The sequence below is a fragment of the Ammospiza nelsoni genome, chromosome 3 (genome assembly GCF_027579445.1).
Source record: "Ammospiza nelsoni isolate bAmmNel1 chromosome 3, bAmmNel1.pri, whole genome shotgun sequence".
NCBI lineage: Eukaryota > Metazoa > Chordata > Aves > Passeriformes > Passerellidae > Ammospiza > Ammospiza nelsoni.
This window is the reverse complement of record NC_080635.1, coordinates 58,686,864-58,831,042: the sequence shown is the minus strand read 5'-3', so window position 1 is coordinate 58,831,042 and position 144,179 is coordinate 58,686,864. Positions and strand designations below refer to the sequence as shown.

The following is a 144,179-nucleotide window of genomic DNA, read 5'->3' as shown; positions in this document are numbered from 1 at the left end:
GCTCTCAGTCTGGTAGGCCTCAGCAGAGCGGTGCTCCTGGCTGCTGAACACACTCAGTGGGTGGAGTTCTGGGCGAGCTGTTTGCCACAAATCCCTGTTAACTCTGCAAGGAATTGAGTTTGTGCCTCTCTGCAGCTGGGTGTGGGCAGGGAAGGGTGAAACGGGGAGCAGGGGAAGGGTTGAAATGGAGGACCAGACTGAGTTCTCTGGAAACTAGGGATCACAAGCCATGAATCATCCAGTAAATACAGAGCCAAACGTTTGGATGAACAGAGCCCTTAACAATTAATTAATTGTTGACTTTAACTGCCTGTTCTGCAGATGTGCTATCATTTTTACAGAGCAGTCCCTCACCAATCTCTTTAAGCTGTTTACAAAGTAATTGGTAGATGCAAAAAAGAAAAAAATAGTACTTGTATGAAAGTTGCTTTCACAAATGCACGGATGCGTAGGCGTGCACACAATGAAAATAGGAGAAAGGTTGCAGTCTGCATGATGTTTGATTTTATGAGAGTTTATGAATGTCCCTTGGAAAAGACTTTATGTCTTATGCTCCCATGCTTCCTGGATTTTGATGTTTCCCATAAAAAAGCAGAATATCCCTTCATTTACAAAATGAGTTGGATTTAACTCCGTAATTTGTAAATATTTATACATATTTCCAAAGAATACATGGGCTGAACTGCATTTTTTCCTGATTACTTATATGCCTCAATATATCATCTTAGCTCCCACATCTTGTACTTGCAAAAATGAACTTTCAGATGAAAAGTCAGTACAAGATTACAACAAATTGGCAGACTGTTGCAAGAGGAATAATCTAAGTGGCATGAAATTCAGACCTGAGCAAATGCAATAAATATGATCTGATCTTCCCTTAGAGTTTTTCAGGTTTGTTGGTGCAGAAGAAGTTTCTGATATTAGACCCAAGCCCTACTATCACTTGCTCACGTGCTAAACATTTTACACTATTTTCAGAGACTAAGTTGTCCCACTGCACTCAGCAGAATTATTTTTATGCAAAGTTCTTCAAGGTTAAAGCTCAGTGGTTTGAAGCTTTTGCGCAAGATGGACTACAGAACATTTTTAGAATATATTTCTTCCATTTATATTTCTTTTGCTGCTACAGCGCTGAACCATAACTGGTTTTTTGAAACTTGTAACACGCTTATGCAAATGAAAAATGTTACAAAGAATAGCAAGAGAAAGTTGAACCACCCAAAGCTCTTTGAAGGGAAGCTGAAGCAGGTGTTCAGAATCAAAGATGTCACATATGCTCAATCCAGGATTTGCACATAAACTCTGTTACTCGAGAGGATGTTGGCTTACACCACTGGATAGCCTCACTGTAAGATCTTAACGCACTTAATTCCTTTTTCACTGAGACACTCTGCAAATCCTTCTGAATGGGATAGGACATGGTAATTAAAGCATGTACTGAAGAGCAAAATCCTTTCACTTTGTCTTTTTACTATGACCCTTCTTTTACTCCAGGTTTTTCTGTTTCTTTGAATTAATGTGTTTTCCCCTCACTCCTAACCATAAAAAGGGTATCAATGTACATGTGCATTTCTGCCAGATTACCAAGACATGTGTAGAAATTTCAGTGCTGATTATTCATCTTGAGAGGCATTCATCAGCCTGACTTAGCAGAGGCATGACTTAAAGAGAGTGCTCTCAACATTTGGAAAGTCAGATCCTATTTGCTGGTCAGTTTGGAGGCATTTAAAAATAGATTAGAAACCTATACTTCTAATCCCTTCAGAGAGCACCCATCACTATCTCCTTCTTTGTCCCCCTGGGCACACGTGTCCCGAGCAGGAGACATCTCATGACTCACCACACTTGCTGCTGGAGCTCTGGACTGCAGAAAAGTTCACTGATGTTTATAGGATGTTTGTGGTGACCCCCGGGATACACTCTCGTAATGAATTTCAGACTGTCTACCCAAGTTTTTTCTACTATCTATCCAATCTCCCTGAATTCTTAACCTCACACTTCCTCCTACTGCACGTCCTTCTGGGAGACACTGGATACTTGGGATGAAACATTTTAAAGCCAGTGCCTGCAACCTTGTCAGTACATCCAACACAAGACCTGACTTTGCTGTTTATTTTAGTGCAAATCTCCTCCCCCTTCACTTGCTCACAGGAAAGGGTTTTTCTTACAGATCACAGCCCTTCACTTGAGAGAAAACCTTCTTCCTTTCTTCTTGTGGATCTTCAATTTTTCTCACCAACAGAGAGAAAATACTCTGTAAGAACAGATTCAGATCCTGTTTTACTGGGACACAAGTTAAAATATACTTTTTTTTCTACTGCTTTATGCAACCCCAGGATTAATTATTACAACTCAGAAAAAAAAATAACTCCTTACTTCTTCAGAAAGCCAGCCCTGAGTAAGCTGACCAAATAGAAACTGGAAGCCCTAATAACCCCTTGGCTGATTCATGATTTATCTATGCCAGGGTGAAGTGTTCCACATATTAGCTGGAGGAAATGCACTTCTAGTTTGTAATCTTGATAAATAGTTACTGAACTTATTTATTTTTTAATGCTCATTTTAACCATTCATCATTATTTTGAAGATCTTTTACAAATACTGCCTTGAAACTTCCGACAAGTGACTGTTTGTAAAAGGAAAGCTGCACAAACGAGCCAAGTAAGAAGGAACTCCCTCAAATGAAAGAGGGGTGCCAACTCACCAGATGAATGAACATTAGCACTGGATGAAACAAACTGCACATAAAATATATAAACACTGCAGGTGGTTTGCTCTGACCATACTTAATGTTCCGTGCTTCTTTTATGAATGTCTTATGAAGGGCTAATGGACTACTGGAACAGCAAATCAGTTTTTTTTAATTCCCCCTCAAACTCCCAACCTAGGGGACAGGATTGGAGTGTAGGAAAAGGGAAGATAGGCGACTCTGGCTTTATGGAGAATAACTCATGTGGAAATGATTAAATGATTTCTATAGCCAGGACTATTTTTTTTTCCTTAATGGCTTGTTAATAAACATTTGTAGAGTATGTTTATCAGCATCACCTGATTTCAGGAGAGTACTTATAAGCATGAGTCATCTGTGTGATTGATTAGCAGGTTTTCTGAACCTTTTAAGATAGGTTGTCCCACAAAACACAATTATTTTTTATGCAAAGGTCACAGATTTGAATTTGCTCTACTAACCTATTGCTTTTACAGCAAATGGTGCAATAGGGATGATGGAAAGTCTGAATCATCCAGCACAATATTCAAATCTCTGTCCAAAAATCACATTTAACCTATTTCTGGATATGAAAGATTGAGTTTCTAAGCAGAAAGCAGTGGAGGGATTCTCAAGCAACTATTTTCAGGGAATACTTTGCTACCTGATATTTAAAAGGTGGTCATAAAAAACTCTCATTCTCTTGTAATTAACTCTGCAATAATAGGGAGAGAAGCTTAGACATTAAGAAGGACTTTTTTTCCTCCTCCAACAAGAATAATGAATTGGTAAAATGACCTCAGGGGCAAAGTTGTTGGGACAAGGCATAAGGTCAATCAAGGAGCAATTAAATGCTGTCCTGTGGGAAAATGGTAAGTGCAGTCCCAAAGAGTGAGCTAGAAAAGGGCTGAGAGTAACAGAGGTAGAGGAGGAGAACATCTCCCTGACAGCAACATTATGTAGACTCATATCTTCCAGGAAGAAGCCACGGAACAGGAGGTCTGTTAGGACTGTAATAAATACTGAGTTATCAGAGTAAGAGGGAATTTGGATATAAACTCCAGATGGATTTAAAGCGTAGGCTCATTACTCTCACCTCTCACACACTGTGCAATAAGCCAATGTGTGTGAGTCCAGGACTTCAGTCAGCTGTAACTGCTCATGTTGGCCTGCCACAAGCAGGTAGTTGCCTGCAGATGCTTGGTCTGTCTCAGTCCCTCCAATCTCGGTGACCTTGCCAAAGGCAGCATCCATAAATCCAGAATTTTAAAGTATAAAGCAATGGCAGATGCTGTTTCTGCTGCAAGGAAGAGGCTAAGGCAAGCCAGTCTCATTTACACTGAATTTGCTTGCCCCAAGTTACACCCCTGTGCAGGGTATGGAATACCAGAGCCATACAGACAAAGGGCATGAGGGCTCTGCGTCTGTGTGCCCTGTTTTGTGGCCAGATCTGAGTCAGTAAATCAATGCCAGGCACCCTTCCTGCAGACACAGTCTGGTCTGTTGTCTGTCCCTGGCCATTTGCAGGGCCCTGACACAGATGTTACCACTTTTCTCTCATTTTGGGTATTGCTTGGAAGCCATTAGGTTGGAGAGCACTCCCAGCCACCCTGGAGGGGATGGTGGTGGTGATGGATGAAGTTCAACTCCTTGTAGGGCCCATTCCCAAGGACTGGATTTTCACACTTACTATCTACCTGCTCATGCACAGTCAGAAACTCTCTAGGAGATAAGGCATTATGAATCCAGGTCTGAAAGTTATGTTAACCTCAGGACGAATGGAGACATTATTCTTCTTTGTGATGAAAGACATAGGGCAAGAGAAAAAATTCCACCTGAGTTTGAGGGTTCAGTGTGGTTTCTTTGTTTTGTTGAGGATGCTGAAACATCTGCAAATTTTTCATGCTGATAAATCTGATACAGAACTATCTTTGAAAAAACAAAAAAAAGCCAGCAACACAGCATTACTTTAAATCTTAGGAATAGCAGGATGGGCAAGAACACCATAATCAGGCACCACTTTCAGGTGGACAGCAAGTCTGGCTTCCTCCAGCCAGTAAAGTGTAGTTAGATCCACAAACGAGCTGCAAAGCTGAGTAGAAGCATGTACACAGAAGCTTTGGCTATTCCCCTTGTGAGCAGCATACAGGGCCTGAGCTAGCCTGGATCAAAATAGCTTAAGAGCATCTCCATTCCACTGTAGTACTGATATGCTTCAACAGCTCTGGGTTTCTTCAAACCAGTTGATACCTGTAAGAATGATTATAGACACACTTTGGATGAACAGACTCCTGAAGTAATGTTTATGTATCCACATGTTAGCTTTTTCCCCATTTCTCCCCCCATCCAAACAAAAACTGAATTCACTTAAGAGTTGGACCCAATGATCCTTCTGGGTCCCTTCCAACTCAGACAATTCTATGATTATGTGACTCTGTAAACTAACAAAGAGACATGTTCCCATCGGGCTTCTACTTTCCCATGGAAAGGGAGAACATGATGCAGAGATTCTTTGACTCAACTCCTTGCTGAGTTTTCCCCATGGAAGTTCAAGGGCAGATCAGCATCTCAGAAGGTAGGTAGTTACCCACATGCTGCTAAAACCCTGCCACGTACAAGAAAGCACACAGAAAAAAGAGAGCAAGAGCTTGAACCTCCTACAAGCATAATTCTACTCTTGATATCTTCCATTTTCTTTCTCCACCATTTTTCTGATGAAAGATATGTCAACCCCAGGCTAGTATAATACTCCATCAAAACTAACCCCTTTGACCCAGGACACCCTACATACAAAGATGCATCTTCATATTTAAACACTTCAGTACCCATTTGTCAATAAACTTTCACAATTCTATCTCTTACAGTCTTCTGGAATTCAAAAATATTTGAAAAAAAATAAGCACAGGGGGCAGCCAACAAACAAATGCAAACTCCCTTTACTAACTGAGGTTCATAAAAAAGCCTAAACAAGAGTCCTTGCCCCTAAACAAAAATCCAGACTCTCCCTGCCAGCACTCAATGCAGTTTCATCTATTTCCTTTTTCTAATCCTCCTTTATGCCCATTAGCTGGTCCTTTTAGTGTAACATGGTCCAGCTGCATTTGCACCACTGTTATTTAACCCCTCATTGTCTAGTTCTGTACCTCAGTATGTACAGCAAAGAGGAGAAGGGTAAAGATTTATGGATTGCCATGAATAGTCTTAGCCGAATTATAGTCTTTTTTAAACACCCTGAACATATGGGCTCTTTTTTTCTCAATTTTTAGTATTTATAGAAAGAAAAAACAAGGAGTATATTTTTGGATAAAAAAACCAACTTCAATCTGAATCAAGAGCCTGAGAACTGGGTGCTAAATTAGCCAGTGTTTACTCACAGACTAGTGATGCTCTCAAAACCAGGGGTACTTGGGGACTTAAACACAGATTTGACTACTTGAGATTATCATTAATTCAATTTCTTAGTCTCCATATGCTGCTTACATGCTTTAAAATTTCTTCCCTTCTTTCTCTTAGCTACAGATTTGCTGAGCAGAAAATAAACAGTCATTAGAATATAGATATCTTTTGAGGATTCACTAGGCAATTTAGGTCCAGTTAGACTCTTTCCTGGGAGGAACCATTTGAATGGTTCTTTGAGGCAACCTGGGATTTAACAACTTTTAATTGCCCATACTAACAGTCAAGCAAACATTTCATGCATGGCTATAAAGCATTGATTTCTTCTCACATCATTCTTGCTTTATTCTAAGGATTTTATTAGTAGCTCAGAGACTACAGCAAACACACACTGGTAGTTTATTAACATAGCATTTATCTAATTAGATGAGGTGACGGGTGAGGATTCCTAGGGTATGCTAGTCATGTAATTTGGAAATCTTTACCATCATGTCATACCATACCTGAAAGAGATTAATTTTTGGGTGCAGTGTTTATGTTATCCCAATTCAGGGAGCAAATTTTCTGCATCTTATTATCTCAGATTGTATGTTGATTTTTGATAGTGCTAGGATTCCATAGCACAGATTAAGAAACCTTGAACAAATCCAGAAATACAGAGCTAGCCCCAGAGGGGGTAGCTTTTGCTCCTCATTGTATAAAGACACACATTTGCCTAATGTGTGGGTTATGAGGAGTTATTTTTGCTCACCACAACAGACCTCCTAATTTGCAGAGTAAATCCATGCATGAATATAAGCAGGACTCTAATAAGATAGCCAGAGCTACTGGCTAGACTGAGTTCTAACCAATGATTGCTGTTTGGTGACTTGCACATTTTTAACCATCAGGGTACCTAAAGACCAGTAGTAGTTTCATGAGACTGCAGTGCTGCTCTAAACAATCTAAAATGAACCTTCATGAGCTATTCTGAAAGGTAGTCAATGCCAAATGTTTCTCATGTAAAGGTCATCACTTGATTTTTTAGGCATGTGGGTGTTATTATATTCTTCCACGTTATTTTTCCCTCTCTGAAATGTAAAAAACCTCATATAAACAGGTGAGGTTTGATCATCATAACATGCGTAATAGTGAAAACTCCATGCAAAGAATGCGAAAGAAAGAAAGAAAGAAAGAAAGAAAGAAAGAAAGAAAGAAAGAAAGAAAGAAAGAAAATTTCTTAACTATCTAATTTATATTTATCAGCATTTTTATTTGTAAGATAATTGTTCAGTCTGTTATGTTTATCTTGTGTTCTAGATAACTATGGAGTTATTCTAAAACTTTTAAATAAACTGAATTTAATCCCAATCAAAAAATCACACTTTGAGTCAGATGTGATGTCAACTTTGAAATAACAGTGTTTCATGATGAGGTATTGTTTATGTTTTGTAGAGATCATAGGATCTTTGTCAAAGCAAAAACCATGAAAGCTTGTTTCTGAATGCATTGATGTGTATTGTATTTATTTTAGAGCTATGCTTTTAGTTGCTTTCCACTGCTATTTTCATCAAAAAGAATAGCATATTCTGATTTGAACAGCAAAAATATCACACTGTCTGAAAGGAAGGATCCAGCTTCCCATTTGTAATGAGTGGGACAAAGTCTGTTGCAAATATACTTGTGCAGATTTAATCAGCTCTTTTCTAGTAAGTTATGAAGAAAGCTATTCTCATCAAAGCTGAGATAGAGTGTGATCCACCCACTCACAGCTGTCTTTTAAGCCATGTTTTCTGTTCAGAAGCTACTGTTCCACTGAGGAAGCATGACTTGATGTGGACTCCCTTTTGTTTCTTGCCTTTCCTGATTTGTTCTGCATTAGAAAGGAAGTGGAGATAGTGGGAGTCAGTGGAAACCATCCCGAAGCATTCAAGGTCGCGGTACTGCCACTGCCCACATGTTAATAAGAACTCAATATATAAGGCAGGACTGTAACAGAGCTAATGTTTGCCTGAGTTTCTGAAACAACTATCTCTTTAGAAAAAGCTGAGTGTTAATCTATAGAGGCAGAGATGGCCAAAGGGTTGTGCAATCTGAATGAGAAGAATTTCCAAAAAGTAAAATTTGAAAAGAAAGTGTTCCAGAGGTTCTTTTTATATATATATATATATATATATATATATATATATATATCCCACAAGATAGGTGTATTTTAAGCTTTGTTTTCCTTCTCTTTATATTTTTTTTTTCCTTCCAGGAGCAGGAGGCTAACCACCAAGCACTGGTATTCTTACTTCTCTGGCGAGGAGCACAGAAACAAGCAGTAGTTCTGAAGATTTAAAAAAAATAGGTGAAATCACTTTAGATATTTAGAGAAGGTTTTGGTTGACTGGGACTTCACTGGTGTAATTCATCCTCCTCAAGAAAAACTATTTGTTTGTTATACTCCCTCTAACTACCATTTCCAGGAAAATGAAAATAAAAAGAGGCAACAGCATCCTCAAAGGGAGGACTGTAACAGATTTTTGGCACTAATCTTCTTCCAGATCACATCTATTTTTTAAGCATCTATTTTCAAGGTCCAAGAGTATGGGGACTCCCAGATCCCACATTAGTTCAAAGAGTTAAAATGTTCAGCAAGCTAAACTCCTTGCTTTGGCATGTCTATCAAAGGCTTTGAGCCTTTAATGTAATTGAAAACAATTGTCCCAGTGGGGAGGTCTAACACTCTGACCAGTTGCAGTTAAATACTTGAACTGCCTGAGAAAACTAGAGGGGTTATAAGAATTCAAGGGTAAACTGCATGACACGGCTCTGGTGATAATAATGTTCCAGAATTTATATTTATTAATATTGCCTTCTTTTGGTCAGACTCCCACAGGAAATCCTGAGGACTACATGTCTCTGGCATGTTTTATCTCAGATAGTCCCATCCTTGTGGTATTGCGTGCTGATAGCAAGACAGAAGAGTACCTTTGAAAATCTCTGGTCTTTATAGAAGCTGCGGATGACAACAAACAGGACCTTCAACACTCCGGGAAGACAATCCATCTACTTTCCATAGTTATCATTAAAATGTCTTTCAGACATAGGTCATAACTGGAAACCTATAAAGGATGCCTGTGTATTAGGCACTTCCCACAAAGCCTGGTCCCTAGCGATTAAAATTTATCACATTGTTCTTCTGGTTACAAATACTGCTGATATGTGTCATTAGTGCAGAGCACTGCTCATAATATTTTGACTTTACTCCAAATATTTTTTTTTAATTCCAAGTTTCCCCACAAAGAACCCACTCCTGAAGTTTTTAAAGACACGCATTACTTTAACATACTTAAGCCTCTTTTAAAGGCTGTTAACTATCTTATTTTCCTGTTCAATGTACACTTACTTACACAAAATTATTTGATGAGAAGCTCCACATCCCCCACTCTGGTAATTGTGATATAGCATAGAGCAGTTATTGTGCATGAAATCATACAGCTTTATCAGTATATAGGATAGTTTATAAATACTTCATCTTCTTAAAAGCCCCTCTCCTGACTAAGGCATTGCTTAGTTGGTGTTCTCTTTGAAATATTTTCTGGTTTGTGCGCATAAAATTTTTGTACAATTTTTAAATTTGCATGTTTACTGAAGAAGAAACACAGCATAATTTTTGTTTGAATATACCCTTCTTGCTAGAGTGAAGTTATTTGATGTAAGCTGTACTAGATCTCTCGCTGTGGGAAAAAAAATGTCTTTTTTGCCAGTTTTTCTAATAAAAATGCTTATGACATCACACTGCATATTGCTTTTCTGTGAATTGTAGGATCATAGAATGGTTTGGGTTGGAAGGGACCTTAAAAATTATGCAGTTCCAACCCTTCTGCCATGGGTACGGACTCCTTCTACCAGCCTGGGTTGCTCAAAGCTCTGTCCAGCCTGGCCTTAAGCATCTCTGGAGATGCACGTGAGTGTCTGCCCATGCCCTTAGCTGCTGAACCCCTTAACCAACTGTAACAAACACAGAACAAGCAGCAGCCTCACACACAAATTCATCTTTCATGGAAATAGTTGATTGGGTTGAGAAAATAAATTGTATTATGCAGTTTCTGAGGAGGAGGCTGATGCCTTATCTTTATGGGACATCAAAGAACCTGCTTCATAGCTCAACTCTTCCTGCTGTGAGCCATTCATGGGACAACTGACACCCTGCTACCTGGAACCTTGTCCCACAAGGCATTCTGTAGGGCATAGCTAAGTCTGGCACTGAAAAGACAGAGGACAAAATAAGGGCTGACAATGGAAGGTAAATTTTTGTTTTAAGAAGAATCAGTTTGCAGGCATAAAAAATGCTACATGCATGAATATCTTATATAGAAAATATAAGAAAAAATATTTTGCATGTTGCCTTCATAATCTTCTGAGAAGCACTACAGTGAATTTATTCCTTAGAAAGCTAACTTCTTTGCTTGTCACTCACCTTCTCATATCTGCAATTTGCTGTCTCATCCATCTTTTATGTTTCTCCTTCCTTTAATCTAAAGAAGTCACTGCTCCCATCAGACAGACATTTTGTTTTCTGCAAGCCAGGGAGTACTGCACTGAAAAAAAAACCCAAACAACTGAAAATGACAGAGATCTCTGCCCCATCTCTTTGATTCTTCTCACTAAATGATATATTTGAGAAATATGGGAAAAATGAAAAACAAAAGATAAAAGTTTAAAACTTAAGCTGTGGTTTCAGTTATCTGTGCAGAGAGAAAAGTGGTTCTTCTTGCATCTTTGGATTTCACTGCACCTTAAGATAAACATGCAAAAAAAGTTCCTGTACCTATGCTCAGGAAATGAAAACATTTCTTCTGCTTGTACCCAGATGGCACCACAGCAGTTTCTGTAACTGCTGTGGCAACATGAAAAAAAGTTTTGCTGATGTGTGAATAGGCTGAAGCCTGATGCAAGCAGTATTAAAGTCTCCCTGGCAGGCCTGCCAATGCCTGCAGTGGGGCCTGGATCAGGCTCCATGAGATACTCAAAAGCACTCCAAAGGAAATTATTTTCCCCTGTTATGCCCTCCTTGCAGCCATTCCCACAGAGAGCACAACTCACTGACCATTTTCACAGAAGCCCTGGAAACAGCATATATAGTATTAGAAAGCCAGATGATAGAAAGTGCTGAATTTTGTCCTTTGATACATTTCCAGTTGAAGTGTGTTGGTTCCCTTCCCCTGAATGTTTTCAGATCAATTTTTTTGAAGATTTGTGGGCCTTTACAGGGACAAGCATCCCCTCTCCCTTAACACCAAAGGTGCTCCAGCACAATGGCTCTGCTGAGCTCTGCTGAAAAACAGTGGATGGTGCCTGAAGGACAAGGGCTGCATCATGGTAGGGTCAGGAGATCCAAATTTCAGCTCCACCCACAAACTCTGAGGACTTGCAGTGAATCAGACTGGAACAGGACTGCTTCACAGAGAGAGGAAAAGAAGGTGGCTATAAAGAAGAGAGGGTAACTCAGATCCAGGCTGGGTTGCATGGGGGCCCCCAGCATATGAATGCATGAATTCCACTAGCCTTGTGATGTTTTGAAAAGTAAACTATGGAAGAAAGACCAGAAACTTCAAAGAAATTCCTGATTTGGAAATTGTCTGATGTAAAAGGTGTTAGCGTAGAGGAGGGTAGAGAAATAGCCTGTTCTCAAAGGCACTCTACAAGAGGTCAAATGTTGGTCTGGCTCATATGGCCACTTTTTCCAGTTGTACAGTATATTGTGTAAACTAAATATAATGTAAAGATGCAAAAGCTTCCAGAAATGTCATCTTACAGACATTTGCTTGGATGCAATCCATGATTATGTGAAAACATTTACTTTGAGATCTAAAAGCCATGGGTTACGTGGGTGTTCTGTACATTTTGCATTGGAACTTATATTATAGAGCCAGAAAAGGCTAAGAGACTTAATTTGAAATTAGTTGTGTTAGTATACTGGCCTGTGCTGTACCCAAATGTAAATGTGGCTGAGTATATGTCAGAAAAAAAAGGATAGTTCATGGCATATTGGAGAGAACTGCCAGAAAACTTTACAAGTGGGACCTCAGTCAAATCTCTGCTACCAATCTCATGCTTACTATTGCCCCCAGAAAAACAGGTTACTAGAAAATCTCTAGACCAAAATAGATGTAAATTTTTCAAAAAGAATGACCTATATTATCTGAATTTTGAACTGAGTTCACCAGTATGCTCTCACATGACAGGGCATGCATGACATTAGGCTCAGGTGTGGTCGTGCCCTTCAAGGGACAGAGGATAAGAAATGGCCTTTTAGAGGCCACAAATGAATATCAGTTATTGTATTGAACCATTATCTTGCAACTCCTGTAACAGGCACAAAAACAACATGCAAACTTCACAGTTTCTCATTGTTAAGCACATGTTTGTGGTGGGCTGGATCAAGCAGCTGTGTTGCAGGAGCAGCAGATTGCAGGCAGTGATGTACATTCATATCAGGACTCAGTGACTCTTGAGACTATTGAGTTTCTCACTGATGAAAGTACCTCAATATCCCTTTACTGTTTATAATTTGCTTTATACTTATTAAAATAAAAAAGTTAAGGATCTCTACTCCTCACACAGTCAATACAGAGATACCCTAGAGTTTACTTGTACTAATTCCAGAACTGCACGCTGTACAGCTGCATCTTTTAGGCTCTAAACAGATTGCGCCATTGGAGTTGAACATACTCTTCATGGACCTCACCTGGTGTGGTTACTGCACAGCACCTGAACTGCTGTGGGTAATGTAACAGTTCTTTTGTAGCCAGATGGAGGGTCTACAGCACCTGGTGTAAAAAGGTGCTCTGAAGAGTACTCAGTAGTCTTCAGCAATGGCCAAAAGCTTGACCTTGGCTATTGCAGTGGGTTTGGACCGCAGATGTTCTCAACCCAAGACAGATTATCTGTGCAAATCCTGAGAATTGTCCTCCAATGACTGAGAATAAAACAAGTTTGAAGCCATTTTGCCTCCGTCTGTCATCTGGAATGAATGCCAGAGGTACTGGGAAAAGAGAGGTTAACTCCTAGCAAAATGTCTGTCAGCGTTACACTCCCAGCCTGGAAACTGGCTGGATTGCCATGATGTCACGGCACACAGCTGTGGCATGGGGGAACTTGGACTTAGGGTTCTGGCAGTTTTTTGAAAGACTTAAAAGGATTCAAAAAACACAATTCCCAGAAGACAGATTTTAAGAGTGAAATGAGCACAAACACAATAATTTCAATTTGGAAACAATGAAAGAAATGGGAGGATCAAATTAGTTAATGCCCATAAAATATCCAGAAATCTCATTTGGATTAGGTTTTGGAACTCTTACTGCTGTGTCAGTGCAGCTGTGTGTGGGATAACCTGCTATACAGATTGAACCCAGGGGCTGGGTCCTGGCTGTTTGCTATCTACATGCCATGAAATTTTAACAGGATTCAGACTCAGAAATCTGGACACAAAGCAGACTCAAAAACTGCAGTATCAATATCCTGATAATTAAAACACTTTAAAGGTTACATTTCATCTGCTCATAGGAATAATAATTTAAGAACATCAGGAATAAGTTCTGTCTCTCTTCTAGTCAAAAGATTCCTCCCATTTCTGTAAGTGGATAGGGATTCACATAAGGAACTTCAATTTAAGAAAGCCACACATGGCTTGGCCAGTATATTTATATTATATTGTGTTATATAATACTTTTTATTACTAATGTTTATGCCAAAACCAGAATCAGACAATTATGAACTGATAATTATGTTCTTTGTTTTTTTCAACATCAGAAAACCATATTTTGTAAACCAAAACCTGAGCAGTGTAAGAAATATAAAATCAATGAGCCAATATCTTTCCTTCTATCACAGCCTGAATTTAGCTTAGGGATATGAATTTAGCCAAATAGCTTTTCTTAAGCTGATCAATATCCCTGGTTTCTCTCTCAAGCTGATAAATTTGTCTTTGATAAAACTCAAGCTGATATACCTAGAGTACTGTATACAGTTCTGACGTCCCCAACATAAGAAGGTCATGGAACTCTTGGAGCAAGTCCAGAGAAGGGACATAAATTGGTAAAAGGACTGGAGCAACTCTTCTAGAAAGACAGGCTGAGAAAGTTGGGGCTGTTCAGCCTGAAGTAGAGGCAGCCTGGAAACCTGATAGCAGTCTTGCAGTATCCGAAGGGTCCCACAGGAAAGCCAGAGAGGCACTCTTCATCGGAACTGGAGCGATAGGACAAGGAGTGACAGGTACAAATTGAAAGAGGGAAAATTTAGGTTAGGTATTAGGAAGAAATTCTTTATTTGAGGGTGGTGAGACACTGGAACAGGCTGTCTGGGGAGGTTGTGGATGCCCCAAGCCTGGCAGGGTTCAAAGCCAGATTGGATAAAGCTTTGAGCAAATTGGTCTAGTGGAAGGTGTCCCTGCCCATGATAGGGGGAGTGGGACTAGATGACCTTTAAGGTCCCTTACAACCCTTAACATTCTATGATTCTATGATTCTATAAAATAAATGAAATAGCACTGAAATAGTTGCCATGTTGCTTGTCAATAATTCCTATTATTTTTTTTTCCCCTTAAAAATTGCTATGACATCACAGAACTCATCAAAGGCTTCTGTACACTTAGTGGCAGTGCCTCTGCTGTATTACAGATATCTGTTTGTGAAGAAGGTGAGAATTAATTCAAGCCCCAAAGTCATTGCTCAAATGCATTAACCACTTAGCTTTGCAACACACTGAGGCAAACATTGTTTACTGCACCTCCATGGAGATGGGTCGTGGATTTCCACTGGAAGCTGCGTGAAAATTGAATCATAACTGTGAAAACTGGCAGCAAAAGCATGCCCCTTCATTTAGAAAATGTTTTTGTGATAAGGAAGGAGGAAAAAACAGGGTAAAGCTGCCTCAAGTGAATGTTTTAAACTTCCATATACTCAGGCAGATAGGGATTTAGTTTCTAACAGAGCAGGCTAAAAACACAGCCTTTATTTTATATTCACTTAAACATTTTGAGCCAACATTAGCTGATGTTACAGCTGAAAATGAAACAGGAAGTCCTGTTCTACTCTTTCATGCCCCAGGAATATCTCCACCTTTTGTTCCAAAGATGCAACGGAAAACTAATAAAAAAAAATTTAATCAAGCAGCAGGGACAGGACAATTCAGGACTGATGGTTTCTGTGATAGTTCTGGCTTATTTTGGTTTGGTGCTCATGCAGTTAGAAACTCTGTTACACCAACCTGAAATCTCCTGATGTCACAGTGGAGGAGAGGAGAGGAGAGGAGAGGAGAGGAGAGGAGAGGAGAGGAGAGGAGAGGAGAGGAGAGGAGAGGAGAGGAGAGGAGAGGAGAGGAGAGGAGAGGAGAGGAGAGGAGAGGAGAGGAGAGGAGAGGAGAGGAGAGGAGAGGAGAGGAGAGGAGAGGAGAGGAGAGGAGAGGAGAGGAGAGGAGAGGAGAGGAGAGGAGAGGAGAGGAGAGGAGAGGAGAGGAGAGGAGAGGAGAGGAGAGGAGAGGAGAGGAGAGGAGAGGAGAGGAGAGGAGAGGAGAGGAGAGGAGAGGAGAGGAGAGGAGAGGAGAGGAGAGGAGAGGAGAGGAGAGGAGAGGAGAGGAGAGGAGAGGAGGTTTTGGGGTGACCTAATTGCAGCCTTTCCCTACCTACAAGAAAGATGAAGAAAGACTTTTTACAAAGACATATGGTGACAGTACAAGAGAGGATGACTTTGAACTGTAAGAGAGTTTAGAGGTTTAGATTAGGAAGAAATCCTTTATTGTGAGGCTAGTGAGACACTGGCATATGTTGCCTAGAGAAGCTGTAGGTACTCCATTCAAGGCCAGGTTGGATGGGGCTTTGAGCAACCTGGTCTAGTGGAAAGTGTTCCTGTCCATGGCAAGAGGGTTGGATGATCTGTTAGGTCCTTTCCAACCCAAATTAATCTATGACTCTATGTCTGCTTTTCAAAAATGATACTTTCTAAGGAAGAAGTTCTACTTAGAGCAGAAAAGAAATTGACTCTAGAGATTAAGAAATTCATTAATACATTAAAGGCTCACTAACTCTCTGGATGGAAAGTGGGAAACAGAAATAAAATTTTGTCATGTGGACTGACACTAGCAATACTGCTGAAGGACATGAATTTCAGAGGAAAGTCACTGCACCCCTATCTCTAGTCAGCACCACTGGTAGAAACATAGAAAAAAGCAGGGGGAGCTGTCTGTAATTAAAACTTTGATTAGATGAGGGGTTCTTTTAGTTTCAGTTTTCCACAAGTACAGCCATGCTTGGTTTTGAAATTGCATCTGGATCTCAGTTCTGTGTAATTTTGTTGCTTCTTAATGGTGCCAAGCATCTGTTTTCATTACCTGTATTGGGAAGTTTGGCATTGTTAACAAAATCCCAGTTCTAAAGGTAGGTTGTAATAAGAACAGCTTTCATTAATGCTAACCAAAATGATTCTTACAGTGACGAAGATTAATTTGTAAGCCAAATGTATTTTTGAGGCTCAGAGGCCTCAAAGCATATAAGGCAATGCCATCTAGTTACCACAGCTGATAATTCCCTATGAAGTACAGCAATTCTAACCACCACTAATGATTCCAACATGGATTTTCTTCCTAACTTAAATGCAAACCAGGAAAATTACTCTTCCTTTTGCAGTTGATAATTTTAAATCCTATAATTAGCCACTTTTATGTTCATTTTAATGTTATATATAAACAGTATCATTTTGTGCTTTTAATGATCTCTTTGCAGCTCCTACATTTTCATGCATTTTACAATTACAAGCTTTCTTTCTTGGCATTTACATCTGCTTCCAGACATACACTTCTGTAACCAATGCTAATAAATTTTCCATCTTGCATTGGCATCATGGAGAGATACTGAACTTCTTTTAAGAGCTCCTGCCCAAGACTTTTGAACCCACTCTCTTCCTTTATTTTAAGAGGGCAGTCCTGCCCTCTGCCTTGACCATCTGCCTAACATTCAGGTCCATACCTAATATTCCATGCAAAAACGCTGTATTCCCGTTGATCCCAGGGCAGTCCCACTCATGTACACACTGGCTGATAAATGCAAACGTTCCCCCTTCTGTGGTGGCAGAGTTACTCTATAGAAACAAAACCCTTCTTGGCTTCTTTCTTGGTCAGAGGTCTAAACTACAGCTTATTGCAGGCCACTCAGGTATGAGAGGTCTCTGAATGACCAGTTTATGAACTAGCAACAGCTGGACACAAGGCCAAGACAGGCCCTTGATCATACATGCTGACTAATTGTCTTCTCATTCCTCATTTTGGTTTTAAACTGTCCCAGGGGTCTTTCTCCTGGGCTGTGCACTGGTATATATTGCCATCTCTTCACTGTACCCCCAAACACCTCAGGTTACATCATACTTGCCTTCCATTTCACACTCTAAAGCAGTAGCTATGTGTCCATGACAATATTTTGGACACCCAAATGAAAAAGCATTTAGAAAGGGACATTTGTATTTTAGGGCTTAGGGGATTCACAGAACTGTTGCACTGTGTGCCCATCACCCCACAGCAAGCGAGCCCCGAGCAGGGCAGACACAAGTCTGTACATAATGCTTGGATTCCTGACCCTCTTTTACTTATCAACAAAGATATGGCCAGCAAACTATACAGTTCAGTGCTGAAGCTCTCACCTTGGATATTTGCAGCATTAACAACTAAGATGTTTTTCCTGTTCCTTTTTTTGCCCTTTCATTATCTTTCCCAAACAGTAATGTTCCCTATCTATATACTTAGACTTATATACTTCTACTCCAAACCCTTGATTTCCATGACTCTGATGGATCATGTTTTTCTCAGCTCTTTCCTGAGCTTCTGTCTTATCAGACTTCAGCACGGGTCACTAGTCACTAATGAATTTTATGGGTAATCTGGAGAATGTTTCTAATATGTTACAAAGATTCTGATAAGCTCTTTATTCATTATCCATCCTAGAGCGTGACTCTCTGGGGGTGAAACCACTTCTCGGGGTTGTTGGGCTGTTTAATGCTCACATATATATTTCCAAAAGGTCAATAAGATCATGCTGGCTGGCTTGTAAAGAGGTAACATAATTGCACCCACTACTAAAACCTGATGCAAGACTGATTATAGTCAATAGAAAGATGGGAAATGCCAGCCCTTTTTCAGTGAAGATATTCTGACAAAAATCATGAGTGCGTGGAACTTCACATAAAATAGTGACTGCTCTCTGTTCCAAGAGATTTTCATTTTCTTGTGGTAAATGCTTTACAAAATGGACTGAAACAATCAAACAATGCAAATGATAATAGGTAGGTTTTCCCTCTGTATATTTTTTTCAGAACAAACTACACAGAGGAGGAGCAGTGTCACATATTTGTGATGCTATTCAAGAAGCTCTCTCTCTGGCATTTTTAATATGTTCTGAAGCTTTAAGATGTAAATTGAGGGGAGAATACATTTAATAACAGACTCTAGTCGATCTTGGTTGGGAAAGGAAAAGTTTGTTCTAGTGAGACATCTAGCTGCCCTTGCATGCTAGTATCAGTATAAAGCAGAAAGAAAATGGTTGCATACAAAGCTGAAAGTTTCAGATGCAAATAGGAAAAAATATATTTTTATTCATCAGTGAGAGTAAGCTGACAAATCACATCATTGCTGAGGTCCCTTTAAGTCTAATACTTGCCTAAATTCAAACATGAAGGTTCCAGCACAAATAATCAGATTGTTCTTGCCCTAAGAGTTAAGTGCTTTTCTGGAGTAAGATCTGTGTAAGAGAAAAAGGGCCAAGTCTGCCCAGCTGTAATCCCAGTGAGCTCACACCAGGTTTGAATCTACTCCAGGAAAGATAAATGGCTGCATATCCATAATTTACAGGACTATAAATATCAAGAACGCTGCTGAAGTCAGACTGGAGTGTACAGTCCTCCCTCAGGTGACATTTCCCTTGGCTATGAGATGAGTGGCTTTTAGAAAAGGACTACAGTACTGAGCCGCCACAGCTCATTTTAAAAAATTTCTCCTTAAAACCCTCTATGTCCCAGTTCCTGTGCTCTCCCATTGAGGGTTTTTAGCTTGTTTTAGCAGAGCTTTTTTATGACATGATGTGACTGTAACAGCTTCAGCATTTGAAAGACTGAATGCTGGCTGTCATGCTATTCACATGGGTCTTGGGACTTGCCCCTTTACTGAGACTGCTGAGGGCTAAATTTTGCCCTGACCCATTCAGTTTTTGGGCTCACAACAGAAGTGTGGCACCTGGAGGGGAAGACAGACACAGGAGGTGTCTGTTCTGAGTTCATTCATGGACTGTAGTTAATAAATCTTAATTAGTTAATGGCTGTTTTGGTTCCAGTTCTTGGCATGTTCAAACTGTGCCTCCAAAAGGGAACAGAAGAGGTCAAAAACTTGGATATTACTTCTTCATTGTAGCGATGAAGTTTTAAAAAGTCCAGGGCTTTTATTCTGAAATTTATTATGCATTCTTTATTTTGGCAGGTCTGAGATAAACCAGCAAACATACTAATGAAGACAAGAACTGTCCTGAGGAAATACCTCCTATTAGTTAATAAGCAGACACAGTGGCCTGGATTAGGAAGAAACATGACAACATTGTTGAAAATGAAAACATGTATCCTAAGTGAAGCCAATGGGTTCACAGAAGCCAGGGCTGTGTAACCTGCTGCTGCACATCAGGGTTCCAGGAGAGGAAATGAACATTACACATGGTGAGAGCAATGATACACTAGGGTGAGATAAATTTACTGCTTAACTGCATTTCATCTCAGAAATTTTAAAGTAGCATTTCTGCACTGAGACAGATTCCGGAAGAATGGCTGTCCAGTGCAATGTGCCTTCCAAATGGAAAGATGATTGTCAGCTCTCTGGTTCGTTAATTTTTATCTCTGCTGATAAATGAACACTAAGTGGTCAGTTGTTGACAAAAGCCCTCTTTTTAATTGGATATGTGAACTGAACCTTACATAACCTGGCAGCATACTATCATCCCTGGACCTCGTCACTCAGATAAAGCCATCTTGGCTTCTACAGGAACACGAGTGTTCTGTGTCGACATTTCTGCTGTTTGGAGGAGAAGATCCCAGACATATATGCTCCAATGCAAAAAAACAAAAGATATCTTCCAAAGTTTTGGTTGAGTAGAAATTTGCCCAAAATAGGCAATAACCAAGGGAACCACATTTGAAGCCAACTAGAGAAAGTTGCAAAGCGTGCACATTGTTCATAGGCCTGGAGGCAGATATGACCAAGCACACTGAGAGCTCTTTGCAAGAGATTAAGGAGAGACCAAGGACCCCTTTAGTCAGGAGTTTTGCTGTCCCTCTATCTCTGCATGAGCCTCCTGAGGAAAAGTTCAAGATGTCACTAAAGAGACTGTGCCTACATCTAGCAAAGCTTTCTTAGCTTGTGGTGGGTCCACTAGAAGAAAGAATTTGCCAGCACTGTCTCTTTTTTTTGAATAGAATTCCAAGATATATTCTAAGAGAATTTCAATGGCTGTGAAAGCTGGAGTTCATGAACTGCATATTTTTCCTTCTTTTTTGTTTTGTCTTCTGGATTTCTTTTTAGCCATTGATTTATCTCTAGCTGGGAAATCTCCCAGTCTTTTGAAATACTTACATTTTTGTTTTGGAATTGCTACAGGTCTGTATGAGGGTCAGTCAAATTCCCCATCACAACAGATAATACTGCAGACACTCCAGCTTCAGAACAGCTTCAGCTGTTCCCTACACAGATGACTGTTCAGCCTAGTCCCAAAACCTGGCCATCATCCCGCTGCTACCAGTGCTCAGTCCTACACAAGGAATGGCAAACAGTCCAGGGTCCTCTCCTCACCCAGAACTACTTTGGACAGCCAAAATAAAATGGGTAGCTTCACATCTGTGTGATTGCTTATTTAGCCCATTTCATGGCAAGTGCTCACAACAATGAGGCACCAGAACACCTGAAAGAAGCCTACCTACCAGCAGAAGAATGGTGACCAGCAGCTGGGGAACAGCAAGGGCAGATCCCACCTGTCTTAACTGGAAAGGACCTATGACCACAGCCAAAACATCCCCCTGTTTGAAGTAATCCTAAACATTCACTAGAGAGCCAGAGGTCAGCCTGTCCCTCACAATGTGCTGCTGCCTTCTCATGCCTCATCTCTTGGCCTTCGTGGTCCTTTCTCTTCAGTAAGATACACGTAACAAATTAAGAAGTGCTGAAATAGGACCAGTTTTATGGTTTGAATTAGTAGTCCACGGAGCTCTGAAAAGACAGCTTCTGCAGAAGGAAGTTACCACAACTGGCTTGTCAAGGGTGCTCTTCTGGTGTCTCTTGTGTGATCCCACTGCTTGATGCAGTTCCAGGAGGCAAAATCATCATAACCAAAAGGGAGTTCAAAGAAGGGAGACCGATAATAGGCCTGGTCTTAATTTGATAGCTACGTTGCTTAATTCCTAATTTATCTTGATGTTAGTTTTAATGACCCAGACCGAGTGATAGTCTGGGGCTTCTTTGCTGGGTGTTGATGGATTTAAGTTGTTGAGGTTTTCTTTTTGCTCTTTTTATCTATTTCCTTATGTTTCAGTTTGTTTAACTAACATAATAAAGTTATTAATAAAGTTAAATAATTTCTGTCATTGAACAAAACAGTTCAGAATCTTTAAAGAACTGAGTAGAGCTCATCCAGCCAACTTAAAAGCCTGTATTTAAATCTTACTTCGTAAACTCATTTAAATCACATGTTCTTACATGTTCTGTCACTTGAAAGTTGTTTCCTTTGAAACTTTCCCCTTTATGCTTTCATACAGGAAATACGATAAACTTGTTTATTTCATTTGTCAGTTTTGCGTTTCTGAATTTCTTCATCAAATCTGTTATCTTCCTTAAGTATCCAGTCCTTGCCCAAGTTATGTGCAGAGAGGGGAATGGTTTTACTGCTGTAATTCCAGTGCTGGAAAGACAAGAAAAGAGCAAGAGGAGGTGCTGACTTCTGAGAACTACAGGAAAAAAAAGACATTGAATGGGCATTTTACTTTGGAGGCAATCTTACAGGATGAGAAAGTCCAATATTTTTAGGATCATAGGATAAACTCATGTTGGAAAAGTCCTCCAGAGGTTAAGTGGCTCAACTTTTCCAGTCTAATGATGCATCACAGTCAAATACTTGCTCACCTCTTTACTCCTTTTCCTGGCCTTGTATTCTACCTTCTATTGCTTTTTATTTTGAATTTGCCTTATCAAGTCATTAGCATGTGCATAACAGGAGTATGTTTTATTTATTAGTGAATTGGGAAGAGCTAATTAGAAACAAATGATCTGTAGGCTGGAGATCTGCTAAAATCAGCAATAAAGGCAATTTTTAAAATACGCTTGTGAAGAGGACCCTGATACATGTGGAAGCCTCTCTCTTTCCTTGTGTAGTGTGGAGTTTTTCGAATTCTTCAGCTTTCATGAAGGGGAAAGAGGGTGATAGGCCTCAGACATTAACAAACCCAGGGGAAGGAGAGAAACAACAGCTCTTCACAGCTCCATTTTGAAGGGGAAGGAAGGCTGGGAATCCCCAGGGTCTCTTTAGGCAGGAAGAGTTAGTCTAAGAAGAAAAATATGATAACTGTTGAGAAATAAGCAATATCCAATTTTTTTTTTTATCATTGCATCATTCATTCTCCCACAAGAAATCTCTCCACTTAATGCCCTGAAGAAGAAAGACACTTTTTACTGTGGAAATGTTGGTAGGGTTATCCAAACTTTTTTGTGCTTTGGAAAAGACAAGAAATGCTATGTCTAGATGCAAAAATACACCAGCCTTATTTGCCACTCCCTGATTTTCTCCAAGTATAGATGTCTTTTCTTGTACAAAGTCTATTTTACTGGTATAATTTCTCCTGTTGTAATGCCTCTAGTGAATTTTCAGAGAGGAATATCAAAGTTTTCTCTGTTTTTATGAAAGTAGCAAGGAGTGGTTACAATCACAGTGTAAAGGAAGTTACTGAGCTTACTATGGACCACTGCTAGGAAGAAAACTCCTGGCAAGTCTGTGTTCAAGCAGCCTGTGAGCAGATGAAAGGTAACAGAAGTGTTCAACAACATGCACTGACCCTCAGCTAGTTAGTGAAGTGAGGCTGTCAAACAAAACTGGGCGAACTGCACCCCCCATCCCCATGGTTTTATTTTGTATTGTGTATGCCAGCCTTGGTGTGTCTGTTTATGTGGCTGGTAGCCAAAAATTATTTAAAAGGCCTTTTCAGACTGTAGCAAGGAAAAAATTTCCTTCCCCATTTTGAACCTGGGGGTCTAACAGACTCACCCTTTCTGTCCAGATGGCAGAAATTTGGGATTAGGACTGCCTCTTTCTTTGGTGCTTGCACAGTGTACATCACAAATTCATACTGATTAAGACCTAGAACTTTCCACACAGAATGAGCCCAAATTTAATAATGATTGTAGCAGGATTTTAACAGTCATTAACCATGAATATTTACTTCTATAAGTTTTCTTTCCCATGCAAAATACACATGCATGTGGATGCATTTTTAAGGAGTTGGGAACTATTCAAAACAAAAGTTATTTTGAGGGTTAGGAAATAGCTTGTCTTACAGCTGCCAAGTGATTTTGGAATAACTCTTTACATGATGGAGTGGAGGGAAAAATGGAGATAAAAACACCAGTCCTTCAGTTCAAGGAGCCTAGATGTTTAAAAAAGGGAAGGAGAATAAGGAAAGAAGGAAAGGGAAAAAAGCTTTTTACCTTCTTCTACTTCTCCCTCTAGCTCTGCCTCAATTTTCTGTTCTGAAAGTGGGAGGAGGAGCTGCATCTACATTCTCCTGTCGGTGCCCCTTGGCAGGCTAGATGAAAAAGGCAGGCAGTCCTTCTCCTGGATTTGTGTCTCTCACTTTAATCAGGTTTGAAAAAGAGAGGGAAAACATGCATTGATGGGCATGTGGAAATGTCATTAGTCACATTTAGATAAGTTTATAAATGTACAAAGTAGCTCTCAGGGCCAAACACAGGGTTGAGGTGAAACATCTGAGCCTCATCCAAAACTAGGGACCTTCAGCTGGTGTAAATCAGGTATTGTGATACATTCCAGCTGAGACAGCAGTATGAGGATTCATCTCCACAGCTTGTAAGTTCCTGACTTATATTTAGGATATTTTAAAACATTAATAAATAGTTGCAATATGTAAGCTCTGAAAAACAGTGAAATGCAACTGTCCCTTTGGTTCATTTTGTGCTTGTTCTGTATTTTAAAGCAGGAAAAGAGGATCCTTTCCTTTACCTAAAGCATACTTTGTTCCAATTTCACTGTTTCCAGCCTTGCACAACCTATGAAGTTTGCATACAGATACCAACATTTCTATAAGCATGATACTGCTTTACTGTAATACTGTAGACTAAGACGAGGGTAAAACAACAGAAGCAAACCATCACTCTTCCTTTCTTTTCCTTCTTCCTCTTAAAACAGGCATTTTTGAGAGGAGAGAGGCTAAAACCTGCACTATAGTGGTGCTTACCTGAGGCCAGGACAACACTCTGAAACTTCCACAAAACAATATTTTCATCTTAAAGCACCTAAAAATATCCAAAAAAGAGTACATTGAAAGTTATAAGTATTATTATATAAAATGGTTAAAATTCAAAGTCATGCCATTAGTAAGTCTTTTGCTTAACAGATAATATTCAAACTGAAAACACACACACACACACACACACACACGCACACTCCCCTCAAAATCTTGGTGACTTTTTGTCTTGTCTCCCAAAATTATCCTTTTCCCCAAAACACAACAGTATTCTCTCTGGAGGTGGAGAGTACACAATATATTTAGGATGGTTAATCTGATCAATCCTGCAGACAGGTAAGTTTTTAAATCTGTATTTAGGCAGTTAGAGAAATTAGTTTTGGAAATACTATCTTCTCCTCCCCCAAAGTTAGCAGGAGAACTAAGCTCTGAGATAAAGTTTATCAGTGTAAAGTTTACATAGGAACAAGGGAAGAGGAGGAATGAGAAAGAGTACGGTACTGAAAGAAAAACAAGCACCAAGCCTTTAAAACTTCTTGAGTGTAAGTTGAATGGCCACTACTTCTTGGTATCAGGGCAAATTGCAGTGACATTAACTCTTTTGATTTGCCATTAATAGGAAATTGCTTGCTTGGATGTTGCTGTAGAGTCAAATATCAGGGAGAAGATTCATATTTTGCAAGCACAGAGGAAGAACAGGCACATACACTTTGTCTTCAAAAGAAATCGGAGTCCTTCACCTGGCACTGTCAGGCCAGAAGGAGATGCCACGCTGTGGGAAGCCTGCTGTGTGGCATTTCATTTTATCAAACCCACTCCCCTCTTGTGAAATCTGACGTGTGGCAGACAGAGCATTGTCAGAAACCGTGAGGACAGTCAGTGTGGCCTCTCACTAAGTCCCAGAGTGCTGCTTACACCGGGAAGCACTCCTAGCCCTGGCAGCTGCAACCTATTTTCACAAATATCTGACAAGTTTTTTTGGCTTCCTGCCAGTTTGAACTGTAACAAACATTTCTCTCCTTCCTCTAGCTCCACAGTCCTTTGTAACTGCTGCTCAAAACTTGGAGCATGTACCAAATGAAGCTCCTTTCCTCCCTGCAATGTGCCAGCATCCCACCCCAATTAATTAACTCAAGAGTGGCTTTGTCTCTGGAAAGCTGTGACTTGCCACACTTTATCCCCCTCATTCAGCTTAAGGACATCAGCACATTCCTAACTTCATCACTTGTTAACTCCCTTCTGCTAATAGCCAGTGCATCCTCTCTCGATGGCTCCTCTGATTTGATATGACTTGAAATCTCACACAAAAAATGCTGAGGGCTGTTCACGTGCTGTTATGGCATATAAAATTCCCTAAAGCTGTGTTTTAGCACAGCTTCTGTATCCAAAATTGAGTGGCTTTCGGACCTTCTCAGACTGTGTTGCAACACTGTTCATCTTGCAAGCACCTGGTGATGTGCAGCGAAGCCTGAGTGACAGCAAGTTTTGTGTTTGATTACCATTGGTTAATCCTTTGGAGAAGTGCCAGAGGACTTCATGAATGTGGCAACAGGGTCATTATATAAAACATCAAGTGAAAAGTTTTCAGCAGCTATTCCAAAAAGTCAAAAACCACATCCAATATACCACCATGATGTGTCTCCAAACAGATTTTTAGCTATGCTACCAAACCCTAGAATTTATGATACTTTAAAAAACCTACAATTTAATTCTCCATTTATATTCTAGAATGATAAAAATTATTTAAAGAACCAAAGGGCTCTCCAGAGATCATCTGCAATACTCCCTAAGTACAGGTTAATTTTCATCTTTTTCATTCTACACTTGCTTGTTCAACAAGGTCCTTAAAAACCATCACTGATGAGGATCCCTGATGGAATTCTCTCATTTTCTTGAAATAGATTGCAGTGTTTAGCTTTGCATTTGATAGAGAGAATTTAACTTGTTTGCTCCTAGAATTTTGTGTTGAAGTAGACAGCAGCAATAGTTGCTTAGAAAAGTCTGGAGGAAGTTAGGAAACTGTAAAACCACTAAATATTAAAAAGAAAATCAATATAATACTATTCCACAAAATATCAGGCATACTCAACTTGAAAAGTCAGAGGAAGCACATGAATTTTTAGCTGTTCATTTGACTCCAGACTGTTTGGGCTAAAAGTACTCAGATGGTTAGACAATAATAAGAATTCCCATAAGATTTCTTTCAGCAATCTTCACATTCAATGATAATAAAATAAACTTCACCTGAAGTAATCAAGACAAAAGGTCCAGAAGTCAGGAATTATTTAAAGTGAAAAAAAAGTTCTTTGTCCTTTTCACACTACACAAAATGTATTCCAATAATTTCTAGCTGTTTTTTTTCATCTGTTCAGAGGAAAATCTAAATATGTATTTAAACCAATAACCTTGAGTTAGCAGAGGTATCCAGCCCCAGTCACTGAAGGCTGTACTTCAGCATAATGTTTCTTTACATCATTTTTTCTTCTTAATGAACTAATTATACTCACCCTTGAAAATCACTACAAAATCACTGAATAGCTGGCATTTTAAAACTGTTGCTAGAGCTTATGTGTAGTAGATTCTTTAGTACATGATTTGTTCCTCTCCAAACAAAGTGGTCCACGGTCTCCTGTGCTTCCATCACTCCCTATGTCCAAAGGATTCCTTATTTTGCACAACATCAGCACTATATTTCTTGGCTCTTGGTATTTACTGCAATTTTGCAGGTATTTATCACACCAATGTCACCAGACCAAGTTGTTACTGTTATTAGCCTTCCTTTCTGCTTTGAGCTTTCTAGGCTGGCGTGAGGGGAAGTAAATGGACTCTGAACAGGATCGCTCCAAGCCATTCCCTTTCTTTCCTTTAAGCCTTTGTTTCTGCCAAGGAGGACTGGACTGCAAGGAGGAAGAAAAACATATGGGAAAGCTAGCAGTCCTGCCTGGTGGTTGTTAAGAAGTGTGCAGACAGCTGTAAATTAGAGCAGCCTCTGTTACATTTTACAGAAATATTCCTCTGAGCAAGCCAAAAGTGCAGCTCACTTTGGGCTGAGCAGAATGACATCGCAGACCTTAAACCCAAAGATCCTCAGCAATGATTTTTTCCCTTCATTCTACACGAAAAATGCCAGGACAAAGCTGTGAGGAGCAAATCAATGAATATACACATTTCACCTGGTAATTCCCTCTATTTCTAGCATCTGCTGTGACATTTTCCGGAAATTCTTGCAATCATAATGTCACCAGTTGTGACAGAACCTAGAACTGCAGGAACAGGTCAGCAGCTGACATGTAATTTGGGAAAGGTGCTGAAATGGAGAAGGTGTGTCCAGACTGAGGTCCACATCTCACCTTCTAAACACTAGTTTTCAGGGGTTGACCATGGTTCAAATTTGCTTTACAAAGCAGGCAGCCAAGGCATTTACATCTCCAGCCATCTCCCTTTGGAACTGCTGTAATGTTGAATTTTGTATGTAGAAAGAACAATGGCTAAGACCATTTTTTTTTCATAGTATATTGCAGAGAGTATCAGTCAGAAAGTATATTTACTGACAGGCCTTTCACATATATTGAGTGAAAATGAAGTCCATGCCTGCAGAATATCTTCTCACAATCTACGTAGATTTTGCCCTATGAACAGTCCTTTACATTTGCATTTCTTCCTGCCTCCTTTGAAACCAGCATCAAAACTTCTAACTAAATGAGGGTTGAAATCTGTTCTGTGTGTGTTCTGTCAGAAACAATTGGGCACAACAGTAAGAAAAGTTTTCAACATACCTGTAACTTATACATTTGTTAGGAAGCAAACAAAGAGTTTGACTTCTGATAATCAGTATGTTTGCCTCTTCATTGTAAAATATAAGTAACAATAACATAAACCAGCCCTGTTTAAACTCTTGTTTATAGAATTCAAGTAGTATTACATTTTTTTGAATAGCCGGACGAGAATAAGCATTAAAGTGGCTTTCATGCAACTCATAATGCCAAAAAATAAATGCAATTCTGCACATTCTTTCCTGAGAGCATCCACAAATGACGTGCAAGGCATACACATTGGCCAGAGGCCATGAGCAAAAGCATTGTGTTAAAACTTTGTATGACATCAAGCCAAAAAACTACTTAGCATTTGTATCTCAGATCTCAACTGAATTATGAATTAAATAACCAAATCAAAACAAAAAGCATACATCACACTACATCGTGTATCTTGGTTATACACACACATATACACATGCATGAAAGTGGCATGGATCTATTGTGAATGGATACAACCGTGGTGTTCTTGTGTGTGTGTGTGCATACTCAAATGCAAGTCAGGGACAAAAAAAATATTTGGAGCTACATTCAGAAAAGAACACACTCCCTATGCCAATAAATGGATTATATCCCAGGTGGGCTCCCTCTGGTGTTGAGAAAATAATGTATTTCCCCATTCAACCCTACTTCTTTATGTCCATCAATGAGGGTCTTAAAAAGCGCTAAATGTAATCATGGCTTTATTATGGCAGAGTTCCTTATTCACATAGACCCTTGTGGATGGTATAGAATAGAATAGCTTTTCCACTATCTCTCATCCAGTGTTCATGAATAATACATGAGGCATATAAACATATATATGTATCTAGATATCTGTGCACTTTCCTACACTCCAACAGCTTTCCATGCATGTACAGATCACTTCTCACCTGAGAGACACTGCGATGCCATACTGTGAGACTCTCTGCCTGTAAGCAGTGTAACTCTCCACAGCTAAACAGCAGAATCTGAATGCCCAGAGAACAGCAGGCCCCACAACAGCCAGGATCTGATTCTCCAATGTGTGCAGCATTTTTGCAATGCCTCTTAAACTCAAATCATGTCTACTGATAACATCTGTGCACTTTGGAAAGTCCAGCCCAGGAACCATGCGAGGCACCCCGGCTAATGGTAGAATACATAATTATCTATTTAACTGTTAGATTCTTAATTTTGGAAACCCAGGACTCAGCATTGTTAAGGAGCATTGTGGCATAGACAATGGGTAGAATAATTTTAGCCATGAACATTAACTAGGCACCTTAACCCCAATCTTCTTCCACTTTATTTACCATCCATTTACCACCTTTCACTACACCTAAGGAAGATTATTTCCCCCTTGTGCTATAAAACTACCCTTGGGTGAGAGAGTACAAATACTAGCCTTGCCCTTATTTCCCAGATGGTAAATGCTTAACTGTTTGTTTTGTGATGCAATCCTTTCCTTGGAAAAACACCACCTTCCTTTTTGTCCTGAGATGGTGGTGGAATCAAGGTGACTCCAGCCTAGCTGGCTGGAAGAGTGTGACCTCCCTGCAGCCACAGCACACCTCTCCCCTGCTGAAATTCACAGCAGAGCTGGGTCACTTCCTGCAAAATGACACAGAAAGGAGAAGGAGACAATAAACACACATATCCAGCTTTTGTTCACAGATGTTCACTGACAGAAGAGAAGTAAGGAGACCAGGCTCATCTCCCAGGCCCAGGGAGAGCATGTCCTCATGATCCCAGACCTCTGCTCCTGCTCCCAGCACACCCAACTTTCCCCTTGCTCCTCCTCAGCTCCTGCAAGCCCTCACTCTCCATCTCATTCTTGCCTTCCAACCTGTGGCTCATTCATTGCCACCCACTCCCTTGGCTGCCGCCTCCTCTATCCTCACACCCTGTGCGCTGATACATGCTAGCAACACAGAGCTTGGGCCAGATCCCAGGCTTGGTAAAAGCAGGGGGAAAACCCAGCATTCGCTCTAGTGGCCCTCTTGGCCCGAGTCCTGAGCACATAAAAGCAAAACTGGTGTTAATTTCCCTTTCCCTCGGACAGTGCTGTTAGAGTTGGCACGCTCTCCTTCCACCGGTGAAATAAGAAGCGGGGGGGTGGCAGCTGGGGGAGCGGGAGCAGAGGAAGAACAGAAGGCATACGTAAAAGGAGGAATGATTGCACACATGTGCTATGAATTCTTCAGCTCAGATTAATGTTTTCCTGTGAATTTAATTGGCTGCCTTCTGGTTTCGGCCAGATGACCAGTTACATTTCAGGACAGCTATAAAGTGGAATCTAAATGAAGTATTTGGACAATGGGTGCCAACGTCTGTGAGCTATTCCAGAAAATTATTAAATAAACAAAAAACACTGGAACTTCTAACTGCAGAGCATAATTATTATTCTTGTTCATTCACATGCAGTATTAATTCCCATTACTGACAAAAAGCCCCACAAACCAAACAATTGCTGCTTCAAAAGGTAAGCTGTTCCTGCATACTCATCACATGTATGGCATTGAGACCTTCTCTTAATGAACAATCTAGTATCATTTATTGGAACAACTAGAGGGTTTCACTGCAAATTAACTAAATGTCAATTTTCTTGTTATTCAAATATGCTCCTTCCCAGTACCAGACTGTTGTCAAATCGCATTGAAAGAAAAAAAAGTGATAGCAGTTAGAGTGGGAGGACCACACCTGAGTAGCAAAAGTGACAACAGACTTTTACTGCTGTCCTCTCTTAAATGTGGATTTAGTTCTTTTCACCAGCCTGTCTGCTGATCTGGGCTGGTGAGTTGGATCTGGTGCAGCCAGTTCAGCCTCATGGAAGCATCAGCATGATCTACCTGTGGGCCAGGTTCCCCCCTTACTGCCCCCTGTGTGGGCTAACCTTAAACAGCTCCCGAGAGTCCTCATCTGCAAAGGAAAACTCCCAGCTGGCATCAACCCACCACAGCCTTATCCTAGGCCAGCTACTCTCCTTCCTCTCTGTGGGTGTGGACACATGGCACAGGGCATTTCCTGCCTTTGCCAGTTCCTCACTGGCTGGTGGCATAATTCCCTGGGGAAAACACCCCTGATGCAATTCGCAATCTGTCCTTGCCTAATGAGCTTGTAGAACTAACGAGAGAGCAAAAAGGCAGCAAAGGCAGCTGCTGCTGCCTGGGGACAATGATGCACAGAATTAAAGAGGTCCTAATGCCTACTCTTGCTTTTATTAGGAAACATCTACTCTGCCCTGCACCCCAGGACCACCAGAGTCCAGTGCTCGGGGTGAGGCAACTGATCCCTGACAGCTCTCAGGAAAATGCTGCATGTAACCAGATCAGGAGGCATCATCTGAAGTAAATGTGGGTCAGTGGATGTTGCCCTAAAAAGGGTGGAGTTACATAATACTGTCAGAAAGAACAATTAAAAAGGCAAATTGTAAGGCCTTGGCTGTGTCTTATCATTCCAGTCTAGCTCTGCCACCTTGGTCTGGACAGCATTTGTCAGAGCATCCTCAGGGAAGGCAAGGGGTCATCACATAATAGAAACATTTGCAATAACATGACAGCACCTTTCAGAAACAGATCTCAAGTCCATTTATCAGTTCTAAGTCATAAGTGTGCAGCATCAAAACTATATCTGACTTCACTTTGACCTCTTATATGTGCTGAATTAGCTTTGCAAATAGACTGCGTTGATTTGATTCAGCTGACAACAGTGACAAAAGTGGATCCTCTGCAATTCTGGGTAAGAGGCCATTTCTCTATTGAAAGCATGTAGTGGAAACATCCACAGGTACTGGAGTTACATTTCCACAGGTACTGGAAAATCATATGCCACAAATATAAATATTTAGAATGATAACAAATTTTAATCTGTTTCTCAGAAAACCTCCTGACTCAGTTCAGACTCCATTACTGCTCAGGAGGCAATAATGACTCAACATATCTCTAAGTGACATATATATATATGTGTGTGTGTGTGTGTGTTGTGTGTGTGTGTGTGTGTGTGTGTGTGTGTGTGTGTGTGTATGTGCCTAATTACCATCCCTTTCTCTGAGCTGACTCTGGACGGAAAACTAGAAAACTAGGGTTACAGAGACACAGCAAGGAGAAGAGCCAATGTCTGGGAATTGAAGCTCAGCAAATCTAAACTGAAGTAAGATGGAAATTTTTTAACAGATGGGGTAATTGACCATAAGAACAGTTTGTGGAGAGTTGTGATGAATTCTCTCCACCACTTGCAATTCCTAAATCAGGACTGGATGTTTTTCCAGTAGATAGACCAAACAAGAATTAAGTCAAAGAAAGCTAATGGCCTCAGTTGTAGCAGAGGTCAGACAAGAGGATACCAAAGGCTTCTCTCAGCCTTATAGTCTTTGAATCTCCTAAATAAAAAGTTCAGGGTTTGCAGATTGTAGCATAAATCCTATTCTATTTCAGGCTGCTTTCAAACTTGGGCAATGAAAGGAGAAGAAAAACAAACAGATGCTGCAAGACAAAGTCATGTGAGTGATGAACAAAAATCCCTATCCATGCATCAAGCGTGGCAGAGCATCTTCCCAGGGGTCTGTCTTATCAGTGACCTGCTTTACTTTGGCCTATTTGTCAGTGGCAGAAAAAGAAAACAGCCCCAGAACCTGATAACATATATAGGACTGATTGTATCATGTAGTGATAATGAATTTGAATAGCTCTATTAGAAGAGCAGTGTGGCCTGAAATATCCCTCCCCTTTTCATGGATGGGGACTTTTCTGCCTTGCCTCTTATCTAACAACAGGGTGTTTTTCCAGGGCACAAATTCTTTAAAAGCAGAGAAGTGTTAAGAGATTCCTTCCTTGCTTGATAGGAGTTACCTCCTCTTGGATGTGACAATTTGATGGCTGAACTACGAACCAGACATGGGGAATGGTCCGGTTTTAAAAGAAAAAGGAAGAAAATAGATATCTGTTTCGAAAGCAGGCACTGTGACAAATCTGCTTGGCAGCAGAGCCAGCCAAACAGTTGACTCATCACAGCAGAGCAGACTGTGAACCCCAGCACCACTGGGAGGAGGACAGGAAGCAGCAGCAGAGGCAAAGAGGGTGGTGAGAACCTCTTCAAGTGGGTCTGCGACCACTGGGTTTGGCCTGTAGAAAAAACCATGTCTAAGACTGCAAAATGCACTGCTTTATAAGGGTTCCCTCAATTGGGGCTCATTTTGGACTTTCATGGACCCCTAAAAGCTGATTACCTGTGGCCCATTTCATGTGTGGGTGTTTTCCTATCATAAATTTCTCAATATGCATTTTCTGAATGAAAGGGAGTTTCTCAAAAATAATAAAAAGTCTGGGGGAAGACATGCAAAATTTCACCCAGCTCCCTGACAACTCCTGTTATTCTGCTCCGTATCACCAGCATGCACTGCAAGGATCTGTAAGATTCACAGGGATGTTTGGGAAGGGAATTTCTTGGAAGTCAGATTTCTGAAAGTCTGCTAGGGGGTAAGAAGAAGGCAGAAAGAGATGCAATTTTATGCCACTTGGAACTCCATTTTCAGGATCCTTTTCATTATTTCAATCCCAAAAGAGAGTCTATTCCTCAAGCAATGGCAACATTTAATACACTGTTGCCACAAACAGGCTGAGTGTACCTCTGAAAGTTTTGTAAAGATCAAAATTAAATCTATATTTAATTGGATTAAACAGATGGTTTTGCCTCAGTAAACCCCATTCAGGATGCAAACTGTATCTTTGTGTCAGATACTGCAGATCAAAATTAAATCTATATTTAATTGGATTAAACAGATGGTTTTGCCTCAGTAAACCCCATTCAGGATGCAAACTGTATCTTTGTGTCAGATACTGCATAAAATTGATGTAAGAGTCGTCATCTAGATGACCTACGATAGAACAGATGAGACAGAAATATACTGAATGAAAGAAAATCACTAATTTGAGGTGGATAAGCTAATGCGTAATGCAGCTATGCATGATACACTCGTGTTCATATTGCAAATGTTTGAGCATAGTGTGAACCTATATTCCCTAAATGCCAACATTGTTCCAGAACCAGCACTCACATTCAGAAAACTTTCCAGGAATGGTAGAATGGCCTCATTAAATTTTCATCTCAATGAAGAACTACAGCCAACTATTGGCACCAAACTTTCAGACACCTCTACATGAAGTTTGAGTTCACAGCAAACACTTGAAATATTGCCACAGTCTTTGGTGGGAGTAGACACAAGCAAGTAACCTGGTACCCTGTGCTTAATGGTGCTCTGTCTCTTAGGTGTCAGAATAAGGATTAAAACAGCCTATTGGATAAACAGTCAATTATCCAGTCTTTCCTATGTCCCCAAGGGAGTTTATTTTATGGTGTAAAATATGAGTTTGGACTGCCATTATCATGATCTTCCCTTGCATACTTACAGATATTGCTGATGGTGATAAACTTATCTAGCTCTTTCAGAGTCCAGCCCAAATATATTATCTTGATGACTATTTATGGCAGTGGGAACTCCACAGATTAGCTAAATGTTGGGAAAATTTGGAATTTATTTTTATAGAGACAAAATTTCCTACTTTTTAATTTTACTGAGCAGGGGCATACCTCTCAGAGTTTCTATTACATGAAAAGGTATGTCTCATTTCTCTGCTGCATCACAAATAGTTTCAGAAGCTGTAAATACAATATGCTATTTATCAGATGAAAAACTGCACTCATTTGCCAAAGTGCAAACTGGGATGAGGTTTGCAGCTCCTCACATGCCGGTGGTCTCCTGTAATGGGTTTGCATATACGACAGCACAGCCCTCCTTGCCTCTCCCCCTCACCACTGCTTTCCTCCCAGCCTCCAACCTTTGGCTTGTCAGCACTAAGGTCTGTCCAATTATTCACCTTTTCAAAAGTGATTTATTTCCAGGATAACCTAATAATGTCAAAACCAGCACTGTTATGCTCTATCACCCACCAGGATGGGCCAGAGAAGGAAGGGGGTAACCGTATTGATCCATTTTGCCTTGCAGCATTTACCTGAGGACAGATGAATTTTACAGCTAATGACTTAGGAATCATTTGGTCAGTTTATTGTAAACAACTCCCTACTCCTCCTTCACACTTCCTAATAACATTACTCTGTAACATTTCCAGCACTCTTCTCTACCTCCTGTTTCAGAGGGAATTGTTTTTTTCATGCAGCTCCATCTTTGCTGATAAGGCATTACATGAGCTGACCAGTGATTTGTGCCACTGAAGAAATTAGGTAGAGTTTGTCAGACTGTTTGTCTTCCAAAGATTTTGCTAACAAAAATGAGAGCACTCTTGACAAATAGATCTTTTTCATCTTACAAGGGACTGGTTGAGTTAAAGGTGTGCAAACTGGCAGTTTTACATCCCAAATAAGTGTTTCAGGAAAATTGAGACTAGCAGAGTGATTTCCCTGTTCCTGTTTCCTTTCTTGTAAGGAATAATTTCCACCACTGGCATAATCTCCCTTCATTTGTACCATATGTCACCTGGCTGATGTTGGCAGAACACAACTTAAGGTTGGTTTTACTTCTCCCTCTTTTTTTTGGCCACTGCCCACGCAGTTGCTGCAGCACCAGTGATGCAGTTTGTGCTCGCTCTGCTCTGTTCAAATGTGGCACATGGAGGAACAACTTACTCTCTCCCTGTTCATGGCTGTACAAAAACCAGGCAAGACTCTGCACAAAGATGTGTGATGCTTTAAAAAAAAATTGTAACTGCAGCTGAAAGAGGGCAGGGAGAATTTATTAATGTTACATTCTTTTATATATACGAGGAAGATCTCATGAACTCTTGCTCCATGACTGTGTTCATTCCATTTTTGATGCAGCAGCCAATTCACACAGTGGAAGGAGTGTCTTCAAGGCTGCATAGATAGTCGGGTTTGCAGCTCCTGGAGAACGTGGAGAGATCCCTGCACTCTGTTTTAAGTAGGAGTCAGCAGATGACTAAGGATAATCTAATTTATGCAAGGAATATATTTCATTTACATTTTGCTCTCAGAAAAAGCAAAAGCACAGTAAAAAACATCTTATCTACACCCATATATTCAGCTCAATTCCATGGAGTTTTGCCACTGACTCAAATTGGAACAAGATCAGTCCTTAGTCATTAAAAAAACACACTTTTACTCTTGTTCTTCTGCACTTTATGCAATATATTATATCAGAATGGAAGAGACTTCTTTTAAGGAATGAACAAGCATTCTGGTATATTCCACACAATTCTGGGCAACAAATTTCTAGTGTAATAAATTGCCCACTCCATGGCAAATTCTTACATGCATCCACTTTGCAAAAGTTTATTTTATGGATTCTGGTTTTTCATGCATGGGCAAAAGAATATTTGTTTCCTGACATTCTCTCTATATTATTGTTCATTTAAAAGTTGGAAATCAGAAAAAAAAGTAATGTATTATGCTTGTTTCCTTCATGAGAAAAAATTAAAAATACAAAGTTTTTTAAACAAAATTCATTTGCAATCCAATTATACGGCCTGAAATGAATCCTTGTTATTGTGTCCTTGTACTTTTGCTTCACTAAAGCTACATAAAAAGTAGGATTATCTATTTTATATAACTAAATAACTTTAAATGTTTTCTTCAATTATAATCCTGGAGGTATTAAATCCATATTATTTATTATAAGACTAAATGAGGAAATAAGCACCTGAAATGTCACTTTAAAAGTGCTTGTTTCTGGTCCCTTCTGCAGAACTCCTTCTCAGTATCCCATATGACTATTAACAAAGCTCATTATATTGATACACATAAGTATAAAGCAATTTGATGATTATCATGTAAATCTGTAAAAATCCAGAGAGCACAAATAAAAACCACAAGTAGAATGGGATAGTGTCAAACCAAGAAGTTCCTAACTAAATGCAAAATTCCACTGATCCACTTCTTCTTGCTGGCCTGATTCCTTAAACAGGAGATGGGGAACCATTACAAATGAAACATTCTTGCTTTTTTGTTTGCATACAAATGACACTGGAAAATGGTTTTTGTTTAACTGTTTTACCTGGCACTGGATCCTGATGCACCCACTCAAATCCAAACACTGAAGGATGACTCTAATTAGGCCTCTGTATTATGAACAAGCCTGTTTGAATAGGTGTTACCATTCTGATCATCATGAGCGCTTTGGGTCAGGTTAATTCCTCTCTTTGTCTCTCTTTGCTGAACTGTGAGCAGGGGTATCTGCCCAGCAGACTGTTAACCTGACATAAATTATCAGACAAGGCTACCACAACAGGAGGAGGAAGCTGAGGAAATGTGTGGGTTAGCAATCACCAAGCCTATTAAACTGCTTCGAAATCCCACCCTTTGGATTTGCAATTTCTCATGTTTTGGCTTGACCAAGAGGCAGGTTGGTGAAGCAAGAGGATCTGTGAGAGTGTGAAAGGGATGACCCTGGAAACAAAATATTGGTTTTACATCGCAGGGTATCCGTTACAGGAGAATTTCCTCTGGCGCCAGCAGGTATTTGAGCAGGCATCTGGATGGATCCCAAAGGGGGGAAGGAAATGGAGATGGAAGTTTTTAGAGGGGATCAAGATGTTAAGCCTTCAAACTGTTTGAATGACCCACAACAACTAACCTGCAAGGTTTTGACTTTCAGTGATATGAGGGGTTGTGGTTGATTTCTTTTTTCTATTTATTTTTCCCTAATTTCTTTTTCTTGCTGGTGGGGAATTCCAGCCAGGACTGCCGAAGGGAACCAGTAAAAGAATGCAAAGTCCACCCTCAATCAGTGATAAGGAAAATAATCTGATCCATTGCAGCCTCCTTTTCTCTGCACAGGACACACTGATCATAAAACTGATCCTGAGAGCTCTTTGCTGCACTCCCAGTGCAGCACTCCCAGTAACTTTTCAAAACACTGTTAGCAGTATTGCTAACTGCAATCACAAATGGACTGATAGAATTTTATCAAATTTTGTCAAATATTTGTTCTGCTTGGGCTTGGGAAAGAAAATCTTCCTTGGGGGTCTGAAGGCTGATTCATTAAATCTGAGCTGTCTGCTGAAGTGCTCAGTAAAAGTGACTCTGATTTATTTGGATTTGTCACTATAAAGGTCTCTGGAGACAGATATTTATCCTGTGGGATTCTTGACAAATTGGCCAAGTGGTCTTGGTAGTCCAGAAGAAGAGTGGTCTTCTTTGACCCCTCACATGGCCAGAGAACAGGTAATTACTCCCCCAATCACAAACATGCACCAAAATCATGTCGTTACCAAGACTTCTCTCCCCACCCAGAATCTGGTGATCTGAGCTTAGACAAGGACTCAACTCTATACTTGATCTCACTGGAAGACATGTCTGAGATGAAAGTATGGTCTGTGGCTGTAGGGATAGGCAGATAATGGGATGGATTTATGCTGTTGAGGGTACATCCTGCTGAACTGGACCATAGGAAGGGTGTTTGTCCTGCTGCGGTCAGAATTTATAAAATACTTGATTGTAATGCTGAAGGATCAACTTGGACCCCAACTTTGCCACTATATTTTAGCATCCTCCCACCAGGGTGGACTAAGCCACTAACTGCAAAACAACTAAGCCAGGCATCCTTCTAACTGCAAAAAGAAGAGATTGAGCTTGTCAAAAAGAAGGGAATTTGCTGCTGTTTTTTTACAGTCCCACTTGTGTGACTTTCCCCACACCATAGTGTATAAGGTGGAGTAGTGTCTAGTGTCAGTCCTTCCCTTTAATTATCTGCTAGCCTGGCTGAGAGCTGTATAAACACATTATGGTCTCTTGCAAGAAACAGATACTGCAAGTGCAACCATCTTTCCCTTTTAACTCTTTCTGTCTGTCCTGCCTTTTGTGCTCTTCTGCATATCATTAAAGTGTTTGATAAAGTGCATATTGGCCCAGTTTCTTTTTGGCTCACTTAAACTACTGATTTAATTATAGTTGGCACAGGGAATTATGCACCTTCAGGACATGACTTAGGCCACTTAAGATCTGTGTTCCCTCTCAGATGTGGGCAAAATAAATTCAGGATGCCACATCCAGAATTATTGTTCCAAATTACTAGAAAGTAGTTGGTAAGAAAAGCATAACTAAAGGGAAACATAGGGAAAATCTGTGACAATGACAGACTGTCTTGGAGCTAGCTTGCCATTACTTGGGGATTTTCACCTCCCAGGAAATAGGTCTCCTCCCCATTCACACCCATGAGTTCAAAGAGAGGTTTGGCTGATATCAGTGCAGTAGCACAGGCCTGAAACATCCAAACTTGAGCTAAACAAGTTCAGTGGCAGCTGAAATAAAAGTATGGAGGGGGATTAAACACAGTGTGATGGGGAATTCTGCACCAGGGACTGTCATTTGCAAGGGATACACACAGATGAGTTAGTCTTAGCCTGTATAAAACAGTGGAGTATCTGGGCCCCAAATAAACCATTCCATAACCATTCTGTTCAGCATAAAAAATAGTGTAAGTATAAAAGTAGCTAAAGTTCATATTAGAACCTCAGAAAGAAACACCATTTTTAAAAGGCACTGAGGGTGGGGGTCAGTCTTGTAAAGGTAACAGCAATGGTCTCTTTACTCTACTTGGTGGTTGGATGACTTCAACCCAGAGGTTTTGCCTGGCAATCTGTCTTGCTAAAAGTCAGGGTAAGATAAACTGTACTCTGTCTCTGATTTCTGCAAGAAAGAAAACAATTGAATGACTGGTCATTCATCACTGAGCCACCCTGCCCCCTCTCCAACACCTTGTATAAAGTTGTATATTCTGGAGCTGTTTAGCTTTCCTCATCCATTTCTTCAAAAGGAAACAAAAAATTAAGTAACAAGAAATGTATTTTACAACTTTCCTATAATAATAGTTCAGAATTGAAAAGGACAGATCAATAAAGAAATTACTTGATATTATAATTGCTTGCACATCATGTCACTTGCATCATTACATGCCATATGTACAAGTAAGTGTAGTATCAAAGGGCCTCATGATATATTACAGGGCCTAGCCTCTACAACTGTGCTCATAAACACATTTACCTATTCATAAAAATTTGCATTTATTTTTGTATACTGAGGAGCTCAAACTCAGCTCAGATGTAGCTTATGGGGTTACAAATGTGTGCTTTGACCATCCAAATGGGGAAATTGGAGAATATTATTTGAGAAGTTTCTTTAGCAGCCTTAGTTAAATGAGTGATTTAAGTTGCTGAGAAACAAACCTGGACAGAACAAGCTGTAAAATTTATAAATTTGCTCTGACACAAGCAGTCTGAAAAGGGGAAGGGTGGCATACAATGATGGGAAACAAAAGTAGTCGTGATATATTATTGTAGGAAAAAGCAGTAACTTGGGTGAGAAGAAACATCTAGGCTTGGTCTGATGGGCTGAGTGTATGCTCAGCTGTCAGGGAAGAAAAGGAAACTCTACTCCTCCTTGTAACAAAGCCAGCTTCATTCTGCTTGTGGCACAGAGTGCCCTGCTTTGGGTGCCATGCCTGTCTGGCTGCTTCCCACAGGCCTGCAAAGAGATTCTTCAGAGCACATCATCCTGCACACGACATGGCCACTGCACAGGTAAGTACCAGGAAAGTCTTAGCAAGCTGAGGTGAAGTGGGGAAACTAAAAAAAATCACTCAGGAAGAAGATGGGCATGAAAGCTGAGTTCTCTGGAGCCTCACTGCACCCCGAGAGTCTGCATTAGCTCATGGTTCAAGGAAGTAAGACCCTTCATGGAAGAGACAATTAGTTACAAAAAGGCATAAAGAAGCCTAGTAATGGATTTTAACTCTCCTAAGGGAATTCTGTGTTTTTACTGGGGAAGGATTACAGGAAACCAAAGTAACACTTTATTTTTCTTCACAGAGAGCTTGGGGACTGTGGAGTAATTTAGTCAATGGTGATTTGCTACTTGTGCTATAGTGTTACCAATGATGGTACTCCTGGTCTGTTTATTAAACTTCTGACTTGTCACTCATCACTAGCAGGATCAAAACTCATTGTTTTTCTTCCTATGAAAGCAACTTTTCTATCTTTCAGAATTACTATGAGGTTGAGAGATGAGTGCTTTCATCTAAAATCAAAGTCAGGCAAGTATCCATTTTGTAAGACATGTGAGCATAAAAATGTGCCAATGTAAACACCAGGTATCTGAGTGAAAAATGTTAATTGGCATTTCAAGAAATGAGGAGACATCACAAAGATATTTTAGGCTTTCAACATATTTGTAGTATTCTAACATCAATCATTTTCTTGCATCTATCAGGTTATTTATCTTAGCTACCCTCTGTATCCATTACCATAGTGCCTAAGCCCCTTGTAATGTTTCTGTAGGGCAGGGAAGCGTTCTCATCCCTGTTTTACCACCGAGAAATTGGAGCAGAAAGGATCCCACTTTTGTGGACACTTAGAAAGTCTGTAACATAGGAGAAAATCAATGCACATATGCCAGCTCTCTGGCCAGAGTCTTAATCAAAGAAGAGTTTGTCTCTTTTAAATTAGCCTGAGTTTGCACCTGGCTAATTTGCACCATAAATTGTAGAAGCAAGGTTGTGTTAGACATGTCCCTGAGCCATTAGCTATAAGACTAATTCCACCAACACTTAGAAATGCAGGAACAATCTAGGGCTTGCACCTTAAGAAGGACTCTGGCTACACACTGCCAAAGAAAGATGAAAGACTGCAGTGAGTCAGGGCATGGGAGGAAGAGAAAGATGATGTGTTGTATTGCTGTGGGTGCTGCACCAGGCACTTCACAGGAGCTTTCCCTGGAACTGCCAGTTCCTCAGGACAAAACACAGCTCTCACCCTGGAGAGCCCAAGCTGGCCCCAGACATCCAGAGTGCACTGGCATCCCATGGAAGGTTGCACTGACTCCCATCAAAGGCCCTGTGCTCAGACTGGCTGAGCAGCTCCCCAGTGAGGGTTTTGCATACATTGAAAACCCTTTAGAGGAATTCATTCTCAGTGTTAAGAGAAAACTTGTGGGTGCAATGTTACACATCTTCTCCACTCTCTGGAAATTTCAGTCAATCCAGCTCCTAGTGATGTACAACTTTGTTCAGGCCTTACAGAATGCATATCAAGATATTTGCCAACAAATTTTGGTATATGTTAAATGGGATTATATGTGATATCTGGTAAATTTGCTATGTCATCCAAACATAAATTTGCTATGTAATCCTGCATGAGAATGAGAGAACTGCCTTTATTATTTTGGTGCAAAATTTGGCAGAGGTCTATTGTTGAAATAGACCTAATTGAAATGACACTGACATTGAAATAAGGTATCAAAATCCTTCCTTACTGATTAAAATCAGGAGATTCTGGCTGACATACCTCTCCACACTAGCCTCAGCCATCACTCCATCTGATTTTTAAAAATTCGCAAATACATACCTGAGTCCCATTCTGTTCTTTCTGAAAAAAAAAAAAAAAAAGGGCCACGTTAATCCCTTGGAGCAGATGCCTTAACTTCCTAGCAGTTTTAAAAAATTTGCATTTTCTGCTTTGGATAGACACAGAGAAGCTCATAGACATTGTTTTGTATTTCCCCTTACTGAACTGCACAAGAGTACTGGACCTGGCTAGCAGAAGGTCTGATGACTCATCTCTCTGTTTTTCTCCTTTAACCAGCTTTCCTTCTGGGTTAGTCACACCCCAGTTAAGTACTTCATACTAGGGAGTCTGAGCATCACCCTAGATCTTGTACACACAAAAGAAAAATAGACAATCAGGGAGGAGAATGAGAGCCAGCCTACATTCACAATATGTACTTGAAGGTTTTTCCTCCCTCACTTCTCTGCTTTCAGTTCTCTGGTCCCTTCTCAGCCTTGTGGGACTCCATTGCAACACATGTTTATGGTCTTCTTTGTATGCTATCCCTGGTTCATTGTCAAAACTATTTTTCCCCTCCAAGTTACTTAAATAGACTTTTATGATGTGCTTTTGCAATACCGCTTTCTAAAACAACACCATTTTCTATATGTATTATGAACTATGATACGCACCATAAAATCAGAGGACTGCACTGTGGCAAAGTGCCATGACCCCACTTTGGGGATATTCCAGGAGCTCCAAGAGTCACAGTTTGTGAGCCATGTATAAGGCCTGTCAGAGTAAGAAGAAATGCACAGTGACTGTGGTCTTTCTGTGTCACTTGAGTAGGGTGTGTAATCTGCTTTCTCCTTTGTCTTTCCAGCTAACACTCCTGTTCCACACTCATCCACAATGCACACACTCTTCAGCTGACTGCTGAGTTGGTTGAACCCCTGTGTATGATCCCACACGTGGACAGCTGAGTATCACCAGTCTGCTGGTTTGTTATATCAGTATTTTTAGCCAAAATAGTTTTGCAGCTATGTCACTGCAGTCCAGCATGTGTTTTTAAAGGCATAATGCGGCCACCTATGGTAAAACGCAAAGCCCCTGTGACAAATGGAGCTCAAGGGAGTCCAGCAGCACAAATTGTGGCCAACTCAATCTCTAATAGAGTAAAGCAGCCCACAAAGAGTGGGCTCCAGAATGTGATGTTTCACTTGGATGGGAACAGAGAACATAGCCCAGCCTACTGTGTTTAATGATGGATGCTGTGGGAATCCGACTTTCAGAAACTGTGAGCACTTTAAGTGAATAGGAATTTCAGAAAATCTGCCTCTGTGCACACACATCATGCCATAAACCATGCGAGTAATAAAATCTTACCAGAATAGCTGACATTCTTCCTGCCACTCCTCTACAAAGTGTTCTTCTTTTCCAAACTTCCCTCTGAAAAAGGTCTTTTGTTTTCCAAAACTTGATCCAATGTGCTAATAACTGGGAGGCATAGAGAACTTACTTCTTATCAACAAGTTTCATGTTCTAAAGTCACAAAAATGCAAAGGATTAGGCAATAAAGAAACATCACAGAAAGATATATTCAAAACAAAACAGTTATGCCTGCATTTTAATCCTTCCATGACTGTTTTACATAAGATATATTGGCTTTTTTGCATATTTCTCTTTTGACCACTTCATAAAAGAGTCTGCAGTTTACAATGTAAAAATATTTCAGAGATGCATTCTGGAGGCAATATCTAGTAATGGTCTCTGCAGTAGAGATGGAAGAGGATACGTCTCCTCACTGTCTGTGAAGAACGATAATATAGGAATAAATTTGTAGAGGAATAAATAATAAAGCAAACATGACACAGCCACTTTGGTTTCACAGAATATTCTGAGTTGGAAGGGACCCCCAAGGATCATCAAGTCCAGCTCTTCAGTGAATGGCCCATACAGGGATCAAACCCAAAAGACCTTGGCATTATTAGTCCCATCCTCTGACCAGCTGAGCTACTTTCTCCTAGGTTTGCTTCATACAAGCATGCTGCCAAAGGAGATTCACTAGCACATCCGTGAATCGTTCATTGAAAGCCTGGGCTGAGCTCTCATGTCAAGGATTAGCTGTCTTGTTTCTGCTTCAGTAACTTCTTTATCTTCTGTATCTTATATATTTCTGGTGTACACAGGTTCTAAATCACAGAAAGACATTGCTTCACACAGCAGCAGACCCAAAGCTCTCACCACAGATCTGGAATAGGAGGGAGATGTGAGTCACACCAAGATTTGATGAATTGATGATTAGGATTTGTCTTAACTCCTGATTAAGACACTGACCTTGTTGTAGGTATCTCTCTTAGACATTAGGATATTTAATCATGGCTTTGCTTCTGTAGAGGCAGTTTTTGCTGTTCTTGTTCATAGATGCTGGTTTACCCTGTGAGGAGTCCTGCTGATTTTTGTGGAGCCACTCAAGGGAAAGATACTGGGTGGCATAAGGCTGGGAGGCAAAAGTCATCCAGTTATTACATGTACAGGTACTCCCTGTGGTAAACAAAAGCACTGCTTACATTTGTCACAGATTTTGTCATCAATGTGACAAAAAAAGATTTAAACATTAAATCTGGAATTAGGTATTTTGAGTTTCGCAAGGTGTTTTTTCAATATCCACTGAAGAAATTTTTCTTAAACTCCACTTCCCAGAGTTTCAATGGGTTTGTGATATTTCAAGGTTTAAAAAAAATCACATTAAATGGAATTATGGCTCCAGCATAATTTTCTCCATAAATTTTCTTGGAACTAAAGCTTTTTCCCTTTTAAATTTTCTAATCAATAAGACTGAAACTTTTCCACTCTAGGTATTCACAACATCTTCTGTTTAAAATGAACATAGAAGGAAATATTTTTGGGTTGGGTTTTTTTCCTCACAATGAACTATTCTAGAAAAGACTTTCTCAAGAAGCTCTGAGACTGGGATTTCTTGGGGAGGGACAGTGATGCTGATGTTGCATACAAATATATGACATCACCTTGGGCCAGTTCTTCTAGACATCCTTTTTACTCTCTTGGCAACAACATTACTTTTTTCCTTGTGTATTTCTTTATTTTATTTTTCACAATGTCTTTTACTTTTCAAATTAAATTGTGACCAGAAACATATACATAGCACTGGAAATGAAATGTGAAAGGATTTCAGACCCTTCTCACAAGCTATTCCACTGTTACAAACAATTTTGATCAATTTCCCTAGCACAGTCCATACTCTACAATATCTTATATTATTAATACTAGTAGTGTTAGTTATTTGTATATATTATATTATGGCATTATTTCACTTAACGTATGTTAAAGTATGCTTCTAAAATCCTTTTACCATTTCACTTGGTTTCTGAGTGAGACCAAGAGTAACCAGGAGAAATCTCAGTGCAACCAGGTTTTCTTTTTAGAGCAGCAACTTAAAAACACTAATGCAATTGTACTTTTCTTACTGATTATTCTCAAACCTGACTGAACACAATTCATGATCAGCTGGCTGCTTGTGGGTGACTTCCTTGGTTATTCTCCAGATAATACATCTGTATTGTACTTGGGCAAATAATTTCAAAACCAGCAACTGATTATGTTTTCCTCAGCTCCAGGTGAACCGAGTTTGTTCTTGGGTGACTGCTTAATAGGTAGTGAAATTATGCTGCCTTGATAAACGACACAGAAAATCATAAAATAAACCAAGCTGTGTCATGCAAAACTATTAAATACTTGCAGAAAGCTTGGCCTCAAGTCCCAAAGCTGTTCTTAAATTACCATGTTACTCCTGCACAAGAAAGGGAAGACTGGAGGCATAAAAAGTGGGACTTCCTTTCTAGAGGGAAATTTGTAACCTGCCATAGACCAGCAAAAGCCTGTGTGAGATGTGTCCCTCATCTGACACCCATCAGACCAGGCATCCTGAATCTTTGTCCCCAGCGACCCCAGCATGTTCTAAATGGCCTGTCTGAGTGGGTCTAGTACTTAGGAGTAAGAGGGATGCATGGTCCTGCATAACCAGAGCGCTGCAGAGGATAAAGTAATCTGCAGGGTAAATCCTGTAGATTACAGATTTGCACTGAGGTTCCTCATGCCAGCATTTCAACTTCCTTCTTAAAACATGAATGAAGACACAAATGCACTGGAAAGGCCAAAAGGACTTTAGCTCCATCTGTCTTTCCCAGCCAGTTACTAACCCAGTGGCCAGGTTAGTAGTCTGTAGTCGCAGCCATCTAACTGGAGAAGCAAGGGATTCCACCATTCCACCATGGCTGCAGCCCCCCCAGTTTTACCCTTCCCACAGGGCTGGGTTGGTTTCCACCCTGCCAGCCCCTATTCCAGGTCAGGTGATGTTCAGGAAGTAAGGAGGACTGGGCTAAAGGTGAGGGAAAAGGATTGAAGTGGAGTCAGATTAGGGGTACAAGGCCCGGGCTTGCCAGGTGAGACATAAGAAGCAGGAGGGCTGGAAAAGCACAGGTTCAAGTCATGTAACAAACAAATAAGGAAGCAGATTAGAAGATATGTTGTTTTTTTAAGCCTGCCCATGCTGCCCCCCCTTGGAGAGGGAATAATGGGTAAATGTGTTAAAAGTGTATAATAGTTTGTATGCATAAAGAACTCAAAGTATATTATACTATATGTATAACATACACATATATGTATAACATGTATGTGAGTATACATCACATACATGCAGTAATCTCTACAAAATTAATACAAAAAATGTGCCCTCTGTCTCTTCAAATGTGTGTGGCCTTTATTAGGTCAATTTTAACGACCCTGAGTATTTAAAAATATTAAGAAGTAAAATCTACAAATGTGTGAAAATTCTAAAGGCTCATGGCACACATGTATGCATATCTTGATATTCAGAATGCATATGTAGCAGCATACTAAAGGCATTTTTAAAGAGCCAGTTCGTTTCTTCTGCTTTTTACAACAAAAGTTGAGAAAGTACTAAAAAAAAAATGGAAAGACTATAAGTATATATTGTTTTAGTTGTTTTGTCTTCTGGGAATTTCTGATGCTGGAAATTTTCCCTCTCTGGTCACTCATGCTTAGATACACAAGCAACTTCAACTTGGTTTTCTGTCATCCTTGCTCCAGTAAGAGTCTTAGCTCAATTGTGACATCAATCACTTGGACTATAAATCTCTGCAATGGATATGGCCATTTAAATCTCCACCTGCACAAACAACAATCAGGCCTAGAAAATAAGGAGACTCATAAATCTCCACACTGGTGATTATTGATATTTTGGATTTGCAACAGCAATGTTATTAAAAAAACAAAAAAGTAATTCATTAATTAGGACTGATATGCTGACAATCTATTCAATTTAGTTTATATACAGAGAAAACACAAACAAGGCACAGTTAACACAACATGAATTTAGAAATTACTGAATTCCCAAGAGCCCAGGGCTTGGAGATATGATATCTTAATGTACTTATCCTATTGTGAGGGGGAAGGTGTTATCTTCCAGACAAATGATAAAAAGGTGTTTTTTCTTCTGGCTTTCATGAGCCAAGGAAGAAAGATGGATCAAGAGATAGGCAAGACTTCCTTGCTGGCTATCAAAAATGACACTCGGTCTCCTACTGAAAATGTAATTTGCAGACAGTACACAGCACTGGGCAGACATACCAGCTTGGCCCTCCACAGTTTTTGTTGGGTTTTTTAGTGCATTCAGAAAACCCTACGTGATGCTTACACAGATCAGCAAGAAACTTTTCCTGTGGCTCCAGTGACTTTGGATTAACTGTGAAGCCACTGGTGACATCTGAGGCTGCACATTTTTTCCTGGAGCTATGTGAATCCTCAGATAAGCAGCTGAATAAGTGAAATTTCTCCTGCAATAAAAGCAGTCCCTGTGTGCAGTTCTTTAGTCCCTTGTGTTCAAAGCCCAGACTGCAGGGCAACCTGTGGGGTTTCAGAAAGTGTGTGAGCAGGGAAGAAGCAACAGGAGCAAGTTCCTGATTCATTGGCCTCTTTGGGCTCCAAATGTGGATTTAGGAGACTAGTTTACATGGAGGGGAAAAAGTGATAGCACAAAGTTAACTGCTTTCAAAAGCCTGCTCTGCTGAGGCTGAACACACAATGCATAAGTTTGTAACAGCAGCATAAGTGTATTAGTTCAAACTACACAGCAACCCACTCACCCACATGTGTGGCAAAATCACTGGGAATGTTTGGCTTCAGGGGTTGCAGAGCCCGGCCTAATGCCCTCAGTCCCACAGGAGGGCCTTATCCCTTATCTTGCTTCTTCATTCAGGCAACACCCCTGACTTTTGAGCATGCATGAATCAGCAGACAAAACACTCCCCGGGTATGGAGGAATGAACCGCTGACATTGCTCTGCACACCAAGTAAAGGTTTCTGTTCTGTGGGAACTCTACCATCCAATAAACCCCCCCTCACCCCGTTTCCTTCATTTCATGCACACCCTTGCCACCCTAGCCACAGCCACAAAGACCCTCCCCAGCAGAACAACACGCTCCCTCGGCTCAGTGGGGCTCACACAGTGCTGGGATCTTGGCCACTTGGCACACCTGTGGGCCAGGAAGCCTCCGCCACATTCACAGCTGGGAGGACTCACAGACCGACAGGGACCGGGACTTGTCGGACGTCACCCCGGAAGGCTGGAAGAAGTCAGATCCTCCTGCCTCCAGCCCCTGGGCTGTGACGGCAAGGTCCACGCTGCTGGCCAGGCAGCGGAGCACTCCCTTCCTGGAATATGCAACTGGCTGGACAGGATGCGTTCGCAAATATAATCATCCACAAATCTCCCCCAGATTAGGTTACAGGACAGCATTTCGACGGCACGCATTACAAAGGAAGGTTTGGCTGGTGGATCTGTTGCTCTCTCTGCTCATGACCCATTTTGGCTTTCATCAAGAATCGTGACACCAGCTGCCTGGGTCATCTGGGAGGCAGAGAGGGGGAGAGCAACCCTGGGCTGTAAAGGGAAGTGGGGAAGGAAAAGGGAAGGAGGAGAAGGAGAAGGAGGAGGAGGAAGGGGGAGGATAGAAAGACAGAGCACAGGGAGAGAGAGTAAGTTGTTTTAGTCCAGTTGTGAAGATTTGAATCCCAGTTCCGAGCTCTCGGCAAAGGCTTGCTGGGATACTTCATTCCCCGTCCTGTGCAAAGTTCTGTGATTGGGGATGTGGTGTGCTCAGTGGGCAGGGCCCCTCCCCTGGGCTGGATCCGCCTCTCCTATCCCCCAGATAAATTACTAGTGTCCTCACTAAATTCCTCGGCTTTCTCTCTCCCTCTCTCTCTCCCTCTCTCACACAAACTCACTCCCTCCCTCAAACACAGGCAAAGCAGGGTTGGGGGGCGGGAGGGCGGGGATCCTCTCTGGACTGGTATTGTGCCTTAGTCTTGGGCGGGGAGGGAAGGGGAGGAAAATACTGGAGCCCCTTCTCTCCTACGCCGCCTTGAAATAGATTTGAGGAGCTGCCCTTCTTCCCCCCCTCCCCCCTTTCCTGCTGGCCGTTTGGCATCTTCCAGACCATGTCCACTGGGTCCCTCAGTGATGTGGAAGATCTGCAGGAGGTGGAGATGCTGGAGTGCGATGGCCTGAAAATGGATACTAACAAAGAGTTTGGGGCGTCCACCGAGAGCAACGAGGAGGGATCCAATGGCGAGAATGGCTCCCCTCAGAAGGGGAGAGGGGCCTCGGGCAAGAGGAAAAAAGCTCCCCCCAAGAAGAGCCCTTTAAATGGAGTGAGCCAGGAGGGAAAGCAGGTACAGAGAAATGCTGCCAACGCCAGGGAGAGGGCGAGGATGAGGGTCCTTAGCAAAGCCTTCTCCAGGCTTAAGACCACCCTACCCTGGGTGCCCCCAGACACCAAACTTTCCAAACTGGACACCTTGAGGCTGGCCTCCAGCTACATTGCTCACCTGAGGCAGATCCTGGCCAATGACAAGTATGAGAACGGCTACATCCACCCAGTCAACTTGGTAAGTCAGAGTCCGCCGAGGATGGGCACTCCGTGCCTGTGCATGGGGAGAGGTGGGCAAGCAGCTGGCATGGGGCATGTGCGGGGACAAAACTTTGCTGTGCTTCTCACAGAGAGCCTGGTGCCGCTGGGATGGAAAGCGGTACTGTACAGGGGGACAGGCTGCCTGCTGCCCTGTGCCCTGAGCACCAAGCTTCCCAGGCCCCCTCTGCTGCTCCTAGCAATCCCTTCCCAGAGACAGGCAGCCACGCTGACCACCAATAAGCAGGGGCAGGCTTTACACTTTACTGCCCCAGAAATGATTGAGAAACCACAGAGGCTTTCTACCTGCAAGTGGGCAGGTACAGGAATTTGGGTAGAAAAGGGTGTGCTTGAGGAAGGACGCAGGATTTATTCATATCCTGTGTCTCTACGCCAGTGTTTCCTGACACAATACTGTCCCCAAGCCCTAGCTTTTTAAAGACATTACTCTTGGGGTTCTGTGCTCAACCGCTCAGGTTTGCTGAGTTCAGGAAATTTTTCCTATACCTGTAAACTGGCACAGGAGAAATAAATACCAAGGCAGACTCCCCAGAGGAGGTGTCTGCCCCAGGCACACTCCACAATGCCTCTCCCTGGGCTGTGTGGTGTCCCCCCTGCTGCTCCCACCACATAAAGTTTTCCTGAGCAGCCCTGGATCTCCCGACCATACCCGGCCACCAGAAATATCCAGTGTCCAGCTCTAAAAATATATACAAAGTGTTTAACCAGGGGTAAGCAAGATCTGCCTGGGCTCTTTTTAGACATACAGCCTTTACACTTCCCACATGTGCAGACCCTGACCCATAAATGGATCACAGAGGGAAGCTGGGGGACGTTTCACTGAGGTCAGGCTCTGCCTTTTGAGCTCTGGACTCTGGGGGAAATTACATTACCCGCTGTGTCAGCTGCTAAGGGCCTGGGAGATGATTTTCGATTAAAAACAAAATCCTCAGCACAACAACATAGGAAAAAAAAATAAAACCAAACCAGCACCCAGTATAGATATAACCTCCCTCCTCTTCCGCACCCCACAGAGGCACACCAAAACATGCTCCCCGAGACGTGGGAGGCCAGGGAGAGCGGCCGGGGCCCCAAGAGCTCCTGCGCCCGGGGTAGCGCGGCGGGGCGTGAGGAGGCTCTTGCGGGCCGGAGCCCCCACGCCGCTCTCGACCAAAGGCGAGGGTGCCCGCGGCGATTATGCCCGCGGCGATTATGCCGGGGTCATGCCAATGTGCGGGAGCCAGGCTGCTCCTTTCTCCCTCCCTTCTGCCGCGTATCAGACGGGCTTCGCCGCCCCGAGGACGCCCGGTGGGGAACGCCGGGGCTGTGAGGCAAAGCGGCATCAGCCGCCGGGGAAAGGCAAAAGGGTCCTTGCCGGCGCCAGCGGCTACTGCCCCGACCTGAGCCCCGCTGAGCGCTGCCCGAAGTGGACTCAGGTGGGGAACGCCGGGCTCGGTCTCCCCGGACGCTCCCGAGCCGGACCCGCTGGCGATATGAGCGTTGCAATGTGCATTTCTCCATGAGTAACCCCCTTCCCACTCGTGTCTTTTCCTGGCTACAGACTTGGCCTTTTATGGTAGCCGGCAAACCCGAGAGTGACCTGAAAGAAGTGGTGAACACAAACCGCTTGTGCGGCCCGACGGCATCCTGAGCCCCGCGGCCGGGCCAGCAGCGTCCGTCCCGGCGCGGCCGTGCAGCGGGCGGCGGGGCGAGCAGGGACCCGCCGCTGTCCCGGGCCCCGGGCAGAGCCACGGGGAGAGCCGCTCTCCCGGCGCAGAGGAGACCAAACATGCCCTAGCAAAGACTCCATCCACCCCGAGAGATCCTGACTCTATTTAACTTTATTAAATGCGTGTACAGTCGAGTGTCCTGCAACCACAGCCTTGCTGGTTCAAGAGCTACTAGAGAAAAGACAGAGATCAAACAAAACCTACCCCGCGTGTATCTTTTGTCTGAGACCTGTGAAATATGTAGATGCCTAGAAAAACTGACTTTGACAGTCATCTCTATGAACTAATTCACCCTAAAGATATATAGATATATTTTCTTCAAGCAGATTCTGCTCTATTTCTGTGAATAAACCTCCCTTTCTACTGAACACGGAGCGGTGTTAAGTGTTCGTTTGAGACTCTCGGGCTCGGCGGGGGAAGGACTGAGCCTCCGCCGGCTCCGCCGCTCCACGAAGTGGCCGCGCTGCGGGGATCCCGCCTCTCCGCCCCGGCCACAGGAGGTCTGCTTCCCCGGAGATAAGGACCTGGAGCACACCCTGGGGGAGGGGGAGACTGGGTCCGCAGCTCGCCGCGGGAGCCCGGCCCGGCTCCGCAGCCCGGCGCCCGGGCGCTGCGGGAGCCGCCCCCGCCGCTGCGGCCGCTCCGCTCCGCGGGGACAGGAACGGGGAGCTATTGATGAAGTACAGTCGGTCCTCAGCGCCGGGAATTTTTAACTTAAACATCTCCTCTCTATCGATCAGCGCACCCGTGGGAGATGAGGCTGAGATAAACAGGAGTGCGGGGCGCTCCCCCTGCACCGGCAGCGGCCGCCGGCAGCTGATGCGCCAGATCCCACCGCGCTGTTTAATGTTTCAGGGTTATGACCGCACTGTTTACAAGATGTCTTCGGTTATTTATAGTGTTATTATTAGCACAGGGGCTTTAAATTTCCGCCTCACTTGCTCTTTCAATACCAACCCTCGGCTCCGTTTGATACCTGGGTACTTTCTTGCCGAAAGCAGTAGAGGGGCGGCAGGGGCTGCAGGGCCGTCCCCCGGACCAAGCCCTCCGTCCCCGCTGGTTGCGGGGGGCGGCAGGGCCCGGGGAGCGGTCACAGGCAGCGAGGGGGCCACAGACCCTCCCGGGGGCTCCCTCCCCTGGGTATCCCCCGCAGGCCGGTGTTGAGCTGCCTCGGGCGTCCGTGCAGCCTGGATTGTGTTAATTCTCATCCCCCACTTTCCCCCGAGATAACTGGACGAGGTGGCGCGTCCTCCAGGCGACCCAAATTCACCAGTCGGGTTCATGCGTGGGCTAGGTTAGCTTTAATTAAAGCAACTCGCTGTGAACCGAGGGCTGTGCAAACATCTCAGCCCTCATTATGAAAAGGGCCAGGACATGCTGTATCATCCTAATGGTTGTGGAAGGGAGAGCTGTTTAATTTCACTTTTGTGCAGCTTTATCCCCTTGCCACACAATTAAGAGCAGACCTCTCTTAGTGCCAGGCCTAACCGTGCACAACCTCACTGTTGTGGACAGGACTGAGCCAGGTGAGATGAGCGCTTACACACAGGGCCTTGACCGACTTTGTGGCCACACACAGATCCTGAACAGCCGCAGCTTCTGCTCAGGAGATGAGCAACGTTGGTAACCACGGCTGAACAGGCTGATTTGCTGATTTCTTTGCCACAGGCACTGGGAAATTCAGTGGGAATTGCTGGTTTATTAAAGGGAGACAGAATAGAGCCCCCAGCCTCACGCTGAGTGCAGGTGACTGATAGAACAAACGCACATTTTAACCTCTAAATTGACTCACTGAACCATTGGATTTAACCACTCAAAATTTCAACTTAAGTCCATGCTAACTAATGCCTGGTCAAGACTCATAGCAAGGTGCTGATTTCCTTCTAAAAAGCAGAAATTGATATGCATCTGAGCTATGCAAAAAATTGAATTAAATTCTGAATATTCTAACACACGCTTCTTTACCACCCTGTCTTGCAATTCTTGCTAACTGCACTCAGCACCTTCCCAGCTAATTAACCACGCGCCACCTGAAATACAACACTGAAGAAAGGGAAGGGAGGAATATAATGGCACCCCGTGAAAAGTGAGGAACACAGCTGCAACCATATGCCAAAAGCTGCAGGAACAGTAAGTGCTGAAGATGCTTACTGTATACACTATACCAGCAGCAGACACCGCTGTTTCTCGTACTGCTGTTCGCTTTATCTAGCAGTCTACACTGCAACTGTCTTGGGGACTAAACTATTCCTTGAGCATCCTGCACCTTCCTCAGCCCTTGCCTCTGAGCAGCAGTTCAGCAACAAGGAAACAAAAAGCAACAAGAAATGAACAAATGCAACCAGCGGTACACAGAAAGGTAAATAATGACTTTGCTCTGACTGTAAAATAATTAGTGGCTTTATCTCTATCTCTTTATCTTTATTTTGAAGACAATGAACATATTTTCCAGAGGCATTTAGGTGGCTGGGAACTCCTGGTCTGCTGACCTCTTGTGTTAAGGGCACAGACACAACAGTGATGGCACAGTGCTGGCAGCTGGCTTCAACAGCCCAAGTTTCTTAGATGAATTAAGAGTTCTACTATGCACTTCAAGAGAACAATGAATGAAATTATTCTACCCTGCTGCTGAGTGCAATTTTACCGCAAAATATTTGCAAACAGAAAATGTATGTTTAGTCTGACTGAAGCAATTTACACTTTTGAAAGGAACTCGCAAATGTGCTAATGAAAAGAGGGAACTGGTTTAAATATTGATGTCAATGATTTAAAGAAAATATTTTGTTTGCTTTCTTGCTTTTCTGTACAAAGTGATGCATTTTATTATTTACTGAAATATACCCCTTTTTCATGTGGAAAAAAAGTTGACTTGGTTTATCTTTTTGTATCTACAGGGATGTAGATGCAGCTGTGTGAGTGTCTGTATACATTCCCTCCTAGTAATGTTTGAACTCATTGCCTGATTTCAGCTAGATTTGACAGAGGTCTCAAAGATAACTAAGTTACTATAATTTTTAATATTTCTGTGTGTGTGTGAAAACAGACAGCTGAGTAAAGAAAAAGTCTATAAATTTTGCAACTGCAAGAAGGGTTTCAGCATGAGCTCAGCCTTTACTGGATACAAAAACATATATAGAGCAGAGTATCAGCTGTAGAAGAAGCTCCAAATGCTGCTTCAGTCACAGGATACAAGTTCATAGAAAACTTGCTTATGGACTTAAATGTTTTAAGATAAGAACTCTATAAAAGCCTCTTAGTTCCATTTGATTTTAATACTAGTATTTGTTTGTTTGTTTGTTTCTTTGTAAAGAAACCAGTTTCAACCCAGCTACATTTTTCAATTCAGCTAGAGACTAGCAAATCCTTTATTTGTAGTGCTGGCTCAGTGCTCAGGATCCGGGGTTTGGTACTGACATTGTGCTCCTTTGCAGAAACTTTCACAGTCTGTAAAGTCTTACAGAAAATACCTTTGAGGCTTATCTTACTCTCTCACTGGGATGGAAATCTGCCAGCCTGAAGCATCGGCATAGCGAGAAACCCACTCTGCAGACACCTGCAAAACGCTATGCTGCTCTGGGCTGTGACGGGGCAGCGAGGCCACGGTGCTGGTCATGCCCTCAAACGTCAAGGTGCACAAGGAGAACATGTGTGAGATAGCCTATTCTTTAAAGGGACTCCAAGGTCAAAATTCCCAGCCTGCCTCAGAAAATAAAAGGCACAGAAAATCTTTGTGGTCTCTTCTGTAGGGAAGATGGTTTGAATCCTGGACATAATGATAAGATCACAAGCACAGTTTTGCTTGACGTATTTGTAACCCCTCAGTTGCGTATGCCTGAAAAAAACTTGCCCCCTTTTAAAAAATCATATATATTTTTCAAAAGGCAATTTTTGCCAAAACCCTCTTGTCATTTACTTTCATTATAATTTGTAGTAAAAAAAAAATTTAAATATTCAAAAAATATTTGCTAATTGCAGGTTATAAACTTTCTAAAAGAGAACAAAACTTACACATATCTGGTGTACAAGTGGGGTACAATCTGATAAAATTGATGGATATTTTAATTTTTGTCTGGATATCTGAATGCAGATTAGCACTCACAGTCTCCCAAAAGGGACAGGATTACAAAGAAAATTCAATTACATTGACACAAATTTTTATTTCAATGAAATTGAAATTTGTAGCAGCAAACAAGCAAGCATTCTGTAATTGCCATGTATAAATACACCTGGAAAATCCTCCATACATAGAATTTCTCCCAACAGTCAGATTCAAATTGTTTGTGTTCATTTCTGGCCCATGTAGTGCTGACTATTCCCATATTAAGGCTGCACTACCAAATGCAGGCCCATAGGGTAAATACCATCTTGTGCTCACTATTCAGCCACAGATTGTTTCATGCTCTTCAGCCCAGCATAGCTCAATGGAGGGGAAGTGGCAGAACCAGTAATAATGGCACTTTTCTGTCACTAGGGCTGCAGAGCTAATGATGACTTGGGGAATTTCTACAATTCTGAGATGCCATAGGTCTGACTAAAAGTTATGCTCCAAGAAGGATGGGGAAAATCCATGTGTTACCTTTGGGAGGACTGTTGCCAGCAGACTGCGAAAACCAGCAAAGCTCTGCAAGTAACCGGTTTCACTTCAGACACTGGTGTCTCCGAGTGTAAAACTGACTGTGAGTAGGTCCAGGCAGGAAAGTCGTCCCATTTCCCAAGTGCGGCACGGACATACCCTAGGGTCACAACAGTCCAGGGATGACGCATTTTCTTGCCTTAGGGTTTTGCCCTTAAACTGAAACTTGTAAACAGATGAAACGTGTTTTTAAGCCAACGCGCATGCGTGCACTCAGTTACACCATCCTCAAAGCCTCCTTGTGAGGAAAAAAAAAGATCATAACAAAAGCAAGAAAATAAAAACCAGTGCAAATCCTTCCTTCACTTTAAATTTTAAGAGGTCCTTCTCTTTGAGCAAAGAAAAAACCCCAATCCTTATTTAGACCTCAGGCTGTTGTGTAAACTATTAGACCATAACCAACTGTAAATATAGATTATCTACAGTCTTGAGTTTTCTCTTGGTTGTTTACAAATTGTTTAAGAAACAAGGATCAGAAACACTAGGGAAAGAAAGCAAGGGTATAGCTACACAGCCAGGAAACACGAAGAAAGGGAGAAAAATGCATAGAATAATTCCTCTTCCTCTGATCACTACAGCTCAGTCCTTGCAGCACGATGGGTTCAGGAAGGGAGGAACTATCAGCAGCTCCATCACAGACGGGTGGAGCCAGACCACCAGGGAGATGGAAACCAGGAGGCTGAGAGCTGCAGCTGCCTTTTCTTGGGAGGAACATCTGTGAAAGCCTGCACAGCAGCAGCAGGGGAGGAGGAGTGGGCACAGGCAGAGAGCGTTCCCAGGGATGTGCTCACACAGATAACTGTCCCTGGATGGTTTCCCAGGCTGCTGCAGCAGTACTTCCCTCCCCTGTCAGGGAAGAGGCAAAGACCATGGTGTGGGACAAGCAATCGAAGTGTCAGCACGGCCTCTTGCTGCAGCATCCTGTTTCCTGTGATGCTTTTTAATGGCCGAGGTGACCAGAATGGGAACAGCTCTTCCTTGCTGATAACATGTCTTTTTCTTACATAGGGACTTTTACACTCCTGGCATCTCAGAGTGCATACACAAAGTACACAGAAGACAAGAGTCATCTTGCAACATTTGGCTGTCCCCTTATGACCAAATGATTTTCTACAGGAGGCTGCTGCTATCGTTATAGAGATGGGAAGAAAAAGAGATGACAAATGACTGGCTGAAGGCTCACACTGAAGTTTGGAATAGACTTGCACCAGCTTTTCTGGTGCACAAACCTGTGGGCTGTTCTCCTAGGCACACTGAAATCAGCAGGAATGTTTGCACTTTGAACTCAGTACAAAGATAGGAATCAGTAAGGTGTGGGGAGTGAACTTCTCAGGCTGGATATCTATATCACTTACTAGAATAGATAAACCAGGTAATGGACCATGCTCTGCCTCCGTCAGTGCTGTGCCGGGGGACACATCCACGCAGACCTGGGTTTTATTCTACTCACCAAAGGTTAAGAACAGTCTCTGGCATATGCTACCCTAATACCATGCTTGGATACTTTCTGGGAAAAAGTCAGACAGGCCAAAGGTATAGCAAGGACCTTGCTAAAACCCAAGCACAAAGAAAGATAAGCCTCAGCCTTGTTTTATTTATCAGTGTCACTGCAGCCTTAGAAACTACAGTAATTGAGATACTTGATGCCTTTGTCTCACCTCAGTCTCATGCTCTTCTCACTTGTTTTCTAGATCAAACTGCTTTCTTCTTTTATGGGCCAAAAATTCTTTGTGGGGACCCTCTTTGCTATTTGTATCTCAAAACTAATATATATATGAAGACTAAAGGTCACTAGAGGCCAAGTTCAAGAACAAACATAACATGAGATTTAAACATTATTATACCCTAAATTAAGACATTGAAAACTTCTGTTCATTTGTTACCTAACTGCGGTACCTTTTCTACCTGAGTTGGGAGTTGCCTGACATCAACATTTGAATATATGCCCTCATAGTATCTCTTTCTCACCATTCCCAATTAGTATCAAGTTAACCTCATTCCAAGATCTGGAATTGAGATATTCCTTTACTTAAATCCATGGGAAGAATTCAGACAGCAGTAGGTGCTGTCTGCACATGCTTAACACCATTCTGCTGGGGTAGGAAGCAAGCTGGACAGGGGGAGCAGAGGCCAGCACCCTCAGTTTGGCTACAGACAGACACAGCACTGCAGGGAAGCTGCTGAGGAACCAATGTTACTATCTTCCCACACATTTTTCTTCCTCATTTCCCTCACACTCAGTCTTCTGATTCTGCTTTGGCCATGCTTCTCTCTTACTGCCAACAGAAGTCAGCATGCATAATCTGTAAATACCACTCAGTCACAGAGGCTGAAACTACAGATATGCTTTAAATTATTGCAAAGTTTGCTAAAGAGAAGTCTCATTCTGAAAGTTTGACTTTTATATTGAGGTACTTTACTGCCATTTTCTTAATATGCTTATTTTATATTTAAAAGCATACCTAGCAATATGCAATTATGCAATATACAGATATACTCACTATGCAATATATATAAAAATGTGACATAAATATTTACATACTATATAGTAACTATATTTATCTCTTCTATAAACAAACATATAAAATAATACATATTGTAAAATTAAACAATATTTGAATATTGTAGAGCTGCCACTTACAGCAGGGAGGTAGCTGTTCAACAGAACTGGCAAGAGTTATCATACTGTACATCATCAGAGAGTATGAGAAGTCACAGCTGAGTTTACTGTTTCACTTGATTAACTAAGCCCTGAAGCAAAGGATTCCCTCCCTGACTGACTTCTTGCTCATTCCCTAATGGCTGCCAGCCTGGGAGATGTCTCATAGTTAACCTGCAGCATTATGTTGGCAGCTGAGGACCATTTCACACAAAGTCATTTCCACGGAACATCCACGACACCGGTTGCTCCTGGTTACTTCCTCTTCAAACACGGATACTTTAATGCAGTCTTCCACTCAGACACCACAGTATTTCCAACACAGTTGCATAAAACTCTCTAGGGCTGCCTCAGGGAGCCATCCAGCTTTCTTCTCTCCTCCCTACACTTTCCCATAGTCTACCTTGCACAGGATCTTATCTGATTGAAAGTTAATCCTGTAAAAACAGAAAAATTCAGATAACAAAGCATTTGCTTCAGTCTGAAGAGTGATTTCCTTTTACAGAAACCTGAAGCTACAGCTGAATAACAACATAATGAAATTGCATCTTCATTCAGTCTCACTGCTGTAATTACTGAACAAAAAACATGTGCAGTGTCCTGAAGTTCAGTTATCTTGTTTTTACTGCATGCTTACTGATAGTCCCAAGCAGCCCACGATTCCATGCTGCAGAATGTCCAAGCACAGGAAAACACTCTCCCCACATCTCCATCTCCTCTTTATTTCCCAAACAAGGGATTGCAAAATAAAGGCATAGGGGAATGAAATCATGTAGTAAGGAAGTGACAGTATCAGAAATGGCCTCTGTGCCTTCTCTGTCTGATGTCATACAGCTTCTGGTAAGTTAGAGCCTCATGAAGATCCAGATCCTTGGCATCTCCGTCATGCTAGTGGAGGAAGCCATGCAGCCAAGTTAGAGTTGCATGGAGGAATGGAGACCAGGAAGAGGAGAAGGCAAGGAGAGGACAACCAGTTTTGTAAACTATATAGGTATAGAATAAAATTGCAGCACAACTGATAAACTTGACTAAAAAGTCAAATTAGGTAGGTGCCAAATCACCTTTATTTGCATTCCACATTTATGTGATCATAGCTACTTGCTTATATTTGCACATTTTCCAAATATATATCTAAAGATGCAACCTTCAAAACATGTCCTAGTCTAAACAGGAAAAGCTCAGGCTGACAAAGCAGTCAAAACTATTAAATGATGAGGGTTCATCTCTTCATCAGCAAAAATAATATTCCTAACATCAGGAACGACTGCACTATTCTGAGGAATATGTGCTAGAAAAAGTTATACCCTGAAGAGAGCAAGCATGTGGAGACAGACAGTGGTAGTGTGTGCTTGCAGACACTTTGTTTTGAATTTCTGTAGACCTTTAAGGTTATGCTGAAAAAAACATATGCTTAATCAAAATTCAAGCAAAATCAGGGTTTATAAAGATTTTCTTCAGAACTTGCCGATGTGATCAGCTATTCAGAAAAAAACAAATCAGCATCTGTTGTGATACAGCCATCCAGAACCTGCAAGAACTGTCAGAATGAAGACATCACAGCACTCTACCCCACTTTGGCTGTGTAATTGCAATGACTCAGAGCCTGAAGCCCATAAAGAACAAAACCAGCCTTAAGGCACTCTAAAAATTTTGGAGATACCGTGCAGAGTTACTGAACTATGGTAAATTCAGAGCCCTGGTTCCCAAAACCAGGCCTCGCTTGCCTGTGTTCACCCGCAGGCGGGGGATCCGTGTCTGTGGGAAGCCACAGGGTGGCAGCGCTGCCCCACGCCGGAGTGCGACCAGCCTGGGAACACGAGAGCCAAACCAGGTCCTCACAGCTCATTTGAAGAGAGAATTTGAAAGACTTATTTTTGGCAAGCGAACCTAGTCATGCATTTCAAGGATTAAACTGAATCTAGCAGAAGAAAACACGCCAACTCTAAAGAATTCAAAATTTAAATTTCATACATAAATTTCCTTCTATCCTAATTAAAGCTATTTTGCTACCACATCACATAACCAAAGTACATAATTACAGAACCTCAGTTTCAGAAAATTTCCAATTCAGTGAATACTCCGCAGTACACCCATATAAATATACAATTATATAATTTTCCTATAGAGACCAATATTCTTTTCTAAATTTGAAAGTCAGTTTGACATCTGTTTCATTCAGTCTGGGTGGTGAGTCCTTAATGGGCCACATGGGCTCCCATGTGAAGCACAACAGCTTTTCCAGGAGAAGATATAAGTGTAGCTGAAAGGTAGTTCATGACACACTCTACTCCCTACAGACATCTCAGTGACAGATTTAGAGGACCATCCCGCACATGGAGAACCAGTGCCATGCAGGCACCCACACTGTGTCCGCATGTCCCATTCTGCCTGCCCTCTAAGCGTGCACCATGCAGTGACCAGAGCGCTGCTGCAGTGCTACATGCACGTGTGGAGCAGCAACACTGGCAGCGGGCTGTTGCAGGAGCCCTGCTGCCTGCTGGCTCCTGTCAGAGCAGGGCTGACCGCTCGGAATGTGTGTGCAGCGGCCAGGCCAGAGAGCAAGGGGGCTGCAGCAAGCTGAAGGGTGCCAATGCCAGCGCCCCACAGAAAGGCCGGGTGCGTGCCACGAGTGCTCACAGCGTGTGAGCTGGAACGTGCATCTGCTCTCCGGCGGCTCCGCCGGCAAAGGCGCTGCCTCGGACTGGCCGAGCCGAAGCCTGTTATCAGTTCTGCAAGCTTTAGGACACGAGACAATGGCAGAAAGTGATGCACAGGAAGTTCCAGCTGAACATGAGGAAGAACTTCTTTACTGTGCGGCTGATCGCGCACTGGAACAGATTGTCCAGAGACGTTGTGGAGTCTCCCTCACCGGAGATACTCAAGAACCGTGCGGACCCAATTCTGTGCCATGTGCTCTGGACGATCCCGCTTGAGCAGGGAGTTCGGACCAGAAGACCCGCTGTGGTCCCGTCAGTCGTGTCCCGCTCTGCGGTTCCTGCGGAGCGCGCACGGCGGGCCCGTCCCGGGGCGCACGGCGGCTCCGGGGGCGGCGGACGACAGCGGAAGCGCTGCAAGCGCGGCCCCCTCCGTCCCCTCCTCCCTCCCTCCCTCCCGCCGCCGCCACTTCCGGCGGCCGCTCTAGCCGCGCCGCGTCTATGCCCGCGGCGCTGGGGGATGTTTATTGTCGCGGGGAGTCGGCCCAGCACCCGGAACGCCGCCGGGCGACCGGCACCCACTGACCGGCACCGCGCTGCGCCCTGCCCTGCCCCGCCCCGCCCCGACCGCCGCCCGCCCGCACGGTAACGGCCGCCGCCCGCCGACGGGCCGCGCTCCGCCTCCTCCCCCTCGCCGCCGTCTCGGGTCCGCGGGCCCGGCCGCAGCCGCCGCCGCCGCCGTTGAGCCCCGCGTCCTGTCCCTCTCCGCCGCCGCCCCTGCCCGGCCGAGGTGAGGGAGGCGGCGCGGGGCCTCCCCCGCCTCGCCGCGGCCCTGCCGGTGCCTCCCGCCGCGGTGCCGATCGCGCCCGGGGCAGCGGGCCGTGCGTGGCCGGGGCCGCCGGGGCAGGGAGAGGAGGAAGGGGCAGGGCATCCTGCGGGGGAATGGTCCGTTCCCGGCCGGCCCGCCCGGCCCCGAGGGCTTTGTGGCGGCCCCGTGCCCTGCGGCGGCCGATGCCCGCACAGCCGGCGCTGCCGAGCGGCGGAGCTCGGCGCGGCCAGGCCGCCCTGCTGCCTGCGCTTTGTTTGTGCCGTGCTGGCCGCAGAAGTTTCGGGCTGGGGTTGAGGGGGGAGAAGGAATAGTTGTTGACCAGAGCGTTGTGACGCTGGCGCATGTAGGGCTTTGAGTGGGATTCGCAGCAGCGGGAATAGGCAGGGTACTCGTGCTTCTTCAGCTGGGACGCGCAAATGGTAAAAATGTTTGACTGGGAGGGGGTGAGAGGCTTACCCGTTGCCTTAAAATATTTTGTTACTGCTAAACAATTTTACTTTTCTTACGACGTTTAATTGTGTTGGAAGGGCCACCGAACTTGTTGGTTCAGACTTCTGTCGTACTTAGGATGATTTTCCACATACTATAAAGACCAAAAGGATTCTTCTTGATACTTAGCAGTCAAGTACACCTGGATGTTTTAAGGGAAAGATGGCACAAACTTGACTTCAAATGCATCTTGGTTTGAATATGAATGGACCTTTTGATGAGAAAAAGATTTGAGGAAAATGGCGTGTAATGAAGTATTTAAAATACTCTTTCTTGTCTTGCTCTATATATTCTTTGGTTTTATTCTTGCAAATGGATTTCTGTTGGACAACCCTACGGAGATGCAGTGGGCTCATCTGAGAGCAGGATTGATGTCCTACTTGCTTTTGATATAGCTGGTATTATCACTCTGTGCGTGGATCTAATTGAACAAATCCTTGCTTAGATACTGGCTTTGCACGTATTTGAAAATTTTCTCCCTCAAAATATAAATAGCCATGACTCTGCAGATCCTGAAGGGTGAGAATAGTCACTTCAAGATGGCCTTTTGCTTTAGGCACAGTTTAATTTGCCATTGTGGCAGAAAGTAAAAGCATGCACCACTAGCTCAGTGGCTGGAGCTAAGAAAGTTGTTTGGAGCAGAGGATGTTCTGCACAGACAATAGTAACTATGTTGCTCTTGTTTTCAGGGAGTCATTCACCAGCCACTGTGATCTTAGTGTGCCTAAGAATTCCAGCAGATTTCAGAGTTGTGTCACCTCCAGCGTCCCATATGGACCTGTTTCCTGAGGGACTGAACACAAATCTTTAAAAGTACATCTTCAGTGGAAGGATGTAATCATCTCTCTCCATTCCTGGCAGGCTTTATTTATTCTCCACTCCTGTAGAGGTTCATGTTAGCTTCTTCAAAGATGCCTTCCAGGCATGAGTTTGACAAATGTCTACTGACACAGTAGTGACCAATGTCCCTTCAGCTGGGCTGTTGGAATTCTTTGTGGAGTTGGTCAGTTTGTGAACTGCTTTGGAGAAAGGTTAAAAATAACCAGTAAAAGTTGCTTATACTTAGGCTGATGGTGGAAAAGGTGTTTATTAAACTGTTCTGACATTAACATAACCATTGTTAGATATCCCCCATCTACCTTTACATCTCTGAGTTTCTTGGATCAAAGGTAGTCAAGAGCTTAAAATAATACTTTGTTTATATACCCCATCCCAAGTGCCTTTCCTTTTTCTTTGATGATGGTGCTGTGGTTGGTTTGGAACTTTCTGAAGACAGACTGCTGGCTTTTTTAAGATTGTAAGATTTCCGTGCAAGGTGTTTTGTCTTCACATGTGTTTATAGAGTATCTAAAATAGTATGTCTATGATTCTAACAGTGGATGTAGAGGTAATGCTTTAAGAACTTGAGTGTTCATTCCTCCCTCCAAAGTATTTCTTATTCTGTGGAGTTTCTCTAGTTTCAGAGTAGGATACATTACAGTGTCAAATATCCTTGCATTAGCTTCTGTTGTTGTTTTTATTTATGTGTTATCATTATTAATCTAGCTGCTTTTTTTTCCTTCTTTTTTTTTTTTCCTCTTAAGGTAATTTTTCAGATATATCCCTGAAATCTATGTTGAAAAGAAAGAACAATCCTCTAATCTATTTCTCTGATAAAATAATGCAAACTTCTGCAGAGAGGTATTTCAGCTTGTTTCCTCTGTCGGGATAATTGTGTTAAACTCGTGCAAAACAATTTGAAATCAAAGTCAGCTAGTTTCTTGTGTTGGAGAAAGTCAAATGAAGTACATAATCTAAAAGAAATGCTGTACATGTAGACAAATTATTTTCAAATTTAGCCTGTTATTAAATTAGCATTAGCTGGCAAAACATAATTTTAGAAATGAGATTTAGACTGCCAAAATTCTACAGTTCAGATGAGAGAACCTTCAAAGGGCAAAATTAATCAACAAAATCTAAGCTGAGCTCAACTTAAGTACTTAAAAATCCAGAACTGGAAAGAACCTGATGTTTGGTTTCTACTCAGCCTCTCAAGTGTAACTGCATAAGTATGGGATATAAATAGGTTTATAAGTAAGGAACACTATTTTCCCCATTTTGCAAAAAAGATATGGAAATGCAGAAATTCGGGTTTTGGGAAATAACATTCAGTGCTACAGTGGTGTGTATGAATAGCAGAGAATACAAGAGACAGCTGGGAAAGAGAAGGATCAGAATGTTCCAGCTGGTCATGCTTGCTGGAGATATGTGTAATAAGAGCAAGATATTTCTTTCTTGGATGTTGTTAGACCTTTTTAGCAAATATGTTCTTCAGTTGTTTGTTTTTTTTTATGTAGTCCATGTATTTGTATTTTTTAGAAAAGTTTAAGTTGCTTTTGTTCTCATGGTTCCTCTGAATTTAAAGTTATTTAAGGCTTCTGAAAGAAAGGTAACAGATCTTCTCTGTAGATTTCTTTTCCCTTTTTGTAAGTAAGGTGTGAGGCATTAAGAATGCTTAAATCAAAGACTGTGATATGTTAATGCTTACTTACTGCTTGATCACAAGTATCCAAGCCTAGAAACATTTTGATTTACCAATCTTTCCAAACCATGCCTTGGAAGAGTTTTAACATTGTATTTGTATGCTTACTAGGAATGGGTGTGTTCAAAATCATTAACATAATATATAGAAGTTGAAATTAAAAAGCCCTTCCCCTAGTATCGGTTGTCTCGAGCTTTCAGAACATGGCTAATTAAAATGGAGGCACACCACTGTAATCTGTGTAATTTTTCTCATCTTAATATCTATGCAAGTAGATTGTACTTCTAACCAAGATACATTGTAATTGCTGAAAACATCCTGCTGACAGCTCCACAGCCACCTTTTTGCCTTAATAATAGATCTTTTCCTTTTAAATTGTAATTTTCCTCTCTTTGCAACCACTTTCTCCTTTGTTCTGAATGAGCATGTGACTTTTCTCCCTGGATCTTTTTAAGACAAGCCATGTTTTATGGGGACATTATCATACAATACTATGGTTTGCTTAGATGTTAGCAACCTTTTGGTGGTGTTATGCACAACTCTGATGTTCTTTCAGAATGTAAATGGAGGCTGAGTGTGCCAGCAGATCCTTGCTGATAATTGGGAGATGCTGCTGATTGGAGGTATCTTGTTGACAATCTTTCCTGGGTTCCAGTAAGAGCCAGGAGTTGGAGCCAGGGTGGAAAACAAATGCCGCTCTGAAGATGCCACGGGTTCCAGCTCCGTGCTGGCCCTGCCTGCATGCCATTCAAAATCTGCACATGTGCTATCTTTGGATCTGGTGCTGTAAATTACTTTCCCAATCCGTAGTCGTCCATCAAAGCCAGATGGGATAAGTAATTTCTAACTTTGAGGATTCATGTAATTTTTGGTTCAATAAAAAAAGATTAATAAAGGGATCTGGGAGTACTAATTAGTTACTGTTTGTTCTCTTCTTTGCCTGCATTCCCTCCACCCCCACACATAACCTTTGGTTTTTATGTTTTCCTCTTGCTGTTTCTTCATCTCTTTTCTGTATTATCATCCATCTTGCCTTTTCTTATATTGGACAAGCCAACAATTACAGAATAATTCTTTCAGCAGGGAACAAGCTGCAGAGTGTAAGCAGGAACCACCAGAGCAGTTGACGCAGTTCGTTGTGCACATCTGCTGTGTAGTTTGTTACTTCTGTGTTGTCAGTGAGCGCTAGTTGAAGGTACACCTTGAGTTCTCCATTACAGACTATGTCATGATGTTTAGGAAGGCAAATTCAGATTAAAATACTGATAATAGCATTAATGTTGTATCTTGAAGATTTTTAATATAGAACATAAGGCCAAAACATTTAAAGTGATATAAATACATCACAGTCTGTTAGGTATGTTATTGTTCTTGATACACAGTGTCCTGCTTCTTCCATGGCAGTGACCATGTGGAGCATTTCACATAGGTGACAGATTTTCGGGTTTTTTTTTCTTTGCTTTCCTTTTTATTTATTTTGGATTAAATACTGCTAAAATATTTATGTAGGTCCTTTTCACTGTATATCAATGATCTTGCTCTTGTTCCCTCTCATTTCTTCACCTGAGATCTATTTGAGATGCTTGCTGTCTTGGCTTTGTATGGTTCCATAAGAGATGTCGTGTGTTCTTGGGCTGGGATGAGTGGTAGCCCACCTGCTGGAATTAGGATTCTCTTTCCCAGCAAGGTGTGTGTGTGAGCAGTGTTGTCTTTGAGCATGGATGCTTCCTGGGTGCCTTAGGTTTGCAGTGCATGCACTGGGCGGCCATCCCATGCCTTCACAGTTACCTGTGCTTTTCCTCAGGAGCATTCCATCTCACTCTGCCTGTACAGTGCCTTCCTGTGGGCAGTGCAGACAGTCAGCCCAGGCTGCTGCTGCCACCAGGACATTTTGTGCAATTTGCTTTGAGCTATTATTGGGAGAGATAGGCCAGGAGTGCTGGGTGAAGATGGGAAAGCTGTGGTAGCAGGCTGTCTGCAGACTGCAGTTTGTGTAACCGGTGTTAGTTCAAAGTTATTCATAGGCTCATCCATTCCAACACAAATGTCAAACTGTTCAGAATTATCAACTTCAGCAGTCAGAGAAGTGTATTTTCCTGAGGTGTCTAATGACATCCTCAAATGAGCTGAGGAAAGATTATCCACTGGAGCTATGGAAGAAGTTTCAGTAATCTTTACAGTGTCTTAATATACTTAGTAAGAATTGTAACATATTTAAGTGGCAGTTGAAAATACTCTTTTATATATATGTGTCTATGCACTTCATTTCTGTTAAGTCTGGCAACATGGCTTTGAACAAGTTACCTCCTATTTTCAAGCACGAAGGATGCAGACCTTCCCCTCCCCTCACATTGTTAAATGGGTCAGAATGTCGTGTCTTCTGCTTCTTGTCTCTTTTTAAGGGGCAAATGTATACAATGGCATTAACAGGCAATTTTCTATTGGTATATTTAATTTTATCATTTTTCCTTCTCAGGATGTGATCTTCGTGGTGAGCTGGTGGGAAAATTGAGTTGTAAATCACCCCAATGGATGCAGACAGTGATGTTGCACTGGACATTTTAATCACAAATGTAGTGTGTGTTTTTAGAACAAGATGTCATTTAAACTTGAGGAAGATTGCATTAGAGGGAGCAAATGTGATATACAAGCGTGATGTTGGGGTAAGAGATTCAGCATACCTTAATTTTCTGTTTTTAGAAATGTTTCTTAAGCTAAACATTCTTCTGCCTAATACCTGTGTATGGTGGATAGAGAAAAGCAGTATTTTCTTTCTCTATTTTGCTTGCTGTAGGTATTTAGTTCCTTGTACAGAAATGGGAGTTATGAAATGCTGTCTCAGGAGACAGCACTTGGTGAGGCGAATATTGGGTACAAGGTATGTGATGAGACATCTTAGACATCAGGATCCATTTTGCCTCCCAAAATTTGATGGCTGTGTCAAGAAAATATATCTTGATACAGAGTCAGCAATGTCAAATCATTATAATTAGAAAAAGATCAGCATGGTGCTTGTAGTTTTCAGCTTTTTATTCAGTGAAAAATGCCTTCATTTAATCTATTCTGTGTACACTGAATCATTGGCTATTTCATGCTTATTTTGCTCTTCTCAGTAGCTAGACTTTTTAAGTACTGTAAGAGATGAAGGAGCAGTTCAAGCCTATCAAAACTAAAGGGAGTTTTAGTGTAACTTTAGTTGATTTGGGTAACAGGTTTTTTTTTTCTGGTATGAAATTTAATTGCTGCTAATTTCCAATTTTTCTACTTTTCTTTTTTAGAAGGTTTTAATGAAGCTTAGGAAACCTAGGATTACGGCCACAATTTGGTCCTCAGGAAAAGTTATTTGCACAGGAGCCACAAGGTGAGTTCATGAAGATTCTTTCCCTACCTCTAAATCCTAGTGTATTTTAAAATACAACATTATAAATCAAGAAGAGGTGGTACTGGCTGCTGCTTAAATTGGCTCACACTGCATCACATGTAGATCCTAGATTTGGGAGGAAGTTTTCTATGTGAAGTGTTTGTGTCAGATAGTGTTGAAATCTTAAACAACATCAGTTTAGCCACCTTGGGAGAACAGCAGGGAAAACTGCCTTGTTAAGAAAATCCTAAGGAGATTTGAGAAGCCTTTAAGAATTCTGTGTGTTTAGATAGAAGTTGAGACTTGGGAAGGGATGACCTTTCCCGAGGATATCTCTTTTTTTTTTTTTTAAAAACCCACCTGAATTTAATCAAGTTTTACTATGTTGAGGGACTGAAAAGAAGCAAAAGTAGATTCTCAGTTCATAGACATCTGACATTCACTAAACTCTTAAGAGCTGAATTCCTTTACTATATGTCTGCATTTCAAAGTAAGGATTAGTTAAGGTAAAAGAGTAAATTTGCATACTTTCTGTGTATGATCTCTGTTCCAAAATTAAAGAGGATTGTTCTGGCTGTTAACTCCAGACTACCCATGATCTTATTTATCTGTTAAGAGTACTTAAAACCATGTGTGATTAAAACATGTCTCTCACTTCAGCTTGAGCCAAGTGCCAAGATACTCTGCAAATAGGGCATGAAGGACTCCATTGGAATGTCTATCTAGTTAAAATGTAATACTTACAGTAGGATGAAGTGAAGGCTGTCCATGAGATCACAGTTGATGTGCTACATTATATAATGGTTCATCTTGTAATCTGAGTAGCTATTGTGGTGTGTGTGTGTGCACAACTATATACTCTATTTCTGCTAACACTAGATCCTTTTCTTTCTCCTTTATAGTGAAGAAGAAGCTAAATTTGGTGCCAGACGACTAGCTCGTAGTCTACAGAAACTAGGTTTTCAGGTAATTCTGATGAAAAAGGACTTGCATGACTCAAGCAATGCTGGTAGTTTGTTTTTTTTTAGAAAGAAACAAAGAAGAGGGAGCATAATGATTTAGCAGTTAACGTGTTTTCACTCAAATGGCCCTTTTGTGTAGGAATACATTTTCCAGATGGTGCTTAAAGAGAAGCTGTTTTGTTTTGTGGATTTGAGTTTTGTTTGGCAGCTCAGAGCGGTGCTTCTTCACTGGATAATGAACGATAAAATTTGTTTAATATATGAACAGATGTGTCTTAGATAGAATTTACAATGTCTCAAAAGATTTATTTGGAAAATGCTGAAATTTTACTGTAATTTGAACATAATTTTCACTCATTTCTAATGGAATAGCAGATACATTCCCATCTGAATAAGGGCAAGTTTGAGCTTCTTAAATTAAAGAGGAAGGGAGAAAAGTGCTCCTGCACTGTCATGTTGCACAGCTGGAAATATGCCAAATAAAATACTTAGGACAGGAAACACTCTCTTTTATCTGGGTTTGGATTAACATTGCCAGTCAGAAACACCACTTGCATTTCATAGTAAGGTTTGAAAAACAGCAACATGAACCACTTAAAATTACACGACTTGGTGCTCTAAAACTTCCTGAAAGTCTGTTGTGCTGTTTAAACACAGATTCAGTTTAGGGACAGACAATTAAATGAACACAGCAGCTGTCATTTTCAGGGAAAGACTACTTTTGATTATAGTACATAAAGGCAGTGGTGGCAGCCTATGCTGGTAATGCTACATCAGACCCCAGCAAAAGTGTGACATTCCTACTGTCACAAATGTGTACTTTGAACCTAACTCTTTAAAGTTGGAATGGAATGTTAAGTCAGTGAGGTGCACAGTAAGTACTTCCAGGGTGGATACACCAAGTTTTGTCATAAAGTGAGCAGTTTGTATTTTGAAGATTAAGTTGATTTAAGGCTAAGTTGCTTCTTTCTAACTATCTTTCCAACTATATTTCTAAGTGTAGATTGAAGAAGAATGGCCATTTAATGTTTAGGCAACCTCAGAAAATGAGTGAAAGTTTCCCCAGTGACATTGCCAACACTGACCTGTCAGCAGTGCAGTTTTTTGTATAGCAGTTGTCTGTTGGCTATTTTGTTGTCATCTAAAGGGTCTGTGGTAGAGAATAACTGAAAGTTATTCAAATAGTTTGGGTTGGGTTTCAGAAAGTTACAGAATAGAAAACCAGTTTGCTCTACTTGCCACTGGACATTAAAGCAAAAATTGTCACCTTTTTTCTTATTCTTAGCTTTAATACAAATGGTATATAGCAACAAGGCATTAAAGAAGTTTGCAATAATTAAGCTTTTCCTCTGCTTACTTTGATGTTCCATGAGCTGTTAAATTTAGTTTATTTTCAGTGGGGAGGTGTTTAGTACATCAGTTTGAGTTTTTTCTGTGTCTCATCCTTAAACTGTTCTAACCATACTGCTGTAGTGACCATGATACAACTGTGAGGTATCTAGTTCAGCAGTTACTCCACCACGGAGTGGTGGATAATGTAAATGTAAAGGATAATGTAAATGTTCTGAGTCCATTAAATGCTCTTTAGATGCATATTAGAAAAGCATCAGTCTGAAGATTCTAATTTTGACCCATCAAAATATTCTCAGTAGTAGCCTTGTCTTTTTTTTTTTTTTTTTGCAACCCATGCATCTGACTTGCTGTAAATTCTAATGTCTTTTTTTCCTGTCTCTTTTGAAAAGGTAATTTTCACAGATTTTAAAGTTGTGAATGTTTTAGCAGTGTGCAACATGCCCTTTGAGATAAGATTGCCAGAATTTACGAAGAATAACAGACCTCATGCGAGGTATGTAGGATTTTAAAGAATTTTAGTCCTGGACTACTTTTTAATCTTTTATTTTTCAGTTCTAGATCTCTCTTTTTTACTTTTCATTTTGTTTTCTAGTTATGAACCAGAACTTCATCCTGCCGTGTGTTACAGAATAAAATCTCTCAGAGCTACCTTACAGATTTTTTCCACAGGCAGTATCACAGTTACAGGTATTTTAATGTTAAAAAATAAATATTTAACTTGTTGGGAATATTTAACTTTAGAGCCAGTAGGTTTGGGAAAACAAGATTTTTAAAACAGTCAAACAATTGTGTTGAAAGAATTTAGTTTCCCTGTGCTAGCACCTTGTTTGTTTTTGAGTGAAAGTGCCAGAAGAGTTGTAGAGAAAGTATTATTATTGGTAGGTTCAAAAAATTAGTTAGACTGAATGTTTTTTTAATGAAACCAAAAGTAAGGTAGCACTTAAGAATGCAGGTAATTATTGTTTATTTAAATATTTGAATTTTCTTCCTTTTTTCTTCCGTTTGTAGTGATGTTAACTACACTGCATTTAGCATTAACATCCCCTTCATAAATATATATTTCCAAACTGCAGATTTATGGAAACTTATAGGATAGTATAGCACTTTGTATAGCATAGCATAAATGAAGCTGACCAATAATTTACAGTTCTTCAGACCTCTGCTCTCTTCTTTTAAAGCTCAGCTAAGAGAACAACCACTGAATCACAGACATCAGTGATTTTTCCCATGTAATCGAGACATGGTTGTTCTGGGTCTTGGAGAGGCTTGCAATTTTTTCTTCTCTCTTCATCATTTTCATTTTTCATTCTCTTTTCTGTTTGCTTGTGAGATATCCACCACCAGTGTCCAGGTACAAGAAGTCATTTTTTCAGACAATACATGTTAAAATGATCCAAAACAAAAGAAAACATTTCGTATCACGTTTGCAGGAATTATGTCTTGCAGTTGTTAGAGCTCAGCTGCTGGTTCAGAAGCTGAGTAAGGATTTCTTTTATTTTCACATCTTAATTCAAATGCCTATGTCTATGCAGAACATTTCCCACAAGATATTGGAAGCAGTGTTTTCTAAAGAAGACAAACTTCCATCAGATTCAGTAATCTAAAAATGAAGGACTAAAAAATACTTCAAGATTGCAGTATATGTTGGGAACAGTGCAATTGGTCTAGCCAAAACTAGAAACTAAATTTAAAATAAATAAGAAGCAGTATCACTGCAGTAATAAAAAGCTCTCAGCATGTCTTGTCAGCCTCCTAATGAGATTCGGCTTCTCTATAAGATTCTCATTACTTCATTGCTTACAGAATCACTTCCATATTTTGAGAAATTTTCTTTTCAAATAGGAAGGTAAATATGGTAAACATAGAAGTTTTGCATCCTTCTAGTTTAGTTGTTGCAGTGAGTTTGAAAAATTAACTCAGACCTCTGTTGATTTTCTAGGCTTCTGCTTTGCCTCTTCTAGAGGAAAAAAATGTTCTGAGTCTTATGTTTCTTATTCTAAAAATGATTTAAATTACTTTTCAGCCATAGTACACTCTTTCTCAAGTGTGCTCAGATGAAGTTTCCTCTAAAGATTCATGTTTCTGTAGTACTAGTACTTGTAATACCTCTGCCTCAGAGAATTTTGAGGTACATAATTAGAAATGTTACAAAAAACCCAGGCAGGTGAGTTCTTTTCCTGAGACAAGAATTAAAAAGATTTTGTTATTTTCATGAAAGATAGTAAAAATCACTAGCATGTGATTTTTACCATCTTTCATGAAAGTAACAAAAAGAAGTATTGTTTCTTTGACTCCAAAATGATAAATGAGGGGTTGTTTATGGGGATTGTGTTGTTTTGGTTTGTTCTTTCCTTCTCTTATATGCCATAGAATGATGATCCAGTTTTTATACCTCTTCAGCCTTAGAGAGAGTAGTATTTTTTTTGCTGGAACTATTTGCCTACTCATATTCTCACTATTTGAAGGCTTCTCCTTTCCTGAGAACTCTCTTTTCTAATAGCAGACAAATTTAAGGAGGGTGCAGTATCTACCCAGAAGACAGGTATCTTTCACTAGGCTTGTTTTATCTGGATGCTTCACTCAACCAGTTTGAAAATACAGGAAGAATCCTATTCTTGTCCATTTGCTTTCTGACTAAGCATGTAAAACAATAATTACTTAAGTAACTTATGCTTAAGTTGTTGTTTTTGGGAGTAATTTTGAACAGTTCTCTATACTTGGAAGAAACTTTTGAAGTCTAAAGTGGGGTGACAAAAACCCTGCATTCCTACTCATCAAAGCATATGAGAAGTTGCTGTTCTCCTTTACCTGCATCACCAAGCTTCTATTCAGAATTAATACCTTCCATGATGTTACTGCTCACTTATTTGAAACCTTAGTTTTTCATTGGCTAAAGTGGTCTGGTACTACTAGCAAGCATTGCTAGGTCATTTTTCATTTACTTTGCCTGGATACTCACAGATCATGTTAGATAACCTTCATATGCTTCATCCTGAGATGATAAAACTATTCCCTGGCTTGCAGGTTTTGTCGTGAGATCAGTGATGAAGCTATTTGCAAAACCTGGGATAGAAAGTAATAGTTTATAATTTTCAAACCTATAATAACCTTGCTTGAAATGTACTTCAGTTAAATCCAGCATTATTTAACAGTAGCTCTTGTTGGTAGGTTTTTAAAGTAAGAGCGAAGAGTGGCTAGGCTTGAAGAAATACGAATTCTTAGAAGATTGACATAAGTAAAAGAACTAATTTACCTCTGCCACTCAGCCTCTTCTCTGGGCTGTTTAAGCCAGTAAATTGAAAATCAGCCAAGTTGTTATGAAATTAAATGACAGTATTATTTAATTGTAATTATCCATTGACAAATGTAGAACATCTTGCAGATTTACAAGAAAAGACTTTCACATGAAAAGCAATCAGAGAAAATCTGTTAAGTTAGGAGAAATGGGGGAGAACTTGTTATTGTCTGTGGTATGAAGTTGCGATTGCTAATAATATTAAGGTTTTTTTTAAAGGTACTGTTGTTATTTTAATTTCTGATTCCCTGAATTTTCTCTTCCTACTGCCTTTTTTCTTTTTTTTTAAACTGTGTCTTAGGGCCAAACGTAAAGGCTGTTGCCAGTGCTGTGGAACAGATTTATCCATTCGTGTTTGAAAGCAGGAAATAAATTTTGTAATTCACCACTTGATGGTTAGGTTCCCTAACCGAGCACCTTCAAAGACTGCTGCACATTGGACTAAAAGCAAAAAGGAAAACTGGACCAACCATAGCAGAGGAATACAGACTCTTTTACTTGCTCATGGCCACAGTATAGACTCCAGTTCTTTTGGATTTTACTCTTAACAGTGCTGTATTGTAAAAACGGAAGTTTACAAGATATGAAATTGCTGCTTTTAAAAAGACATTCTATTTATTTTTGCAGTAATTTCTGTGTATTCATAAGCAAAGCTGTCACGATGTGCACTACCTTTAAGACATTTTTTTTTAGCTTGAGCTTGTGTTTTATTTGTGAATAGTCTTTTACATTTTTGTATGCTGAATATTGGGCACCAAAGAAGCTGTAAAAGTTATCTTTTTCACCTGATGAATGTGCACAAATAAAAGTTTGGAAAATATTTCTCTTCATACCTGTTCTGTTATATTCCTTCCCTTTTTATATTACAATTAAAATTGTATAGTTGCAAATTAATTTGAAACAATGTAAGAATAGTCTTTTGCTGATACCTTCTGTTTCTGTTTGTGGTATGTGTAAAACTTTGTGCTTGGGCTAGATTGAAATCTATAGTAGTGACGTATGTTTATCTGAGGATGAAATTTGGTTTGTTCCCAGTTGTCTTAACTACATGCCAGACTTTAAGTATTTTCTTGTTGTTACATGAAGAGAAGAAATTTCTAAATATAAAGGTCTACAGCAAGTGTTTTCCTGTAGATGAACCACAGAATATGCTGAGTTGGAAGGGAGCCATCAGGATCACCGAGTCCAACTCCTGGCCCTGTGCATGACACCCCAAGAGTCACACCCTGTGCCTGAGAGCAGTGTCCAAATGCTTCTTGAACTCTGTCAGGCTGGTGCTGTCACCACTTCCCTGGGGAGCCTGTTCCAGTGCCCAACCACCCTCTGGGTGAAAAACTTTTTCCTGATACCTGTCCTAACCCTCCTCTGACTCAGCTTCACGCTGTTTCCTCAAGTCCTCTCACTGGCCACGAGAGTGAAGAGATCGGTACCTGCCCTTCTGCTTCCCCTCGTGAGGATGCTGAAGACCACAATGAGGTCTCTCCTCAGTCTCCTCTTCTCCAAGCTGAACAAACCAAGTGACCTCAGCCCTTCATAAGGCTTCCCCTCCAGACCCTTCACCATCCTTGTGGCCCGCCCTTGGACGCTGTCTGATAGCTTAATTACGTTATCAACTTATGAAGCTACTGTAGAAAAAAAAACTGCCTTGTCCACCTACTCAATGCAAAAGAAAAATTTTAAATGTGAACTTCAGGAAAATTGTTGTGCTTCAACTGGAGAAGATGTTGTGGTCACTCTAATCCAGCCCCAGCCTATTGCTGAATGATTAACACAGACCTTTTCTACACTCTTCTTACTGTATACTGTTTTGATGACAGGAGCTGCCAACAAGCAGTGAAGCTTGATTCTGGCCTGTATTATTATTAGTATTAATCTTGGACTTGAAAGCCAGTAGATGTTTCTCTCAGTAAGTGCACATTTGAAGCAGAAGAGAGGTGAATGCTTAAAAGTAACTGCAAATGCTACTTTTAAAAAGATACAATAAATATGTATAAATGTACTTATGTCTTTTTTCCCTATCTCACCGAAGAGAAATGTAACACTGCTCTTGCATACTGCAGGTAATGTTCCATCCTAGGGGGTGCTAAAAATAGTAAACTGAGCTGTTACTGTACCAGAAATCACAGCTTCGGAGGAAAAGGTGGAAGAACAGCTGGAGGAAGCAAATGCCTGGCATGACGGGTTTCATCTGCCTGATGGGGTGATGTAGAACTTGGGGCTGTCCATAGTGACTTTGTGCAGAAAGTATGTAAAGGAAGGAGTAGTATGGGAGATGCTTCGCCAAATCCCCTCAGAGCAAAAAGAAACAAAACTTTGCCATAAGTTGTAAGTAGTATGTTCATAAAGGCCTTTTGGAACTCTGTGTAGGTGTCAGAGAATAGTTTGGGTTAGAAGGCACCTTCAAGATCATCTTGTTCCAGCCCCCTGCCATGAGGCAGGGACTCCTTCCACTAGACCAGGTTGCTCAAAGCCCCATCCAGCCCGGCCTTGAACACATCCAAGGATGGGGCATCCACAACTCCGGGCAATCTGTTCCAGTGCCTCACCATCCTCACAGTAAAGAATTTCTTCCTTATACCTAAGGTAAACTTACCCTCTTTTGGTTTAAAGCTGCTCCTCCTTGTCCTGACTCCACATGGCCTTGTAAAAAGTCCCTCTCCATCTTTCTTAGAGGTTACCTTTGGGTAGTGGCAAGTCCCAGTTAGGTCTTCTCTTTTCCAGATGAACAATTCCAATTCTCTCAGCCTTTTCTCATAGGACCTATATTCTATCCCTCTCATCATCTTGGAGGCCTCCTCTGGACTCATTCAAGCAGGTCCATGTCCTTCCTGTGCTGGGACCCCAGAGCTGGATGCAGCACTGCAGGTGGGCTCTCAGCAGAGCAGAGGCGCAGAATCCCCTCCCTGGCCCTGCTGGCCACACTGCTTTGGATGCAGCCCAGGATACAATTGGCTCTCTGGGATCCAAGTGCACATTGCTGGGTCATGTCCAGCCTCTCACCCACCAGAGCCCCCCAAGTCCCTCTGGGCAGGGCTGCTCCCGGTCTGTTCATTCCCAGCCTGTGCTGATCCCAGGGGTTGCCCAGACCCAGGTGCAGCACCTTGTTAAACCCCTTGCTAAAGCACATGAGATTTGCATGGGCCCACTTCTTGAACTTCTTAGAGGGCTTATAACCATGAAATTATGAGGTTGAGTTCAACAGTCAGGGAATTCAATCTAGCATGCTATGTGTAGCAAAGCTTGCTACACCTAAGTTTTCCAGTTTGCATCAAATAATGTGGACCTTGGCACTCCTGACATAAATAAGGATTTTGTGCATAGTCAAAGAGCAATGAACAAACCACCATTAGGGAACACTAGTTATTATTATTACAATTTTTAAAAGGAAAAAGCAGAAGATATTTGAACAATGAACAAAATTGTAATAGGTTTTGAGGGACAAAGTGTAGTCCCAAACTGATGAATGAAGATTTGGCCATTACAACTACAATAGCTGTTGTAGATTAGGCTTGCCTCTTCGAATCAAATTACAAAGCTCTTGAGTGCTACCAGTGAATATCTGGAGCTTTTATGAAGCATATGTGTCTCCTAAATTTATCTGTGGAGAAAGAAGAACATTTTGCTTTGTTAGTACTGTCACGTAGTGTGAAATCTGTCTCTTAGAACAAAAATGAAAGCTAATAATGAGCTGCAATGTATTAAAATGGGCACAGGTTCTTTTGAAGTGCTGCCTAGATCCATGCTAGCAGTTTGAAGCCTTTGTAACAATTCATAACAGAGCCAAAAAGCACACTACCAAACTTGCAGGGTAGTATTGAAGAGAATAATAGGAAATAAAAGGTCCCTTGAAATGTGTGCCCACCTGTCCTTCTAGTTCTAAGGGAGCCTCCAACTGTGAAAACTACATTTTAAAACCTCTGATGATGAAGGGCATCTGCTGGTGAATGCTTATTTTCAGGGATATCACTCCTTTTCCTACTGCTCTGAATAGGTAGGTCCCCACCTCAGTTTGGAACAGGCCTTGCTGCTGATGCTTTCTCCTGTGTGTGCACACAGCCCCTCTTCCCCATCAGCACCAGTTGGCATTTGCTCCCTTGCTGTGTTGTGGTGCCTCCACCCAGGCTCTGGCTACCATGCTCAATAGGAGATCCAGGCCAGGCAGTGTGTCCCAGTGGGATGGCTCTCACCTCCAGTGTGGGGAGCAGTGCTTTGGATATACTTACCTGTCAATCAACCACCTCTTCCTCAGTGACCATGTTTCCTAGAGCACTGCTCATCTGTCCCTGGTTTCTCCATGTGGATCCCATGCAAAACTCCCCAAAGTGCTCAGCTGTAGCACTGGCAGTGCCATAAAAAGTTCATTTCACATCCTTTAGAGAGAAGGGTTGGTTCTATTTATACACCCCACTAAGGGCAGTAGATTGATAACTCTGACTCATTGCTGGTTTGTGGGTTGTCACAGCTACTGGCACTTTTCCTGCCATTTCTAGCACCATTTTCTCATTCTCTGACTTGCAGTTAGCATTACCAGAGAAATTTGTGCTTTCATTTTCAGAATTGTATGCTGCTTTTTTCACAGATTTGCAAAATTTTGAATTCCTACCCAGTCTTTCCCAGCCTAGTGTTGCCTGCATATTTAATAAGTATATTCTGTTGTGTAACCCAGTCCATTGGTGAAGATACTGAATAATTTTAGATCTGGGACAAATTTCTTTGTGGAGTGCTTCAGAGATCCAGGGATGTGATTTTTTAAATGTGTCCTTTTTTTCCCCTTGTATTTTCATAGTTGATGAGATGGTGAGTGCCAGCTCTGTGTCATCAGATGTGCAGGCTTTGTTATAAAAGACTGTACAACTATGGCTTCATTTATAAGTTATATAAGGCTAAGTCTGTAGGACTACAATTGAGACTGTAGCTATAATGATTTTAAAAACCCTTGACTACAGCATCATCACTTGTAGGAGTTATCTGAAGGTCTATCACTGTCTCATCAGTAAAAGCAGTATTGAAACTATCCCTTCTTCAGAAATATGGCATTTTTACTTTTTTGTTTCTGCACTAAATAGGTGTGGATAGGAAAAGTTTAGAAGAGTTTGCAATGATCCCAAAACCTGTAAAATGGGGAGACAATTTCTATGGTATGTTCTGAGTTAAATTTGGTTTTGTAAGAACATTCAGAAAATTTATTACAGCAGAGGTTTGTCTGGGAAGCTGCAATGCTGAGAAAGATTTCGCAGAAGCCCCTTTCACTAAATACAATGTAATAGAATTTAAAGCCAGTACAGGCTTGGACTGTGTGTGCAAACATCTGCTACCTGGAGGCAGCTATCAGAAAACAGTACCAGCCAGAGCAAATGGGGATGCAAAAGGAAATGCAAATAGTCCACTACCTGGTAAAGTCCAGGATCAGGAGATAGATTAATTTCCTGCAATATAGTCTTAAAATACAGTAATACTAAATATTACTGGATTTAATCCCAGGTAGTTGTTAGGATAAGTATTATGTTGGCAGCATATCTGGAAGACTACCCAGTCACCTTAATATTTCTCATTCTGAAGCTGAATGCATGATATAGATTAATTTATTATGCAAATCATAGAATCAACAAGGGTAGAAATGAGCTCCAATATCATCAAGTTCAGTCTTTGACTAAACCACAGCACTAAGTGCCACATCCAGTCATTTCTTGAACACTTCCAGAGATGATGACTCCACCACTTCCCTGGGCAGCCCATTCCAATGCTTAACTGCCCTTTCAGTGAAAAAATTCTTCCAGATAGCCAGTCTGAGCCTTCCCTGGTGCAACTTGAGGCCATTTCCTCTCAACCTGTCACTGATTGCCTGGGAGAACAGGCCTACCCCCACCTGGCTACAGTGTCTTTTCAGATAGTTGTACAGAGTGATGCATTTAATGTCCCACATTAAACAATCTGACAATGTTTGCTGAGGACTATTTCCTAGGTCACTGAATCCTGGCCCTACTGAGAAAATGTATGCAAAATTCCTCTTGCAAGGTGACTGTACTCTGCATTGCAAATAAGTTCAGTTGAACAAGATCATTTTTCAAATCTTGTTAAGCTGAATCCTAAATTAATTTATAAGAAGTTTATACCAGTAGTTCTGCACTAATGTCACTCTTTGCGTTCCATAGTTGTCCATTTTTTGGACATAGTATTTTTTCCATCGCTTTGTTTTCCCTGACTTACCGACAGAGAATTGTTCACTCTTTTCAGATCCATTTTCGCTAGCCTAAACAGACCTGTCTTTGGTAGACTCCTCCTGTTGAGACTCCTTCTTCTCCCTGGCACTCTGATTCTTCTTTGCACTTCTTCCAGACTGAAGTGTCATTGAATGTGAATAGGAGAATTGTGTGCAATATTCCAATTTCCATTCACCTCCTGTATGCAAGACATAATCTCAGGGGATCCAAGGGGTCCTGGTTTGAAACAGAGTCCAGATTTCCAGTTACTTGTAAACTATAACAACCTTTAATGTTGGCTGTAAACTGCCACTGAAAGAAGTTCTACCAAGAAATAAAAGAGAGAATATCTTATGTATAATAACAATACCACATGTCCCATAAGAGTGTGAGCATCACAGAGCATTTTCCTTTTATTTAATCAGTCTTTTGGTGAAAGCTGCTTTGCTTGCCCCATGTCTAGTAGAGCTGCTCTTTCTCTCTCTTGGCAAGTTCCACAGGCACCAGTTTCTCTCTGCGCTGGCTCACCCCGCACAAGGGCGTCCTCACGTATTTCCTGCAGAAGGACAAAACCCCGCATGCGTTGGACACTGCGGGCAGCCGATGGCAGAGCGCACCCCGGAGAGCCACCCCAGTGCCCGGGGTGCCCCGGGATGGATGCCTGGGATGGATACCCTGGGATGGATGCCCCGGGATGCTCCAGGATGGATGCTCTGGGATGGAAACCCCGGGATGGATACCCTGGGATGGATGCCTGGGATACCCCGGGATGGATACCCCGGGATGGATACCCCGGGATGGATGCTCCGGGATGGATGCCCGGGATGGATGCCCTGGGATGGATATCCTGGGATGGATGCCCCGGGATGGCTGCCCCGGGATGCCCTGGGATGGATGGCCTGAGATGGATGCCCTGGGATGGATATGCCAGGATGGATGCCCCGGGATGGATGCCCCGGGATGCCCTGGGATGGATGCCCTGGGATGGATATGCCAGGATGGATGCCCGGGATGGATGCCCCGGGATGCCCTCGGATGGATGGCCTGGGATGGATGGCCTGGGATGGATGCCCTGGGATGGATATGCCAGGATGGATGCCCGGGATGGATGCCCCGGGATGCTGCGGCGCTGCCCCGGCTGCCCGCGCGGGGGCGGCCCCGCCGCACGCTCTCCCCGCAGCGCCCGCTCCCGCTCCCGCTCCCGCTCCCGCTCCGGCAGGGATGGGTGCCTTTCCCGAAGGGGAGGGGAAGGGACAGCCCGAGCGCCAGCGGCAGCACAGTGGTCGGTCCGTAAGCTAATTAGTCTATAAACAAGCTCCTTCATGCCTGGCTGAGTTGCAAATATCCTCCCGTAAGCTAAAAAGTACAAATACAGGATGATACTAAGTTGTTAACATATAATTAAGTATCTAGACTCGTAGGTTAGTTTAGGTCAAAAAAAGGCCTCTGAAATCATCAAGTCCAGCTGTTAACTGAACACTGCTATCTTCACCATGGCACCATGTCCCCAGATACCAGTCTAGATAAGTTTTGAACATCTCCAGGGGTGGTGATTCCACCACTTCCCAGGGAAGCCTCTTCCAACACCTTACCCACCCTTTCAGTAAAGAGTTTTTTCCTAACATCCAATTTAAGCCTCCCCTGATGCAATTTGAAAGTGTTTCTTCTTGTTCTGTCACTTGTTGCTTGGGAGAAGAGACTGACCCTCACCTGTCTACAGCATTTAGTAAAGACACAAGAAAAGCTCATCTACAACAGCTATCAAAATCCACGTGGAGCCTTGAAGCGACATCAGAACAAGCCAATCTGAAATACAGGACCTCTCCCTCCCATTTTCTGCAAACATTTTATACAACCCAAAACACACAGTCCAAAATGCAAGATCAGAGTCACCCTCCCATCCAGGAATGCCAGACAGCAAAAGTGCTGACGAGCCAGGCTTGGCTGCAGGTCCTCAAAGGGGTGCCCAAAACCCACCTTGCCTTTAGGGCCAGTCCTTCAGCACCAACAAAATGTTTGATTGGCAGCTGAGATCAACATGTGCGAGCTCAAGCCTTGAGAGAATCAGAATTTTACTTTAGTTTCAATTTTTTCCCCAATAGTTTCCTTTCTTTCAATAGTTTAATTTTTTTTTCAATATGTGGCGCTGAAAGGCTTTGTCCTTCTGATACTTGGGGGATGCAGTCACATGCTTGGTACTTACTGTTTAGCTAGTTCCATGGATATTTGCTCCAAAGAGCATCCTTTTGTCTCTGGTATAAACATGATAACAAAAGCCAGTGATGCTAGACTCATTATTGTGTAAATGAAGCACACCCAGGACAAGCCAATGAGCTCTACAAAGGAAGAAAACATATATTTTTTAATTTTCAAATACTGCAATTTTTCTTCCTGTTGCTGTGTTTTATAGGATACAGGCCCTAATACACAGGAGAAGTTAGAAAGAAGCCAGGCTGCTATTCTCAGCTCAGATATATTGAGAAAGAAGAGTGGCTTTGCTTTTTCTAATACTCCTTATGAAAGAAAATTAACGTGTTCATATTGGTCGACTTAGCATGAACCTATAGGTTTATTTTATTTGCAATCTGGATGAAAACAGTGAGTAGCCATTGTTGCTGGTTTGTGGGAAGGCAGTGAGGATCATGAGTGCCTTGGATTTTTGCCTGGGTCTGGTTTTGGTGCACATTCTTTCTTGGAGTAATTCCAAGCATTTTTCACACTATTACAGTTGTCTCCAGCTAATCCTCCCCACCTGCCAGTGCCCAGCATTTCCACTGAGAGTCACGGGTGCTGTGCCAGAAAGTGATCCAAGAGTGAACTCTTGGTGGGGCCATCCAAGAACTGGTGGTTTTCTGAGCCTACAGTCCAGGGCCAGGTAGATCCTCGGGCCTAGGGATGCACTCTGCAGCCCCTGGAAAGTAAAGTGTGTACAAACCCAACAGTGTGCTGCAGCCCCCCTGGGCAGCTGAGACATTTGCCAGATAAACCTGGGCATTGAGACATCTGTCAGTTGTGTCATGAGCTGAAAATTGCAGCTGAAGCTTCTGATCCAGCTGGTACCTCTGCATCAGCAGCCATGTGCGGATGCTGCTGGCCACTGTGACCTCCATGTGTGTTCATCTGACAATAGAATTCCCAATCCTGCCCTTCTGCCATAGACGAGGAATGCATGTTTTCCTGTACTTACAGTTTCATAAATCCGGATTAGACCCAGTTAAGCCAAGGGAGTTACTGGGGCTTTACAGTCTGTGAAACTGAGACCAGGATAACAGAGAGATGTACATTAACAAGTAATGCTGCATGACAAGAGGGAACGTCCAGGTGAAACAGCTGACACTGAGCACCTGAGATCTACCAGGTGGTTTTGGAGACATTTCCTTAAAATTAAATCAGGTCTGGTCCAAGGACTGAGCAAGTGCTGGCAGCTGGACTGCCTACAATATGCATTTTCTTGTTTGGTTTTGTCCAAAGGCTTGTGCAGTTCAGGATTGCAGTTCTGTGATGCAAACTGATGGGCAGTGAGTGGGAGTAACTGGATGGTTTCCTTTTGAAGAAGACCCTTGATCCAATTAAAGTGAGAGTGTGAATGCAGTGAACTTTACCTGTCACATTTTTCCTAGTTTTACTAGTTTTAATCAAGATAGTACTCAGGATGGAGGATGTGGGTTTTTTCTTTCTCTCTCTCTTGCTTTCTTTTTTTTTTTTTTGGAAAGAAAATCCAAACGTGAAACTCAGTATAGTAACAGATCACACTCATTTTCAAATCTGTCCCGAAAAACATCTAACAGGGTGAAAACTACCTTGATTTCTTGTGAGTTGATTGCCTCTGGTGGAGAGCAATGTAGACTTAAGGGAAACCTGGAATTTCTACTCTCTTATATATTTTGATTTTCAGCATGCATTTTTGTCACAACAAGACTGAAAACTAAAATTTGCAAAGCCTCATATAATATAAAATTAGAAAAATAAATTTGCTAATCAATGAATTTCAGCATTTAACCTTCCCATTTGATTATTATCAAATTAGAAGTCATACATGGTAGTCTTCCACATTTTTACATTCAAATTCAAATTTTAACCTCACAAAGACATTTTTTTTAAAGACAATTTTCTGAAAGCTGAAACATTCCTGTGAAAAGGAATTAAGTAAGGATTGTGTTTAAAAATGTCTGATCAGAAAAGCTTAGTCTGATCTAGAACAGAACTTGCATTGATTTCAGAAGATGCAAGACTTAATCCTAAACATTATGTATTTTCAGCCTACCAAGGCAATGGTGTTTTTAAGACCTGAGTTTCCCAGCCCGTGGAGTGGATGTGCAAGGTCTGACAGCAGCAGTGTGGGGCTGAAGTTACTGGCACAAACAAAGATGTGGTGGGAATGCTGAAGTTACACCAACACCTAAAGAGAGACCTTGTCTCCTGGGCTTTCACAGCTGCAATTTTGGCAATGCTTTTGTATAAGAGAGATTTATTTTGCCCACTAGGAGAATATCAACTGGAAAGGACACAGAGAAATCTTACCAGTTACAGTCAAAAACGTCAAGGAGATGAGCAGGTTTATACCCCAGTTCATGCTGGATGTCAAAGCCATGGCCCGTCCTCTGATCCCACCAGGGAAAATTTCACTCAGGACCAACCAGGACACTGAAATACAAGGAAAAATAAAAATGTTTCTTTGGAAGGATGACTCTCCTTGCTATAAGTCTAGGTAGTCCATGGATTCAGGCGAGGCCATCTGAAAGAATAAGTTGATTTTCAGGGGTTTAGGTTTGTGAGGACCCACGCTCTGCAGGCAGCATGTGCAGCAATCAGCATCACCTGGGGTCACCATCCCTTCATCCCTGCCCAGTGGGAGCCTGAGGCAGTGACAGGTGGCACTGCACTGGGGAGGTGAGCTCTGACTGCACATCTGGGTATGAAAGCAAGTTCTGACTAAATAACTCTCGAGTGACACAACACTAATGGAAGTGGGGCAGCAAACCAAAGCAATCTTCAGCCTCAGAGGGGCACTGTGTGTTTATGCCACCTTATAAATCAACCTGCCACACTGAACTATGCTTGCTATTCCAGCTCTCTGCTGCACATAAATGAGATTGCTGAGGTACAAATGAAGAGAGAGGGACTGATTTTTGACTCCTTCATATCACGTCACACCACACCACAGGTGATCTAAATGCTGGTGCTGCTAGCTCCCAAAGCAAATTCAGACATGAAGAGCTGGCTGTGTAATCACCTTGATAGCAAGAGAAAAAAAAAAAAAAAAGACACATTTTTGTACTGTTCCTGATTATCAGAAAACAAATGAACAAGAACCCATACACAAACAAACCCAGCCAAAAACCTGCTCTACCCTCTCCTTTTGATGACAAGCAAGGTGCATTAGCAAGAGGTTGCTGCATGGAGAGGCTGTGGGTTAGCAGGTGACTGGCACAAGAGCAGCAAGTGTACATGGCTGAGCTGTGTCTTCAGGCCCTTGGCCATTATAAATCACTCATCTGTGCTGTTATTTCTGCAAAATGACAGATAGGAGCTTACCCAGAACACTTGCACCAGGCAGCCTAAAAGACACATTCTAAAACCAAACTCCTGTATGTCCAAGTGTGTTTCACTGGTAAAGGTTGCAAAAAAAAGGTTCTCCAGGAGGAAACTAAAAGCTGAAATGGGGAAAAAAACCCCTGAGTTTAGAGTCAACAGAGCAGATTTGAGCAAATTCTAGATTTCTTAGTACCATAGATTTGAATTAATTTTTTTTTTTTTGTGGACTTGGCCCAGATTTTTATATTTTTGAAGAAAAATTAAAAAAGCTTCACTCCCACCATGGGAGTGACCCAGAAGAGTGATAATTTTTTTACAAAGACTCAAGACCACACTTCATAATGGCCTAACCCTGTTGGGCATAGTCAAGTGGCCCACTTGAGGATGTGAAAAGCAAAGCAGCAAGTAAGCAAAAGGCAATGGAGCCGTTCTGAGGTGTGCATTCCCAGCCCCTGCAGATCATCTCCACAGCATGGCCTGCCAGCCAGCACACAAGCTCGGCTGCAAAAAGAGTTACACATCAAAAACTGGCAAAAGGGATATTTCCTGTCACATTAGAATTAAAATAAAGAATGAAGGAATCCAAATCCACTTTCTGCTGGGCATAAACCACCCTCCAGGAACAAAGCAGTCCTCTGGGCACTGGAGGACAGCTCATGCTGCAGCTGAAATGTGTGGCACTGCAGCAACTCCAATACCATGCAGTTTTCCAATGACAGACTGGCCCTTTCAGCCTAACTGATAATTTGTCTGGAGGTTTGAATTGTGTTGTTTTCCTGTTAAGAAACCAAAACACTTGAGGATCTGCATCAGCTGTAATAGTGGTTAGCTGCTTTTATTGCAACCACTTATTTAGTTTAGACAGATGCCACCAAAACACCAGGTTCTTGGAGTGTGCTGATGGTAGTAGCTACACCCTCTGGCATGGCCCTGACCTCTGCTCGGCTGGCAAGGAGCAGATAGGTTCATTCCCCAGGGAGAAAGAGCAGTTGTAGAAATCTGACACTACAGTCTGTTTACTCCTTTCCCCAAGCTGAAGCAGCAATAGCCATCGATTCTTTGCTTTTAGCACCTCTCTGGGATTGTGTTTACTATTTGTACCTTTGCCAAAAAGCAGCAGCTGCTGTAGGTGTGGCAGGGATGTGACTTGCTCTGGGGAAGCCAGCAGCCAGGCTCAGGCTCCCATTCATAATGACTGCTGCTGCCTTCTGTGCTGTGCACACAACACTACAGACATTTAACCTTCACGCTCCCAAAGCCACTCCAAGCCACCCCTGTGCTCTGCCTTCACCAGCCTGAACAGCAGCATTCTACAGGGGAAATCAGCCTGTCCTTCAAAAGAGGATCCAAATTCCACCCTCCACGCCCCAGCCCTCCATCTGCTGTGCAATCCAGCAGTATTCCCAAAGGATGCTGCAACAGCAATCATGCTGCACACACTCTGGAGGCTTCAGCGTCCACTCCAGGCACCCCCAGCTGGTGGGAATGGATGGGAAAAGAGCTGGTGATCCCCAGGTGAGATGTGGGTAAGAGATGAGGCCAAGAGCTGGGCAGCACGATTCTCTGTGCTCGATTCAACAACTGCAGGGTTTGCTGCTGCAGGCAGTAACTCACCTTTGCTGACCTGCAGTGTGTTGTGTGTTGACAGCAGTTAAGAAAAATTGTGCAGTTTAATGGTCCTTTATTATGGTACAATATAGAGGAAAGAACACACACTGCAAATGCAGACAGAAATACTGCATTGGCTCAGAAAGCTTAACTGTTTCATTAAATATCACAGAAACTAGATGGCCTGATATTCCTTGCCCAAGTGGAAAGAGAAGAGGATTCAGATATAATAAACAGCCCCATGACCAGGATGGTGACATCCACCTCTAAAGAAAGTCACAGGGGCTGTGCAAGCAGGAAGCAGAATAGTAATGGAAGATTTCAGCTAGTCCCATTAAGACTGAATAAATCATGCATAATTGAGCACAGTGCTGGGAGTACATTTTACATACCAGAGATGATGGTTCCTTTAAGCACTTTGTTGGATATTTAATGAGAGAATAAAAGGCAAATTGTGCTTCAGTGCTGAGCCTGGGTAGTTCAAGATGCAACCATGAGCAAGATGCTCTGTTACACTGGTTATAACATTTAACATTCAATATTCTTGTAGAAAGGCAAAAGCCAAGAGCCTACCACATTTTGTTTTGAAAGGAGACAAATATTAACATAAGCTTCCTTTCTATAAAGATCAGGGTAAGGGCTTCAGTGGTGCTCTGGAGGATGTTTAAACTACATGGTTGAATACTTAAAATATACATACATCCAAATGAATGAGAAATAGCTCAGAACAGATAAACTAGTGAATGAAGAAAACTGTTAGAAATAGGAAAGTACCTTTGTATGACACAGTATGACTGCTGAAATGTTACTTGCAGTATCATCATCAGGCAGCCAAGTGTTTTGAGTGTGCTGGCTGAGAGGATGAGAGGCCAGGGATGGAGGCAGTGACATCCCAGGATTAAAGAAACACTCCCCTGGGATGCAGGAAGGGATCACCCTGCTAGACTGTACCGAGCTCCTAGCTGGATTAGGATAAAGCTGACTAATATCAGCTGGAAAGGGCATGGGTACAGTGTCTTGTAAAAAGGGTCCTAAGGAAAACCATGTCATTTAGAAAGAGTTAAGGAGCATGGGGTTAGACACAAATGAGACACTGCGCTTTTCAGTCTCAAAGAGCTTTGGTGAAGTGTTTGGGATAGAAGAACAGTGAGCTTAGTCACATCCTAAAAGATACAAACTAAGAGAATCCAAGTGAAATTACCAGATACAGCAGTTAGGTGAGGAAGAAGGATATGCTTTTTCACACAATGTGTATTTCAGCCCTGGAACTCACTATCACAAGATACTTCCAATGTGAAAAGTATTGGTCAGTTAAATCATTAAATGCTGGGTGTCAAACATTATTTCTCCATATGTGTGAAAAAATAATCCATCCAGAACTATTGTTCACAATAGTAAAAAGAATTCTTCAATATTTTTCTTGAAGTTTTCTAAACTACAAATAGGCAGAAGACCAACTGTGCATGCTGCATGGGCCTCTTCTTCTGCATTGTCTCTCAGCACTTTTTATTGGCTGGAAGTTTTATGGTTGGAGGCAGGGTTACACACTGATTAAGTGGACTTTTTGTTTGAGCCAACATGGCCAAACTAATGAACTTTATACCTGGGCTGTAAGCAAAGAAACGTCTCAAACTTCATGTGATGTCCTCCTTCCTTATTCCTTATTTCCTTACTTTACTGCTATGAAGTAAATAAATTTTTAAAAGAAAAATTAACATACATCAGAGAAGCAGAAAAATCTGAGAATAACTGAGAAATACTGTGAGCTTGAGGGTACTCAACATTCAAGTGAGGTACATGAATGAAAAACGTCCTTGTTTTGACCTTTTCCTGCCAGGAGGTAGAAGTAAATTGGAAGCTGCTCAGCACTCTTATTAGTGAAATATTAGATTCCCTTGGTATTCATTTGTTGCTTGGCATTTTTTTTTCCTGTACTTGCATTGTGTGAGATCAAATTCTTTATGGTGAGATTCAGAAAATGGCCATTGCAATACCTGAAAGAATTTAGGTTTCTGAGGTATAAACTCTGGACAGTGATTAATTGGACTTACAGCTTAGGAGGGAAGTGGGCAGAAGTACTTTAGATTTTGAAAAGGAGGACTGGGTTGTTAACAAAACAAGGTCCAAGCAAAGATAAGGAAGATATGAAGTAACACAGACAGACCATCCAAGAGTGTGTAACAAATGATCAGAGCTAGGGAAGGATGCAAACAAGTCACTGCAAAGCTGCCATGAGATGGCAGGGCTTGGCTAATGACTGACTTTGCCTAGACCAGATTTTTATTGCAGGCTTAAACCCAACAGGTTTTTCATTTTCCTGGCTTCTGGCTTTGCTGGCTATTACCAGAAAGAGCCAGGTGGCCAACCACTTCCCACTAAAGCCCAGGTTCAGCTGATCTTGATTTCAAAGGGCACGTTGTGCCATCAAAGGGGATGGCAGGAGCCTTCAGAGTGGGTGTTGGTGATGAGGTGTGTGCCTGTGAGGACACTGGGACAGAGCTGGGCTTGGGGGACACACGTGCTGCTGTCACACACCAGCACTGTCCCAGCATGGCTCCAAGCACCCACAGAATGTAACTCTGGCAAAGGCTTTCACAGAAGATCCAGTGAATGTCATCTGGGGGGCTGGCAAAAGTGAGGGATGCTTAACCTGGAAAAAGAAGAGTGTGGGAGGGAGTTGGTCCTTTTCCAAAGCAGATAAAGGAGATGTGACACACAAAAAGTGGACTTACACTCTGCCCCACAGTTTTGTGCAAGAGGACAAAGTAAACGAATTGTGACTGGCGTTAAAAATCTCTGACTTTGCTTAACAGGAGACATCTTTCTCTCTGGCTCTGCCCCATAATATGAAACTGAAATGGCTGCTCAAAATTAATAACTGGCAAACAGAGCAAATGTGCAGCTGTATTGCTTTGGAGATCATGCAAGCTGCCAGCAGAGAGCCAGTCTGACTAGGTCAAGTCCTGCCCTGTGTGTGCCCATCAAAAGGAGTGGAACTACTGTATTGCTGGGAGATGGGGGAGTCAGGAGAAGCCTCAGCTAATCTTACACCTCTGGTTGCACCCTGATCTCTGCAGATGAAGGCTATAAATATAAATATGTACTTTAATTCTATGGCTGCCAAGGTTCTTCTCTCCCAGCAGCAGACTATTGGTTGCAAGATACCCAATGCCACTGATGATCCAGAAGGATGTGGTGCAGCAAATCTAAGTTCTTTTTCTTTTCTTCTGGTACACCACAATTCTGTTTCTCATGGTTAACCCTTTAGGCTGACTCCCTGGAGTAACATTATTAGGACTTAATCCTTTTTTGCCCTGAGGCTGTATCAGAGTACATAAAAACTGTTGCCCACTGTCTGTGCTATTTGCATCACTGTCTAATAGACAGGCTGAGCACTCCCATGTGGTTTTTTAAGGAGCCTTGTGGTGGACCACTGAAATCACTCATGCCTCCTCCAGTTTATGATAGAGCAGCGGGAAGGGTTTGAGGGAAGATAGTGATTCCAAAGCATTAACTCCATCATCTGTGCTCTGGCCACTCGAGAAGGAGGGCAGTGAGATGCAATTCACATCTGGTTTTCCTAGCAATCCTTCCTCCCTTAACCTTCTCAACAGTGGGGCTGCATTTTAATGATTTTTTTTTTTGTTTGATTTGCTATTCAAATTTTCATCTCCATGAACTTGAAAGAAATGCTATGGATCATATGGGCTTTCCTTTTAAATGCAAGGTTTTCAATATATTCTTAAATCTGTTTTCAGTGGTCCTCAATTACTGTCCATTGTTATCTGGAAAAAACAGTCACAAGTGAGATTTCTTAGAGGTGATTACTGGGCAAGAAGTGATAGATATATAAGGATCTAGAAATGGTAGAATTCTCTTAGTTAATGTGATTTGTAGACTATCCTGCCCAAGAAAAGTGCTCAGCAGAAAATCTATCAGTAGAATTGTCCTGCTTCAGCTGGTAGAGAGTCCATTTTCTTCTGAGTAGCTGGTACAGTGCTGTGTTTTGGATTTAGTATGAGAACAATGCTGATAACACACTGATGTTCAGTTGCAGCTAAGTAGTGCTTACCCTAAATCAAAGACTTTTCCATTTCCTATGCCCAGTTTTCCATTCCCAGTGAGCAGGCACCCAACAATGTGCGAGGGAGCATGGCCAGGACAGTTGAAAGGAACTGGCCAAAGGAATATTCTACACTATATATAGAATATATTTTCTATTCTAGAGCATCATGCCCAGATTATAAACTGGGAAGAGTTGGCTGGGAACCACTGATCACTGCTCAGGAAAAGTCTGGCCATGAGTCAGTGGGAGGCGAGCAATTGTGTTGTGCATCACTTGTTTCTCTTGGTTTTCATTCCTCTCCCTCTCTGCCTCTTCCCTTTTCATCACAGTTATTGATATTATTGTTATAATCATTATTATAATTAGAATTATTCCTTTTTTTGTTTATTTCAATTCTTAAACTGCTCTTAACTCATGAGGTTTAACCTTTTTTTCTCCAATTCTCCTCCCTAGTGGGCAAGGGGCAGGGGAAAGATTGAGCCACCAGCTGTGAAATACTTAATTACCAGCTGGAGTTAAAAAAGAAGAATTCATCACAGCCTTGCTATTGACAGACATGGTAATAGTGTGTACCTCTTTTCAGGTACCCTAAGAAAAGTTGTTTTGAACAGATGTGTGAGATGACAATTCGCTTTGCAACTGGGTACCACAGTCACTGTTCCTCTCATCCTTTGTTATGCAGACACTCAAATTCTCCCATCAAGACAGAATATGCAGAGTGGCAGAAAAGAAAAATAAAAAGAGAAAAAGGAAAAATTTTAAAAAGCTTTCAAGGGAGAATATGCTTACTATAATAAAACACATACTGCCATCCAAAAAAAGCCCTTTTAATTAAAACCTGAAATATGTATTCCTGTTTGTGGGTGTTTATTTGTTCAGAATATTGAATCCAGGATAATCCTTTGAGGCATTTGCAGAGGAATGACTGCAGAAGCCAGAAGCCCTAATTCATGAAGAAGTTCTGTGTGAATTAGTTCAGCTTATCACATATTTCTCCTCTACAAAGTATGCAGAAGAGAAATTACCCAGTTGGGTGGGATAAGTGAACCTGTTTTTCCAGTACCTAAGGGCTGCTGGTGGTCCTTGAGAGGTTGCACAGCAGAAAAAACCTGTTGTGATACAGCAACTGGGGGCAATTTAGGCCTTTGCTCTTGAAAAACAGAGATTTTATTTATGCATATGCCTCACAAAACATCTAGTAGAACGGATAAGCAACATTTTTCAGCAGTGACTTATTTAGCAAGCAGCCTGTAGTGATCCAGCTTTCTTTAAGTTCCTCACTGGAAATGGCTGCCCATGCTTTGCTTTGGTTGCTGCTGGAGGAAGGCAGTGAGGAGGAAGGTGTGAAGGCTCTGGGTTTAACCACCACAGTGTCTTTTAGTTCTGCTTCTTCCATAAGAGTTTTCTGCACTTAGGGTTGATTTTCCAAGGCAGCAGAAGCTGGGTGCTCTCCTGCATGACCTTTCCCTTTGAGAAAATCTTCCTGGCTTTACTCCCAGAGCTCAGTGTGGCACAGGAACTTGGATGCCATGGGAGTCTCCGGCCTCCATGCACTGACTTACCCTGCTCTCTGTGCTTTGGCTGACAGCCTCACCTTCCTCAGCAGAGCCACTAAGCCATGTCATTGATTACACATTTCTACCTTTTTGGCATAACTATTTTCTCATACCTGTTTCAGTTTCACGAGCTTTACAGGTGAAATAAAATACCGACTTTGCACACAAAGTCCTACTGACAGTTTTCGTTTCTGCACAAAGCTGGCCCAAGATTAGCTTGCCTCTAAAAAATTCTTCCCAGCCCTCTTTCCTAAAGGAAACTGGATTTTATGAAGCTTGATAGATGACCTGCAAACATTTTACAGATTTCAGTATCACAATGATCTTGTCTCCTAGAACATGGTTAAGGAAACCAATATGACCTAAACTTTAAAACTGTGCATAATTTTAAGCACAGGCTCCATTTCTGTCATACAATGCCTTTGTGTCAATGGGTTTACTAACAGAACTATTAAAGAGGTATTTACACTATGCAGAGCACCAAGCTCAGGATACTAACTCAAATCCCTCTTTAAGTAGAGCATAATATTCCAAACCACAGGAAGCCACCTACCTTTCCAACAGCAGACTGAACCACTGTCACTGCAGACACAGGAAGAGTGGCAGGGGCATGGTGTGGTCTCTCCCTCTTTTCACAGTAGCCAGGGCTCTGTCTCTCAGAAGGCAAAGCCTTTGGCCTGATCCACCAAGACTTTCCCTCATTAACATATTAGAGTTACAAACAGGAACATAAATGTCAGTGAAAATCATGTTTCTGATTTCAGATGCATTTCAGTACAGTTTAAATTCAGTCTTGGGGTTGAAATATAATAATATAATAAAACAATTTAGAAGCTCCCACTGACATTCCCGTGCCTCATTATCATAAAAGTAATTTTTCCTTCTTGTGACCTTTTTGACACTTACAAAAGCCCCCCAAATTTGTAGGTTTTATCAAGTGAGATAAGACAAACCTATTCATCTTATATTTCAGAAAGCACTCTCTGCAATTTGAAATCCTAGAATTAATATCCAGCTATCCAAAAATATCTTAAATTGGCTTGCACTTCACTACTACTAATCAGCCTTTGAAAAGGCAAACCTATTCAAGCTATTCATGGGATAGCTTGATGTGTTAACAAGAGGTTTCAGATAAACTTTATCTGGGGCAGGGAAATAGGGAGAAGTGGGCAATTTACAACCCTTGCTTTATTTTCCATTTTGGTATGCCTTGTCTTTCTACTGCAGCTTGGTAGTATGGACACAATGTGAAATAGAGGCCATGTGAGGCAGCATTTGAATAGCACAGGAATGATGAACTAGATAAGCACGTGGAGTGTCATATTCAAACCACATGGATGCATGCATTAAAAGACTATTCAGTACAAATAAACAGTGCTAGGAATCTTGTCATAAAACAAAGAATCCAAGATAATTTTTTTTATTATCTGAAATAGGACTTTCTGTACTGTTTCTCAGCGAAACATGCATATTCCCAAGGTTTATTATCTTCATTAAATTCCAACATAGCATTTAAGCACTGGATTGGTTTTGAATACTCAGTTTAGTCCCCGCCACTCTCCCATTTTCCAGAGTAAATCACAAAAAATCATAAAATTTATGCTTCTAATTTCTGTGAATCTTAAGGTCAGGCCACAGCTGCTGGGAAAATGTAGAAACTCAAAAATAAAACATTGTAAACAAATGTCAGGCAAGGCAATGTTGAGCATGAATGTCTGTTAAGATCAGATTCCTGTGCACTACAAATTAATATGACATGCTTTTAGAAGCCTAAAATACTGCTTTAATGTAGGAGATAGTGAGGTGAATTCTAGGTTTTGATCTGACTTTTTTACCGGTTTTCCAAGACAGTGCAAAACCATTAAGCTCACAGTATTTCAAAACACAGGAACAGCCAACTAAATCCATAGAAAGTTCAGAATTTCCACACTGACAGTTCTCATTCCCACAAGATTTTCCAGTTTCAGGTCAAGCATTTGGTGGCCAAGATGAAGCCCAAAAGCATTAAGGGGCAGGAGAAAAGCATCCTAAGCAATCTGGATTGTCAGGATGGCTGCAGGTCTGACCTCTGTCATCGAGTCCCTGGGCTGTGCAGTGTCATGTGTCAAACCAGCTGTTCTGAGCTTTCTTACAATGCATTTAGTGACTCAGGTGAAAGACACATAAAAGGTTCAGACTTTAACTGTGTTAGTGAATCTACTCAGGTAGCCAGTTAACCTAACAATCACAGGACCAAAGTCAAAGGGACTATATTGTTCTCTGGGCTTTATGGCAGTGTTCCAGCTCTGGGTCTTGCCTTGATTAACCCAATAAAACACATAGAGAGAGACCACCACAAACCACTCAAGACTGTATAAGAAAGACAGCGATTGATTGATGATGGATTTACTTACTTCCTCACCTCTACAGATTTCACTTTTCTTGTGAACTCTTCAGCTTTCTTCCAACCTCTTTCATCTTTCTTGCCTGATCCTTCTTCCCAATTTTCTCCAATACTGGTTTAAAGCTGCGTTTAAATTACTCCAACAGCTCACAATAAGACGTAGAGAAAACAAGTGGGGTTTTACATGGGAATAGAGTAGAATAGAATAGAATAGAATAGAATAGAATAGAATAGAATAGAATAGAATAGAATAGAATAGAATAGAATAGGAGTAGAATAGAATAGAATAGAATAGAATAGAATAGAATAGAATAGAATAGAATAGAATAGAATAGAATAGTTCCATACAAAGGGATATACAATGGTCACCTAGTCCAACTGCATGACCACTTCATGGCTTACCAAAAGTTAAAGCATACTACATGTGGAATGCTGTCTAATTTGGTTTCCCAGTCATCCTGAAGTTCCTTTAACAGCCAGTAAAGAAGGGAGCATTGTGCCCAAGGAAAGGTCACAGATTTCACAGGTTTCACAGAATGCATCACAAGGATGATTGAATCCAACTTTTAAGTGAGTTGCCTGTACAGGGATTGAACAAGGGTTGAACCCACAACCTTGGTTTCATTCACATCATGCCCTAAGTAAGAGAGCAGGGGTCTGAAAGTCCCACATTGGTGAAGAAAATATCAGCTTTTGTTGATAATCTGAGGAATCTGGCTCCTGCATCAGTTGGATTCCCAAACACATTGAAACATCTGTTCCATTTTAGGTACAAATTATCTCAGTTTTAAAGTATTCATTCAAGCTGATATAAATTTAACTCAGATATACTCAATATGGCAAATCTGCCTAGGTTTAAACTAGAAATGGACATCTATCATCCTAAATGCACTTTCATCAGTAAAAATTTGCTCTAAAGGTGTGCCCTCTCTAGGGGCTTGTCTTTACCAACTTCTCTGCACAGGTTTTGCTCCTCCCAGGGCTGATGATCCACAGAGAGAGCTCCCACAGCAGCAAGACAGTGCATCACAGTAAGGCTTGCTGGAGACCACAGTCCCTGCACCTTCCTGGGGGAACTCAGCCTGGTGGGCACAAAGCCACAATCCTGGGTCTTTCATGTGGAGGAGTTTAACCAGTGTGAAACTAGTAAAACATGAAGGCAGACTTGTTGGCCTGCCAGCCTTTCCTGCATTAGAATAAAGATAGTGACTGTAGTGACTACAGTCCCTGTTTTGCTCACCTGTTTATCCTCTCTTGTGCCTGCTCCAACAACTTTGAATCTGCCTGCTCTGAGTGCCTCTGCACCCACACAAGGAGAGAAGGGAGATGTTAGGGATCCCCAAAAGCAGGAGGAGCATTAGTCTGAGGTGGCTATGAGTGGCTGAGACTCCATCAGAGAGCCATCCTGGGGGGAAGTGCTGTCCCCAAAACTGCAATGTCCTAATTTTGTGGGTCCTGTGCTCGCCCTCCCCTCATACAAGGTCTGCAGACACACTTTGTATCCACTGAGAGCCTGGACCTCACAGCCCTGGGCACTGGTGTGCTGCTCCCAGCAGACAGCTAGGTCTCCTGTTTTGTAGGTAATGTGATTACTTCAGGAGCTAAGAAGAAAGAGTGATGAGCATGTGATTTTTTTCCAGTTTTCCAATCAGAAATATTCACCCGATGGCTGAGGCTAGCAGATGGCTGCAGAGGCCATTATATCCCAGCCTGAGAAGGCTTCGTGTGGATATTTAATTTCACTCTTTAACAGGTATTTAGCAATACCAAAGTACTACCAACCCTACAAGCACCCACTCATGGGAGCTATGATTCAATGGGACTGCAACAGCGACATGGAAAATCAGGGTTTGCAGTAAATTCTGAACCCCTCTTGAAGATCTGGTTATACACTTGTTGACCATAAGTATGTTAAAAATACATGGATAGATAACTGTATTTCTTTGTGCCAAATCCTGAAATCCAGGAAACACTTCTCCAGCTTCAGACACTGACTTGCCTTGGGTGTGTTGTGGCCACAGCAACCTGAGTGTAAAGAGGGCTCGAAGTGCTTAGGTCTGTAGCTCCAAGTTGTGGCCTGAAAGAGGAGTTTGTCTCCAAGAGAAGAGCTCCAGAGTTTATCCCTTGGCTCTGAAGAGCCACACAAAACTGGCAGCTGCTCTAGGACATGAAGTAATAGAACATCTTTGTCCCAGGTTGGCAGAGACATAAGTACCTTTGGACTTTTCACAGCTAAGTGTTGGAGTTTTGAGGATGATTCATGTCATGAAATTGCCCCTCAGTCTCACTTGTAGGTGTTTTTGTGGATTTTCATCTGCATGCTCAGCATGAAATGCCATGAAGCCAGCAGAGCTGATGTGATTTGCTCCACCAGATTATCCCAAAGTTCACTGGCCAAGTGCCTAAATGCTTTTGCAGTTACACAGAAATGTGTTTAAAGGACTCACAGAGGAAGAGCTCTTTTGCAAGGCACCAATGCCAGACGTGCAGTCCAAAGGCATACATTTGACATCCCTCTCTCATTAAAGGTGTTCCTCATTCCACACCAAAAAATCCTTGAGATGTTAATGGATTCCCTTGAACTTCACTCCCACAATATGTGCAAAGAGGTACTGCCCCAGTCCTGTTTTGCTCACTTGCCTTTAATTTGCAAGAACAAATTCAAAGTGGGAAAAGAGACTCTGTTTGGTCCAGAATCAGTCTGCATTACTTGCTTCTCAGCCTAGGACTTCTTGGAGCCACTCTGACTTCTTTTTGATAAAGAGCATTGCCTCTAGACCCCATTGCATCCTGCATACCTGTGTGTGGTGCTACTACATTTCTTCCATCTATTTACTGATGAGATCATCTCACTCAGGGGATATGCAGGAAATATAGGGGGAAGTTGTCCCTAGTTAGTACTTGATCATAAATGGTGCAAAAGGAGATGGTCAAGGCAGAAAAGCAGATCTTTGGTAATGGGTGCAATCTGATATCTGAATTTTGTTTACTGGGTCTGTGAGGAGGGCAGCAGAGCTCTGGGCACCCACTCTATTTCAGAGAGGCTGTAGCTGCCCTACAGTTGCTAACCAAGAGAACTCTCTTGCACATACTCTATCCAAGCACAGGAATGCTACACTTACAGCCTTATCTTGGAAAATAAGTCTGACATCCCAGGAGCATGGCTTTCCTTGTTCTGGCATCCCAACATGTTGCACCACACACAGTGGTGAATGAAGGAAGTGGTGAATGACACCTCTTTATGAGAAAGGACCTCTAGTTTTTGCCCCTCAAATGGTTTTTACAGAGCAATTGGCAAATTAGATGCCCTGAAACTATTTCAGTTAATTCTGTGCAATTTAGTAAGTGTTCATGCATGGTCATAGCCCTGACTAACTTATTTCTGTGTGTTCTTTACGTTAAATTAATTTCCAAGGACACATTAAGTGATCACATTTTAGCTTGGGTGATGAACTGGTGATCTACCTCCACACCACACTCGTCTCATCAGCCGGCACTCGCTGGCCCCTGTGAAAGGCACAGCAGTGCTTCTGCCAGGCTCAGACCTCTCCTGTCCCTCCCCTGTCCGTCCCCTGCCCACATACAGCAGGTTCCAACGCTTCTCTTCACAAAAATGTGCTGCAAACAACCAGGAGCCCTCTCACACCCCTCATCCTCCACATGGGAGCTGGGAGTGGTTTCTTTAGGGCTCTGCAGGCATCATTCCCTCCTGAGAACGGCTGATCCTTGTTTGTCCTTTCTGACACACAGACAAAGGGTAACCCAAGACAAACAAGGGTGTCAAGCAAGCCCCCTTAGTTAATAACTGAATGCCTTGAAACATCTCTGCAAACACCCCTAGAGAAATGGCACGTGCTGTTCTGTGGTGTGATGCGACACCGATTTGTTGCATCTACAAAACATCTTCATAATTGTGTGAAATTGAGTGTGAACAAGCACTTGAATTGCAGTTCATCAAACATAATTAAACTGAAACACAGCAGCAGAAATACCCCTTTTATCTTGTGTAAGAGCTGATAACATAAATACAGAGCACCCCAGAATCAAAAAATTGACTAAGCAGATGCTTGCTAGTCTGTGAATTCTTTTGTAATGCAAAAATGACTTTTATCTCTCACTGTCTATTTTTGAATGCTCATCACTGTGATGCCTGGGTGTTTTGATAAAGGGCAATAAATATAATTTAGCATATGCTTAGTTCATTTAAAAAATCAATCTACTTTATGTAACTTGGCAACAAAAGAGAAATAATTTATAAATGTCTGCTACACTAATCTGGATTGTAACTCTCTTTGATGAGCATAAAAAAAATAAAAAGGGGGGGAAAAAATACAAAGCACTTAAAAAGAAGATGATAGAGCTCAGATTGTGTGATCTGTCCTGTGAAGAGTGTGGCATCTCCTAATGGTCATACATAAAGTCTCCTTTATCCCCACAGAACATAGTACAGCATGGAATCAAAATAAAGTGGGTGAATTTATTCCAGAAATGGCCTTGTGGTGTGGAAAGAAAGGAGCAAGATCTTCTCTGCTCTTCATCCAAAAGATGTCAATTTGATGTACAAAGAGAGGCATTCTCAACACCACCTTCACCTTAGCCAGCCATTGCGTGGGGGCAGGCACTGCATGGAGCATGAGAGCTCCCCACTGAAAACACAGTGGGGCACACTGTCACAGTGCTTTTGTCCCCAGGAGCCCCAGGCACAGCCTGGACACAGCAGCCAGCCAGTGCAGCCTCAATGCCTCCTCCCCACTGACCAGCAGGCAATGGAGAACAGTCTGGTCCAGAGCACAGGCCAGATTTAGAGATGAGTAACATAAACATGTTAAAACTATTTACTTTACATAAGCAGAGGGCCTCATTTATTTTCTTTACACTAAGAAAGGTTCACTGGGGCTAAGAAAGCTAGGCTTTGCAAACACATTCAGGGATTAGGGCTCCAAACGGAGATGTTGTAGGCTGTACATGAGACACAAATTATAACCTTGCATCCCAATCCAGACTATTCAAGCATGATAGATCCTTTGAAGATTCCAGCAATCTCTTGGTTCTCTAACTCTTGCATTTTCTATACTTTTTAACTGAACAGTGTGCTTTCAAAGACAGGAAAATGCCTTGAAATGACTTAGCTGCAATTTGAAATGTCTGTATCTCTAATAGATCTGGCCTTCACTTGCTAGGAAAACACATCTGTCAGTACAAATTGCCTCGTAGTGGCTTTATACATGATTTCTCCATGATGGAGCTGAGAGGGTGTTTGTTCTTTCCCATTTTCTGTTTGAAAGCATTTGAGCTCTCAAGTCAAGAAAGAGGTCAAAAAACAAGCACTGGCCTCAGAGAGTTCTCAGATCAGCCTGGATAACACATCAGTTTTTGTAGCCCTCAAGAAAATAGACACTGTTCTCATTAACTGTACATTAGGCCAACTCAAATGACTAAGAACCCGTTTACAGCCAGGTCATCAGGAAAGCAGATTTCAGCAGGAGGCCAAGACTGAACATGTGACCCCACTCTGAGGGTCATTAAATATATGTTTGAAATAAATAAAAGTTCAAGTAACATTTTCTTTTCAGGGCTTCATCCCTGTTTTTGAACCTATGTCACAGAAAGCAGAATCCAGCCCCAAGACAATCTTCAAGGGAAGGAATAATGCTGTAATAACACAGTCAAGCTTGCAACCCTGGCAATGAATGCTTATCTCACACTGCTCTCCCTGTGAGCAATGTTTAAAATAAATAAATACTGCAGGGGAGTTGTTGTTAGCACAATTGTTGGGTTGTATCCTTGTGGCAAGCTTTTTATCATAATAGTACAGGAGAGTACAGTTTGTTTGCAATGCAAGTTTGAGCCAGAGTGCAAGAGCACATAAATTCTGTTAATAAATAACGGGCTGGGCATGTGGGTTTTGCAGAGTGACTTAAAAAGTCAACGCCTTCAAAGTAGAACATTATGCAAGTGCTATTGAAACAAAACAAAAGAAAACAGAGAGATTTAATTTCTAGTCCCTTGGAATGACAGACATGCTCTCCCTCAGGAGAGAGTGAGACCCATGCAAGTGTGATGGCAGGTGCAGCAGTACAGTGTCAGCTGTACAGGAGCACACCTTTGTGTCCTCCCACTTGTGCTGTTCCACCCAAACAGTGGCAATGGTACTACAACTTGCCCATGAATTATGGTATCTTGAGTGTGTTTTCCATATCTGAAGACTATTACACAGTCAGAGGGACAGATCCTCAGCAGGACTCAGGTTGGTATTTTGCGGATTTGACAATGTCATACCATACAGAGGTCCAGAGCTTATCATTATCTTGGGTTTAGGAGCTAGCAGCAGCAAATGCCTACATCCTAACCTTCCCAGTGTAAGGGCACAATAGACTAGAAAGAGGAAAGATAGCCGGGGGCTCCATAATTTTGCTGTACAAAGCTAACAGCAGTTCTTGACGGAAGAGGGAACAGTTAATTACACTGAACAGAAGGGAGATCAGGTCATTGGCCTTTAGGGGCAGGACCTCTTGCTATAAAGTACATGACAGGCCTACCAGGATGGTGTGTGACAATACCAGTGCATATTGGCAGACAGTACTGCTTTGCCCAACTTAGGAACTGCCTCATCCCAGCACTTAATAATGTAAGTTACAAACAGTTAGAAAAATTAAACACTTACTTGGTCCAAGACCTATGGAAAATGCAGCAACATAGACAAGCAGGCTGGCCAGTGAGAGCCACTTCAGGACAACAGGGACCTCCCCACTTTCCACGTGAGACCCTGTTGTGCTTTTGCCTTCTGCCAGGAAAGTCCTGTTCAGTTCTCCTGTCCTGGCAACATCTGGGCTCTGTACATCAAATGACAATCTTTCTTTTGAAGCCCTGCTAGCAAAGAGGTCCTTGAGACTCCCATTGGTGACAGTGAAGTTTCCTGGTCTCTGGAGAGAGAAATCCTCTGGAGACTGGCTTCTGCAGACCTTGGTTAAATTCACATGTATGTTACGGTTCACTAAGCCCATAGTGACCAACGATATTGCCATAACAGAAGAGCCAATACACAGAAAAGTTTTACTTCCAACTTGATCCACAAAAAATGTGGCTGGGACTGTGCTGACCACTTTAACCACTCCAACTCCAGTGGAAGCCAAGCTGGCAGCTTCATTGCTCTGGAACCCAACTGACTTCAAAACAGTCGATGCGTAAAATAAAATGTTGGGTTGCCCAGTTGTTTGCACAAAAAAAACTAGAGTGAGTCCTACCAGCATTCGGGCCCTCATGTTGTTTTTTGAACGAAACAGGTCCAAGAAACTATACTGATGTTCATCTTTCAGGGAAGACTTAATCACAGTGAGCTCATTAGTAGCATCTGATGTTTCCCGTAGCCTCTCCAGTACTTTTCTCGCCGCTTCATCGTCATTTTTCATCACAAGAAACCGAGGGCTTGGAGGAAGGAAATACATGGCAACAGCCTGCAAAGCACCCAATGGAATCACCAGGCCAAACATGTACTTCCAGCCGTGAGATATGCTGGCAAATGCATAATTTGAAATATAGGCAAACAGAATGCCTATCACAATCATGAGTTCATTTAATGACACAAGGAGGCCTCTTCTGTGCTGTGGGGCGATCTCAGCGATATACACACACGTGGCAATTGACGACAGTGAGATGGAAATACCTATGGCGATCCGGCCCACAATGAGTACCTCGTATGATTCATAGGGCAGCAGAATCAGACTCCCCAGCACAAGTAAAGATGATGCAATAATAATAGCAAGTCTCCTTCCAAATCTGTCTATAAGAAATCCACCAGTAAGGGAGGCAAACAAGGCCCCAAAAAGCAGGGAACTTACAATGACTTCCTGCTCTTTGCAAGAGAGTGTTAAAATGCTGTTCATCTGAAGAAGAGCTCCGGAGATGAGGCCCAACTCATAGCCCATCAGAAGTCCACTTATGGCAGCAATGGCAGAAGACAGAAAAGTGAATGTTCCACAACCTGAAATAAGAGGATAAACCGAAAAACCTTGAAAGAGTGATTTTTGCAACATTCTGACAATTAATAAAAACTTTGTTTGATCTACCAGTTAAAAAAAAAATCTCTCTGTAACTTTTAGGCAAAGCAGTTAGGTACAATACACATCCAGCAGCAGTGGTGACATTAAAGCTATTTTCATAAAAAGCTATTTCTGAAAAGAAAAAACAAGGTAATTAATATAAAATCTTTAGTTTTAATGCCTTTGTGTCCCTTATCTTCCTGATCAAAAGTCAATAATGTTTTGAGCAGGTCCTAAATAATTAAACTTTTTGCTTCAGAATATTATTGCAAAAAGAAATGGTGAGAAAGCAATTTTTACCTTGAGATTTTTCAGTGTTTTTCCTAAACTGAGAAAGTCTCATCCACCCAACTAGAGTACCATGAGCAAGGAAAGCATAAATTTCTTAGCCAAATTGTTTCAACATTGACTCAAATAAGTAACAAGTTTTCCCTCACCACTTATTATTTCCTTTGTTTCTCCTGAGAACGGCATGAAGGCTGCTGGTGCCATTGTTTTTATTTTGCCAAACTGGGGACTTAGTCAGTGAGCATCAGGCTGATGCAGGTATCTGGGATATTCTAGGGGAACTGATCTTTGAGGTAAACACATGAACTTGCTGGGCTTTGCTCACATCTAAACTCAGATTCTTTGGAATATCTTGATCAAATATTTTGCATTGCTTTTGATGGCCATAATGTCAGGAACAAGAAACAGATGATGAAAACAATGCAGATCATATGCCTTTGAATCTCCACTTTAAAACAAACTCATCTTATACAATTGTGATTCATTGTTTATTGTTACAAGATAGATTTGACTGATCATATTCTGCTAACTGTGAAGCCTTTTGCACCCTAAACCTTGAGGAATATATCAATTTGTTATTGTTGGTCTCGTTCTTCCTCCCAGCATGATTTTCCTCGCATCATGATGTTGGCTGCCACACAACTAGGAAAAGAGTAAACCAACTTCTGATTTTGCAATTAGTTAGAGAGATGGGCCGTGTCAGAGGAGAGGTGGCTTTTGCAGCATAACAGAGTCCGTATTTAGTTAATTCTCCTGAAACGAGTGGTATATGGTCTAATTGGAAATGATACACAGAGTTTGTTTATTTTTAGTTCATTTTTCTAAGGCATTAAGGCTCTTTGATCACACTGACTGCTCAGAGTCCGTTGCCAATAATTTTGAGCACATTGGTGAGGATCAGCCCTATTTGATAGAGGATATTACATTTCAAAAGCAATTCTTGAATAGAGAGAAGGAGAGCAGCCCTAGCAGTACATCTGCACTGCTAAAGTAAACAGTCCCAGAGCCCAGGCCCAGACCCTGGCATGTGGCCACATACCCTACTAAATTGCTGGCAGGATCCCTGGCACATTTGCAGCCCAAGCCACCTTGTGTTCTCCTAACAACTCCCAGAAGCAAACAATTCCACTACCCCACCCTGCAGCTGCTCTATAGGCAGATGGGTTATTATGGAGGGTAGCACAGCACAACTGTGAATATAAGCAATGCCTGGGGGTCCGGGGAGGTGTGTAAGCCCATTAAGGTTATTAAGATAAGTATCACCTATTAGCTCTCCTAACTTTGAGCCAAACAGCAGCAGCCCTGAGATACTGCGTGCACCAAATGCACCTCAACTCAGCTGCTGAGCTGGTGTGGCTGGCACACCAGACATAGATAAGAGATAGGGGAGAAGCACATGGTTTTGTCTTGATGGGCTACAAGGACACAGGGGGAATGGGATTGCTGTGAAAAGTCTTTTAGAAGGGGGAGGTGGGTGGTAGATTTATCGGGAATGGAGGATGAAGAAAATAACAGAAACAAATATGCAAAATGCTCCAGGGATAGAACAATCTTTTTTATATTGCTGTTGTCCAGATCTGTTAATATTTCTAAAGCTTTTTCTTCTTTTATATCTGCAGTATCTGAGACCATTTCACTGATTTTAAATAGAAGCATGGGTTAGGTCCTGCTGTACTTCCTTCACCCATTGAACAGTACTTCCGTGGAAATACTGCTGACTACAGCTAAGCTGCTTTGTGCTGCATCCTGCAATGCACACATGCAGTATTTGTTTTATCATTGCAAAACATAATTTTGCCTTCCCATTTATACTTTAGAGTTGCTTGCTTGCTGCATATTATTGTATCTGGACAATATACCCTTCCAGTGAATCCTGGCTGGAAATCTGAGCTGATAACAGCACAGTGAGTGTTGTGCTGAAGGAATGAGCATATCAGAAACTAAACTGCTAATCTAATCACAGTGCTCTGCCCAAACTACTGTTCAGTGCTGATGTTTGTGCTTTCTTGAATATCTCTTGAATATTTTACATCATTAAGCCAAATATATTTTATGTAGTATTTTACCTCAATTTATATATCATGGACTAGAGAGCATTGTGTTCATCCACTCTGACACTCACAAACAGCACAACATGATCCTTCAGACACACTTCAATTATGTTTTTTCTGAACCGGGTGTTTTCAAACATTCAGCTTTGATTTAAAAATGGCTAGTGTTTGAAAACCAAGGACTTTAAGTCATAGGTCATCCCAATGGTTAATTGCTTTCACTGTAAGCTATCTGTAAATTATTTCTAGACCAAATTTCTGCAACTTCAGCTTCTAGCCATCAGATCCCATTCTCCACGTCCCCACACTTAACTGTGTTCACTGAGTACAAACTTCTAGCCTGCCATTGGGTCATCTCACAGACATCTCCTTTTTTAGCTGCTTTCCCTGTGAGACTTTACAAGTTCACCAAATCCTTAAATATTCAAACCTCTGTTCTCTGAACTTTTTCAGACCACCAACTTCTTCAGTAAATTGTGATCTGGACCCAGTGTTCCTGCAGTGATTACACAGTGCCAAAGAGAAACTTGACATAACTTTTCCAGTCCTGGTGGACACTTCACTCTCTGCTTGTCCAAGGATTCTCACAGACACATACAGAAGCTTATCTTCTGGTTATCATTCAGGAAAACCTACTTCTTTTCTGACTGGATTCTTTCCAAGGCACTGCCTTGTCTTTAAATATGGCCTGCCTTGTTTTAGCGAATGAGGAATGCAAATCACTTTACATTTGTCTGTATTAGGGTTCAACTTACCTAACTGTGAAATATCTACATCATCTCTAGATTTCTCTTGTAACCACCTGAGAAAAATAGGCACTTCTAGACATCTGAATTACGGCGGATGCCTACTTCCCTCCATTGCCTATAAAAGGAAACTGTGTGGCTTGCTCAGATGCAGATGTCTAAAGTTAGCAGAAAGGCAGCCCAGACAGCACATTCACTTGCAGTCAGCAGGCCAAAGCATCCAAATTACATTCAGCCGGTGACATGTCCCATTTATTGATCACCCATCACCTTTATCACCTTGTTAAATAATCTGTTATTATTTTCTTCCAAAAAACTAACAACAGTAAGTAACAGAGGGGCAAAGACTGAGTTTAAGGCTCTCCTGCCAAAACACAGCAGCATGGACAGTGTACTCTGTTGATACTTTGAAGTCTGTGTCCTGCACAGTTCTTAATTCTTAAAATGTTGGGAGTGTCATTTTTGTATGGTTTCAGTTTCTGAATGAGAGTGTCATGTCAAATATCTTGATAAAGTCTACCACCAGCACTGTTCTTTACAATCCAAACTGTGCTCACATCAGCCTGTGGTCCTTAGATCAGAGAAATTGAGATGGTTATTTATTTTTTGTCTGAGAGTCTGTACAAGCTGGAGGTAGAGCATGGAAACCTGGGAATTGAGAGGGAAGCATTCAAGCCCATGTATTTACTGCTTCTCCAAGTAGAGCAACTTGATCAATGTCTTAATGTTTATTTTTTTTGTTTTTACTGGGTCAGCTGGTATCCTTCTTCATGTGTCCAGTGACACATAGCCACAGTTGTACAGAAATAGTGGAGGGCTGTAACTAGAGCACCCCCGAATGAGAAGCAGATCCTGACGTGATGCACAGGGAGACACATTGTCCTCCTGCATTAGCAGCAACAAAGTCAGTAGTTAACTTGGTGTCTCTTGTTCCTCACAGGCACTATTCCACTGAAAAACATTGTTATATCACCATGAGCTTTTGTTTTAACTGGTGTACCCGAAACTTGCCTGCTCACCACTGCCCGCTGAGTTAAACCTTGAAATCTCTGCTCAGTTTCCCTTCATGACCTTCCTCTAGGCAAAATTCCCTCTGACTTCAGCATATGTTTAGCTTTAACATTTCCAGATAAAAAATGTTGCAGTACTCACAATCCTTTTAAGTGTCACTTTGAATGATGCTGCTGGCAGTTCTTAGGCATTCCTTTTTTTTTACAAAAAGCTTCTTTATATATTTATACATATATTTGTCTTATTTTTATGGGATGCCAACAGAGCATATGGCAGTGTACAGCCCAGGGGAATAAAATATTTTAATGATAGCTACCAGAGAATTTTCTCCTTCTGTCTGCCACTAACACCATGGCTAATGAGTGTGTGGCTGGTATGTGACAAGTGATTGGAAAGTCTATTCTCTAGTTTCCCATGTAAACAAAGTGGTTTCTCACAACTGTTGTTCAAGTCAAAAAGCAGCCCAACTTGGCAAACAAACCTATCTTTAAGAACATTTGTTGGAAGTGTTTATGCTTGGTTCCTGAAAAGGAGACCAACTGCAGTTGTACAGCAGCACAGTGTACCGGCCATGAGGCTGGACGGGGCCAAGTACAAAGGGTGTGCCCCTTTACTCACTTTCAAGCACATATTTGGGAAAATACATTCCTTCCAAAGGCACAGGATTTGGTCTGTGCATGTATCTTATGGGCATTATGGATAAATGATCAGTGCCAGGGAAGATCTGCAAGCAGGCTGATTTGGGAAACAGCACTCCTCACCTACCTAATGGGAGGGAGAGATATGGGAAAGGAGCCCTCTCCCGCTCGGTTTGGCAGTACCAAGCCCCATGTTAGTCCAGACTCCGAGATTTCTGTGACGTAGTTTTCTTTGCTATCTCCCAAGAGATCATTCAGGGTGCATATAGAAAACTACTGGGGGGGTAGGGAGATTACTTTATGTAACCTGTGCAAATATATCTATTTTGATAGGAGGAGACTAGACAATCTCTTCCACCATGGTACTTTCTTCTGTTTACTTTGATTTAATCTGAGATGAGAAACATCTCCGTTTAGAAGGGAAGGAAAGTATTTTCCTGTCAGGAAAGTTCTTTAAGCCTTGCAATTTCTTTGATCTATTTAGATCTTTGGGAAGTGAATTCAAGTTCTGTCAACCATTGGTTATTAAGCACAGGTTAGAAAACCCTAATGAGTTGAATGCATTGCCTAGATATAAATCCACAGCATGGAGTATCTTTTTTTTTTCAATAGAATGATATTTACTTTTATCTACAATAAATTTTAAAACTACAGCATTGGTATTTGAAAATAAGCTGTCTCTAATAACAGATTTGTTTTCCACCTGAGTGCTGTCTGACTTACAAAATTTCAAGGGATATAGTATTTAAATTTCCCAAATTGTATTAAAAAAATATTTTGCTGAAGTGTATAACATGAGGATCTTTTTTTTTTTTAGGATAAATGTTTGATGGCATATATTGGGAATTGCTGCATAATTAAATCATGGTTTTGCTTCTCATAAAATGTAATTTTCCCATTTTCATGTTATCATGATCTTTGCTGCCACAGTCACTTTCTCTGTCTCATCCAGTTGCTGGGTATAAAGAGATTTATGTTACTCTGTTGCTCTATTCCAACACCTGAGGTTTCTTTAGATCCAGTAGCTGCTCAGAAGGTGCATTTCTCCTATTACCTAGAATACATCTGACCTATCAAAAATAATGTCAGAGCCATGTGGGATCACAATCATTTGACAAATGTGAATCCTCCCACCCAAGTGTGAAAGGCAAACCCAAAACAATCACTTTGTAAATGGAACTAAAATAGAAGGTCGAAGGAAACAAATGTTCCACTAATCTAAACTCCTCCAGTGGTGGGAAGCACTGAATACTTTGTACACTATAAGCCATAATGTACTTTGTTAAACAATATTCAAATTTCATGAAAAAAAGCTCCCTGACAATGATGGAAAGACAGGGAATGCAGATCCCAGACAGACCCACCATGGCCAAGTCCTCTCTTACTGCTCTGCTATGTAATTTCATTATGTCAACAGGCAGCCTATCCTCTCATTACATGAAATGGCATTTGGGTTTTGTTTTGTTCATTTCTAGTAAGAATCACCAAGTTCTTTTAATTTCTAACTATGTAATTACATATTCCTCAGGTTACTGCTTTAATTTTTGAGGGTAAGGACAGATATGCAATTTACACTTCTAACTTCAATATACTCTTCTAACCTTAACCCATGTGCTGCAGAAACTTTGCTATCTGTTTATTGTTATCCTATAACCATCTGCACTGCTCTCCTCAGTCCCAAAGGCAATGTTAAATGTGTCTGCACACCTACTGACTTTCTGTTCTTGGCTAACCTCTGATTCCAGTATCAGGAGACATTGCTTGACAGATCACTATTACACTCCAACAAAGCATTTGTGCCTATGGTTTCTGATTATTCCTGCGTTAATCAGTTCATTCAGCTCGAAGTGAACAAAATCTCCTTGAGACATTGTCATTTCTGGCTTATGACCATGCTGTCCTGTTTGGGTACAGCTTAAAATAAGGCATAATAAGCCTTGTGGCTGAGAAATATCATGATTATGGGGCAGTATCCCCTTCATCTTATCATCTAGGAAAGTGTTTGAAAATGCAAAACCACACTGCAACTGAGAAAAACTGCCTGGGTAGGACAGCAAAGATGAAGAGCTATGAAATGCAGTTTCTGCACTTAAAAACTTACTGCAGAATAAATGTTACAGCTGATTTTTGAGGGTGTCAGCACAGAAACCCTGTTTCTTCCTGAAATGCTAGGGAAGTAAAAACAGGAGGGAGACCCTGTCCCCCCACCCTGAGCTGTTCCCCTGCATGGACAGGTGCAGTGCTTGCCTCACTCCCTCCACTCACTCCGCTGAAAGGGCTGAACTGCCCCGAGTGTGCAAGGACCAGATCACTGTTGTTAGAGGGCAGCAGCTTCTCCTATCTTTCATTTGGCTGATCTTCATGAAGGAAAATGATTTACACAACAGACAGCACCTACACGAGCAGTAGGACCGAGGCCTTTTAGGGAAAGTATCACACATTCAAAATTCATTCAAAATTCATTCAAAAGTCAAACTGGCAGTCCCCGTCCTAGCTCACATGTTCCCCTCTTGCACTTTTAGAAGCTGAGACGGCCCGTCCCGGAGTGCCTGCGCTTTGTGGGGCCGAGCATTAGCGACGCGGGCAGCAGCCACAGCCGGCGCTCAGCTCCTGCCCCCTTACCTGCTGCAGCCGGCAGCCGGCAGCGCCTGCAGCCCCGGCCGCGCTCCTCATCCTGCCCCGCTCCCACGGCCCGGCTCTGCTGCCTCAGGTCCTCCGGGCTCTGCCCAGGTGCCATCGCTGCCCCTTCGCACCTTGCTGGGGCGGGAGCGCTTCACAGCGCCGCGCTCCTTGCCCGGCCGGCCAGCAAAGGGCAGCTTGTTTTCCTCATGGCAACAAGTTCCCGAAGCCGGCTGAAACCAAATGCAAACCACAAAGTGGTTCGTGAACAACTTTGTTGCTATTTCAGAAGGCTTTGCCCTTTGCGGTGACACAGGCTGTTGCTATTCTGGGGAGCCTATTGCAGGCGAGGGGAGGGCCGTCTGTCGGAAGTATTGCTTTTGCCTTTTACAAATAGTTGGGACATCAGACATCTATCCATGCACAGCTCCATGCACATTCCTTACCCATTCACTTACAGGGTCTCTCTCTCTTTTTCCCTCTCTTTTCCTCCTCTCCCTATGTTCATACGCTCAGGTTTTTAGCAGAGAAGGCACACTGAAGGGGAGGGTTTGAAATGTTTGCTCTGTCTGCTAAAGTTAAGGCATGGAGCACACACACACGGCATTGCTGCATCCTTGTAACTTCTGAGCAAATTTTAGTGAGAAGTAGTGGAGAGGAAAACAACAGCTCTTTGCAGCCTGTGAGAGTAGGAACCAGGACTTTACATGGCAAAGATGCGTGTGGTATTTTACAAGCAAATGCAGAGCAAGCCACCCTCTTTTCCATGACAATTATTTGTAGAAAAACTGAGATTGTCTCAGCTATATTGAGTCAAAGACTTGATTTTGATTGCGGCTGGGAGTCACTCTATCCTTACTTGCTTCTGTGGCAGCAGTGGCCAAGGGCTGGATGGCAGCAGGAGGGAAAGTTTGTGCATGGGTGCAGGTGAGCTGCCTATAGAGGCTGCCTGTCCTGCTCTCTCCCAGCCCTGGGAGAGCCTCCAAGTGCTCTCAGCAGACCCACTGCCTCCATCAGGCAAGTTGTCCAAGTTACCCCCAGTGGGAATCACTGTTGTATAATCTGGCAGCGCTGCAGGCTTCTTGTTTGTTTTCAACAAGCTCTCTGATTGCTTGCTTGCTTGTTTGTTTTTGTTGTAATACATTAATGCCTGCAGATAGCATGGGAGGGAAAGGTAGACATAGAAACTCAGTAGCTTTGCAGTATTTCCAAACAGGAGAATTCCTAAACATTTTTTTCCTTACGTAGAGCAGGCATAATAAGCCCTTTATCAATGTTTGCTTAACAAGTAAAATGTGACAAAAGACATTTTAACTGCTCCATCTGACAGCTGCCTCACTGTCAGCTTCAGAAACTGGACTGCCAGGGATGCCACAGGGGCATTGCTTCCATTAGGAGTTTGGGCTTTGGCAGTGCCTTTTACATGTAGTTACACGGGTCAGCCTAACTCTGCTCTCACGTGTTACATACTTTCCTTGTAAAATGTCCACCTGTCAGTCCTGACAGGATGCTGGTGGTGCTGTTAACATTTCTTAACACATCCACAGAGGTGTTGTTTCTTCATGGTTTATGTGTGAAAAGTAATGTTAACTTTTAAAGAAATTATTTGTATGTTTTGGAAAAAAAAAAAAAAAAAAAAAAAAAAGCTGTTTAGCCTGGGGAAGGAAAGGAAATGTTTTCACAGATCAAACTCAGCTGTGATAAGATTCCTCTGTGATAATGTGGTGTGTAATCGACCTCCTCTAACAACCCACACCTCATATAACCCACAGCTCAGGTCAGTGCAAGCTCTCTGGAAACTCAGCTGACTCCACAGGTGCCCAGCTGTTCCCACATCCCAAGTGCCTTCACATGTAGTGGTCCTGGAGGTGCCAGAGAATGCCAGAGGTGCCTGTGGCAACTTGACAGGGAGGAAAGAAGAGATGTAACGCAACTGTTCAAAAACCCCTAACTAAATGCTGTCCTCCGACTAAAAATGTTGATTATACACAGCTGCTGGCACGTACAGAATTTAGGAGGATTTAAAAACTTGTCAGGAACTGCACCTTCTCCTGAACAGGAAGCACATTACCCCCAGGAATAAATAATAAAAACATTGCATTACATTGACTTCTCAAATCTTAGGATGAATAGATTTTATGAAATGAATGTTAAGTGAATACAATAGTGAACTTCTTTTTTGTTTAATAAGAACAAAAAGGTATTTTAGACAAACAGTAGGATTTCTTTTAACTGTGTTTGCACCTAGAGTTCAGTACCCTCAAAAGCCAGAGCCTACAATTATCTTAAATATTTACCTCCTTGTTTACTAAGAAATCCAGTCAAATAAGCCATTTTTCCTTTCTAGTTCTGCCTTTATGTTATGGTACTTATGCCAGCTGCAACACAGCAATGGTTTAACTTTGCCCCCTAGGGTAATCTCAGAAGGTATGTACCTAGCTGGCACAGAGGATAAAGCAGCCAGTAGACACAGTACAAACTGTAATGGCCAAAGAAAATATGAAGGAACACATACGGAGGGCTTGTGTTTGGGCTGCCCAAAGGACAGTGCACACTTGCCATGCTGAGCTGTGGGTGCTGCTGAAGTTCCAGGAAGGTCCCTGGGCTTTGACTTGCTCCCTCAGGTATACCCTATGCCTGAAAATATTGTGTCAGTGTAATATGGTCTTTGGAAAAAAATGTTCCCAGTAAGTGGAAATATGAAATATTTTAGCCTGAGATCTGCTGTTTGCATGGTGTTGTTATGAGGGATGGGATGCAGTGTCATCAGTTTCAGCTGATAGTGAAAAGCCACAACTCAGCCAGTGTGAGGAGGTCTTATCACAACTGTGGCAAAAATCTGAGGCATTGATGTTACTGGCGTTTACTGGTGCTAACTGGGAACCCAGAAAATGAAGGAACTGTAAAACAGCTGATTGCAGCCAATGAAAGCAAACAGAGAGAAACAGCCTGTGCTGGTTCTGCAGTCAAGCCAGTTGTAGGGGGGTAGTGTGAAATGCAGCGACTGAAACCCTTGCTGGTGGCCACAGGGTGCTGGTCCACAACCCCCTCTGCTTCCTACCAGAAATAAACAGTTAAGCAAGCAAGAAAAACTCTGGTGCAACAGACAGGACTGAGATAAGGAGGAAGAAAAAGAAGTGTGCTTTGATGCTTTTCAGTTCTCCGTTGTTTTCCTGTTACTGCCTTGCCTGTGCACAGTGCTCCAAACAACGGCTTGGCTGGGCTCTGTGCCAGGAGCAAGGTGTCCCTCGGAGCAGGGGCAGGCTAGGACAGGACTGCACCTGCTCTGCCCCTCTCATGGCTACCCAGGAAGGGAACCAGAGAGCAGGGGGAAATGCTGCCAGAAGGCAGCCCATCCAAAATGCTGAGATGGGCAACAGACGAATGATGCTCTGAAGAGCAGGAGCCCTGGCTTCATAGCTGTGCTGAGGGAGGGTGGGCAGAAGGTCACAGACTTCAGGAGTGGGAAACAAGAGTGGGAAAGAATTCAAAGCCCAAAGCAGGAGAGGGTTAGGACACAGGCAAGGGGTATGAGTGCAAAGATTCCCCTGTTGGTTTTATCCACGTGCAGCTGGCAAAAAGTCACCTTTTCTGCCATCTTCTCGGTTCCTTGCTTTCAAAATCAGACAAACACTTTAGCACTAGAAACATGATTAGGCTAGGAAAAGAAGATAAGATAGTCACATTCAATTGCTGAATACTCTATCTAGAAAATCTGTGAGGTTGATGTGGGGATTTCTTCTAAAATCTCCGGTTGTGGTTTGTATTTGTATTTCTGGTGATTTAATAACTCAAATTTGGGACTGTGGAGAGACAGGGAAGTTGGTGATAAGCCAATAGAAGCTAATTAAGAGTTGAAGAGTTTTCTGAATCAGTTTTCATAGACCACTTTTATCAAAGTTGGGGTAAAGAAGGTCATCTTATTTCTCTGTAGATTTCATGATTCTTAAAAAGAAGATTGTGGAAGTCTCCTAATTAATTTATTTTTAAATGTAGAAACAAAGCTTTTCAGCAAATTATGGAGAGTATTTTCTTGACATATCAGCTTAAGTTACTTTGCCTTCATCTTTGATTGTTGAGATTTGTTCTCAGAACAAATAGTTTGCCATTTGCAGAACACGTCCATGAGATGGCTGGCTTGGAACAGCAGGAGGAAGGCTGGGAAGATGAAAGAATGGAAGTGACATGGAGAGGAGACAAGGAAGAAATGGAGAAAAACCAAAAGAAAACCATACTCCTTATTAAAAAAAAAAAAAAAAAAAAAAAGAGTACCAATCTAGAAAAGCATGAATAGCCTTTACCATTAGTGTTGACACTTTGATACCCATACACAAGGAGGAAAATATGCCAAAATTCCAGTTACTGAGCAATGAGAGCTGGATTACAAAAACCAAGAGCTGCTTCAAGAAAGAGAAATGATCCATCCTTCAGGAACTTTGAATATAAAGATAGTTGTTATTACTGTTGTGCAGCAAAATAATTACAATTCATCAGACAGTTTTGCAAAGATGCTTTTTATAAATGTAAGGTATCTTCCAATAACACAATGTTTAGGCTATGCCATTTGTGTGATTTTGCAGCTGAATAAAGTACAGACACATCAATAAATGGATAACACTTGGTAGTAAATAAATAATATAGTGTGATGAAACAGAAGTTTTTTTTCCCTCTAAGTCGTGTGGTTTCTTCCTAAGCCATACTCTTTCTGTTATGTTCTTAGTCACACTCAGAGGCAATGATTTATACCAATATATTTTTATCTGGCTTTAAAAAACTTAAACATAGACATAGTCCAGAGCTCATCACACTTCACGACTCCCTCCAGAGTCTCACTGACTCATGGCACAAATATTTAATCTTTTGGTTTTCTGTTAGTACTTCTTTAGAAGTACAGTGTGCCCTTGGTCAGCAACTCTGAGAGTTATGTTTTGGCAGAAACTTGAAATCAAACTGAAGGTAAGAACTGAAGACTGGAAAATACAATACAAATAGAATTGAGATGGGAAAACAAAATAAAATATAAATTTTAGGTCAGGTTTTCACATTCATGGCTGTGTAGCCTTTTCAACAAGTAAAAAGAAAGATCTTTTAGCTTCTGAGTAATCCAAAGGGGCCACTTGTACTTTCTTGCTGAATAACATGCCCACTGTTTGTCATCACACACTGTTCTTTCCTGTTTGCTTTAAATATTTTATATTTACATTTTCTTTTTTAACGAATCATAGAAACAGCAGCCTTCACATTGGAAAGAAAATTGTCCATCTGAAATAAAATTGGGAGGCAGTGCACATTCCCAGTGCAAGAACTGAGCCCAAAGAAGCCAGTTAGTAATGTCACCCACAGCTTGAAATCAGGTGGTTTCTAGGAATTTCCAAAAAGGTGTCAAAATTTGAATCCTTTAAGATCATTGTACAGTGGAAAGGGGAGTTTGTTCTTTACCCTTGTGATGAATTGTTAAAAATGTGTAAGCTGAAATTCCCTTTGCCTGTTCCAGTTAAGGAAAGAGGTGTACATCGCTAAGAAAAGTTTGAGTTGCTGAAATGTATTTTTTTTTTGTTGCTGGGAAACATTTTCTCCCACATGGAATATGTCAGTCACACAGGAAATGCAGTCATTTTCATGGTTTTAATTATTTCCACTGACAAAGTGTTTTGTTTTCTCCTGAAAATCTTATTGTTGCAAAAATAAACAACTAAATGTCATTAATGCTGTGCTTTGCCTTCTTGCTGGTTTTTGACCACAGCTGGCAATCTGAAAGCAGTTTTACATGCACTCATTAAAACCAAATGTCTGGGTAAAGCTTTCCAAAGTGCATCCAAATTTTCAAGTCATTGCAGGCAAGCAGGAAATGAAGCCAGGCTCCAAAGCACAGGTCAGTTTGTGTTCACCCAGCAGTCCTGAAGAAATGAGCAGTGGCCACTCCCACAATGCAATAAATGCTTCAGGTCACCTGTTCCCCAGAACCTCTGTCACCTGAGTGCATTAACAGGTAGCAAAGGCAGTCTTCAGTGGACACTGTGCATCTGGAGGTGTCTCAAATTTATTTTGAGATTACTATTCCCCTTCAGAGCTGGAGATACTGAAAGCTCAATAGGGGGAGTGACAGATCTATTAGAACCCAGGACAATACAGGAGAGGCTCTTTGGAAAAACTGGAGGGTTTCTGCCCCAGAATCCTTTCCTCTGCACACACCAAAACCCCATCTTTTGAAATACAGGTAGGGGAAATGCTATGCTGGCAGCACTTTGACAGGGAGGAGATGGATTCCTTTCTCCACTGTACGTCCTGGAGGCACAGGTGGGCACTTTGCTGGCAGAGAGAGGCCTGGCAGGAAACAGCTTATTTGCTTCTCACGTAAATGACACTTTCTCCTGATCACTGTGAGAAGGGAGTGGATGCCCTTTAGGCACCAGGTCTCTGGCCCCTCACATCATGTTGTGTAGCTCCTGGAGGCAGGCTGTGCCTGTGTGGGCAGGAGCTGCCTGGTTATCCAACATAGATCAGTTGGGTGGGCAACCACGGGAGCCCGGGGAACCTCATCAGGAAAGATACCCTCAGTTGGGCTGTGGCCTCAGAGAGGATCCCTGACACACATCCACACATCCTCCAAAAGCACTTGGTGGGGATTGCAGCCTGCTGCAATTCAGGGGCTGGCATTTGCTCTTCTTCTGGCATTTAAGTTTTTATTTGTTTTATTTTTAAAGGCCAAGATACATATCACCCTGGCAAAGCTGATTTTGTGAAGCAAACCCTGTCTTGTAATTTTCTGTTTAGTTTAGCAGCATGATTTGTATTGAAGGAGGTCCCTGAGCAGCTGAGAGCTGCAGCCTGTAGGGCCTGCTGCTGCCTCCCTCCATGCCCCTGGTGCCTCCCTCCATGCTGCCTCCCTTCATGCCTTCACAAGAAGGCAGCTGCCACTTGTCACCAAGGTCCCTGTCATCCCAACACGGCTGCTTGGCTGACTTAATCTGTGCAAGAGACTTTAGCATCAGGGCTTGGGCCTCTCTGAAGACTACAGAAGTCCTGTTGCACTCATTTGCCTCCTACACAGCAGGGGCTGCCAGCCTATGAGCGACTCCTCTCAGCAGACACCCTCCTCCCTCCCTTCTCATTCAGATTCAGACTCTGTGCTGCTCAGCTTGGCTTAAACCTCTCTCTTGCAGACTAATCACTGAGGCATTAGTTGTTTAAATTCACACTGATGAAATAGGTGCTGGCAAAGCCCAAGGGACTTTCAGTGGTACAGCATGTGCTGTGCTGGGCACTAGCAGTGTCCTGAAGAGTACTGCACTGCCTCTGAGCAGGAATGCCCCAAGGAAAGAATGTCTGACATTGGGTTCACAGCAAACAAGGTGCACACAATGCTTTAGCCTTCCAACACAGCTTCTAACTTCAGCAGGTCTTGTCAAACAAGAGAGAACACAGCATAGTTTTTTAGTTAGCTCTGATAAAGTTTAGCTCTTGGAAAGAACTTTCCTACCATGGACATAGTGCATGAGGAAGATTTTTGGGTACATGGAGTCAATAGGCAGAAAGCTGCTGACTTGGCTGAAGGCTAATTTCACACCACAAAAAGTAACCAGTAACTCCAGAGCAGCACTAGAGTTGTTGCTTACTTGCAGCTACTCTTATGAGAACAAGGAAACTTTCAAGTTTCTTCCTGGCTCCTCTGGAAAAGTAAAAGACCCTTTTTCCTTCTCCATTGATTTTTGGGAAAACTGGTGAGTTTTGGTACTGCCTTCAACTTCTCCCCCTTCAGGTTGGGAGCTTTGAACACATCTCTCACACTTCACCTTCTTCTCCAAATCTTACCCTTTCCTAGGCAATTATCAATATGCACTCCACTTCTCAAAGAAAACTCTCTCCTTCCTGGTCTGTGGCTTGCCTGAGCTGCACCTTGGCTTTTTGCAGTGGAGCTATCTGCTCCTTCCTGATAGCAGCTCTGAAATTTCAGTTATACTCAGTGAATATCACACTGCCTACCACATACACACTCATTGTTTCTTACTCCAAGCTCTTTGACCATGTCCTCTCCTCTACCTGAGCCCACCCAAAGGGGCAAAGCCACTACAGCAGTGAGAAAAGAAAACAAGCCTTCAGTACCCTTTTGAGAAAGGTCCCAGTTCACTGCAAGACATCTGACTTCAAAATGGCTTTCTGTGTGATTTAGAGATTTTTTTCCTGGACTAACATGTTCAGACATATATATCCATGTTTACCGCTGTGGGGTTTGGATCCCTTGCCAATTCTAGAAGCTAATACTCTTGTGCCAGCTCTCAATCTCTTGGACACATGCCATGGAAATCAGAGGCAACATATTAAAGTGCCTAATTCCTGGAGTCTTATGATTATCACATCTACACAACCCACCCTCTTAGCTGTAAAAACTTAAAAGCCTGAGTTAATTAAGCTTCATTCATAGAAACTCAAGAGTGAGAACATGAATGAAATAATTCAGCACTTTTTATTTCTAAAAGCCATGTTTTCTAAGCCAGTATTTTGATCATGTTCTAAAAGGTTTAACATTTATGTGTTTTAAATTTTATCTTCAGCTTGAACATACATGACATTAAAATTGAGGAGAAGAATCAGTTTTATGGGTAGAAGACATTTAATCCTTCAGGTTTATGACTGCAGGATAGTTGGAACAGTTCAATCCTTGCACCATTTACGAGAATCCTTGGTATGGGCAGGGCAGTAGTGGGCAGGTACCCTAGGGACAGTGCTCAGATGTGCAGCAACACACTCCTGGTCCCAGTTTTGGCTGGGATAGAGGTGGCTGGGAGGCACTGATTGCTCTCAGGAATGGGCTGGGCATCAGTCAGTGGGAGGAGAGCAGTAGTATTGTGCATCACGTGGGACTTTTTCGGTTTTACCTTTTCCTCTCTCATCTGATGATGATGATTATTATTATTTACTTTGTTTAGTCATTAGACTACTCATATTTCAACCCACCAGTTTTACTTTTTTCCCTTATTCTTGTCTTCATCACACTGGGACAAGCTAGAGGAGTGAATGGGAGGCTGCATGGTACACAATTATTGTCTGGGGTTAAACCACAACACCCCTAAAAGGCAAGTTTTCAGTTTGCCACTTAAAAGGGAGGGCCTGAGCACACCCTTCAAATGCTTCATTCACCTGAAATCCTCCCTGCCAAGGGAAACACCTGTGCCAGTGGCAAGCTAGAGCAGAGAGGGCTGGGCAACACAGCTGCAGTGGAATTCCCCTTCACTATTTGCCTATGTCTTTTTGCAGGTGTTGGGAGGTCGGGGCAGGAGCAGAGGAACTTATCAAAGTCTTCACCTCTTTATTGGATCCTGGTTCCTCAGAGATAATGAGTGTCATGGAGCAAATGGGATTTGGAAGGAACATTTTGGAGAAAAAGCAGAAGCGTTATTGCTCTGCATGGTAACTGCAGCTGGCCAAGTGCTTGCAGCCAACAGATGGGTTTGCATGTCCTGCATGGACCCTGCAGCCTGCTGGAGCTGCACAGGCTGCTCTCAGATTAGGCAAGTCTGCTTTCACACAGCTTTCAGAGACTTCCCACATCATTCCATTCCTCCAGCTTCATTTCCAAGTGACTGCCAGGTCAAATTGAGGTTTGATCTCTGTAGGTTGCTGTGAGTTTGGACAGAAGAGATTTCTGGGCAGCCCAACAGGCCAGGGGCCGCTTGGCTCCTTGTAGATGGGGCTCCTGCCTGTGCCACTCTGGGAAAGGGGAATCTAGGGAGCAACTCACAACTATCTCAGCAACAGTTTGTGTTGTGCCTCCCTGCTTAACTGGGCAGGGAGAGGAACCAAACAGCTTCTTCTTGAATACAATACAGGTTTTTCTCAATGAGTCATATCACAGATAATTACAGATATTATGAGTTAAAAGGAGCCCACAAGGATCATCAAGTCCAACTCTAAAGTAAATGGCTGGTATGGGAATCCAACCCATCACTTTGGTGTCATTAACACCATACTCTGACCAGCTGAGCCAATCTCAGGATCCTATTAATTTTTTCTTCATGTTTGAGTACAGGTTGATTTCATGCATGGGGCACCTGAAAACACTATAACAAAAGGCAGCTGTGTGCAAGCTGGTAAATCCCACAAGCAGAGGGTATTCGTGCCTCTGGTACTCTGCACTTTTGTGCACATGCACCACAGATTGTTTAAAATCTCTACTGCATATGGTTGTTTTCACACCCCCTCACCTTGTTCAGTACACAAAGAAGATAATTATTAGCTAATAATATTGTAGAGGTCTGTGGTACATCAGAACCCAATCTGCAAAACCACAGCCATTGCTGCTTCCTTTATAACCTACAGTGATAGTGAGCATTATGGTGTTTGTTTTTTCCAGCCTGTGGTATTAACCTTGGAAATGGAGATAATCTGTCATGGAAATATAGTTAACAGTTTCCCCATAAAATGCTATATGGTACAGATAAAAATTTCATAAGACAATTAATCCACCTTCACAACATGACAAAAAGATGAATGGATAGCATTAACTCTGCATTGGAGTTCAGGAACCAAGATGTGTCATTTTAAAGCCCAAAAAATCCTTTATATTTGGACACCCAGCCTGGGAAACCTAGACTCTGTCCTTGTGATTTAGTATTAACCAAGCCTTAAAACATATAAAGGCAGTTACCGTTCACTTTGTTCACACTTGGGAGTCTGGAACACAGATGAAAATAAAGCTTAAGCATTTCAGATCATGCCAAGGGGAAAAATAAGTCTGACAGCGTCCCCTGTAGGCCATATAGTCCATCTTCCTGCCCTAACAAAAGGTCAGCTATCTCAGTCTTTGCTGGTTATCTTTAGTGCTAACTTTTTCCAGTCTAACCTGCTCTTTTAAAATGCCTAAACACAGAGATTTCACTGTCTTCTGAGGCAGGTCTCTTCCACTGCCTAATTATGCTCGTTGTTAGACTCATGTTTATCTTAGACCCTCTGTACAAGTGCTAGTCCATCTTTCCTTGCTCTGTTCCCAGGGGACATGAAGAACTGGGTATTTGCTGGTTGAAGACTCTGGATATCTGCTGCTGACTTTGACAAGACTCCTCACTGAATGACACCCTCTTTGGGGAATGTTGCTCAGAATGGGACATGAAGCACCAGTGGATGCCTCAGGGCTGCTGAGTAAGGCAGAAAAGTTTCTTCATGACTCTTACACGTTAGTTTTTCTGCTTATATATCACAGACATGATCCTCACATTTCTGCCCAACAGTGTCAACATTATTGCTCATTAATAAGATGGGGTATGCTACAACCTCAATTCCCTTTCTGAAGAACTATTAGCCAGCCTGCTACATCCCCTTTCATAATTCTGTAGTAAATTACTCTTACTTAAATGTATAATTTTGTGGTCTGACTTATTAGTCACACTTTTACAACTCTCTATACTAATTTGTCAGTGGAGCTCCCCTCCCAGCTGGGTGTTGTTTGTGGTCTCCCCCCCAAAGTTAATGCACACATCTGCTGATGACATGAGTGGTGGAAGGGGAGCCAAGAGAAAAGAAGTAAACCCAAGAGAGACCACTGTGGAAACGACCACAGATTTTTCTTCAACTTGACAATTATTTGTTAATAATTCTTCATATTTATTAAGAATTACTAATAAATAATTGTAATGTCCCTGCTGCAATTATTTTCCGTGCATTTAAGAAACAAGGCATCTACCAATGAACAAACTGACCTGGAAAGTCTGGTGTAAGCGACTTCCCTAGAATCAGGTGCCAAACAGGCAGAGGTTGGAGCTCTACTTTCATCTACCTCCACCATGGGGCAATTTTCTTCATGCTGTTCCGTTCAAAACTCCCTGGAGTGGCTGGATGGGAAAAACTCTCTCTTCCTGAGGAGAGTGAAGGGCAAGGTGCAGCTTCTTGGGCATCAAGAGCTGGGAAGAAAGGACATGACATAATCCCTGAAGATAGCACCTTCAGAGACTTCAGCTTTTAAGCTCTAGCAAGCCTGTACATGCCCTAACTCCTGATTTAACAAAAATTAGGGTTTTTTTAGGAAGAGGAAAGCATTCTTGTTACAAAGACTAACTGTCAAGCTCATTGGGTGTCCACTGAGGGTCTACTTTTAAGAAGCCAATTGCCTTTTATATTCTTCACCCTCTGGTGGCAAAAGAACAACAGGAGAGCTGACACAGAATTCATAAGAGGTTTGGAGGGAATTATCCATTACAGATTCTTCGCCTTTTCTCAAAATCCACACCTAAATGCATTACACCAATGTCATGTGCCTTCTTTATCAGCATCATATCATAATCTTTGCATTTCATAAATCCATCAGAACGGTGAGCTCACAGAAGCAGGTTTTGTATGGTTGCTTTCATCTTCTTGAACATAGGCAAGAAAAATAAGCTTCTGTTTTATGGGTTTCAGTTTAATACAGTTTGGAGGGGAGAAAATCCACTGCTTTTAATGGGGATTTTTTTGAACAAACTTAAAAGAAAAAACAGGTCTATTTTTACTCCACTAGAGGTCACCAGCACTATATTTTTCAAAGAATACTACAGGAAAGAACAAGCTAATTTCACTTCAAGAACTTCACTTGGCACTTAGAACTTCACTTAGCACTTAACAATGTGATGTGTTTGACCAGCTAATCATTCCAGAATAGCTGTACCAAACTACTTTTGACAACCATCTCACACAAATTTCTGTTTTGGTAGCTGATAATTTTTCTAGGAAAAAAAAAAAAAAACAAAGCAAATGAAAACAAACCACAAAAAAAAAAAAAAAAAACAAAAAAAACACACACACAAAAAAAAAAAAAGGCACAAAAAACAAAGACCCCTCAACCAACCAACAAAACCCCAGTACTTTAACTTTGTACTAGTTTTGTACTAGTTTGTTCACACCATAAAGGATAGCTTAGAAAAGTTAGATCATACCAAAATAAGTGCACTGAGCAGTTATTTCAAAGTGCTGAGACTCCAGCTAAAAAGGGGAATACTCATTAACAGTAGTATAAATTAAAATAAGGATTTAAAATTTGTTTCTGTGCTCCTCCTTAGCCAGCTCAGTAAATAAAGACCAGAGAGGATACCTTATGTCAAGATACATTAACCCAGACTTGAGACTAGCCCTGTGGTTATCCGGAGTCTGTAACAATTTGCAGTAGGCTGGCTGATACCCCTACCTGTGGCACTTCTGCTGCCTCCTCACTGCAGCCATTTGGGGACCTGGTCTGGGGTCACAGCAACAGTTTAACTCCTGAGGGACACACTCAGGTCGGGCACTGATTTTGTTGCAGCGCTGTGCTCTCAGCTACCTTGTCTCTTCCTTGGGAGTTGGAGCTGAGCTCAGCAAGTGGTTGTCACATCTCCATTGTGAGTGGAATCACAGCTGACTAATATCAAATTTGTTGTGATAAGTTATACAACATCCTCATCAGAGCCAAGGGTGGCAGCAACAGTTATTAAACTGGTTGTAAACATATCTGGAGATAGGAGTATCCCAAAGGGAGCACCAAAACTGGCCTTCAACTGCGGCGATCTGAGGCTTCTCACAGCTCCCCCCTTGTTTCCCTGCAGCAATGTTGCATCCACTTTTCTTCCCCCTGAGCTGCTCTGTGCAGTTTTCTCTCTCCACGTCATTGCAGCAGTGTCAAGTTGAAGCCCTGTTAATCTGTTACCCTAAGGCCTTAGCATGGCCTTGGCTTGACACCTCATCCTTTGGAAAGGATCAGGTCCTACAGCAGAGCCACAGCCTATCTGTATTGGTCCAGGTTGTATTTTTCCATGGATAATGCAATCACAGGCCTCAGCATGCTTTTCCAGAGGGGAGCAGGGCCATCACACATCCTGCTGCTCCAGGAGATAAGGGTGCACAATAGCCCAGTTCATGGTGCACAGACCACAGCACACCAAAAGAACTTCACCTTTGCTGACAGACCAGGTCAGGGGCCAGGCAACGGGAAACTAAAAGAGTCTCTTCCCAGAAAGCTGTGCCTTGCTCATGAATCAACAGATATCAACGGCAAATACAGCTGCCAAACACTGTGCAGCTCCATGAGCAATGGCTTACATATAAACCATTTAATGAGTTCATATGTACCCTTGCAGAAATCTTTCCCTTCTATGTTCTGCCCCCATTTTTCAAAGCCTTACCCCAGTTACCTCCTGGTTCTCTTGTCCACTTTTGGGTCTACCCACACTCCTAAGCTCACCCCTCCATGGACATCACCTTGTGAGGCTCCACCAAAGGAGACAAAGAACCATCCTCCTACATGAAACTCAGAGCCCCCACAATCCCCATCAGCAACAGAGCAGTTCAAATTCTGCTTGTGAGAGAGCAGCAGGTGTCAGGCAGGAAACAATTCATGACAGAGCACTAAATGTGTTGGCTGTACTGTTTCTGGGCTTTTTGAGTGCTTACCAAAATGCTACTCCTTGCAACACCCAGCTGAGGGAGGAACACGGCAGAGATAGAGAAGGTAGCTGCAACCTCCTAGTGTTTCTGGCAGCAAGGAGTGGTTTAGAGGTATCAGAGACAGCAAAACCCTCACCTGCTTAGCTCAGCCACTCATGTTTGGGATGGCTGGAGCAGGAATTGAAGCAGATCCTTTAGTGCTCCACTGTGAACTACGATTTTTTGAAGGAACCAGACCACTGTATATGTGACCACTTTTATTCCACACTTAAACAAATATCAGTTGTCTTTATTTCATGGCAGCTAGTGTCTCTCATAGCATTGTCACTGCAATGAAGTCTGTGTGGTTGAGGAAGAACATGGTGTTTCTCTAGTTCTTCTCATGGTCATTGCTAGCATCAATTTTACCCTTTCTTCTTCAGGGTCAAAGAACCAATGTGCGCAGCTTAAGTAAGGCTCCTGGATGGAATAAAATTAGCCTTTCACCAAATCATGGATATTCACCTTTTTGGATGGATATACTTTTGCTCTGCTTGAGCTCATTTATTAGCCACAAGTGGCATGGACAGGGTGAACAGGGATTGATCATTTCACTGTTTCTTAACACAGTAATTCTAGCTCATGAGGGAAAAGAGAGGTAGAAGAGAGATCTGGGAGAAGATATAGTTCACAGCCACAGTCAAGCACCACAGCTGTCCTCCCACAGTAGAAACTGACAGGCAAGACACGACCTGTGGTGTTCAGCTGGACACTTTTCCCTCATATTAGAAAATGTGGGAAATCTGTTGCCACGATTAGGTGTGATGACAGAAGAGGGAAATGCACTTTGTTGAAACCTAATCTGTTGAGCTGGAATACAGGCAGTAGTGAAGAACCCTTTCTGTGGTTTCTGCACAAGCTCACTGCTGAAGCGAGCACCGTATGTCCCCCGTGGGCCTGCAGAGCCGAGACTGAAAGCCTGGCTGTCTCACCTTGCTCACTGCTGCTGTCAGAGCTGACCGGGGTAAACATCCATCAAGCTAATGATGTCCCTGCAGCAGAATTGAGTACAGGCTGTCAAAACCAGCTAAGAAGCACAGCAAGTACCTGCTAGCAGCCCCCTGCCTAGGGTTGGGGATGTTCACATCATCTCCTTCGGCAGAGCAGCTTACAGATACCTTAAATTTAGTTCAAGGCTGCCTGCATTCATGCAGGCATGCTCTGGTTACAGGGTGTACACACTCCCAGGGGAGGGTTCAACCTACAGTTTGGGAAAGAGGATTTCCTACTGCTGACATGCAATACCATGCCTTCTCCTCAGCATGGCAAAATGATGCTTTTGTCATGTGGTTTTGGATTAACCCAAATGGGAAAAGCTTCTTATATACCTGGAGGGTAGAAAATCTGACCTATTGTGCTCTTCATGCTATTGAGGTAAAAAGGATTAAGATAGAAGTAGTGTAGATGGAGTGAGAAAATATCAGAGTATGCCTCTGCTGATTTCAAGATGCAGCTGCCGTCAGTGTTTGTGCTTGCATTTCTACACCTTCTCCTTTGTTATATTTGGAGTGAAAATTAACTTGCCATACAAGTCCTTAAGGATATGTCATTGATAAGTGTATTTGTGGAAAATCAGTACAGAATATTTAAAATAAATGCAATTAAAATGTTCTTTGATGAAGAGTTCAGAAAAGTTCTATAATCCTAGCTCTGAAAGACATACTGGCAAACTGACATTATATTCAAAGAGGGAAGGGGATTAGATTTTGCACTTGATGTGATCAACTAGGTTCTGAATTGATTCTTCATTTTAGTAACGGCGCTTTTCCAGCTGCCTTTTCAAAGTGCAGATTTCAATAATAATAATAAAAAAAAGCCATATTTATAGAGGACTAAGCTTCCTGGAAATACCACAATTGAATTCACAAGCTTCTTAACATCCTTTTTATATCCTGAAGATTTAATCAGTGTATTTTTGTCTTTAGACAGCAAGTAATTTGGCATTAGAGCTTCACCTTATTTAGGTCGGTTGAAAAAGACTCCTGATTTATAGTGAACATACAGGGAGAATCTAAAATTCTCCCAGACTGACAGCCTAAATTTAGGAAAGGTAACAGAAAGTATTGTACTCAAAGCTAATAGCACTGAGGGAACAGGATACTGTCAGGTGTTTCGGTTCCTAAGCAGAACTCCCCTATTTTGTGATGATGACAACCATGGTGGCCAAATTCTGCTTTCAGTTTTAACTGTAAAAACCCATAGGACTCTTCAGCCTTACTGTAACTTATGTTGACATAAATAACAGCAGGTTTTTTCTCTTTATTTCTCTCTTTATTATTTAAAATTTTACCTTCTTTGAAAACTGCCCTGTTCAAAAAAGATTTAAACAATATTTTCAGTCTTTCAGATAAAAATAAATTTCTATTTGAATTTAGACTAATTTGGAACATAATTATTCTGCAACAAATTGTTTGTAGTAAAAATCTCAGTTAGAATAAAAGTTTTCCTGGTAATAAAAAATGGGCAATATAGTCAGGAAAAGCTGAGATGTGCAAGGCCTTACTTTTTAGATCCGACAGGATATTGTTAGAGATGCTTATAACTTTTAAAAATTTGAGGCAGATTGCAGAGGCTTGCTATGCCATGATCAGGGCAGAGCCTGAATCAAAAGAATCAGAAAGAAAGCTATCAAATGTGCACTACAGAACATTAAGCTACTATCTATAGAGGGAAAAGAGAAGGTGTGAGATTTCTCTGTTGCAGAGAAAATGTGTCTGAATCTGACAAGGACTCGGAGATGAGGGTGTGACAAAGGGCAGACAAATAGAGGGGGTCACAGGCAACTGGGGTGATGGCTTCTCAGGTGTCATCTTTGTGAAACCAAATTCTAATTACAATTTGCTACTCAGTGTTGGATAAATAGAGAGATATAATAGATCCTACCTTTAATATGAGGTTACATGAGTAGCTGCTGGATTCCAAACTGTAAGCAATGTGTATCTTACCTCCTCGTGTCATGGGTTTGGGTACTGCACGTGCCCGTGTGACTCATACAGCATACCCAAGTGTCATCCATCAGCAGTGAACACTGAGACAGGAGAACAAGAGCACTGAAGACTGAGTTCTTGAATTCTCATTCAGGGAAGGGTATTGATATCTTTTTTAAAATAGTCTGTTCAAAAAGGCAATTCTGGAACTGAAGCAGCATTTTTTTTTCTTTACTTGAAGAGGACTCTCAGGATGATATGATAACATTAAGGTATATTTGCTGCAAACAGATGAAAGAGCTTAGCTGAAATGAAAACACTGAATAGAGACCATATACTTGGCTACATGTGGGAAAAATAATCACTGCTTGGTTCACGTGCATCCATAAAGTGCTAGAGGATAGATGCAAGTAATCTGTTTGCAATTTCTCACACTTGGTAGATATTTGTGGTTTGTTTAATTTAGAGCTGTCTCATAAAACTGTCCCTAACAGAAAATGGTAAGTACATATCGTCAAAAAATATTTTCATTATAAAAACCTGCTTGTAATTTTCAAGTGGTTGTGGGACCAATTTTTTTAATTGCACAGGAAGCTCTGACTAATTTCCATAAAGTCAATCTTGTGCCAGAACCAAATTGACAGAAGGAGAGGTGAAAATCAAACTTGCTCTGTTTTTTCTTACTTCACAATCAGTGATATTCCCAAAATAATTTTAGCAATTTATACTTATCAAACTTATCAAGTTAAAAGATGTGAGGGGCATTCAGACAATCAAGATGAGCATTCCTGAAATGACTGGAGACCTGACTACATAATGGGAAGAAGAAAAGCTTGGATGCATGAACATCTTTAGGAGAAGATTATCTTCAATCTATGCTTATGTGGAAGATGACACTGTTTCTCCCAGAGCCTTCATGTGGACATTATAGCTGAAACATAGGAACTATTCAAAAGGTTGCACAATCCATGGAAATTCCGAGTGCATGTTGGAGCATGGCTGCTGTGGTCCATAGCCTCAGGCCCTGACACATAGGGCTGTACAGAGACAAAACAACAACAAAGCTCCTGCTGCCAACAGCCAAAAGCCTGCAGCCTCAGGTCAGCATCTCTAACCTCCAGTTGCAATCACGTGACTCAAAGGGATTGATTTTCCATAGCCCAGCTGGGTGACACTAGTGGTCTTAACGCATATGTGAGAGTGCTGAGACAAGTCCCACTTTTACCAGAATATTGCTGTTCTACTCCCCTTTACAACTCCAGCCCTGCGCTGGACCATTATTCTGTGCCGTAATAAGGAAAATGAGGGGTGTTATGGGACCCTTCTCTTTTGTTTAAATGAACTGCCATTTCGGCCCAGTGGTCTGTGGAAACACATCAGAGCTGTCGGTCTAAGCCAGATGTGAAATAAAACACCACCTGAGCAGCTTGACCCTGTTTTACTTTACAGCCTCCAGCAGGGACAAAAGCCACCTCAGCAATGGCTCCATAAGGCAAGGGAGGGAATTCCCGAGCACTGCTAGCAGTTTTTCTTACCAGGCTGTTCCAGTCAAGGTGACATGGAAACCAATAAACATTGTACATCTGGCCTGTCCACTGCAACAGAAGCTGCACACTTGGAGTGAAGGAAAAAAGGAAATGCATAACTCTTTACTATGAGGGTGGTGAGGCACTGGAGGAAGTTGCCCAGAGAAGCTGTGGATGGCCTTTCCCTGAAAGTGTTCACAGCCATGTTGGATAGGGCCCAGACAACCTGGTCTAGTGGAAGGTGCCCCTGCCCATGGCAGGTGGGTTGGAACTAGATGATATTTAAGTTCTCTTCCAACCCAAAGCATTCTGTGAATCAATGATTATACAAAAATATATATATCAGAATGTATCAGCAAGAACTATAGTACACACAGCAGTAGAGCAGGTAGTTACTAAACATTAAATTTTATTTATGTAAATAAATAAAACTCACTCCAGTGGAGTGAATACGCTGTGGGCTTTGCTTATTGTAAGGCTCTAAGATCTATCTCAGAGTGACTAACTGCAGTATTTGAGCATGAACAGTTGGTGAATTATTTTTGACCCAGATGGTAACAGGCCCCCATCAAATGTTTTGTTTGACTCATGCCAGCTGAATGGCTCTGCTTATGATGCTCTCATGTTACATGAAAAAATGGTTTACAGGTTTACATGATTTAGTATAACTCCCTGTAGATCTTGGCAGCGTTTCACACAAGAACTACTCTCCTTTTATATATTTTAATGGAGTGTCTCAGTGTCTTATCTATTTTCAGCTCTTCACCATTACCTGTCATAATACTGTGCATGATGGGAACATGCCAAGGAATGCAATGTCACATTAATAATTGTTAATATATAACAGGACAGATATCCAAAGTGATAAGTATTTTAGAAATAATAAAACTTTTTTTTTTTTTTGCTTTTCATATTTGTTCTCCAGCACTTTCCATTTTATAGACTGCTTGTTCTAATTCTCATGTCCTTGTTGTCAGTAGCTGAAATACTTCTTTGTAGTGGCCACAAAATAAGGAGCAGTTTATCTGTAGTCATCTGTAAACCTTAACTTAAAAATCCATGCTTTGGAAGTTGATTGTCAAATCTGTTAAGCCTTCTTCTGGCTTGCAGTCATGTTTTAAACAAATACCGTTTTTCTCTGCTAAATGTTCTTAATTGCTTGCAGGGCTTATCAGCATCTGCAGAGGTAAAATTCTTCAACTCCCTGGTGAGCTGCATCATTTCCAGTTAGTTCCATGTCTTTTGATATCAATCCCATGTGCCTAGGATGTGATCTGCTAAACACACATAGATGGTAAGCAAAATATGCACATGCTGAATGATCATCTGCGAGGGAGGAGGAATCTGTTTTAAGCAAGTGCATTTACAAGTCAGTGAAAACTCCATTTATAGGCAATGGAAAGAAACCATCCCCACCAGAGCACCCAACATGTCTGTTTAAGACAAGTGAGATCACTTTCTCTCTCTGGGTACCTGGAAAGTCGCTGTAAGGGGAGACTATGTTGCATGCTCAGGTCTGACCCATACTGATCAAGAGGTATGATTTAATTAACTTAGCCATAAACTGTAAACTGGCATGGGGCCCAATGTTTCTCAGTGAGACTATTTTCTATATTCAGAGTTGAAAAATTAATAACTAGATAATCTCTTATTAAGCAGGGACGGTTCTTACAAGTCTGCAAATTTATCATTCACAGAACATCAGTAAAATATAACCTTAGCACCAACCTGATGTCTGGAAGCCAAAGTGATCCTGGAATACAGGGAAACTTTGGACCCAAATCTGGAAACATAAGTCACATTTGCGACCCTCTTTTACAGTAACCAATTAAGCATGTCCCATAGTCTCATGGTCATTACTAAAAAAAAGTATATGGATTATTTTGTTCCTTCAGAAAAGCTAGGTCCCTGTATACCCACATATCATTCTTAATTTTTATTTCAGTGTTCACTTCAGCACAATCAGTCATTAACTGTGGTTGTATGGTCTATATTACGTATGTTCAAATCCATACACAGGCTATTTTTTGCATCTATAATTGAACTGATACAGAGCAATTCTCAGCAGGAAACTACTCTGTATGGCATATACTTTGTACTTGGGGAGACATTAGTTGTCCAGCTGCCTTCAGAGCAGTATGTGCATTTACCTGAACTAATAAATTTATTTCCCTAAGAAAAGCAAAAATGGTAACTGACTGACTTACATTTTTTAAAATATATATATAGGACTGTGTGCTAGATTTCTACTCTCTGGTAGACTACAAAAAATATTGCCTCTTTACAAAAGTAAAGATACGTTTCTATAGATTTCAAAAGTAAGTATATGGATTTTCTACACCAGTGTAGAAAATCTTAATACCAAACCACTAGAGACCAATCATAACTATAGACTCTAAAGTGCAGAGAGAAGGATGTTTAGGAGAACTGAGAAAGCAGGATAAAGTCTAAGAAGGCTTAGGCCTTATCCTATAAACCACTTATTTGTGTGCTTCATATACTACATTCATAAAAGATGGCCTGAACTGTGGGATCTCTCCTCCTCATCAACATGTGAGAGACCCTCCACAGAGTACTTCACATCCTCACTCATGGGGAGAGACAATTCAGTGAGCAGATCCCTACCAAATAAACAGGCCAAGGCTGTAGATCCCTTCCTAAATAGTCCAGCCTTTCCAGATAAGGAGCTGCTGAAGGAGCCATGGGCACAGCGCAATGCTGTTCTGGCCTGGTGCTGCTTATCCCTCCTGCTGGAGGAGAAGGAGAGGGGCAGCATCCATTTGTAGCAGCTGGCAATCCGGGCACCAAAAAATACTCGGGAGGGAACTCTTGTGCCAGCCTGGTGCTTCTCAGAGGCAGATGAGTCCCGATGGGGATGTTACAGGGAAGACTGAATCTGACAAAGAAATCTGGGCTTAGTAAGGCCTGCACAGCTCCAGGAACGCAACCCCCTCTATCATCACGGGTGGATGCCTGTCTGCAAGAGGAACCGGAGCTGTGCCATGGCTCCTGCCCCTCTCTCAGCACCAGCTTGAACCAGTGGCTCACGAGGGGCAGGAGGAGGGCACCATTTCCCAGAGTCGCCGTCTGCCTCCCCTCCTGTCCCTGCGACAGGCTCCCACCCCCGCCAGCGCCCCTCTCCCTCTCCCGGCGGGAGCCGAGCGCTGCCCGGCGGCACCACGGGGTGTCAGCCTCGGCCCGGGCCACAGCGCGGCCCCGCTCTGCCCGGGCTCGGGGACACGCAGAGCTGCAGGACTGACCGCACATAGCCGCAGGTGACCACAGGGACACGCGTGAGGACCAAACGCTGGCACTGCGGTGCCCCCGGACCTGTGCAGGAGAGCCAGCAGCTGCCGCATTTCAGTCTGTCACAGAAGAGACCGACCTTTCGGAGCCTGGCTTGACTCTCAGCAATTGCTGAACAAATTGTACATATCTGTATTAATTGTTTGAAGATTGCTATTTCAGATAGGGGTTTCCCCCCCCCCCCCCCTTCCCGCCATATCTTTGGAATGTTTTGTAAGCATTTTTGCAGAAATTTTCCATAACCAGGCCTAGCCAGCATGGAAAATTTTATCCCGACCTTGAAATGTAGGCCTTCATAGCAGGAACTGCAACTGTGAGGAGCATCAGAAAGCATCTTTACTGTAAACTGTCATAGCAGTCCTACCAGGGTAGCAGCCCTACAGCCACCTGATATCACATAAACATCTGTAGATCTGGTACTGCAGCTAAATAGGAACATAATTTTGTGCAATATTTCATTTCCCTTCTTACAAGAGTCCAGATGGGCCCAGATTCATCTCACCTACCCTCAGGTACCCCAGGTGAGATGCTGAATTAGGACTACTAGCCAAAGCTTCTTTCTGAGCAGCATCCCTCATTTCTAGCACCTATCTGTAGAAATGTTTCACTAGAGATGCAAGGCTGTACTAGAGTCTTGGGTTTTTTTCATTAATTTCTCCAGGCTCATTATAAGTCTACAGAGGGTAGGCATAAACTACTTTCTAAGAATTTTTTGGGGGAGAGACAGGAACTTCCTGCTTAATTTGCTTATTATCCAGTCTGTCCTCCAGCCTGCTGAGTATAAGGAGCAGAAGAAAAATAGTCACTAGGAAGTTTCTCTTATCTCCCTAAGGCTCATGAAACGGTTCATGTCTTTTGGTACACGGAGATAAGTAGTACATACTAAACCACGTGAGATGTCTGCATTTACGTATTTCAATTTTTTTGCATGTATTATCAATACAATCCACACAAAGAGCATATGAAAACCCAAGCATGCTATGCTTGCTATGCAGGTTACAATATAAGTGTTAGAAGTTTAGTTGCATTGACCATTCTGCTAAATAAAGCTGTCCAAACTGGTGGCAGTTACCACACTGCCACCAGCAGAAAGTATGGATGACTACTTCCATTTTACAAATGAGTGAAATTAAAGTACAGATTCAGGTCTTAGTCAAAAAAGCTCATAACACCTATGTCACCTCTGATTTCAGGAATGCTAGCACTTTGCCTCTCAGTGCAGAGACTTTTCTCTAAAGAAAATACAGATCTTATAGACACAGAATCCCATAAAACAAAACAACAAACACAAAACCCAGGTGACTTCCACAGATTCTTCCTACAGGCATGACTGTAATACATCAAGATCAGCAAGATTAAAATCATGGACAACTTTTTCCCCTTTTCAACACCAAACAATTGAGGTGGCATGTGTTAAATATTCATTGCTAGCAGTTGCAGACTTTTGCAGAAAACAGCAGCAACATAATAAGCCTACGCATGGTGGAACATTTAGAATTACAATCAGACATTGTTTTTTAAAAGGAACCCATTAAATACCCTACATCTTGGCAGAGATGAAAAGCACATGATGTACACCTTTGAGTCACTGAAGTTTTATACTTCTTTATTATTAATTTCTCCAGCAGGTTTTTTTCCTTGAAAATGATAGGCAGCGTTTAACGTTCTGTTACCCTGGAGCTGCAGCTCTCTGCTCGCGTATCTGCACGCAGCACCTTGCTCATGGCTGGGAAATGTGAGGCAAAGATAATGTGTATGCACAGCTTCGTTGCTTGGCAAGAAAAGCTTCATTTTCTGTAGAGACAAATTAGCACTATATATTTTAACATCTCTAGCCTACAAAGTCACAGGCACAAAAGATGTTTCAGGAACATTATAGCAGTGGAAGACTTTGCAGAGCCTGTTAGTGCACTATTCAAGGAGTTTTTGAATGCATGAATTTGAGTTTGTTGGGAGTTTGAGGGGGAGGTGACTGCATCTCTTTCAGATAATAACTGAATCTCAAAGGTTTCTTGGCTGCTATAAATTAGCATTTTCAGCTCTGAGTGTGGTCTCCCAGAAACAGTTTATGGCTAAAGCCATACACATTTTTCTGTTCCTACATGGAACGGATAATAAAAGCTGGAAAATTACTGCAGGCTTTTATCTCAGAAATGTAATGAATAGAAATACCAGCCCTATTAGCGAATTGCTTACACTGCTGTTATCACAGCAGCCTGAGCAACATTCAACTATCCAACTTTTCTCAGCAACTGTTCCTCTGGATTCTCAGAATTGCTAAGACCAACAACTGAAATACCCAATGGATAATGGAACTGTAAAGAAGGTGCAGAAGCTCAGTTCCTCAGAGAAAAAAACCATCCCTCACCACACAAAGGAAACCGAACAGGATCACCCAAGAAGCAAGTAGATGATCTTGCTTCTTGGCCAGAAATCCCTCTGGCAGGACATCTGGTAGCAGTACTCAGTAATAAAAAACTAACAGTTTTAGGTAAAACAGTTTTACCCCAGCTGCAAGCATATGATCAGTGAGTGAATAGATTTTGAACACTGGTAAACTCAGGGTACAGTGCACTGCCCCACATCACAGCAGCAAGATGTTAGAAGCTCCAGGATGGACTCCCCAATAGGCGCTGTTTCCAAAGTACCATGATAGTCTGTAGTGTACATCTGCAATGCTGTGCTAAAACATCTCATGTCTTGGTTACCTAAGGACATCATTCAAGTGTAACTGTGCCTTGCCCACACCATAGAGCAGCACCTGCACTTTGCTTGAGGCAGAGAAACTAATTTTGAGGGAATGGGAGCATTTGTATCACGAAAGAACACCCACTCTACACAACCACTCCCAACACCCATACTTGGAAGACCAACTTGTATCCACATACTTTGCCAAGCTGTATTCATGGCAAGACTTCTATGGGTGCAGTCTGATGGAATAACCATCACACACCTAAACAAAATTAGCTGATTGGCAGCTTGGACTTATTTTAAATCTTGCTAAAAACTTTGTTTTAAAATAAGACAAAGTTCATGGAAGTATTTTTCAGGATTTTACTGCAAACCTATGGGTCTGGTCACAAAAAAATATGATACATATAACCATGTTAATTATATTACATTACAATGATGGTATACATTACAAGTAAGTCTGTAAGTTTAAATATACATCTAGAGTTACAACTGAATGTACAGATCTTTTTTACAATACATACAATCAGGAATGAAAATCCCTCAAACCCCAAGACCATAAATAATGCCCATTTTACAGATGATATCTTTTAAACTAAAGAAGAAAAAAATAAAAACCAACAGCTTTGACTGACTGCACAGCTGGGGCATTTTGGTCCATAAAAACCCTTTCTAAAAATAGAAATCTTTTTTCATAGCAGCAATGCTTTCTTCAAGCATTTGGATACAAGTAATTGTGAGCCCATTTCAATAATTTTAGTTGACAGTATAGATTTACAAAAGAAATTTCAAAATTACACTTAATTTATCTTCCAAATATGGAAGAAACAAACAATGCCCCACATTGTGGTATCCTGCAAGTGTCACACTGATGCTTTAAACTAAGTCCATCTGTAGTACGCAGACCACACGCATACCATTTGTTCACATAGTAAACCCACAAAAATGAACTGAGAAACACACTCTGTGACAGGGAAAGCTTTGGAGCTCACAAGATCTCATCAGAAAAAAGGCACATTTCATAAAATCCTTATCACCTTCAGATAGATCTCCAGGCAAGGCTTTTCGAGCACGATTACAAAACAGCTTATTCTTACTCCTATGATCTGCCGTAGCAGTCTATGGCAGCGGTCATTTTTTCTTTCCCAAGGAGACAGCACCACTTTGGGGGAAGAACAAATGGAAATGAAAAGCCTGTAAAGCTCATTTAGAATGATGTGCTCTTCAAAAAAGCTTCCAGCAAAAAGTGTAGTTGAAATTAAGGCTGCAAAGCTGCCATGGTGGAAATGTGCAAATTCTCTTTCAAGGTGACTGGTCAACTGGCAGTTCCACCAGAAGGCCAAACAAAAAATAAAAATAATAGTTATTATTATTAAAAAAGAATAAAATAAAAACGTTCACAAGAAAGAGTCCACGGGTGGGGCATATGAGAAGCCCAAAAAAGCCTCAGCGGCTTCTTTGACGCTGGCAGTGATGAGGATGCTGTCTGGGGACTGGCCAATGGAGTTAGGGACTGGCTCATCTGTAAACTCCGGATCAAAGTGTCGCAGGTCACTGGGGCCGCTCTGTGGAAAGGACAGAAAAGGAATTTAGACCTTAAGATTTTGTGAGTTCACAACTCAATTCTCTATGGAGACAAGCACCCTCATACAGAGATTCAGTGTTATCACCTCAGGCCCCCTGTTTAGCAGCCTTCAACAGTTTAACCTTTTTTGTATGCTGTAGCACACTGACTCACTAAAAACAAGATGATTCAACTTAGTATGGCTGCAGTCCCACAAAGCTCATGCAACAGAAGCTAAATGCAAACATGCCACTCTGCCACACAGCAGTTTGCAGTGCAGGACTTTGGTCTCCTAGTTATTAAAGGAAGTTATAAAATGCTCAGAAAGTTATGGAGAGCAACCTCCACAACCTGATCTCTCACTTTACATGTTAGTATCTGACAAGCCAATTTTAATTCTGCCATAGGGAAGCTACTTGCTCCCTACACCTTAACTTCTCCTTCGGTAAAATGGGGAGGCTGGGCATTATTTTAAAATTCCCATGCAAATGAAGTATGTGAGACAACAAAAAAAACAGCCAAAGTCAATTACCACCTGTTTTTTACTTTGTTTGGACACAGATACAGGGGAAGGAAAGTTCCATTCCCCAAACACACCCACATCTGGGCACTTGCCCCTGGCTCCTGGGCACCCCAAAGACAAGGGGTAAAAACACTCTCCATGCACTCTATAATTAGAAGTGATACGTACCACATTTGGGTTAAAAGGGGGTGTAATCTTCTTATTAATGAGATCATCCCAGTTAATTGGGGAGAAGAAGATGTGATTCTTAATCTCCATCTGTTAAGAGAGAGAAAAATAGATTAATTCAGAACTGAGCTAATGTAAACAGTATGGCCCAGTCATCCTCCCAACACTGCATGAGGGCGCTGGCCAGTTCTCACTTACAAAGTCCTCCTTGGCACCGAGCCTCTTTGTCCTGTCCTTCTGCAAGAGGCCTTCCAGGAGATGTCTAGCTGAGTTAGTGATATTTGGCTTCAGCTGCAAGGGTTTGTTCAAGATATTGTCGTACATTTCTGCGGTGTTTCGGCTGTAGAAGGGCGGCTGTGGGAAGCAGAAAAGGAGGAGTTAATGAGGCTGACGGGCAGGCATGGGGTTTCTTGTGGGAAAAGGTTGAGTAAGCTAGTTTGATCTGTCATGAAGGATTTGTTGCTTACCAAGCCATAAAGCATCTCATACAAGACTGCTCCAAGGCACCACCAGTCCACAGTCCGGTCATAGGGCTGCTTATGGAGAACTTCAGGAGCAAGATACTGTGTAAGAGAAGGGAAAGAGCCATGTGAGCCATAGGGATCTTTACAACCAAGAAAGCCTCCCCATTCATGAATGAAAGCAGCTTACTGAATCCCAGCAACATCTAGGCTAAAGGAAAGCTACACTATTTTTACAGACAGGCAGATGGCTTGAGAGCTGTTCTCTCCTGCTCAGCAAGCTCCATGCATCCTACATGTATTCACTGGCAGCCCTATTATTAAAAGGCCCATAATGTCCCCTGCTCATGTAACCAGCCTTACATACACCTGGGACAAGTCGGTTTTCACTGCTAAGAACAGCTCTTGCTGTTGTGCTGAGAGTGGGGGGGCTGAGGGCTGGCCATACCTCTGGTGTGCCACAGAAGGTGGAGGTTGTGCCATTGTGCTCTATGTTTTCTTTGCAGAGTCCAAAGTCAGTCAAGACAATGTGCCCCTGTGAATCAAGCAGGATGTTCTCTGGCTTCAAGTCTCTGCAGGAAGAGATGAAAGAGATAAATAAATGTTAGAGGAGGTGCAGCAAGAATATTTTAGGTGCAGCTGTTCAGAGAAGTTCACTAAGCCACCACAAAATATTAAATGCAATTCCAAGCTCCTATGGATCTGAACTTTTCAATGTTTATTTAACAAAGCACATGTTTTTTTTCTGTACAACAAATTGAACAAGGCTGCTCACCGATAAACGATGTTCAGGGAGTGCAGATAGCCCAGTGCACTGGCAATTTCAGCAGCATAAAATCGGGCTCTCGGCTCCAGGAAGCAACGCTCCCTCTGGAGATGGTAGAACAACTACAGGAGACAGAGAGAACAAAGTCGTGTAAACGGCGCCAAAGCCTGTTAACAACGCACTTAATTAGACTCAACATATATAGCACGGGGAGAACAATAGCAGGAAATGGCCTAAGGATCCTTTGGTAGTTCAAAAGTTGGCAGGCAGAAACATTGAATCTAGTAACTTCTCCCCCATGACTTTTCCCCTTGCAGTTTTTTTTGTATTTAAAAGGAAGGGTGAAAATATCTACCCTACCACCATGCACATGATAGGAAATACTAATAATTTTCTTACTGCTTACCTCTCCACCATTGATGTAATCCAGGACAAAATACAATTTGTCTGCAGTCTGGAAGGAAAAGTGAAGCCCGACCAGGAAGGGGTGTTTCACATTTTTCAGCAAGACATTGCGTTCTGACATAATGTGCTTCTCCTGAAAACATCAGAAATCCATTAACATTTAGTACACTTGCTTAGCGGTAGCAGTAAAAAGTTTTTGATGGACATTGCAATGGCATTGAGAAGAGCAGCTTACCTCCTTCTTCTTCAGGATTGCCTTTTTCTGCAGGACTTTAACAGCGTAGAACTGCTCTTCTGCCTTATGCCGTGCAAGGAGGACCTGAAAGTGCATAAAATTGCAGAACTGAGTAATATTGAAATATGGAACAACTTGTAAACACAGCCAGCAACCAGCCTTTACTTTAGCTTCTGAGCACTGCCACATCCCTCTGGTTCAATGTGCAAGCCCTTTGCTGGAAATGCCTGACACTGTTACCGTTCTGGCAGAATTATCTAGCCCAAAGATACTACATCTAGCTTCTTTCTCTTCCAAAAGCCAAGTACATCTATTCTTCAGAGCACTAGAGGACTGAGTTCCCTTGCTCTTCTGACTCATTCAAATGCAGAGTCCCTGTTCCTGCACTGGATGTGCTCAGGTTTGGTTTGAGAGATCACCATTCACCAACGACAGTGCAAACCCCACTCGTCGGTATTTCACAGAGGAGCTCAAGAATAAATAAGTTAGAATGAAAATAAAAGTTATGCTTACCTTCCCAAAACTGCCTTTTCCAATCACTTTTAAGAAATGAAAGTCTGATGGTTTGGCATGTGGGTTGGATGATGGGCCGAGATTGATCTGCTGTGAAGGACTGGGCTAAAAAAATACAGAGAAACCACGTTCATTAAAACAGCTCAGCAATGAGAGTCCCAACAATTTATCCTTTCTAAAAATATAAATAAAGTGACCTTGAAAATAAAGATTAACACTCTTATTGCCACTAAAACTTGATCTCTTAACAGATATCTTAAACTAATAGCTACTGCCTAAAAAGTCTAACAACCATAGCTTACTTAAAAGTGCTTGTTGAAGTCCTCGACACATTCCATACTGAAATAACAACTCATAACTCTTCTTAAACATTTTTATGTTTGAAACAGAAAGTTTCAGTCTAACCCAACTATTCCTCCTTGTTTACATTAGTGTGCTATGAGATTGCACTAATGCAATACTCGTGATGCTAATTTCGCTACACTTCTATTAGTGGCCGAATTGATGTTCTAAAAATGTCACACTGAGTAAAATCTACTTACCGGAGGAGAAGGATTAGCATTCATAAGTTCAGGCTCTTGAGGCTGAGAGATTTTCAAGATAGACTGAACTTCAGGGCTGCAAGGATAAGAGCACACATGATTAGAAGTTAACCGGGAGCAGCACAGGCAGATCTTCTCGCCAGAGGGCAAGCACGTATCACGGAAGAGTTTTGCTTGAGTCTACTACAGAAGGCAACCAAAACAATCCATTCGATTTAAAGAGTAAAATTTTTCTAGTGACAGTAAGTTCCATCATACAAAGAAATTTACATACACACTAAGTACGGCACAAAATAGGGACGGGTCCCTAGAAATCTCTGACTTATTTGTTCCAAACCCAGCTCACGGAGAGATGGTTGCGAAGTGACTAATACCTCAACAAGACAAATAAATTCTTCCGTAACAGTAATGCCGCAGGAATTGCGGTAAGCAAACATTATTTTTAAACTACATCTCGCAATATCTAGGGATATTTGTGACTGAAATCCCCTCCCCACAAGATTTCTGACACTTACTGCTTGCATGCATAGGAGTTGGTGGCTATCTTCTGAATGAAATCGTTTAGTCCCATTCTTCTCTGCTTCATGAAAGCTATAAAGTAAAAGGAAAGGAGAAACAAAATCGTTAAGCCACCGTGACAGAAAAATCACAGCCCCTTGAGCTTCTTCGAAGAAGTCCGCACGCCGCTCACCGATGAGGATGGCCACCATCCCTCTCATCTTCGAGTAAGTCAAGGTAGGACCAGACGCCTCAGCTGCTTTCACGGTCATTTTGAAGCAAGAGCGGGATGCACAGCAAGAGCACAGTACCACCAGCTCCCAGCACCGCACTGACTTGGCGGAGCACCCGGCGGCGTTTAAGTGGCGGCGGCGCTGGGCGGGACCAGGGCGGGGCGGCGACGATCGCGGCCCCCCGACGTCCTGTGAGGGGCGGCCAGTGGCTGCCTCGGGGGATGTCGAGGGTGGGAGGGGAAGGCAATCGTCGCTGCCTCACCACCGCCCTACCTTGGGCGCACCCCTCAGGGGAGCCCCACACAGTACCCCGCAGGACCTTGCCTCAGGATGCCGAGCATCCACAGGCAAAAGAATCAAATCCTTTTTTTTTTCCTTGACAGCAAACTCCCGTAACCCTGACTTTCTCTCTCCCCCTCCCCCCCTTTTGTTATCCGGCCCTACTTATTTTACGGTTATATAAAGTAGAAATCTGGCTGTGTTTTTAGGACGACCACCTCTTCCCGAAAGCATGGGTGTCCCCCCACCAGCCCGCAGTCTGCGTCCGCTCCCGGTGCCGCCGCACCGGCTGAGCGGCGATAAGGGACGCTGACGTCTCCCTGAAGGAGCCGCAGTGACTCAGAAGAACAAAATTTCCTGCCCGGTTTTCAATAAAACAAACAAACGTCCCTTCTGTGCACTGCCCTGATCCTGGCTGGGACATAACTAAAAGCAAAAGGAAAAGAAAAATTAATGCCAAAAAGGGAAACAACGGGAGAAAAAAATCCGTTCCCTGAACTTGGAGGAGAGAGCAGAAATCTACTTCTAGAAAAGCTGGGGAGATTACCGAGGGCTGGACAAGTGCAATAACGGGGGAGGGGGGGGAGAAAGGGAAACAGCCCCGCTCTGCAGATTTTGTTTTTACTGTACACGGTCATTTGGGAACACCGTGTACCCGGGATATAATGGCTCAGTCGCTTCCCCACGGGCGCGCCGGGGGCACACCAGGAGCACTGGTGCATGCACGGCGCCCAAGGTGAAAGAATGCAGCCGGAGCCCTCCTCCCGGGGGTCGCGGCAAGGACCACGGCCTGCCGCCAGGCTCCCCCGCCGGGGCGCATCCCCGCCCCAGCCCTGGCACGGGTCGGGGGGGAACCGAGCTCCTGCGCCCTGCAGGCGGCTGGAAGTTTCCACCCGACGGGGTGTTATTCATGCGCGTTTCGCCTCGCTGTCTGAACGAAGGGCGCTGGGTTGCGGCCAGCCGCTCCAGCTGCAACCTGCCCCCGTCCTCCCCCCGCCCGGAGACCGTCTTTTTACTCTTTTTTTTTTTTTTTCCCTCTGTACCCGCTGCTGCTGCCTCCCCCCAGAACCAGTGCCGGCCGCTGGGTGGCATCCCTTGGCAGCTGCCTGCAGCCTGCGCCACGGGGGATAGGGAGGGCGGGCAAGCAGCGCAGCACGGCAGCCGTCACAGGCAGCAGCTCACCTTGAACGGCAACATGGATGACCCGGAGAAGAGA

At 42.1% G+C, this 144,179-nt stretch overlaps 4 protein-coding genes across 6 annotated transcripts in view; 2 read left to right on the top strand and 2 right to left on the bottom strand.

The window, feature by feature from the left end:
* The first annotated feature begins 49,942 nt into the window (after positions 1-49,942).
* On the top strand, positions 49,943-55,682 carry TCF21 (transcription factor 21). The gene is made up of 2 exons (XM_059469511.1): positions 49,943-50,659; positions 52,241-55,682. The coding sequence occupies exons 1-2, from the start codon at positions 50,210-50,212 to the stop codon at positions 52,328-52,330; spliced, it is 540 nt and encodes a 179-aa protein (XP_059325494.1). The 5' UTR covers positions 49,943-50,209; the 3' UTR covers positions 52,331-55,682.
* Positions 55,683-62,819: 7,137 nt separating this feature from the next.
* On the top strand, positions 62,820-77,164 carry TBPL1 (TATA-box binding protein like 1). 2 transcript variants are annotated; one of them, XM_059468878.1, is made up of 7 exons: positions 62,820-63,000; positions 68,671-68,857; positions 69,473-69,555; positions 70,458-70,521; positions 72,260-72,363; positions 72,463-72,557; positions 75,467-77,164. In XM_059468878.1, exons 2-7 carry the CDS (start codon positions 68,723-68,725, stop codon positions 75,535-75,537), a joined length of 552 nt encoding a protein of 183 aa, XP_059324861.1. In that variant the 5' UTR covers positions 62,820-63,000; positions 68,671-68,722; the 3' UTR covers positions 75,538-77,164. The 2 variants fall into 2 exon arrangements, with proteins under 2 accessions (XP_059324861.1, XP_059324862.1); XM_059468879.1 differs by lacking the exon at positions 62,820-63,000 and adding an exon at positions 63,015-63,145.
* A 3,631-nt stretch (positions 77,165-80,795) lies between these two features.
* Positions 80,796-112,122, bottom strand: SLC2A12 (solute carrier family 2 member 12). The gene is made up of 5 exons (XM_059468471.1): positions 111,909-112,122; positions 103,178-104,494; positions 85,887-86,009; positions 83,569-83,701; positions 80,796-81,921 (listed from the first exon to the last, which is right to left on the bottom strand). Exons 1-5 carry the CDS (start codon positions 112,021-112,023, stop codon positions 81,825-81,827), a joined length of 1,785 nt encoding a protein of 594 aa, XP_059324454.1. The 5' UTR covers positions 112,024-112,122; the 3' UTR covers positions 80,796-81,824.
* A 25,003-nt stretch (positions 112,123-137,125) lies between these two features.
* The window catches only part of SGK1 (serum/glucocorticoid regulated kinase 1), an 8,382-nt gene continuing 1,328 nt past the window's right edge, over positions 137,126-144,179 (bottom strand). The window contains exons 1-12 of one of the 2 annotated variants that reach the window (XM_059467329.1): positions 142,645-142,820; positions 142,469-142,544; positions 141,954-142,029; positions 141,412-141,516; positions 140,899-140,982; positions 140,665-140,796; positions 140,268-140,380; positions 139,941-140,064; positions 139,499-139,594; positions 139,230-139,385; positions 139,032-139,121; positions 137,126-138,341 (exon numbers count right to left, since the gene is read on the bottom strand). In XM_059467329.1, coding sequence (XP_059323312.1) covers positions 138,174-138,341; positions 139,032-139,121; positions 139,230-139,385; positions 139,499-139,594; positions 139,941-140,064; positions 140,268-140,380; positions 140,665-140,796; positions 140,899-140,982; positions 141,412-141,516; positions 141,954-142,029; positions 142,469-142,544; positions 142,645-142,723 — 1,299 coding nt within the window. In that variant the 5' untranslated portion in view covers positions 142,724-142,820 and the 3' untranslated portion in view covers positions 137,126-138,173. Of the gene's footprint in view, positions 138,342-139,031; positions 139,122-139,229; positions 139,386-139,498; positions 139,595-139,940; positions 140,065-140,267; positions 140,381-140,664; positions 140,797-140,898; positions 140,983-141,411; positions 141,517-141,953; positions 142,030-142,468; positions 142,545-142,644; positions 142,821-144,179 lie in introns of those variants that run through there. The other variant, XM_059467328.1, reaches the window with a different exon arrangement.

Coding starts and splice junctions, on each gene's coding strand:
- TCF21 (XM_059469511.1), top strand. CDS start 50,210: ATGTCCACTGGGTCCCTCAGTGATGTGGAAGATCTGCAGGAGGTGGAG. Junction 50,660..52,240: donor ACATCCACCCAGTCAACTTG/GTAAGTCAGAGT, acceptor TCCTGGCTACAG/ACTTGGCCTTTTATGGTAGC.
- TBPL1 (XM_059468878.1), top strand. CDS start 68,723: ATGGATGCAGACAGTGATGTTGCACTGGACATTTTAATCACAAATGTA. Junction 70,522..72,259: donor TACAGAAACTAGGTTTTCAG/GTAATTCTGATG, acceptor TCTTTTGAAAAG/GTAATTTTCACAGATTTTAA. Junction 72,364..72,462: donor AATAACAGACCTCATGCGAG/GTATGTAGGATT, acceptor TTTGTTTTCTAG/TTATGAACCAGAACTTCATC.
- SLC2A12 (XM_059468471.1), bottom strand. CDS start 112,023: ATGGCACCTGGGCAGAGCCCGGAGGACCTGAGGCAGCAGAGCCGGGCC. Junction 104,495..111,908: donor CCGGCTGCCGGCTGCAGCAG/GTAAGGGGGCAG, acceptor CTCTTATTTCAG/GTTGTGGAACATTCACTTTT. Junction 86,010..103,177: donor TTCCATAGGTCTTGGACCAA/GTAAGTGTTTAA, acceptor CTTGTATTTCAG/TGTCCTGGTTGGTCCTGAGT.